Here is a 144,179-nt window from a genome sequence, read left to right as displayed (position 1 = left end):
AGTGTATTTTGTTTAGGCAGGCACTTTAATAAATTAGTGCTGCACGCTTAAGCCTCATTTGGTTTTGTTAATTCAGTTTTCTGCCCTAGAATTAGTGTTACTTATGCCTTGAGCAGCAGGAATATTCTCGCTAAGGTACTTTCGCTAAGGTACTCTCGCTAAGGTACTCTCGCTAAGGTATTCTCGCTAAGGTATTCTCGCTAAGGTATTATCGGTAAGGTACAGCAAGCGTGAGCCAGCGTCACGCGCTTGTGACGCTGGCTCACGCTTGGTGGCTCGGGCCTCGACGGAGCCGAGCGGGCGAAATGGAGCATCTGCTGCCGCCACAATAATAGCGCGCCAAGTGTTGCTTGAGGGGAGAGGGCATCGCCGCGACGTCACATCACCAGCGCGCCTCGGCGGAGCAGATACGGCGACGCTACGTCACGGGGCGTCGCGTATTCCAGTCTGCAGCCAACATGATAACGTAGAAAGTGTAAAAAAAAATTACCCGTCTTCTCGGATTTCCGTACAGCCGTTAGGTCCTTTTCGGCGGCGCGCGTATCGAAACGGGCGAATAGAATTGCGATCAACAAGCTCACTAATTTCGGTCAAATTGGCACGGAAGCATATTTCCACATTTCATGGTTCCCGGCCCACCTGGGAGACTCAATCCAACCGCACGGCTGCAACCCCAACGAACGGGCTCACCGGCTGGCGCGCGATTTCACGACCCGCGCAGCCGTCAACGGCCCTCCTCGTAACGAGGCTAGCATCCAGAAAGACCCATTGTGCACATTTCACGAGATCATCTCACACTACCGCTTGGAAAGGAGGTGGTTCTCTCCTCCTCACCCAAAACTAAATAAACCACAAGCTAGCACGCTCAGAATGTTACAAACCCGCACATACCCCACTCCGCGGTCCCTTAGCAGGATAGACCCGCAATTCCCGCAGTCGTGCCACAAATGCGGAGCCGACTCATGCTCTTTCAATCACATGCTCTGGCTGTGCCCAGCCATAGAAAACTCTATACTTGCCACAAAGGAACAGTGGGAGGAGTTCCTAAGAAGCGACCACCACCACATCCAACTCCAGGCAGTCCAGAGGGCCCACGACATCGCAACGAGATTTTGCCTCCCGGTGCCATCGTGGGCGGAGCCACCGACTTGACCTGAGGGAGCCTTCGACTCCCCCTGGCCAGTTTCTCAGGACCAATAAAAGTTCTTGTCACTGTCACTGTCACGCACAGCAATTTAATCGCGAAACTTGGTAACGTAATCTCGCAGCAAAACCCGAAAACCTTACTCGCCGCGCAAAACTCAAAGGAGCGCTCAGCGGCGTTCGATTGGACATTAATTCTTTCGCATTCACAACTCATAAAAAGTGCTTAGGTTTCCTCGCATCTTCTTTATAGCCGCCGCCTCCCTTTGAAGGCTCTTTGTCTTTAAACAATACTGAGGCGGCTCGATAGGCAGGCGGGACGTTTGCACGCACGGCGCAAAGATTTCCGCTGCTTCGACGCTGAAATCCTTGACACTGATCAAAATAAGGTAATCGGCCGCAAGAAACCTTTCGGTTTCGGCGAAACACCTCGATTCGACGCCACAAACGAGCAACTTGAGCATAGCACCAAGCGAGAGAGCCGCCGTGAACCTGGATGTCGTAGCCATCTTTGTTTATTTGAACAATATTTCCAACACAAGTAACGGATTCCGGAGTTGCCATTATATAGCCAGTAATAACAATTTCTTAACGGCGACACCGTCGACAAGTTGTTTTTTCGCCAACTTTCATTGCCCTTCAGCTTCTAATTTCTATAGTTTGATTACAAACTACAAATAATTTCTTCTATGCTGTCCTTGTCTTAGTTATCTGTTGGCTTAAGATTGTAGCGCGCTGATTAGTGTAAGTTGATGAACTCCGAAATTCTTTCTCGCTTTAAGCAAAGATAATTCAATTGTATTGCACTGTAACGAACACATCATCACGAACGTTTACTTGGACCTCTACATTGAACATTTAGCGCCTGATTTGACGTTTTATTGCAGGTTTTTTTCTTCAAGTTTTAATTTGATTTCAGGAGAACGAACAGGTCGCTCTGCGAAAAAAATATGCATACCGCGTAATATATCGAAGGCGTATTCGTACATTATAACCAGAGTAACCGCCAATATATATATATATATATATTTACATATTAATTCGTAAATATGGCACATTTTGCGCTAGAGAAAGGGCAATGAGAACTGCAAATCCAAGAAATTACTCCAAGTCCACTCAAATAATAATGAACTAGGATCACGCAAAACAACAACAAATAACGTTGCAATTGTGCACTTGAAACGTATTTTTTCATTGATTCCCCCTCAAAGAAAATTGATTCGTTGCTCACATGATGAATAATTTCTTTTTCGAGGAAATAACTTCGCCGACACGCTGTCTGTGACACACTAATTTGCCATAATTTTGAATAGCGAAATCCTAGATGGTAGAGCGCAATGTCTGAAATGGTTGGCGTGCAATAACCGATTAATCTTATTCTGAATAATTATATTATTGATTACATTTTCATTGTGTTATTCTACGTCAAAATAATATACGGAGCCTGTCGGATGATTTTATTGTGTTAACGTGGTGGTGGGCATATTTAAACGAGATAAATTAAGCTACACTTGTGGTTGCCCGTTGATTTTGCAACGATTATGATTTAACATAACTATGTAGTCAAGCAATTCATTGCATTGTTAAGGTGTGTATTTGGTGAAACTATAGAGCCGCGGCAGCGATGGCCTAGGCGGGGCATGGACTCCGAGCACGAGCGGCGTTTCCGAGCAAAGCACTCGAGACGACGACCACTATACCGTTCCAATCTTTCACTACAGTTACCCCCGGGAACGACAAAGGAGCCACCCAGTGACCTAACAGTTTGTCACCATGAGTGGGTCATAGTATGTCTTGAGGCGTTGGACGTTGACAACGTCTCGTCCACGACGGCGCTAGTCCGAAGACTATTCAACAGGTTCGATCACGTAGTTGACCAGAGATGTACGTTCGACGACACGGTAGGCGGGCAACCTCCTCACGGACGACCGCCTTCATTTCCTCGAGCAACACAGGCTGGTCCGAAATTTTAGCCAAACCCGCGAGGGGTTGGTCGCGTGATGAAGAGCGACGGGTCAACGACCGCTGCCTCCGTAACTCTTCGTAGCTTTGGCACAGCGTGATGATTTCGGCCACGGAGCCAGGATTCTTGGCGAGCAACATGTTGAAGGCGTCCTCTTCTATTCCTTTGAGCACATTGCTGATCCTATCAGACTCTGCCATGGTCGAGTTCACTTTCTTGCGATGGTATAGAATGTCTTCAGTATATCTGGTGAATGATTCACCCGCTGGTGATCGCGTGATCGCACACGCAGCTCGGCACGCAGCTAACGAACAGCGGGACGACCAAATAGATCTGCAAGGGCGTTCTTGAAGGCGGACAATGTCAGGAAATCCACTTTGTGGTTGTTGTACCATAGGCTGGCGAAATCCGCGAGGTAGAACAGCACATTGTTCAGTTTGGCTGATTCGTCCCACTTGTTATGCACGCTTACCCTCTCGTACGTACGTTGTGTGAGCTTCAGCTCTAAATATAGCTGTATTCGGAAACCAGGTCAAGCAACCCTGAGAGCCGTTGGACGTTTTTCTGGGGGAGAGCGGACAGCCGGAGTTTTTCAGCCTCAGACAATGTGAACGCAGTTTGTAATTCTGCCAATAAAACGTTTTCCGCCCGCTTCCGCCGCTCACACATGGCACAGTCGACATCCGCAACCTGCCAGACCCACTTCGCCCGCCAAGTAAGCCGCCGTGACCTCGACTGAGCGCTGTTGAACGCCAAATCATTTCTAATCCTACCCAGCACGGCGTGTCAACAACGATGTCGTTCATCAACTGGCGTGTTGCCACCGCAGAAGACCTCGCCAATTTGAATACACAGTTGAATTGAACTGAGCTACAACGCCGGAGCCTCTCCACAATCGGCAACAAGGAGGAACTAATCGACCGACCTTTGGTTGACAACGCGAAAGACCCACTGCCAAACCACGAACCCGCGCCATGCGTGCCCGAAATTTCAACGTCGTTCCCGACCATGCCAGTGCCTACGACGTCATTCCCAGCCATTCCAACCTTTACCTCAGACCCAGGAGAGAACATGCAGCGCGTGGCAGCTTTTCTTCACCAGAACATGGCCCATTATGATGACCACGATAGCAAGTCACGCGAACCCAGTGCACGTCACAACGCTACCAGACCTCTCAGCTTCGCTGCCTACCTTCAACGGAAGTGGCACCCCTACTTTCAGGCACTGGATAGAAGAGCTCGAGTGCATTCAACGACTTGCACGAGGGGAAGACCCAACTCTCCTCGCCATCGCGCAAGGAAAGCTACGTGGAGTCGCAGCAGACTGGCATGCCTCAACAGGGCGACTGCTTACCACATGGACCATCTGGAAGGCCGGACTCCAAGAACAATTCGGCAAGCAACTTTCTATCATACAGTGGCAAAAGAAGGTCACAGCCCTCATACAAAAAGCCGGAGCGAGCCTGCAGCAGTACAAATTTGAAGATCATGTCACGTTGTCCAGTTCCCATTACTGACAAGGAACGCATCGAATACCTCGTTCAAGGCATTCGTGTCGACCAGGTAGCCATATCAATCGCTGTTCAGCGACCCCGTAGCGTGGACGACTTCCTCCGTATTATATCCAAAGTGGATAGAGCATTGGCCCACGCTCGCCTGATCCAATCTCCGCAGCCAGCAGAGCAATTCGCAAGACAGCCGGGACGCCCCCAGCTCCAGAGTGCTACTCCCAGAACTGACAGTACTGTGGACTCCTCACAGACTGCTCGACCATCTACGTTCCAGCACACCACACGCATGACACAGCCTCCTCGTATTAACAGCCTACCACCTGCGGACCAAGAGTCGAGGTACGAAGCCATTTCAGCTAAGTATGGTTCCCCGGCATACAGAAGAGGACACGACTTGAAAGATGCGGTGTGCTACAACTGTCAAGAGAAGGGTCACCTAGCAAGTAAATTTACTACACCAAAGCAACCTTCGGGTGACAGCAAGCCGACAGTCCCCAAAGCACTAACAGCCTGTGTTGACCGTGTCGATGACACCCTGTATGGATCCTAGTTCAGATGTGCCATCGCTACTGCTCAAGTCAAAGGACTGGTAGAGATCAGTGCTTTCCCAGACAGCGGTTCAAACGTCACCATTCTTGCAGCAAGCTTAGAATCAAACCTCACCATCGAACCGTGGACCAAGCCACCTTTGCTCGTCGTCGGCGGAAGCTCCGTCATGCTGGAAGGATCCGTCTTTTTGAGGATCACCATTGGACCTCTATCTGCAGTTGTCGAAGCAGCCATCCTTGAACGGAACGCCTTTCCCCTCATTCTAGGACAGGATTGGTTTTACGCAGCTCAAGCTGAACTCCACTTTAAACCTCCGAAGCTGCCTGTGATCTGCCAGCCATCCACCAACGTTGTCGTGCAGTGCAAAGAGGAACTATTGCCAAGAATGTCAAATGCAGTAATTTTGACATCATCTGCATTGTCACGTTTTGATCCCTCACAGCCCACGGCAGAGCCAATTCAATTCGAGTACGATCCAGACGAGAATGAACACTTGTGGAGCCAGCTCAACAAGGCAGCCCGAGTTCAACTGGAAACAGCATGCCCCACAAGCCCACTCTAGACAAGCTCCTCCAGCCCGTTGCCTTCAGATCCACTTGCTAAAGCCCCTGACGACTGTCTCTCCGATTATGCCAAGTCATTTGAGTCTCACCACTTCAAGAATTTCATGCGCATGCATGGTGTGAACATGCATTTTTCAGTAGCACACCGTGCTGCCAGCAACGGACTTGTTGAGCGTGCCAATGGAACACTTGTGACGGTACTTCGGAAACTGAGCGATGGTGATCAGTCACTTTGGGTTACGAAACTGGAAGAAGCCGCTTTCGCTGTCAATACAACCCACCATCGAAGCACTGGCTTTTCGCCCTTCCAAATTTTGTTTGGGTTTATACCAAAGCTGCCACATCAAAAAGTCCGCCCACATCAAGCCTGTGACCTCAGCGAAAGGCTCCTGACGCTGCCACACCGGCGAAGCGAAACAGTCAGTAACTCGGAACAAGCGCAAGAAACTCGGAAGTCAATATATGACAGGACCCACTGCGATGCATCATTTGACATTGGCGACTTTGTATGGGTACGATGACAAGAGCCTATCCTATAGGGATCTGAAAAGCTTGCTCCCATGTTCAAAGCTTATACCAAGTCACACGCAAGCGAACTCCAGTCACCTACGACGTTCGACAGGTAACCAACTCCACAATGTCTAGACAAGACACTCGAATTGTTCATGTAAGCCAGATGAAGAGACACCGCCCACCATACTTCGACCCAATCCTGGCCCAGCCGACTAAAGGAGATGAACCCCCTACTCCAGACTCCGCCGAATCGCCGCACGAGGACCACGTCCCTGTTCACGCCTCCGCTGAACTTGTAAACGCACATACCTCACCATCACCCGTATATGAAGCCTTGGCCCAGCCTCCAAGTGGACGACCCCTGCGTCATCGCACACAACCCCTATATCTACAAGGCAATGACCTGTCAATGCAAGAGTAGTTTTTCTTTTCCAAGTGAGCTTGGACTTCTAGGTGGGGTGGGATGTGAACTTCAGCTCTAAACATAGCTGCATTCGGAAACCAGGTCCAGCAACCCTGAGAGCCGTTGGACGTTTTTCCGGACGAGAACGGAGAGCCGGCGTTTTTCAGCGTCAGACAATGTGAACGTACTTTGTAATTCTGACAATTAAACGTTTTCCACCCTTTCCGCCGGCTTCCTCCGCTCACAGTTGTGAGCCAGTTTTGTGAGCCAGTCCTCCACATCGGTGCTATCCGCGCCAATGAAGATGGCAGGGTCGCGGTGACGAGGCACACCAGGGCTTGCGGTCAGTGCCGGAGTAGGTGGTTGCTGGGAGGCGTCCTGAGGCATGGTAGACGGTAGGGTAGGGGATAGAAATTCCAGGGTGGGTGTTTTGAGGGCACAGCACGCTGCATCAATTGTTAAGGTGTTTATTTGATGTAACTTGGAGCAGCGCAGCGGCGATAGTCTAGGCGGGCACGGACTCCGAGCACGAGCGGCGTTCCCGAGCAAAGCGCTCAAGGGGACGACCCATTAGAAAGCGCTGGTGAGGACGACCCACTAAACCGTTCCAATGCTTCACTACAGTATGTATATTTCTCTGAACCTTAATGGGCTTTTGATGGGATTTGATTATTATGCTGTCCTAATGCACTCGTGTTTTCTAAGTTGTGTATCTCGATCTAGGAGTCTTGTGTAGTTTGTTGAGAGCACTCACTACATCGTACCGGAATGGGAGCGAGGCACGTGGTCACCACGGTGGTTGGATTGCAATATTTCATTTCTGCAAAGAAGAAGAAAACAAATCTGAATATATCATAGCTCTAGTAACTTTAGATATATAAAAAGCTTACGATAGTGTAGAACACGAATTTTTATTGAATCGATTAATTAACCTTGATTTCCCAAAATACTTTAAAAAATGGTTTAGCGAGTTTCTGACTGACCGATAATTGTATTGTTCTTTGAAAGGGTGTGCATCACATAGACATCGACAATCTCGTGGAGTTCCACAAGGATCTGTCACGTCCCCTTTATTATTTAATATATTATTAAGCTCTATACCTTCTCATAATGACATATACACATATATCTACGCAGATGACATTGCGTTTTTCGCATCTGACATTGACATCCACTCTTTATATAATCGATTGAAAACATACCTGTTTGCCGTAGAAAAATGGTTACTGAATATTCGCTTCTCCCTCAACGTCATAAAATTCTCAATAAGAGTTTTTCCTTTAATAGATCCAATACCTATAAACCTAACCTGCCGCCTGCAGAACATACCTCAGGTGGACTCGGTAAAATACCTGGGCATAATATATGATGACCGACTAAATTGGCGCAAGCACATTGAACACATAAGTAAAAAAGTGGTGCGAGCGATTGGAATGCAAAGAAGGCTTTGCAACAGTCGATCAGGAATGCGGAGAGACTCTCTTGTGATGATTTATAAAATGTACATACGGCTAATTTTGGAATTCAGATGTGTTCTATATTCAGGTACGCCGGCATACAAATTACATTCCCTTGTTCTTCTGGAACGGGAAGCTTTACGCCTGTGCCTTGGATTGCCAAAGATCGTTGCCAACAATGTGTTTATTATACCTAGAAACACATTTACCTTCTCTTTTGTGCAGATTTCGGTTATTAACTGTCCAAACCTTCCTAAAGATGTGTAAATTTCCTATAAAATTACAAATCATTTTTATTTCCCAGCCTGCAATATTTTTTTCAATCTTCCTGGCCCCGGTTCCGCACTCCTCAGGTCGTTTTCGTGCAAGCACTATTCGGTCCCTTAGATGTACGATTATGTGAGATCCCTCCAATTTGCAATGAGAGAATCTCCTAATTCTTCTCGACGATATATATCCAAACAACGCAAAACTCCTTCCTTACATTACATTAAATGGGCTATTAGAAAATCACTTATTGTAGTTAAAAGTAAACGCCGTCATAGCGACAGATGCCTCGCAATCAGAAGAAAAATCTGGAATTGGAATTTGCTCTTCTGATTTTGACTGGTCGTTCTAATCTTTAAGACTTCCAGACTACATACCAGTATTTCTAGCTGAGTTTCTGGAGGTTACATTGGCTCTACGAAGGGTGCACTAACCAATCTCGGAAGTTGTAATAGTAACGGACATAAGCGCCGATTACGGGGGGGCTCTGGGACCCGAGCACCCCCCCCCCCCCCCCTTTCTCGCCAGAGTGTCAGTATCAGAGTTCTGTTACCCACATCATTTGAGGTTTTTTTAGAGTTGCCTCAACGTATCACTTAAAATTTTATTGTGGCTGAAAGCTTACTGCATGAGCGCGGATGTAGACGGCTTTACATTCATACTTTCGCTTTGTTTCCGCAAATCCTGACCATAGGAGGACAAGCGCATTATACGCATTTTTTCTCACTTCAACTTTTTTTTTAATTTCGACTGTGAACACTATACACACACATACAATATATTTAAATATATGCACAGGAATAAGTTTGTTACATTAAAAAAAAATAAGGATTTAGCCAAGTAAAAATTATTTCTAATTGTAAGGATAGGTTATGTGTGTGTGTAAAAACTTTTTATTTACAAAAGTCCTGCGGCTCGACTATTTCAAGTCGAGGCGGGCCGCTCCCACGATGGCCCCGTTAGGCCCAGCCCTTCAGCGACATCGTGGGCCCTCTGGACAGCCCGTAGCTGATCTTGAAAAGATGAACTCTCTAGCATCTTCTTCCAATGGAGCCATTCTTCTTCAGGGTTGGTGAGAGTCGCAAGGCCTCCCGCGAGCATGTGTCTCATCCCAATGATGCCATTACACGCATGACAATCTTTCTTGACCTCTCTTACTGGATACATTTTATCAAGGTGGTACGGTGTGGGATAAGTTCCTGTTTGTAAAAACAAATTATGGGGTTTTACGTGCCAAAACCAGTTCTGATTATGAGGCACGCCGTAGTGGGGGACTCCGGAAATTTAGACCACCTGGGGTTCTTTAACGTGCACCTAAATCTAAGTACACGGGTGTTTTCGCATTTCGTAATAGTCTCATCGAAACTGCCTGAGCCCTGTTCAGCTTTGAATGTGGCAATGGAAATTGTCTGCGTCCTAGATAGTAGTGTTTAGTAATCTCGTTATATGTTAATAAATCATCTCTAAATTCCCCGGCCTGGTGGTGGACGGCTCGGTTGTGACTGTCACGGCTAGCAAGTCCTCGTGCCAAGTCATGAGTAACCTCATTGAGGTTAGCCCGGGTCTCGTCCACTTCTCCCATATGCGCAGGAAACCATTGGATTTCAGTTCTCATACTCATAGTGTTGTCAAGGTGTTTATTGACAGGATTGAGAGGTCGAACTCGGTGCGGCAGTCAGAACCCTGCGAGCAGTCAGGACAAGCCCCGTGCGTAAAAGCGCTGGTGACGTGCCTGACTGACCGGCACTTCTTCGTCGTATTTCATACACCGGAGATGCACCTGGCTAACCGGCACTTCTTCGTTACATTTGTCCCCCGGAGAAAAAGACGCCATCCTGGCGATCTAAGCATACGGTAACACACACACACACACATATATATATATATATATATATATATATATATATATATATATATATATAGAGAGAGAGAGAGAGGGATCGTAGAAGGGCTTGAGCCGATCTACGTGAACCGTTTCGCGACCGCGACGGCGCTGATCAGAGGACGGTGACACAGGCTCGACGACATAATTCACGGGGGAAGTTTGTGCAATTACACGGTAAGGTCCATGATATCTTGGGAGCAGCTTAGAAGAAAGGCTGGGAGCTACAGGTGGAACCCACAGCCAAAGCAACGAATAGGAAGGGAAGCTTGGGGGAATAGAGCCACCACGACGAAGCTTCTGTTGTGTCTGATCTGCGGTGGTAAGACAACGGGCGAGTTGTCTGCATTCTTCAGCATGCTGCGCAGCTTGAGACACAGGAACACATTCCGATGAACCAGGCTGGTAGGGTGGTATCGATGGTGCAGGAAGGTTCACGGCCGTACAGTAAGAAAAACGGAGAAAGACCAGTGGTAGCTTGAGTGGCAGTATTATAGGCGAACGTGACGAACGGAAGCACAGCGTCCCAGTTGGAATGGTCGGACGCGAAGTACATGGCGAGCATGTCGCCAAGAGTACCGTTGAAACGCTCCGTCAGCCCGTTCGTCTGTGGATGGTATGCGCTAGTGGTCCTGTGGATGATGTGACACTCCTTCAGAAGCGACGTCACGACTTCAGATAGAAATGCGCGGCCTCGATCACTGAGAAGTTCCCGAGGGGCTCCGTGACGAAGAACAAAATGCCGCAGTATGAAGGATGCAACATCTTGGGCAGTTGCAGATGGAAGTGCAGCAGTTTCTGCATAGCGTGTGAGGTGATCCACTGCAACGATAATCCAGCGGTTGCCAGCACCAGTACAAGGAAGCGGGCCGTAAAGGTCGATTCCGACCCGATCAAAAGGACGGGATGGGCAAGGAAGCGGCTGCAAGGGTGCGGCAGTGGAAGTAGGGGCCGACTTTCGGCGCTGGCAGTCGAGGAAGCAGCGGACGTACTTCCGAACGAACTGAGGTGAGTCGAGAAATCAGGTGAGAAGACAACGACATCATCTAGGTAGCACAAACACGTGTGCCACTTGAGACCGCGCAAGATACTGTCCATCATACGCTCGAACGTAGCGGGCGCATTACATAGGCCGAATGGCATGACATTAAATTTGTATAATCCGTCCGGTTTAACAAAGGCGGTTTTGGAGCGGTCAGCCTCTGCCATGGGCACTTGCCAATATCCAGACCGCAAGTCCAAAGAGGAAAAGAACTCGGCACCTTGCAAACAGTCAAGAGCATCGTCTATGCGCGGTAGGGGATATACGTCTTTGCGCGTAATTTTGTTAAGACGTCTGTAATCAACGCAGAAGCGAATAGAACCATCTTTCTTTTTTATGAGGACAATAGGCGATGCCCACGGGCTATGGGACGGCTGAATCATGCCACGCCGAAGCATATCGCTCACTTGTTCGTCGATGACGCGGCGTTCAGAAGCTGAGACACGGTAAGGACGCTGCCGGAGTGGGGCGTGTGAACCGGTGTCGATACTGTGTGACACTGTGGTGGTGCGGCCGAGAGAATGTTGATGGCAGTCGAAGGAGGCGGCAAATTCGCGTAGCAGGCTGACAAGTTGCGCGCGTTGTGTGGTTGTCAAATCACCGGAGATTGACGGTTGGAATCACTCCAACGGCGGCCGAGTCGCATTGTCGAGCGCGGCGAGGGATGTCGAATGCGCGGTGTCGGGAGCATCGAAGAGCATTGAAGAATCCACAATTTGAGCGTAACCTTCAGCGTATGTCAAGGGCGCCGCAACTGGAGGCGGTGGAATAGCAGCTGGCAGGCACTCAGCGACTTGCTCCTTGATGACGGTCTGTAACCCCCGTGTCAGTGGGAGTGTAGTTGCGCGTTCGTAAAGGGCACCAGGGAAAGCTGCCGAGCAACTTCTTCTCGCACGAACTCCTTTATCTGGTGCATTATAGGCGACTCGTCAACACCTAGCGTCAGACCTGAGACAGGGGCGAATTCTGAGGGCGGGTGTCGTGTGACAACTCGCTGCCTTCGAAGTTCGTCGTAACTTTGACACAGCGCAATGACGACAGACACTGTGGTCGGGTTCCGGGCGACCAACATCTGGAAAGTGTCGTCCTCAATTCCCTTGAGGATATGCCGGATCTTATCGGCGTCTGGCATCGTTGCGTCGACTCTGTTGCACAGATTAACGACGTCTTCGATATAGCTGGTGAAATTCTCACCTGGTTGCTGGGCGCGTCCGCGCAGGCGTTGTTCGGCCTGAAGTTTACATACAGCAGGACGACCAAAGATTTCCGTGAAGTTGGTCTTGAACGCCGACCATGTCGAGATGTCGGATTCGTGGTTACGATACCACAAGTGCGCAACGTGGCTCAAGTAGAAAATTACGTTGTTGAGCTTTTCTCTATCGTCCCAGTGGTTGTGCCGGCTGACTCTGTCGTACGAGGCGAGCCATTCCTCGACGTCCTGATCACCGGTACCCGCAAACATCGCAGGATCCCGCTGACGCTGCACGCCAGGACAGATGACAGTTGGTGCCGTGACTGCAGCTTCTTGGGCTGGATCGTCAGACATGGTTCGAGAAGACTGGGCTGGATCGTTTGGCATGGGCCGAGATGATTGAAGGGTTCGGCTTCGAAGTTCCAGCGTTGATGGAGTCGTACCCCGCACCTCCACCAAATGTCAAGGTGTTTATTGACAGGATTGAGAGGTCGAACTCGGTGCGGTAGTCAGAACCCTGCGAGCAGTCAGGACAAGCCCCGTGCGTAAAAGCGCTGGTGATGCGCCTGACTGACCGGCACTTCTTCGTATTTCATACACCGGAGATGCACCTGGCTAACCGGCACTTCTTCTTCGTTACAGTGTTTTAAATAAGTTTAGCTGCAACCGCGGCCACGTAGCCTTTATCGAAACCCTTTATAGCAGCTTTGGAATCGCTGTAAATAAAAGTCCATTTATTGTTCCTGATGGCTAGAGCAATTGCCACTTGCTCCGCCACCATGGAGTCTTTGGTAAATACAGTGATGGCATCTTGCACCTTCCCTTGAATGTTTGCTACTACGGCAGTATATGCTTCTTTCCCTGTCACCCAGGCAGCATCTACGAAAGCCGCCTGTTGATTCTGCTGTTGTAAAGGATAGGTTATGCCTAGATAATTAATACGTTGCTCTATGTTCACCTCTCACCCGCTGGGGTGGCTCAGTCAGCTAAGGCGTTGCGCTGCTGAACACGAGACTGCGGGATCGAATCCCGGCCGCGGCGGCCGTATTTCGATGGAGGCGAAATGCGAAAACGCCCGTGTGCTTGCGTTGTACTCCACGTTAAACAACCCCAGGTGGCCAAATTAATCCGGAGCCCTCCACTACGGCGTGTCTCATAATCGTAAACTGGTTTTGGCACGTAAAACCCCCAAAAGAAGAAGAATGTTCATCTCTCTTCAAATTGCTTTGCGTGCTTTTTTGACCCTGAAAAAGAAAAACCTGCAGTCTTCAGTGGCCCCTTCAGCAGAGTCTTTTATCAGCGGCGTGAAATGCACATGAATGTTGTGTCTCAGTATTGCTACTCTTTCCAGTAGGCAATGCTAACGACTCACGTAAAAAAAAAAACACACCAAAAAACTGTTCTAATAATTTACAACATTTATTAGGGATGGAAACATCCCCACATGCATGCAGCGGTCATAAATAAAAATAATTTACTCAGTAACCGAAGTGAGGATAAGCCGGATTCACTCGAAATCAGAATAAATAGCCGCCATGCGCAGCAGCGCTTATACTTGTACTAAACGTAAAAAAAAAGAGGCGCAGTGTCGCCCGAACGGCGAAGCACCGATTGCAAGAGAAAATTAGTAGACAGCTATACGAAGTAAGGATAGTAGTTTTGTCGGCCGTATAATCTTGCAAACATTTGCTTACTAACTGAATTATCAAGCATGTTGTCAGCGCGCCCAAGCAAACATGAACACAGCACACTCGATTACCTGTGACACTGGCCGACATAAAGCTGGCGTATGAAAGCGCGGCACCACCAGCAGCAAGCTAAGCGATCTTCGTACTGTCTATCGCTTCAACGGAAACTGAGCGGCAAAAACACAGCGCGTACAAAGGTATTAGCCGTCTGCAGATTGCTTTCAAGATACCGTGCGCAGATTACCGCCAAAATAAAGCGCGCGATCCGCGTATGTAATACTCCTCAGGCGCACGGACAGCCGCAGTCACTACAAACTAGCGCATACGCGCCGCGCTTGTCCAATACGCAAATTGAGAGAATAGCCTTTAAAGATAGCAACAGTTTGCTCAAGTGGCAATAAATTGAGAAAATGGTTTTCTCTGCAGTTTGAATAATGTATTCCATAATGTATGGTCATACTGCACAACGTATTCACAAACATGCTAACAGCCACACAACTTATTTCTATTCTCACAACAGCCGTGATCTGCTCCTTTGTGGTAGTTCTTTAGCGTGTGACACTTTGTTCAGCGTCCCCATGCCGCTCTCGTGCCCGAGAAGTCATACCTGTGTCAAATTATGAGCCCCGAGCTCCTTCGCAGTGAAGCCAGCACACATTGCCATGACGAAAGTCAAAACGCGCATGCGAGCGCCTGCAACGAAAGTTTTTAGACACTCAAGCGTAAGAAAAAGCAAGCTTGGCTTGCATCGCCAAGCATATTCGTTGGCGCATCGCTCATCGAAACAATCCGTTTTCGCGGCTCTCGGCAAAAGAAACGCGCCGACTGCGGTTTAATGTAGCGCGGTGTCACGGCGCCTGTAAACAAAGTAAATGCACGCCTGTGAGAGATCTAAGGGGGCGATCATGGCCCGGTGGCACTTTGAGGGACTAGGAGCAGGAGATAGAGCGTGTTATCTTATGCCACCGTCGTGCGGCAGTGGGCTAAAAGAATTAATTTAACATGACGTGTGGATGTAGTTCGCAAATGTAGCGCCTGCATGTTCGTTTTACATGAAACGTCTTATCTGCTTTGTATTTTTGTTTGATGGCAATAATAATGTAGCTGCAGAGATCACAAGTGTCTAGTAATTCGCGACCGATGATTACACTGTGATATTTTTGTTTGTGTTCTACTTCTCTTTTATTTCAAAAAGAGAAAAGGTGACGGCGCAGTAATGATGACAGTGCAAACTGGACAGTGCAAACAAAGATATCGCAGTATAGGGGGTGCATCATCGCACAGCACGATCAAACCGTACGTGCGCGCCTGTCAATAATGATAACTGGACGGCGCGCACTATACCTCCAGTTACGCTTCTGCCTCGCGCTCCGCTGTTCGCATGTTTATTTCATCGTCATAGTACGTATGCCATGTGTATTCGTGTATAGCTTGTAGACAAATGTAGGTTGATCGTCCCATATTCGTTGCCACTTGAGGGTATAAAATTATTCGCATGCTGGTCGACCCATATTCTGAAGAAATGTATTTCTAATTTCAAGAAGACGCATACCTTTATTGCAGCGCGCACTAAATGGTGTTTTGGGTAGCCGAAAATTTTTACGGCTCATTGCCACAGGCGGCGCCGTCATTCAGACTTGGCAAATCCTATTTTTATTTATTTTTGTTTGTAAAAATTGGGTTTTTTTCGCGGGATAATTCTTCATGTTTCCAGAAATAGTCAAGTTTCTTTCGTCTTTTTAAAAACTGAGCAGGGTTCCTACGGGCCTGACCAACTATTTATTATTATTTTTCATCGTCTTTGTATGTTTATGCGAGCGTCTATTCAGAATGTTATTCGTTCCCCTTGCAGACTGTTCAAAAGCAATGGAAAAATATCTGATCAGGAAACGGAAAGCCCCGGGTGACGACTGCGAGGAGAGCCGTCCCTCATCTAGCATTTCCAGTTCAGTCGCTGAAGCTCCACCGCGCGCTGATGACACTAGCACACCAAGCTCTGTGTGCACTGCAGAAGCCGGTCCTTCCAAAATTCGATCCATCGGTGAGGTTTCTGATGCACCATCTACAGAAAAAACACCGCATATCCACGGGGTGAATGATGATGAGTGGGCGATGCTCCGGAGGGAATCATCGGTAAACCGTGAATCTTCCATGTAATTCGCCCAGTCTCGCCGCACTAAATTGAACGATTGACTTCCACCAATGACACGCGCCATATGTGACGTCATTCCTATTTTGTAGCAGCGCCCTTCATTATAATTGCACCATCTCCCGCTTAAGGGGACGCTAGCACAAACGCGTTAGAAACGTGCAGTACTCTCTAGTAAGGGGGAGAGGCCACAGCGTCTTACGCAGCCGTTTACACATGCCGGAACGTGCACCGCGTTTGCCGACGCCATCACATGACTGCTGTGAGAGTATAACCCCCGTATTCATAAACGCTCCTCGACTTGAACTTGACTTGCCACCGCCTTCAACGCGTTTCGAACGCGCTGCCCAAGGCGGTGGCAAGTCAAGTTCAAGTCGAGGAGCGTTTATGAATACGGGGGTAAGGCGGAGAGGCCACAGCGTCTTACACCAGCTTCTTACACGGGCCGTAACGCGCTAGCACAAACGCGTTAGAAACGCGCAGTCTTTCGCGCAGATTTATTGTCATCGTGCTGCGTGTGTCCATGTGCGCTTCGTGGCGTAGTGGCTAGCGCCGCGCGTTCGGAAGCGAGGGGTCCCTGGTTCGATTCCGCGCTACGGACACAACTTTCGGATTTTTTTTCATAAAAGTATACGTGGCTACCTACTACGACGACGACTACTACTACTACTACTACATACTACAGAGGAGGGACAGACCCACACCCTAAGAAGCTTCGCCCCTAAAATAAGGGCGGCGCTTCCAGCCTACCTGGAAAAGTACCTACAAGTAGATATCTTACAATGTCCATAGTGACAAGGCGTTTTGCGAGACCTGTTGCTCAGCATCAGAGATGAGACTGCTGCTCCCTAACACTTCCCAAGACAAGGATTCTTACCTGACATTTGTGAAAAATGGTTTCTCAAACTCGATAAAGGCTGTTGACAGATTTAAATACCATGAGAGGTCTAATTTTCATAAGGAGGCATGTAATGCCGTCGTAGCTGCAAAAGGCGGCGTGAATGTGGCGTATGCTTGCGCCAAGGGAAAGGCGAAAGAAATGGACGACGCCCGACAGGCTCTCCTAGCAACACTGTCATCACTACTGTAATTTAGGATTTGGTTAATTCAATTAGTAAGTACAAGTAATTTCTCCTAAGTTGTCCTCAGTGTCTTTGTTTGTTGAATTCTTATGATAGCTCTACTGAAACCTCATGCTGCTTGGCTACTTGCTCGCCGCATCACACTTCGACAGTGAAATTGTCCGGGTTTCACCAACTCTCGCTTGTATTCTCTCGACCCTTACCTGCGTTTTCACTTGCAACCCGGACTCTCCCGTCGCGAAACAACATTATTGTGTGGCATGTGGGTGGGCGTCGCATTACCGAATGCATATGCTTGGAACTGGAAGAATGCCAACAGCATAGTAATCCATAAGAGGGGAGACGTTGGAGAACTGAAAAAATATAGGCCCATTAGCTTGCTTTCAGTACTGTGTAAAATATTCACCAAGATAATTTCCAATAGAATCAGGGCAACACTTGACTTCAATTAACCAAGACAACAGGTTGGCTTCATGAAGTGATATTCTGCAATGGATCACATCCATGTCATCAATCAAGATAATCGAGAAATTTGCGGAGTACAATAAACCTCTCTATATGGCTTTCATAGATTATGAAAAGGCATTTGATTCAGTAGAGATACCATGAGATATAAAGGCATATGTGAATATCTTGGGAATTATCTACAAAGATTCCACAGCTACGGTGGTTCTCCACAAGAAAAGTAGAAAGTTACCTATCAAGAAAGGAGTCAGGCAAGGCGACACAATGTCTCCAATGCTATTCATTGCATGCTTAGAAGAAGTATTCAAGCTCTTAAACTGGGAAGGCTTAGGAGTGAGGATCAGCGGCGAATATCTCAGCAGCCTTCGGTTCGCAGATGACATTGTCCTGTTCAGCATCAATGGGGACGAATTACATCAAATGATTGAGGACCTTAATCGAGAAAGTATAAGAGGGGGATTGAAGATTAATATGCAGAAGATAAAGATAATGTTCAATAGCCTGGCAAAATAACAAGAGTTCAGGATCGCCAGTCAGCCTCTAGAGCCGGTAAAGGAGTACGTTTATCGAGGTCAATTACTCACTGGGGACCCTAATCATGAGAAGGAAATTTACGGAAGAATAAAATTGGGTTGGAGTGCATACGGCAGGCATTACCACTGTCGTTGAAAAGAAAAGCGTACAATCATTGCATTCTACCGGTGCTAACATATGGGGCAGAAACTTGCACGTTAACCAAGAAGTTCGAGAGCAAGTTAAGGACTGCACAAAGAGCGATAGAACGAAACATGTTAGGCTTGTGAAGAAGAAGACGCGCCTCCGTCTAACGGCATCGCCAACGCTCGGCCCGCTCTGCTCGCGCTGTTGGTGGCTGGCGTCTTTGGAGACGGTGCTCCACGCTGCCTCGCCGTTCTTGGAACTCGAAGCGTCCTTGAAGGACACCGCCAATAAACCTCTTGTCAATTGGTGGAGGTTGCTGGAATTCCGCCGCTGCTTGCACCCTGGAGCTTCGAACCCGAACGACAACACAGACCCGCCGGTGCCTGCGCCCCAGCCCATAATCTGCACTGGGGTTCCTCGGCAAGGTGATCCGAAGGTCTTCAGCGGTACAGATGAAACGGACGTGGAGGACTGGTTTACGTCGTGTGAACGGGTGAGCGCGCATAGCAAGTGGGACGATGTCGCGAAGTTGAGCAACGTCATATTTTATCTTACTGGCGTTGCCCAACTCTGGTTCCATAACCACGAAGTCAACATCCCGTCATGGTCAACTTTCAAGACGTCTTTCACTCAAGTCTTTGGTCGACCTGCTGTCCGCAAACTACGCGCTGAACAGCGCTTGCGAGCCCGTGCACAGCAGACTGGTGAAAATTTCACTAGCTCCATTGGAGAAGTCGTCGACCTTTGTAAACGTGTCAACGCCGCCATGCCCGAAGCTGATAAAGTTCAGCACATCCTGAAAGGCATCGATAACAGCGCATTCCAGATGCTTTTTGCCAGGAATCCGCGCACCGTTTCTGAAGTAGCCACGTTATGCCTGAGCTACGAAGAGTTGAAGAAGCAACGCGCGCCCTAACTCGGCAGCCTCTGTCGACCGCCGACTCGCTAGCGAGTCTGGTTGTCGTTTCCGACCACTCTCCACTGCTTCAGCAGATTCAAGACTTCATGCGCAAGGAGGTTGCCCGTCAACTTTCTTTGGTCCCCTTCACTCAGGAGCCGTCCTGTCGTCTGCCTTCAACGCTCCGCACTGTCATTGCCGAAGAGATCGCTCAAGCTGTTCCCGTCGCTCACCACCAGCCACCTGTGGCCGCGCCTCTTCCCTATACGCAGCCAGTGTGCAGCCTGTCGCCGCGCCTCTTACGTATCCGCAGGCAGCGCAGCCTGTCGCCGCGCATCTTACGTATGCGCAGGCAGTGCAGCCTGTTGCCTTGCCTCCTACTTATGCGCAGGTAGTGCGTAGGCCTCCCCAGTCGCCTTTCTCGGTCCTACAACAGTCTGCATCACCTGCCGCTCTTACTGCTTCTTGGGCCGGGCCGAGAGTCAGCAATCCATGGCGGACGCCTGACAATCGTCCCATCTGTTATGCCACGTACACACTAGCGGCAAAACGCGCACGGCGCGCCACCGGCGGCAAGACGCGCGCCGCGAAAGCAGCCACGAAACAGCCACGAAAACACTAGTACAAGCTACACAAATTTTTATGTTTACGGAAACATGGTATTGAAGTGACGTAGATGCTATTGATATTGACGGATACAACCTGATTAGCTTGAATAGAGAAAAAAAGAAGAGGTGGTGGTATCTGCGTCTACGTTAAAAATGGTATTATGTATGAATATATGACGGATTGGGTACTCGGTTCTAATAACATCTAAATACTTTAAAGTGTGAAAATTTGGCATTCTCTGTAATGTACAGGCCACTGGATGGAAATATTAACAACTTTTGAGTATCTCGATAACTTCTTCACATTCATAAACGACGAAGATTACACATTAGTCAAGGTCGATCCAAATGGTCGCGAAGCTTCGGGCGAAAAGCGGTTTAGAACGAATTGTCACCGATATCAGCAAGGGTGGTTATGGGAGCAGCATTGAAGCGCAACAATGTTTGGAGGGAACAAACATTGCGAAAGAAAAAAGCGTTTTTTAATTAAAGCGATACACAGTTATATTCATTCAACGAAAATAAAATCCCTAATCAATTTTATATGCGCATGGTGAGAAAAGAACAACTCTATTTTACTTGATCATTATCAATAAATACCTTTTTTTCAGCGCCCACCAGCGTCCACCGATAGCGGCGGGCGTTGATGCCGCTACCACTTGCAATGCAATGCAGCTCTTGAAGTGGGCAGAAAGGGGCACTCGTAAAGTTCACATGTTACAACACGCCCCCCTCACGTGTTGTGTTGCTTTGCTTGCCGACGTTTGTCTGAATTTGGTGACGCGTGTAGTTTCATTGTTTCTTAACTTGTTCAGTCAAAAGTAGTGAGTTGCGACAGCCACATAATTCTTCACTTCAGTTGTTTTCGTGGGACAGCGCTGGCCGACGGGCTTGGCGTCCGACGAAAGGACGAGCACTCTACGCCCAAAGCGTTCGTCGGCCTCCAAAGAAAGTATATCCTGCGCAAGGGTGCGGTTTCGACACCCGTATGGCTGAACTTTTCCTGCATCGGTTTCCGCGCTGAAAGCTCGAAACGCCCATCACGTCGAATGGCGGGGCATTTGAATATATAGCTCTAATGGCAGGCTCCCGAAAACAAATTTCGCGCCTTTGAGAACAAAATGACGTCACTTCTATTTTTAACGGTTATGGCGTCACATTATTTTTTCTTCCGCCGGAAGTGTTCCCGCCTCACACAGATGGCGCTAAGCCCCATGAACTGGTGATTAACCGCCATGTTTTGAACGTATGGGCTTCTATGGAAGCTTCGCTACCAGGTGTATTTACCTTGCATTAGTCATGGGCGGCGGCCTAAATATTGATATGTTAGAGAAGACTACAAAGCGCTCAGAATTATCGGCTCTCCTTGATTCAAATTCGTCTAAAATAAAATTTCAATTCCTACCAGAATTACGCCGACAATTCAACTCTAATAGATTTGTTCCTAACAAACGCTCCGACTGAAGAGATACATTCCGGCGTTCTTGACATGTCAGTAAGTGATCACCAACCCATACATCTTGTTTTGGCGAGACACCCGAAAAAAAAAACTGGTTTTCCGCAAATGAAATTTCAACAAATAAATTCTTATTCACTCTTGTCTTTCCGCGACGAAATGGACTCTTTAATTTGGAAGGATGTGTTGTCGTCTTTTTCGCCTAATATAGAGTACAACTGTTTTATAGAAATCTTATACTCAGTGTATAAAGATCACTTTCCATATAAAATTCTGAAAAAAAAAAAACCAAACGTGCGCCTAAACCATGGATAACCGCTTCTACTTTTCAAATAATAAAAGAAAAAGTAGTCTTTATAATGTGTTCCTTACAGGACGCGACCCAGCTGCTTTCAAGGCTTTCAAAGTATACCGAAATAATTTGACTAAGCTTCAGAGACAATAGAAACGCAGCTATTAATTTACTTTTTAGGGGCGAAGCTCCTTATAGCGGCACCCGTTCGTCCCCGTCGTAGTAGGTAGCCACGTCTAGTTTTATGAATTGCTCAATAGATGGCGTTGTGTGTCCGTATATGTATGTATACCCACATATACATATATATGTATACGTATAGTATAACCGGAAGCCGACTTCCGCTTCCGGTTCCACTTCCGGTTCCGGTTCCGGAAGCCAGCTTCCGGCTTCCGGAGAACGCTTCCGGCGTTTTATGAAAAAAAAATTCGAAAGTTGTGTCCGTAGCGCGGAATCGAACCAGGGACCCCTCGCTTCCGAACGCGCGGCGCTAACCACTACGCCACGAAGCTTTTTTTTTTATTGCCGGTCTTTGGCACACACAGAAATATATAAATTCACAGATAATAACAAAAGAGAATCACAATCACAATATTCGTTAAATACGACCGCTCAACTTGTGCGGACGCGTACACGCTAAAATTGTCTCATCGTCAGTAATAATTCCACCCGAGGCAACCATTCTGGGATACATTCTAGCAACTTTTGTTCTTCCACAAAGTCCCTTATGCTTTCTTTAAAATACTGGCGAGCCGCTCTTGCGTCGAGATCAGCGTGCCTTACTGCCATTCTGCATTTCCAAATGCTATGCAGGGCCATGAGCATTACCATATCGAATGGGGTACCGTCATCACTTTCTATTGGCAAGTAGCGAATGCCATACGCATCGAGGGGGAATTCTTTTTTGATTGTGCGCTGGAGCACATCCCAAACAAAAACAGCATCCCAACAATCCAGGAATACATGCTCAATTGTCTCCTCCTTTCTGCATATTATACAATGGGTGCCCCAGGGAACAAAAAAACCCCTTTCAGCCATCCATGGTTTGACAGTGAGCGTGCCTTTGTGTAACTTAAAAAATGTGGTTGATCCCTCTTATATAGGAATCGGTATAGAACACGAAAGTGAAACGTGTCTTCACAGAAGTAGTGTAATGTTTATTGCACATTGATATATAATGTCTATTGGTGTTTTGTGGCTAAAGCGCCCTTAGGCGTTGATGCACCCACGCTGACGCCTGGTGGCACGTCTCCTCCATCACGACTACCAACGTCGATGACCATGAGCAACCGTCGTGCATATGGAAGCTGCACTACGCTGCACACGCTAGCACAACGCGAAAGACGAAGCACGTAACTTACACACTAATACAACGCGCAAGACAAAGCACGTAACTGAATCGTCACCGAGTCAAATCAGCGCGTACAGCGCGTCGTAATTGCAGCCTCCGCGATCAACTTCAGAAACATTTTCAGAGCTAATTGCGGAGGCCACGCTCCGCTGTGCTGAGTACGATGAACGCCACCTGGCGTTGGTAGTGCTTCTTGATGCCAGCGTCCCTTCGAATGCTGGCATCGAGGCGTCGTAGTGCTGAGACCACCGAAGCGTTCACTGTCGGTGCGCGTTAGTGTCATAATGCAGTACTTCTCTTTTCTGCTCGTAGGCGGCGGCACCGCCCCGAGCAAGAGCGCGGGTACACGGAGGAGTGTTAGATATATAAGGCGCGTCTGTGTAGCTCTCTGCAAATGCGTTTGTGGCGCAATGGGTTTAAACGCTCGGCGATCTATCGTCGCGGACCGAGAGGTCGTGGGTTCGATTTCCAGATTTTGCATGTTTGTGGAACTTTTTCTTCTGGTTTCTTTCTTTGTATTATGTTCGTGTACATTGTAAGCTGACGTATTTCCGTGACGGAAATACGTCAGTGAAGTCTTGGTGGACCCCGGCATAAAACACTTTCGTGTTAAAAAGAAAGTCTTAACACCTGACGGTATTAGCATTGCCTTAACACGCTTTAGAACATTGTGCCCATGGCCTGCACCATAAAGGGATCGATATAGAGGCACGGGTAGAACCACATCACAAAGGTCCTTGTACAATTTTTTCCGATTGACTTCACTCAAGTATTCTAGTGAAAACCGCGCTGACAAAAACCTACAAGAAACCACAACTTCACGAAGAAAACCATAAACACCACCGGGCAAACTGCCGGTTGAGACAACCATGTTGGGCAAGTGTCTCCCAGGCGAAGTTGACATACAGTGTATAGGAACGGGTTTTTTACGTCCCTGAAGAAAGAAAATCGATTGACTACCTGTCTCAAAAACAAATGTGACAAACCAAGTCCTCCATTTCGAACTCGAAGAAATAAATTGGTTCGACTTGATCTTTCCCAAGACGATGCCCACACGAACACAGCGAACACACGGTGAATTTTCTGAATGTTTACCCTTGAGCAGTGCAACACTTGGAGGATATACCAAAGTTTGCTCACTAAAAAAATGTTACAAATTGTAGCTCTGGAAAACATAGACCAATTCCAGCCATTCCACTTGTTTACTTTGTCCCGCAGGTTATCGACTTCACTCCTCCAGTACGATTCACTGTCTTTGTAGCACTGGAGGGGAGCTTTTTTCTTCAAGTGGATGCCACAAGTGACATCAAGGATATCGACGGTAATGAACGTACTGCGCGGTAAGCGACGGAACGTATAAAATGTGCGGCGATGGTTCCGATGCTCGCGAACCGATGCTTTACGTGTCGCTTTTGGGACTTCGTCTTGCGTCAAGTGCTATGTGCAGAGCTGCTGCAACATACTTGTATGCGCCCAGTGAATTCGCTTGAAACGTCTTTTAAGTGAAAACTGGGCCTTGAGGTTGTGTTTTGCGCTAAAAACGCAGCTTGACAGCCGATGGAATGTGCAGTGGGTGTTCAGGTTGCCTTCATAGTGCTCGTTCGCGTCCTTTCGAAGTACAAAAGCAAGCAAATCTAAACAGCATACTGCTGCGCTTATTTATCTGTATAATTGGAGCGAAGTGTAAGCAGTAATTTTTGTGTAGATTTATAAAGTTGCCTGTCACGTATCAGTGACAAAACGCCAGCAGCCTTTGCAAGCAAACTTCGCGTCTTGCGGCTACTGGCGTGTTTGTATAATGTTCTCGTCGATTTGTGAAATAAGCTCTCTGAAGGTAACGACTGGTTAACAGCTTTTAATTCACGCGAAAGTCAAGCAGGTATCCGCATACGGCTATAAAGAATGTGTACGAATGTTTTTTTTTTTTGTACCTTTGATGATGTCAACCTTTTAGTGCACTTATTTCCAATCTGTTACTGTGTTCTGGAGTATTGTGTTGACATTGCCAGTACTAAACAGTGGTGCGGTTTTCCTATATTCATTTTCGATCATGCTCCTTTTATTGTATACCCTCTATGTGAATCAGATCATTAACGCAAAAAGACGTTTTCGAAAAAAAAGTTGCCAAGACACGGTAAAAACTAGGCTTCAGAAACGGAATTGTAACATTGAGCACTTCTATTTTTTAAATGATGTTCTTGTCACTGCACTCACGGCATAAAAAAATGTATGAGGCTGTTTATAGAGGTGCTGTATCAGTTGACAAGCATTCGTTTGCAATAAAAATTACTATTTTACAGCCTCCCTGTATAAGGGACACCATACCATTTGTCCCCAAATTGCTTCATGCTGTCAGCAAAACTCGCATTTTCAGAACAGCATGCAGTGACAAAGTAAGATGTGGAGGCAAGCAACATATTTATTTCACAACAGTCACAACAACAATTTATTTCGTCAAGCATGACAACAGCATACTGGTCTTCCGATTCGACTCTTGGTTTCTCAAAATCATCAGGATTGAAATCGTCCTATAGTTTGTCCATGGAGAAAACAAAGAAAAATAGGAATGTTAATAAACCTACCCTGTGACAGTGCTTAAAATATCTAAAGTGTAAGTAGTCGCAAAAAACAGAGTCAGGAAATCTATAGAAGACATTTTGAAGCAACATTTCCTGTATAGACCTGGTGCTTGTTTAAACACGTTATTCATGGGAACCGCCTCCTTTTTCTCTGTAGCACAACACGCTCACTTGAAATGCATGTTTGTTGTTTCCAACGAGCCGCGCGAATCAAGCATTGCAGCTTACTTGACATGTATGTACGTTTTCTTCAAACGCGGCGCGCAAACCGAATGAAACAGTGGAGAGCTTGCTAGAAAGTTCGTACTGCGATGTTTTCAACAGCACTAAGTAGAGGAGCTTACTTGAAACATAGGTACTGGGCGATTTTCAATAGCGCAAAACAAAGCGAGCCGCGCGAACCGAACAGTTTGCTGGAAACAATAGCGCAAAGCAGAGCGGGCCGCGCGAACCGGAGACCTTACTTGAAAGATAGGTACTGGGCGATTTTCAATAGCGTGAAACAAAGCGAGCCACGCGAACAGAACAGCTCACTCAAAACCACGTGTGCTAGCTACATAGTGTTCAATAGCCGCACCCAGAGTGATGAGCGTGAACTGGACAGGTAAAGTTTAGCGGTCACACGCAAGTACAGTCACTTGAAAGCAATAACTGTCCAGCAAAGTAGTTATTCAAGAAACTTACCTCGCACAAGCGGGTGTTCTTCGAGGGCGCGAAGTTTTTGCGGCCAATGGACCTTTTTCCAGTAAGGGACCCCTCTAGCGGCCGCCACTTCAACTAAATTTGACAGGGCAAAACACACGCTCCCGCCGCTTCTCGGCTCTACGTAGAGCATGGTAGCGTTTGGCCAAGTCGTCTCGCGCGACGGCCATCCCTGCTTTTTTTTTTTTTGTCGCTTGTGTTGTTGAAGTAGCTTCTCACCGTCCTACTCTAGCGCGCGCGTATTTGCTCAAGTGTAATAATAACACATTTTACATTTAACGACGCGACGGCAACATGCTAATGTGACGCGCAGGCCACTTGTAACCAAGATTTGAGGGATGCGCCGGCCTTTATTCTTCAGCAGCTTGGTCAGTACTTTGATTCAAGTGGCGAAGGCATGTGTGAGCGTCAAACACGCCCATGGCAGGACTTTCTTCAGGATAAAGTCGACCGTCGTTTGGAGTGGCTCGACTTGGAGGAGGCGGTCAACATACGCATGCACCTACGTGCTTGCCCTCAAGAGCGGGCATGCAAGCAGATCACCATGATGAACAAACAACGTGCAAAACTTCTGCACACGTACTGCGAGTGTACTGCAGGGCAAGGAGTTGTCGCGCTGCTACACGGCACCTTGGAAAGGCCGTTGAGTGAGTGGTTCAGGCGTTTCTCGCAAAATTGTGTGGCGCTGAGGATCTTATTTCGTTTTCATCAACATTAAAACCACTTAAAAGCACTATAATTTCTTTTATGTCTGCTTGTACGGCTAAATGGCGGTGATATGACGGCAGCCGCAGCACATAGATAGAAATATTCTAGTACACTCTAACATGGAGTACAGGGAGAGTGTACTAGAACACATCGAGGATGGAATGAATACAAGCACGTCGCTGTTGTCGAGAGTATGTGCAGTTCACAGATATCAAGTGGCAAAAATACTTTACTGCATAATTATTAACACTCATATATAGTATTTTAGAGCATTTTGATTTGATTTGTTCTTTGTTATAGGGTGCTCCGTTGACTCGATAGACTATTGACTCGACGGCCTTCGAAACCACCCGTGTAGCAGCTCGAACTTGTCCTTTGAGTCAACTGACTATCGGTTGGAAGGCCTTTTAATACCCGTGTGACACAGGTATTAAATTGTCATCTTATTTATAAAGATAAGTCAGCGTCACTAATTAATGTAAATCAATGAGCCTGCGGAACACTGCTCCTCACTGCCTGTGGAGATTAATGACACGCTACACGCCGTTGTCTTACTAATGAGACCAGCATACGTACAGCCTGCAATATGATCTAATAATTCAGAACGCTTTCCTGAACCTTACCACAACGATCAGACGACCAAGGTAACTGAGTGTAATTTTGGTGATCCGAAATATGCCGACGATGACATACTTTCCCAAGCGCTAAAACCGCGATAAGAAGCGTCAGATGGAAGCATAACAGGAACACAAATGTAACAAACTTGCATTCGTGTGGTGTATATTGAACTTGCCGTTGTACTTATTACTATGAAACTTTATACCCTGAGTAGCACACATTCTTCTAGAGCTAACGGCTAAGGCTAACATTCAAAGGCATCATATCCATTACATAACAGTAGCATCAAAAACATCAAAACTGCTTGAACACGTACTAGAGTACACTATATAGTCGACACATCTGCTCAAGCGCTTATAAGTTCTAACTTCACAAAACTATATCCGAAGGCTTTTCGCACATTTATCGATACTATGTCGGCGTCCCCGATTTCCCGCAGTTAACTCTGTTACGTAATGCGCAGCAAATTTTTGGTCAAAGTGCGAGTGTTGCGTTCTTCGAACACGTAGGAAACTTCACCTCCTTCGAACTTGGCGTCAGTCTACTACAATGTGGCGGTACTAAACTTATGGGCAACCAGTGCTGAAACTTCGCATGTCAGCAGCAGCACCGTAAAACACAGCCTATCAAGCGGTGGAAAGAGTTTTCAGCAGCACATGCTGAGATTTCGCGTCATCAATTTCACCGCTCATCTTGAGGTAGTAGTACATGTGTCCACATTCTGGCCTGACTGGCAACCGGAGTGCTAGAACGTATGAGCGCATGCGCTTCTACAGCGCGCATGGGTATGGCCGTATGGCCAGAGCTTGACTGGATGCATAGAGCTAAAGCAAACGCTGATACGGGTGCGCGTTTGTTATCAAGCAAAATGTCGTACCATTTTCGGGGCCTCCCTATCTGATGGTGTCAGCATATTTCGGCTGCTCTCCCAAACTGCCGCAGCACCTCCTGGCCAGCGCTGGTTCCTCACGGAACTTGCGTGGCAACGCACGCGGCAACGACAAACATTCTTTTATCGGTCAAGTAATCCTTGAAATAGTGTCGAGCTCAGGGGGCAGCACACGTCGCATTCGAAACCAATCACACGCCAATAGCATATTGTGATATCGTCACGAGGAGCATCCGCTGTCGCATTTTTTTTTTAATGAAACACCCGAATACTCTAAGCGGGAACGCAGGAGCCGACGGACCGTCCTGTTTGCGCGAGAATGGCGCCCAGCGACCTGTCGGAGTGGATGGAAACATAGTTTTATTGGCATAGGAAGGCTGCGTGCTTCACCACTTCTATTTGGTGAGCGTCTTTCTTTTTCTTTTCTTTCTTTTTTTAAGAAATTGGGGGATGACAATAGCTGCAGGTTTTCCAGCTCAATCCGTTGCTTCATTTTGGTGTCTTGGAAGAATTGTCAATTTTGCCCCTCGGGGGCCGCTTCTTCCACGTTAAACCTTCGAATGCTTGTTATGTAAAACAAAGCAGCGCACCCTATCGAATTCAAGTTATTCTAGAATTTCAATAATAAACTTGTACCAGCCACCGTGGCATAAATTCGTTTTATTCGCCTGCACCACTCCAAACCATTTCTCGATGATGCCCGTCAGACAGACAGACAGACAAAGAACTTTATTAAATAGGTCCTGAGAAGCCCTGCCCTAGGGCAGAGCTGCGGGCCGCTCCCACGTGGGGACGGGTAAGGACCGAGCCTAACCGCCGCATCGTGGGCTCTCCGGACAGCCCAAGTTTGTCGTGACAGGTCTGAGCTCTGGATGGCAGAGCTCCATTCTTCTTCCGTGATGCGAGAAGTTCGGAAATCGTGCAGCTCGATTTCTTTGATGCAAGTACAGCGTGGCACTCGAAGATAATGCCGATGTTCAAACGTGGTGCCGGTGTTATGTCTTTGTTGCTCGGCTTCTGAGGCTTTATTACACCCCACACTTGCGTTAGCACATCAGACGCGTTACAACGATGTTCTAACTGCGCTTGCGCCCTTAGAATCCCGCGTTAGAACCGACAATAGAGAGGGTGCAGCAAAATCGTGCACTAGCCCTTCACCGGTCCTGCATCTTTCGAAACGAACGACGTGGTTGAGCAGGCGCTATTGCTGCACCGCTGAAACGAATGGTATAGGGTGCAGCACCTCGTGAACTGGTTCAATAGGGGTAGGCCAATCGAGAAAATAGAGATAATTTATTTTAAGGAAGGCAGAGAGGTCGGCCTGAGCTAGCATGCTCTAGGCCAGTCGAACAGACCTATAGTGCTTTGCTTACGGCGTCCTGCTCCTGAGCGCGAGGTCGCGGGCTTGATTTATTTGGCTATGGACGCCCCGTTCCAGTGGAGGGGTCTAAAAAAAGCACTCGCGTGCCATGCTTTGTGTGCACATTAAAGAACCTTTGGTAGAAATAGTGTTTGCGTGAGCACGTTGGTTGCAAATGAAGTGAATCGTTTGCAGCAAAAAGCACTGACATGAACAGAAGTGAAGACTACACGCCGCTAGACTAGCAACAGGACGGCTAATAGTTCTTATACAGCATAGCACAAAGCAACAAATTAAGTGCCTTTTTTGGGGGGCATGCCGATATTCAGTTTCCTAAACTGATAGACCGGTTTTCCGCAGGTTGCTTTTTCATTTTCTGTCTGCAGTATTGATGGTGCACTGATTCATGATTACCCGCTCTCGTCATGGTCATGGCTTTTAACATTTCACGCATCAACAAGGATTCAGAAAAATACAAATTTCGCATTGGTGTCTTTTAAATCCTTGATGTCATGAAATGGTACGGTGCAGTATAGCAATTACGTTGAGGAAAGTAGATAGATGCGCGGCGCGGGTGACTTCTGAAAATGCTGCACGTTATCTGCCCATTTAGACACCTGCCTGTTGGTCCGGTGTATTGTTGTCCACATCATAAAGGTATATCGTAGATCACCCCTTTCCTGCAGGCAGTGTACTTTTTTTTTTGTGGTTGCCTGCGCATTGGTTATTTCCCCGGGTAATGCTGACTCTTGCACACATTTGAATCAGCCTTGTTTGGTGCTAGTCATGACACCGTGACACCTTCCTCTCTGGCTATCTTCTTTAGCGTGTGGGTGAGGCCGTGTACAGCTATGAGCTGCGGAAAGAAAAAAATTGAACACGCGAACGTGCGGTCATTCTGCGAAACGCCGGTGCAGCAAGCGGGGCCACCAATCGAAGCAAACCCACTCAGGCGCAGTGATGCCTGAAGGCAGTTTACATAACCAACTCGTAGAGACAAGCCGCACATAACGCCCACACATTGAAATCGATAACCACAAAGGCACCGCCATGTTGCTACGTTGTGCAGACGCGTAAATTGAGACAAGATGCGATTGAGACCATAGGCACAGTCAACTCGATCCCGAGCCTCCCTCGGTGTGATTGTGCATTCTAGTTCGGGGACCTTCAAATGTACCTTTTCACGCACCGTAACTTATAAATAAAAAAAAATATAAATCGCCATCGGATCTTTCTTTAAAATGTGTGGAATGAGCATTGCACATTGTCCATGCGCATGCGCTACGTGTAAATGTTTGTTTTCGCATCATATTTTCATTCTGTTTCGCGTTACGAAAACGAGAGGTAGCAACGTGGCACCGTCTTCACAGTTGAAACTATTTTTCGCCCAGCTTTTCCCTATACAGCTAGTACACTGACTCTTTGCCTGAAGGCGTGGCCTCGTGTCGTCTGCTAGTTTCTGGCTCGTCATGCCTGCGTTAAAATGACAAATTCCGCTTGCTGTACCACATCGTCTATGTGGAGAAGCCAACCTTTTGTTTGCAAACAGCAAGTGAAAGGCCGGCGGTTTCTTTAACTTCAGCCTTCCTGAAATGCATAGAGTTGGTTACTTTTCCGTTTCAGAGAAAAAATTTGTCCCTTCAATTAGTCCTAGCCTTGCACGAAAGGAATAAACTATTTTCCTTTAGAGAAGTTTGCTAAAGTGATGCGTTTGATTTGGCTCTGAATTGCAGTGCATTTGCGACGCGCAAATGCGAGGTTTGTTTAGAGCAACAACCATGCTCGTGCAAAACTGCTGCTACCCGCCGTGGTGGCTTGGTGGTCTTGGCCGTTCCCCTAGTAAGCCCGAGGGCACGAGTTAAAATCCCGGCCACGGGTGCTGCATTTTGTTGGAGCGAAATACATTGGGTGCACTTTAAAAAACACCAGGTGTCCAAAGTTAATCCGGAGTTCATGATATGACTAGTTTATGAAGTTTTCTTCGATTAGTTGATCGCATGACTTCTTTAGAGCGGCTTGCAGAACCTTGGTCACGTTGTCTCGTTGAACATTATTGGATTTCTAGGAGTGTTATGGAACCGTTGGCAGAACACAATTTTTATACACTTTTCAGCGCCAGTAAGATCCCGATAGCGGTAATTGCAGTAACATTTGCAAATAAAAACGGCATTGATGTTTGAACAACTTTCTGAATAAATTAGTCAACTCAGCTTTCCTGAACCAATGAGCACCTTTTCATCACGGCAGCATTTACGAGCATTGAATAAAGGTATCGACTGTCTATTCGGGATGTGACAGGGCACTTGAACAAGCCGTTTTGGGAGGCCGTGACTTAGCGAGGGATTCAAATGCTTCGCGAACACTGCGCGGATACCGCGTTTTAACGCAATTAAGTCACTCAAGTTGAACTTCCTTGATTCTTAGTAAAGTGTTATTCTTACTGTTATCACCATCATTATTTCGAAATGATTACACAAATATACAATGGACAGCGGGAAATGTGGAGGAACCAGGCTGGCAGCTGCCACCGACAGGGTCACAACTCCCGCATACGGGCTGCTAACCTCGTGCCCTCGTCGGCTTGCCCCGTGTGCGTTTTTTTTTCTCTCTCTCTTTTTCACCAGTTACTTGTTCAGAAGTAGCACCAGCGAAAAATGAATGGCACGTTAATTTTGAGAGGTGGGCGTTAGCCATACGCGACGCTGCGTAGGTTCGCGGGACTGTTTTGAAGTATTCTCCCGGTCTTACATTTTAGCGTGGTAGTTTTATGACGGGTTTTTAACGTTTTAATTTATTGCACGTGAAGAAATATGTAGTACCACTGCTTGTTACAGCGTAAGATGCAACTGATATAATTTTTTGATCCCGGGCACCACAGCCGTTGACAGGCCGCGCAAAGGGCGAGGAGGTCTTGGCGGTCTATGTGCAGCATTGATCCGTCGTTCGTAGAATATATGAGGGCTCACACTGCTCGTGAGCGCGCAGTCTCGCGGTATTTTTTTTTATTCGAATATCGCACGCTTTCTTTTGAAGCCCGGAAAAATTAAAACTGCAGCAGCTACCAGCGGGCAAAGAAATTATTTCAATTTCTCAACAGGCTCTACAACTTCTACAAAGAAAATTTTGTCTTTGAATCAACGTTTTAAGAGTTGGCCAATTATTCATCCGTAATCATTTACTTAAGCTCATGGTCAAAAAATACGTTCAGTTGTTCACGAGTACAGCGAACAATACTAAGTTGGTTGCATTCTCGTAACTCCCACGTGAATGTCTTTTAAAGTTTGGCCCGACTTAGCCGAAACGCCCCGTAAATTAGTTACAAAGCGGTACGCGTAACGTTCCTAGGAGCAGAAGCACCAGACGATAGCTATTGCCGCTGTGGAATGATTTTATACCCAATGGAATCAAAAACACAAGTTTTGTTGCAAATTCTTAGCCTGGTACAGGGTCGAAACTTGAAGGGTTTCGTGTGTGCTTTCCCGAATTCGACTCAATTTAGAGATACTTAGGGCAGCCATGCTCCCTAAGTATTTAGGGAGCATTAATGCGTTAATGTCTATTGCATTGCACCTAACACGTCGTAACAGCCTCAAGATAGACCTAAGCAACTGCCAGTAACTCATTATGTCGGCACCTTATGTTCCTATCGGAGATGGTCAGGTGCCCGAAGTTTCTCGATTCCTTTTAAAACCATGCTATAACCCAACTTCTCTAGCGTTACTCAAGCGGCGGCTTCAAAACTCTCGTAACTGTATGACTTGGTATACAACGTTGCATGTTCCTTTGGTAGTCATTGATAGTTTAGTTCGACCTTGCTATGCGTGCATGCTTTTGTGGTGTCTGTGAGCGATCATCCTATCTTCCGTGGCTGCAAAACAGCGAAAACCAAAATAAACCCGGTGTTTTACACAGCCCTGTCGGCCTGCCGGTTTATTTTGCGATCTATGGTCATCAGGCCATAAATGCTACTTGTAGGATGTTGCATTTTGACAAATAATCCCAGCAATATCCAAGGCTCCTCAGCTCACGTTTCCCAATCGTGCGGAGATTGTGAGCGTTCCCAGCCCGCCGATTGCTTTCTCCGCAAGTGGCGGGCCTTGGTTTGCCGCTAAATGCGTCGGAACTCCACGTTGTAAAATATTATACAGTCGACGGCAAGACCGCAAGTGTCGATCGAATATCCGAAAGGTAAAATTAACAAATGGGGGGGACATGAATAGATGAAAATATTCTTATTGCCTGAAGTATTCTGTTGTCATTTCCAGACTACTTGAATGTACTATTCAAATAATTATACACATCGTCGTCGGTAAATGGCTACCTCTACACTCTTCTCGGCTATGACAAAATCGCTAAAATACACCAGCCAGGGTACACAGCGCTCGAAGTCATCATCACTGCAGGACATGTCGCAGCCCCCCCCATCTGCTCCTAGGAAATCAGCAGCGCTCTCTGCTGAATTTCTTGTGTTTTCAAGTTCTTAGTTACCACTGCACGCATGAGGTGGCGCCGGGGGGGGGGGGGGGGGGTTGAATTAACCAAAACGACATGGTTTCGCGTTCGAAACAAACTAGGTTTCCTTTAATGACAGTGTATTTTCCCTCATTTGGACTTTCTGCTGCGCTCGAATGAAGTGAACAGTCGATTTACAGGGTTCAAAATAACGGGTGGCGACTGTATTCTAGCATTTATGTCGCAATGTCTGCGACGTATATGTGACGTTCATGGTATTCCAAGATGGCTGTCTGGAGGAAGTAGGAAGAAGAAAGAGAAAGGCAGTGAGGTTAACCAGAATATCGTCCGGTTGGCTACCCTACGCGCCGGGGGAATGGGAAAGGGGAACCCAAAGATAACAGGATCGCGTATATCTAGGAGGGCTGGAGAGCATGTTGTATACCACGTTGGGACAAATATGACACAATTCCTCATGAAACATTCCTTATAACATTTGCATGCGTTAGGATATAACGGTTCAATTGACACTGGCAAAGATATGAAAAGAGACGCAATTATTCTGATGCACTATGGTCACATCACCTGTTTTAACAGATGGCTGTGTTTTCGGAGGTTTATGAGCGCACGCGTGCCGTAAGCCAGGCCCGGCCTGCTTGGTGCTTCCGCGCATAGGCGTAACGCGTAACGCTTAGGCTTCCGCGTAACGCCTGCCCGTGGCAGCAGCGCCCAGACGGACCACGAGTGGATGGCATAGCTCAGCTTTTTAGGGGCGAAGCTCCTTATAGCGGCACCCGTTCGTCCCTCGTAGTAGTAGTAGTGTGTAACCAGTTGGCGTTGTGTGTCCGTATATGTATGTATACCCATATATATATATGTATATGTATAGTATAACCGGAAGCCGACTTCCGGTTCCGTTTCCACTTCTGCTTCCGGTTCCGGAAGCCAGCTTCCGGCTTCCGGAGAACGCTTCCGGGAGAAAAAAAAATTCCGAAAGTTGTGTCCGTAGCGCGGAATCGAACCACGGACCCCTCGCTTCCCAACGCGCGGCGCTAGCCCACTACGGCACGAAGCGGACATGGACACACGCACCACGATGACAATAAATACCCAACATTAACGAAAGACCGCGCGTTTCTAACGCGTTTGTGCTAGCGCGTTACGGCCCGTGTAAGAAGCTGGTGTAAGATGCTGTGGCCTCTCCGCCTTTACTCTCTCAGCAGTCGTGTGATGGCGTCGGCAAACGCGGTGCACGTTCCGGCATGTGTAAACGGCTGCGTAAGACGCTGTGGCCTCTCCCCCTTACTAGAGAGTACTGCACGTTTCTGACGCGTTTGTGCTAGCGTCCCCTTAAGCGGGAGATCCGATGATTCCCTCCGGAGCTTCGCCCACTCATCATCATTCACCCTGTGGATATGCTGTGACTTTTTTTAGCATGCCTTGATTGACGCGCGTTTTGTGACCGAATAGAGAGGTGGGAGGGGGGGGGGGGGAGAAAAGGAAACGCAGGGAGGTTAATCGTATGGGAATATCCGGTTTGATCTCGCTCTGGGAAAAAAATAGGAGGATAAAAAATTAAAGAAAGAGAGAGTCAATGTTACGGACGAGACATGTTACACCAACTGGAAAAAAAATCATGCTTTAGTGTTCTGTGTGCAGAAAACTTCACTGAAGAAGAGTTAAATTAATGGAACGGAAAAGGCTGCCTTATGGTGGGTTCCTTGGTCCAGAGCTCCACTGGCGTGGGCTGCCCGCTGAGACTAATCTATAGAAGAGCTATTTTCCCCTCCTCCAGATCGCAGTCCGCTCGCACTTGGGGACGCAAAAATATGCAAAATGCTGACAAAAGCGACGGCACGAAAGCAAGAGACTCACGCTCCGATTCGGCGTCCGACGCTCGAGAACCGGGGCGTTTCGCTGTGCCGTAGCACCGGGTCCGACGTCCGGCGTGCCGCAAACTGAGTGGGTTTTCGTCGTCTGACCCTTACGGCAACTGCACCGCTGGCGGGCTGGTTTCTGGTCACTTTTCTTTTATTTTATTTTTATACAGTACTGCTAGCCTCCAGATGAGGCTGTAAGCAGGAGTGGGTAATATAAAAAACAGAACAGTGTTCATGCATAGAAATCAAGACAAAACAAGCGTGCTACACAAACCGATAAGAAGTTAGGAAATGCACTCACGAAAAAGACCTACTACAACGTTCTCTGCAAAAAAAAAAAACTAAAGTACACGCGCAGCGCTTGAACCAGTGGCGATTGCAACTGATTGCAAAAATGATTACCACTGAAATGCTTGTACAAATGTATCGGTAGTCGGGAATTCCACAATGCTGGCTGATAGTCGGTTCTATTCACGAATTGTTTTCGGAAATAAAGAATTTGTCAATATTTCAGTACGGCAGGAAAATTCCTTTGTTTTTTATTGTGGTGCGATCGGATGGTTCTTCTGGACATTGGCTCTATATATGTGTGTTTGTGTATACCAAGTGTATCATGGAACAGCAAGTGCATGTACTTTAATCGGTCACGTTGGCGCTAATTTTGTAAACAATCTAGACTTGCTTTTTTAACCAGAACAGTCGCACAAGTAGGCCAACTATATGAACGGCACATGCAAACCTAACCGCTTTCTTTTGCACAGATTCTAGCTTCTTTATGTTGCCTCGAGTGTACGGATCCCAAACCATTGATTCATATATTCTATTAAAGCGCGAACAAAAGTTGTATAGGTGATAGCAAATTAGTAGAGAGCTATACGGAGTAAGGATAGTAGTTTTATCGGCTGTATGAACTTGGACACATTCACTTACTAACTGGATTAACAAGCATGGTGTCAGTGCGCACGGCAAACATGAATACAACCTACTCGACGACCGCAGGCAACCGCTGTCAAAACGCTGGCGTAAGCAAGCGCAGTAGCAGCAGCAAGCGAAGGTTCGTGCGGTCTATCGCTTCAACGGAAACAGCGGCGGAAGCACAGCGCATGCGAAGCTATGAGCCGTTTGCAGATCGCTTTCGAGATACGGTGCGGACGACCGCCCGCAACCGCGCCAAGTAAGCAGCTGCGGGCAGAGTAGAAGCCGCACCCCTCCCTCCCTCCAGCTTTCCTCCTTTCGTGTGCGAGACTGAGTCGCCAGTTCCCCTTGCGAGTGAAAGCGTGCTTCCCTCGCGCCCTTTCGCTCGCACATACAGCATACGGCGCGCGGCGACGATTTTATCGCCCTAGGACTTTATACGGAACCTCACGGCGATGACGACCACAGAAATCCGCTTGGAGTGTCCATATAATTGCTATCGCAATAATACGCGTGGAGAGGAGCGGGCTCAACCCGTTTTTGCATATTTATTAACTCGACTAGTTGAGAAAATTGTTCGCATTTTGTGATGCTGCTGAAGCAATCGAGACACAGGAGCTCCTTTCAAAAAAAAAAAGGATTTGCAAGGCACTGAAATACTACGAGAATAATTGCCTGAATAGACTTACCCAGGTCTCTTTTCATCAATCCCCTTTTCTTAAAACGCAGGACAAGAGGCGCAAGGTCGAACCGGGCACCCCTTAAAGCTCCAGGACTCTGGGCAAGATACCGGTATTTCAAGAGACATTGCTGAACTGCCATGGAAGGCCAGAGACGGCCCAAGACGATCCGCGGACGAGGACCTGCGCGACCATCTCACCTCGGGCCCCTGATTCCCGCGTACGCAAATACAGAAGAGGAACTTCGTCATCAGCCATTCAGGACCATGTCACAGCGGAACTCACGTCCACTTAATTTGTATTCATGCGTGCCGCGAGTGCAAACTCGACCGGGGAAGCAGTCGTATGGAAATTTCCAGGGCGCCGTTCGTCATCCGCCATCCTGCGTGGAAACCCATTATGCTAGTTCGGCATGCCGACGAGACGAACAAGTCATTCATCAACCAAACACACCTTACAGGGCTCAATATGAACACTTGTATCGTTCCTTTAAAGCAAGGCAGGAAAGAGAGCATTTCCAACAGCCATGTGCTCCTTACGGGAGCGTGCGTGCCGGACCTTACGCCTTGGCACCGGAGCAACTTGGACACTGGCAGGAAGAACAGTTGTTTCGTCAACACCCCAGTGGACCGTATACAGAAACCACATGTGCGCGGCAAGGCGCCTTATATCCGAGTGGCGTCTATTCCTACCGAGAACCACCTTTGGATGCAATGATGAGACAGAGAAACGTGGAGGAGCTATGGCCTGGGTGGGCACCAAGCGCTGACAATCAGCAGCTGTGGCTTAGAACGCCAGTCACCGAGTCAGGAACAAGAGTGGACCAAAGAGCTTTGCCGCTTATCAGTGAAATGGCATGTGCAAACTACCAACCGCCAGTGAGCCAGACAGCGTCAATAGCTGTAAGTCCGCTGAAACTGGAAGAGTTGCCTCTGGAACTGCAGGAGGAGCTGGCATCATTCGAGCAATTATGGGTGTCACTTACCGACGCGTGGTTTGGCATTCTGCAAGAGCCGACTTATAGCTTGGGTGCTTGGCCGACGTTAAATCAGGTGATTAAAAAGTTGATGCAGTCAGTGGTCGCAGATTACAGGGACGAGCAGGCTAACTTCTCACAGGATACGACCATCTGGCAGACACCATATTCTGTCACGCGTAGCCAAGAATGGGAAGAATCGGATAGCGATACTCAACTGCTGAACCCGGAGATGCCGCAGTCGTCAGCGAGCCTCAGTGGCTGGCAAAAGGAATGCTTTCCTACAAATCTCCCTTCTCGCGGCGAACACTGCGCGTTCAGCCCTCCTGAACAAGAGTGGACCAAAGTGCTTAGCCGCTTATCAGTGAGAGAGAATATCCCAGAAATTCAAAAATATACTGGATCCTCCGGCAAGAAACCATCAATGGCAGTTGACTTGGATCAAACATTGCAGGGAAAGAGCACTGAACTTGCGTCAGCCAACTTTGGAAAAGTAGAGGTCAACGTGATGGAGTCAAGAAATCCAGCTATCACGACACAAAGAGATGCGCAACAGTCTCACAATCCACTGGTCGAATGTGAGATGCCCCTCTTGGATATCACATTTGAGACACATTCTGACAATCCTTCGCCAGCTTTGGCGCAAGAAGCATCAATGACAAAGCCACAAAACCGAGAAAGATCGGGACAGGGGACCAAGCGGCCTCTACGAAAGAATCGTCTAAAGAAAGCAGCCTCTCTGGCGCCTGGGTAACCAAGCTGCACGGCACGCAACTTCCTCGTTTTCTGGGAAAGGCTCTTCAGGCACTCGTTGGACTGTAGCATGTATATATGCGAAACCTTCTTTCAAATGACTTCGCCACGTTGCTATACCTCGTAAAGAAATCCTGTGCCCTTGCGTCGACAACTCACGACGAAGAATGAATTGTCTGGCATGGAAATCACCGAAATCACAGCAACTTGAATATAAGGATTTGGCCGCAGGAGCTATGAAGACACGTGGTTAACACGACTGTCCGCTAAAGGTCATGTCTATGTGCTGGCCGAAGCAAGTGATCTCTAGCCGTCTTTTACCTCAATGACATTTTTAATCGTCATGACGAATAAAGGGTCTGATCATTTCACTTGTTGGACTTTATTAATGCACACGTACTCTCGGCCCGGCTGTTCCACGGCAGCTTGAATGTTCATGTAGCGCGCTCCCGGTATAGTCAGTGGAAGTGTGCGCTCTCACTAATCGTCTTTCCAACACTACGTCATGAGTTCATGGTGGGATACTTGAGGCAGTTTTCTCACTCTAGAGTGTGCAGCGTAACGTATTCTCTGGTACCCTACATATTTGTGTCAGAAGAAAACCAAAGAATCTTCTTTGCGAAAAGGAACAGATGATGCGTTTTGAAAACGTGAGGCTATAGTTATTCCATTGATTGATTCCCTGAATGGCTCGTTCCGTATGGTAACCAAAGATTGTAATTTAGAAAGTACAGCAGTTCTCTGATGATAGTGCAGAGCACTGGTAGACTTACAGAACAATGCCGTCTGCATTTTGTTATTGTCAACCACCTGCGTAATCACCGAAACTTAGTTGGCGAGAGCCTAAAAATACAGGGGTGAATGTATCGTTGTCGAACTCAAAGAATTTGTATAGGTGCGCCAGCCAACAAGGTACGATTATTTTCCTGACGTCAAGGCTAACGTCTTCGTTCAGCTTTCTCTGTGTCCCAGGTTTAGGATGAAACCTGAACGTCATGACAAATTTTATGGATGATCCCGATATCGGCGCTCATAGCCAAAGGTAATATTTTAGCTTGCAAGAACGAGCGTTTATTAAGGTGAAAACCTCGGATGGCTCATGGGACGAAAATTTGGCCGTCCGGGAAATTCAATGGCACACAATGTCGGGGTCGAACTCATTACCTTTAGTGTTAATTAAGGCAAACCTAATTAAGATGGAGTTAATTCAGGCACTCGAACGCACTACTTTCAATAGGAGTCGAACTCTCGGCATTTGCTGTTAAGGCACAGGCAATTATAGCTTATAGGATTGTTAACTGCGCTAATGAGATTGTCGAGGCAGATGGTGCACTCACAATCAAGTATTTTGCAATGAAAACTATTCAGATTTATTTCGATGATAGGACACTGATAAATAACAGCAAACAATGTCCACTGACGAATATTATGTTTAGAATTGCTATCGATCCTGATATTGCCGAAAAATTCTGGTTCACTGACCAACTCTGCGTGCTCTAGTACGTTATAACGTACATGGTGGATTGGATGACAGTTGTCGCATCTTTTGATTTTGTGGTACGCAGTCAATGGCGTGAAGTATTTGAAAAATGTTGGAATTTTCGAAAAGTGAAAATTCGATGTGAGAACCAAGCGAATACGACAATATTCGATTGGTTATGCAAAATTCCGAATATTCGCACAAACCGACTTTACCGCAGGTGGAGCTTGTACTTTATTCTTAGGTTGTCATTCACTAAAGCAGTGGTTGGTGGCGTGGAGCAGAGGTAGAACACCCGGCTTCTAATCTGAAGGTCGTAAGTTCCAATCCTCTTCCAGTCGACTACATTTTCAGGCATGGAGTGGCGGCTGACACCGGCAAAAAAATATTGCCGAGACGCAGCGGTCAGACCTGCGACGCGGCAGAGGGTACTAAGAATCTCTCAGTCCGGACAGGCCGCCACTGGAATCAGAACCTGACAACGTTCAACACGCGCACCCTATCGAGTGAGGCTAGCTTAGCAGGTCTATTTGAGAAATTATCAGGCATTTTCTGTGATATTATTGGACTTAGTCAGGTTAGAAGAACTGGTGAGGCTTATACATTGCTGACTAACGGCCACGTCCTCTGCTACAGAGGTCTTCCAGATAAGAGAGAATTCGGGGTAGGACTTCTAGTCCATAAGGACATAGAGGGCAATATTGATGAATTCTACAGCATTAATGAAAGGGTAGCAGTCGTGGTAATAAATCTGAATAGAAGGTACAAAATGAAGGTAGTACAAGTCTACGCCCCAACCTCGAGTCACGATGATGAAGAAATGGAACACTTTTATGAAGATGTTGAATTAGCAATGAGAAAGGTGCAAACTCAGTATATTGTAGTCAAGGGTGACTTCAATACAAAAGTGGGGAAAAAGCAGTTCGGTGAGCAAGCAATTGGCAACTACGGCATCTATTCTAGGAATGTAAGAAGAGAGATGTTGGTAGAATTCGCGGAAAGAAATAGGCTACGAATAATGAATGCCTTTTCAGGAAGTGGACATGGAAAACCCTAACGGAGAGACAAGGAATTATATATATTTCATGCTCTCTGCCAATCCCAGCATAGTGTAGGATGTAGACGTGTTAGGTAGGGTAAAGTGTAGTGACCATAGGTAAGTAAGGTCTAGGATTTCTCTCTATTTGAAGAGAGAAAGAGTAAAATTAATCAAGAAAAAACAGGCCAACCTAATAGCAGTAAAATATGGATGCAGCATGAAATCAGTGAGAAGAAAACTTGGCATAGGACAAGGCAAAATGCATCCAATGAAAAATAAGCAGGGTAATATTATCAGCAGTTTCGATGACATAGTAAAAGTAGCGAAAGAATTCTATACTGACCTGTACAGTTCCCAGAGCAGCCAAGCTATTTTCATTCGAAGTAGGGATGAACAGGATACAGAAGCTCTTTCTATAACTAGCGATGAAGTTAGAAGGGCCTTGCAAGACATCACCAGGGGAAAGCTGCCGGATAAGATGGAATAACAGTCGATTTAATCAAAAATGGAGGAGATATCATGCTTGAAAAGCTTGCGGCCCTTTATACGCAATGCCTCACGACTTCGTGTGCCAGAAAGCTGGAAGAACGCCAACATTATACTCATCCATAAGAGGGAGACGTTAAAGAATTGGGAAATTACAGACCTATTAGCTTGCTTTCAGTATTGTAAAAAATATTCACCAAGGTAATTTCAAATAGAATCAGGGCAACACTTGCCTTCAGCCAACCAAGAGAACAGGCTGGCTTCAGGAAGGGATATTCTATGATGGATCATATCCATTTCATCAACCAGGTAATAGAGAAATCTGCGGAGTATAATCAACTGCTCTATATGGATTTCATAGATTATGAAAAGGCATTTGATTCATTAGAGATACCAGGAGTCATAGAGGGATTGCGTAATCAAGGAGTACAGGAGCTATACGTGAATATCTTGGCAAATATATACTGGTTCCACAGCTACCTTGGTTCTCCACAAGAAAAATAGAAAGTTACCTATCAAGAAAGGAGTCAGGCAAGGGGACACAATCTCTCCAATGCTATACACTGCATGTTTAGAAGTATTCAAGCTCTTAGACTGGGAAGGCTTAGGACCGAGGATCAACGACGAATATCTCGGCTATCTTCGGTTTGCTGATGACATTGTCCTATTCAGCAACAATGGGGACGAATTACTACAAGTGATTGAGAACCTTAACCGAGAAAGTGTAAGAGTGGGGTTGAAGATTATTATGCGGAAGACAAAGGTAATGTTCAATAGCCTGGCAAGGGACCAAGAATTCCGGATCGCCAGTCAGTCTCTAGAGTCTGTAAAAGAGTACGTTTATCTAGGCCGATTTCTCACAGGGGACCCTGATCAGGCAAAGCAGATTCACAGAAGAATAAAATTGGGTTGGAGTGCATACAGCAGGCATTACCAAATCCTGACTGGGAGCTTACCATTGTCGTTGAAAAGAAAAGTATACAATCATTGCATTCTACCACTGCTAACATATGGGGCAGAAACTTGCAGGTTAACAAAGAATCTAGAGAATAAGTTGAGAACCGCACAAAGAGCGATGGAACGGGAAATGTTAGGCCTAACTTACGAGACAGCAATAGAGCGATGTGGGTCAGAGGGCAAACGGGGATAGCCGATATTCTAGTTGACATTAAGAAGAATTAATGGAGCTGGGCAGGCCATGTAATGCGTAGGATGGATAACCGGTGGACCATTAGAGTTACTGAATAAATACCAAGAGAAGGGAAGCGCAGCCGTGGACGGCAGAAAACTAGGTGGGTTGATGAAGTTAGGAAATTTGCAGGCGCCAGTTGGAATCAGCTAGCGCAAGACAAGGGTAATTGGAGATCGCAGGGAGAGGCCTTCATCCTGCAGTGGACATAAATATAGGCTGATTATGATGTTGATCATGATGAAAGCAGTGCACGCGCTGCTAGGCCCGTTGCGCGAGATGACGTTGTTTGTTATGCCCTTTAGATCGCGCAGCCATACAACCCTCGGTCGAGCCGCGCAGGTTAATATTTTAAAGGAAATGTAATAAAAACGTCTAAAGTCAGCAGCGACGACTAGGTTCCACTGCCACAAAAACGGTGGCGCGCTGATTTTTGCAATTCCGCCAATGCAGTGGTAAAAACGCTGCAACAGTGAAGTTGACGCTCCTGAAGCCATTGCCCATAATCGTCTTCTGCAGCCTTGCAGCCGGTGATCACGCTGGTAACGCCGATGGCTCTCAGTAGAGCGCGCAAATAGTACTCATTTTTCAGAATCGCTTGCTTTTTACCGATATAAACTGTCTTTAAGAAAATTGACTTCTACGGGTCGCTTTTTCTCTGCCACTTAAAGGGGTTCAGACATCAAATTTTGAGGTTATAAAAAGCCTGCTGTAGGCTTCCCCTGTATGCAAGGACACTTAACATCAAGTGTTGAACGCAGCAAACGTTTAAAATATATTTTAATTCGATTCCAAAGAGTGCCTAAATGTTCGTCTCCGTGATCGAGACCCATCGCTCGCGTTATTGACACCGACGTCACAGTGTTGGAAGCGTAACAAAAGTTTCAGTGACGTCATGCCACATTAGAGTGACGTCAATGAGCGGTAAGCCACAGCACAGCACGTGTGTGCGAGAGCAGACGATGCAGCAGTGCGTGCATCACAGCATTGTGGACCCACGTGACCAAGCTTCCTAGAGAGTGACGTCAGCGTCCACCTCGGCGCCCAGAAACCAAAACCGAAAATCGTTCGCACAAATATTGCGATAATAAAATATTTAGCGATAATATGTGAATCTTCGAGCGTGTATCGTGCTTCCTGGAGCAACAATAAACGTTAGAAACAAAGAACGCGGAAGTCGCCAATTTGATGTCTCAACCCCTTTAACGAGTGTCGCAATTATCGCAGTTTAATTAAAGCCTTGACACCGCCATGCCTTCACTAGAAAAAAAATTCTCGCAGTTTCACCCGAAAGGCGAAGCATCAATTGCGATAGCAAATTTGTAGAGAGCTATACGGAATAAGGATAGTAGTTTTATCAGCTGTTCAAACTTGGACATCCAGTAGCACAGGCAACGCACAAAACTATTGTGGACGCGGTCGGCGTTTAGCCCGCGTTCGCACAAAACGCGCGCGGCGTTGGTGACTGTTGCAGGAGCCTCTGGGGGCGGCTCGGAGGTTTTCGTCGAGATCAGAACGGGACACTCGTCGAGCAGCGTCGGAAGTCTTTGCCACCTTCTTTGAAGTCTTTGCCCCCCCCCCCCCCCCACGGCCTTTCACGTGTCTGAAGATATCGCGTTTGATCTACATATATGGTGATTGTAAAGGAGGAAAGAAACGCTTAATTCTGCAGCCTTTAAGGGAGCACGGCGCTGAACGCGCGTTTGTTCTCCGCAGTGCGTTCACTCCCCGTGAAAGCGCGCGTCCCTCGCGCCCTTTCACTCGCACATACAGCGTTCGGCGGCGCGCGGCGACTATTTCATCTCCATTGACGTCATACGGAACCTCACGGTGACGGCGACGCCGACGGCATAAATCTGCTTTGGAGTGTCCATATAATTGCTATCGCAATAAAAGAATAGCTGGCAAGGTGTAGCACGCACATGTGCACAACTTAATTTAGTATTTGCGTAAACTCTTATAAAGTCGAGAAAGAACAAGTAAAGGTGTAATTGTACTGTGCATGAATTATAGATAAGTTTGCTATAAAGCTCTACACTGGTAATGAAACAGAGAAAACCCAGCTTTTGCCGTCGGGGGGGCAGCCGAATCCACAACGGTGGCTACGGGTTTGGCTAAGAGCTGTACAGGAGAAAGGAGTGTCACTAGGAGAAGATGTCCTCCAACTTTCGACTTCATCCACGAGCTCCGCACCACACATCACCAAGTCTGGTGTGACAGGGCATAGCCTCCGTGATCGGGAACACGTCATCTCGAAGCACATTGGCAGGGGGACGCTCCTATCATTCGGTAGCCGAATAAAACAAAAATGTTGGTGGACGCGTGAGCTTCCAACTACTTCTTTGACAGTCGCCGATTACATACAAGAACAGTAGAGGCTTGGTTTCTTAGCTCCCAAATAGAGGTAAACACAGTGCTACTCAGACCCAGTTGAAGTAATCTGTCAAGAAAGGAGAGGCAAATGCTGGAGGCACTCAGTCGCCGACAAGACATCGTCATTAAAACAGCCGACAAAGGCGGGGTCATAGTAATCATGACTCGGACAGAATACGTTAACTAAGGCTAGCAACAAATAATTCACTGTTCTACAAGCCATTTGACATGGACCTTGCCGCGGAGCACGCCGCCGTATTAGCTGCCACCCTCGGAAGCCTAATTGAAGACGCTTAAATTAGTGCACAAGTTTCAAGAGCACTCGCAGCTATATACTCGCCAAACTCCGGGACGATTGCCCGGTTGCATTGCGAAAATCTACCTCGCCACTTTCTTCGATGCACGTCATCACACTGACGTGCATCGAAAGGGTGCCTTTCAAGTCACTGGAAAGGTGTTTGCGAAGCAACAAGTGGCAGTGGGCATTGAAAGAACGCCGCGCGGCTTACATTCAACTAGAAGCTCAAAAAATACATTCTAGAGGACCAGAAGCCTAACCTCCCAAGACAGCTATGGGACGTAATAGAAGCTACCTTGACGATCGATTGTCCAATGGTATGTTACGAATGTGAAAAACATTTCTTTAAAGTTAAATACCCAGGTTAGATTATATAAAAAAATATGGTTGATCCCCCTTTCATATGGGGGAAGCAAGAGAAAGGGTGAAGGCAGGGAGGTTAACCAGAATGACGTCCGGTTGGCTACCCTACACCGGGGGAATGGGAAGAGGGAACACAAAGATGACAGGGAGATAGAGGAGGGAAGGAAAGAAGGGAAATGAGCGGTTAATTCGCTGACGCGTGTGTTAGTGCACTAATAGTCACAGACGTTGACACAAGCCCCTTTCATATGAATCGGTAGAACACGAAAGGCAAGCGTGTCTTCACAGAAGATGTTGCATGTTTGCTTCGTGAACTCACGATCCGCTGCAGTGAATGGCACACGATTTCTATAGGCCGACGACCGTGTTGCAGGTTGGCTTGGCGCGCGGCGTCCAGCTGCCGAGTCGCTTCGGCAACGGCACGATAATTGTGGTCTGACTCCGTAGTATACGGAGTCAGACCACAATTATCGTGTCTTGGGAGGCCAGTTGAGTCGCGACGCGCTGAGCTTCAGGAATGCGAGTGGCAGAGTTCGCAGCGTGCGCCGCGGACGCGCCAAGCGTACTCCTTCGCGCTAGCGTGTCTCTCGCCGGACCAAAGTGAGATTCGCCCGTCGATGCCGTTGCCTTTCTTAGCCACTTAGCGCAGCAGTTTTCTTATGGCATCGTCGGCCGTTTCGGAGCCAGCCGATGATGGCATGCAAGAATGCCCGTGCATTGGGTGCAAGTTACAGGACCCCAGGTGGTCCAAATTAATCCGTAGTATGTACTTTCCACGAAATTGTTTCCCCATTATCGTGTCGGCAGGAAGACATTCCCCCCCCCCCCCCCCAAATTGAACAAACCTCAGGCTAGCACACTCAGACTTCTGCAAACCCGTTCGTATCCCACTCCCCGGTCCCTTAACAGGATAGACCCTGACCACTCACAGTTGTGCTCCAAGTGTGGTCATGACTTATGCTCTTTTAATCACATGCTCTGGTTGTGCCCAGCCCTTAACGCCTCTCCACCCATCACGAAAGAGCAATGGGAGGAATCCCTCAAGAGCAGCAATCTTCAAATTCAACTCCATGCGGTCCAGAGGGCCCACGACATCGCGACGGGACTTGGTCTCCCGGTCCCATCGTGGGCGGAGCCACCGACTTGATCAGGGGGAGCCTACGGCTCGCCTAGATCTCAGTTCCTCAGGACTCAAATAAAGTTCTTGTCATGTCCACCACTATCACGTTTCTCATAATGAGATTTTGGCAGGTAAAAACCCAACATTTAAAAAAACGGCTTGTTCTATTATACATTCTGGATACGCCGGCATTTATAGGCTGTTTAACGCACCATATCACGTAAGAGCGCCCGCTATTGAGCGCCTTCTGAACGGCGTTTTCTGGCTTGTTTACAATCGACCACAGGCTGATGCTATTTAGGCCACCATGGTGAACGGTGAGTGGGTAGACGACGAATGCAGTAGCAGTCTGATTATCGTTTCTTTTTTACACTTTTTATTCTAGTCTTTAAATATGTATATTCGTAAGGCTGTTATGGTCGTGCGCCTTTTGTCACCGTTGACTCTGTATGCAACAACTTTGTTCGGGAATAGGCATGTGTGCGCCCCCGGAAGGTGCCTGTTTGCAACCTGCTCCGACAACGTCATTCTTGTCTCCAGCACTGATCAGATAACAGTCAGTGTATTTCTGATTACGAACAGCGCTGAATAAGATGTATCCGCGTATGTATGAACAAAAATCATCCATGTGGTGAAGCGATCACTCAGGGCGCAGAAAGAGCACTCGCGGCGACCACCACGTTTGAGTTCGCTGACATGGGAAGTGAAGTTGCTCGAGTCTGTCAGTCACGCTGGCATGTGAAGGACGTCGCTTCCATGGGAAGGACGTCGCGATTACTTGCACGCTTATCGATGTCCAACATTTCGTTATATTTTGTGCCAGCGGTGGTGGTAGAGCTGTTGTTGCTGCAGGCATCGTTAGCCTGGAAATCATTCGAGAGTTTCTTATTAGGAGATGCAAGCGGCTTGCATGCGCCAAAACTAGGGCCACAGTACTGCGCGTGCGCAGTACCGTTACCCCTAGTTCTTGCGTAATCTAAAATTATCTCTTGTCGGCAATTGGCTAGACAGTGCTGACAGTAGAGCTGGTTGTGCTCGCCTTGCGGAAAGGTGTGCATGAAGAACGGTCATACATATATACGGGCACTCTTTGTGAAGCTGAGGTGAATGAAACTCGCACGCAGTCTCATCCCATACGTGCAATTCTTTGTCGCGGTTCTTGCAGTTCACCACAGAGCACGCCTTCCATCTACTCGTCCACATTATAATTAAATAGTACTGATCGACTCCCGGCCTCTTGGCGGAACGCTGCTGGAGCGGTAAACGGCGGCTGATGCCTGCTTGCTCCCGATTCACAAGGCGTTCAATGGCGGCGCGCCCCTGTGGCATCCCGTGGTGTGCAGACTGTTCGCTGTAAAAGGTCTATAGACCAGAATCTGCAGTGCATTTAGGTGGCAGCCATCATTTGGAAAGTACGGCGGGTACTGGCGGAACGAACGGCAAATATAGTGCCTGCCCAGTTCAGCCTCTTGCATGATTGCCGGCAGTGTTCGCTCATGATGACGTCGTCCTCAGACCAACAGTTCCTGCGCTGGCCGCCCCCACATTTCTAAACACGGGTGCGAGAATAATAAACGTTCTGGTATATAGTCAGAAATATGACTTGAATTTAAATAAATCATTCACTTCACGAGCACTTATCAGCGCCCTAATTCCTCAATCTAAAGCTAGTTCAGTGCCATCGATGCATTCACAAGAAAAATGGAATATTATCACGTTGTCTTTTGTCACTACAGTGTGACAATGTTAAAGTAAAGACAGACAAGACGGTGCTGCGGGCATGACGCGCCAATGCCCAAGCTGTTAGCGATATATATATATATATAGACTATAGCGCCATTCGCGGAAGCGTCAAAAGCAGACACGGGATGACCAGGCGCGATGCAATATACCACCCTTGGTTGAGATGAAGCACATCACAGATTCTCATGAGTCCTCGCGTGCACTGCTTGTGGTAGACTGGGAAGTAAAGTCGCAATCTTTTTGAGGGTGAACACGGGAGCGCGTGGCTTTCTGTAACACCAGCGCCGTCAGACGGCAGCCACAATATCTTCGCGCATACTCGGGGAGGGTAGGCTCCTTTCGTGCGCATTACGTCATCGTAGCGCGCGTGTGTCGTCTGCTAGCAGTTTCTTCCCCTCAATAGAAACCGAATTATGACAAAAACCACGATTTTGATGCTTTTAATTCAGAACGTTGTGCTTCTTATGCTTGGTGTTATTGTAATTATTTCAACTTTTCACTTTGTTTAGTTTTCCTTCTGCTGTGTTCTTATCATACAACGAATAGGCAAGGGAACACAAACATCCGAACTTTTATTTGGTGCAAGTTCAACAAAACATTGATCCATTTAGAAGTAGTATTAGTAAGCAGGAATAATTTTCTCTTTGATGATGTTAGTATTTTGTCATACCACCCTTTGCGGAAACGACTGCTGTCATCCTAGAGGGCAGTGACGCGTACAGCGCTGGCACAAAGTCATGATGCGCTCGAAGGTCCTCCCATTCTTGTCGAACGGCTGCCCACAGCTCGTCCCCAATCGTCGGGCGGACAGGTTTTCGCACCATAGCTGCTTTGATGTACCCCCATATATTTTCGCAGATGTTCATGTCAGCGCCTTTGGCCGGCCAGGAAAGCATGCTGATTCTGCGATTTTATATATGTTCCTTCACAACTTTTGCCGTGTGAACCGGCGCCAGGTCATGTTGAAACATAAAGTCGGCACCGGGAACGACGCTGTGGGCGTAGGGCAGCAACACATTGTCCAAATTTTCTGTGCAGTATCGCTGCGATGTAAGGGCACCTTCTATGCGATGCAGAGGCCCGAGACCATGCCTTGACACCGCGCCCCACACGTTCACGCAGTTTCGGCCACTCGCGGTGACTCCCTGCACACTGGCTGGCCCGTAACTGCATGGAAATCGTATTTTTGACCATCCTTCGCAAAATCAAACGGGCGTTAAGAAAAGTTTCTTACTGTGTGCCTCTGGTTCGCCAAACTCGTATCCGTTGGTCTTGGCGAGTTGTGAATGTCGACTTATCCGAGAAGATCACTCGGCCCCAGTCATCTGCCATCCATGAGGCGTGTGCTTCGGCAAACTGGAGATGTGACTTCTTATTCGAAGCAGTGACGACTGCCTTTCGTGCAGCTACAGAATTTCGCAGTACAGTACTTCGGAGGCGTCGCCGGACCGTAGCAAGGGAAGCGTCCACATCTAGTTGCTCCCGCACTTGCCTCGCGGACTGGAACGGGCCCTCGACTACAGCAGCCGCCATAAGCGCGTCTTCATCATCCGTCGTTGCCTTTGGTCGACGCCTGTGTGGGGCATCACAGAGTCGGCCTTCCTTGCTGAATGCCTGAATAATCCTGTTGACGGTCTCTAGCGGCCTGTGCACGAGAGCACCGATGGAGCGCTGTGAATATCCCTTGAGCGAATATTGTACGATTTTCCACCTCTCTTTGGGAACGCGAGCCATGCGGAAATTCAGTTGCTGCTCTGACAGATGCGGTAATGTGCAAGAATATATATATGCTCCTCAAAGACGGAAGTCGCTTTTTAAATACGCCCACAAGTGTCATGAGCATGCACGTGGCCTGGCTACAGATCAACAATGATCTTGAGAACGCCCACAAAACATTACATATATTTTCAAGTTTATTGATGCATCGTGGGGAGCGTAATGAGAAGTTTAACATCGTCACCAATCCCGAACCGTACGGCTACCTTATTGCGGTACGCGCGCAGCAGACGACACGCACTTGCTTGCGTGACGCAATGCGCGCGGCGGGAGAATTTGCGCACGCCGGAAACACTGCGCATGAGCAATGCTTCTCGTTGCCGCCGCTGAACCGCGCTGTGAGCTCAGAAGGCCACGCGTTCCCGTGTTCACCCTCAAAAAGATTGCGACTGTACAGAAAGTCGCACGTCCTGCTGTTCCCAATTCAACTTCTGCTCTAAGGCAGGAAAATTCACGCGCATAGCTGTCGCACATGACGCAGAAAACACGCGAGAAAGTGCGCAAGTATGCGTTATCTTAGACACATTTGACCAATTGGTTATTCCTCGATGCATGCGCAGACTTTATGGTGAGGCTGAATAGCCAACGCTTCTGAGTCTAATAATGCGGTGCTCAACTGCCCCTTAAAATAACGGTCACATGACCATGTGACCGCAATGATAAACGTGTTTCTTTTGCGCGCCTACATTTTTTTGTTTATTCGGTCGCCAACGAAATCAGTTTGAAAGAACAGTGTGTGCTTCGAAAGCCGCCGAAGACGGCAACCTTACGCGCTTCTTTCACAGTCCCGCCGCGTATCTTCGTGGCGCTAACCTGTTTTCGGACCACCGAAGAAATTCGAGCAACGGGAGTGCTCAGAGAGATTCGGGCCTGTCGGATTACCCTGCGTAATTAACGGGTAAGTTTGATGATACATCCGGTTTTGTCTCCTAGATTTACCTTAAGGATTTGAGGGGCGCTCGAAGGGAAGGCTTTCGGATGATTTGGGTCAACTGTGCTACTTTAATCAAAGTGTTTTCCATTCCGTTAGGCTGAAGTCGCCGCTAGAATTCCTGCTAATACTTTGCGCTTAGCAACTAACCGTCATGTCCGCTGACCGATTGAGCCTCGCATCTAGCCGAACTTCGCTGGACATTCGTTCTCGTAATCGTCTTAATCTACGCTACCGCAATTGCACAACTTTTATTTACTCGCCGCGGTAGCCCGGTGACTTGGTGACCGATGACGGTAGCCCGGTGACCGGTGACGGTAGACTTGGTGGCGGTAGCCCGGTGACCCGTTAGATCTGCTGCTGCGCATGAAGTCGAGGGTTCGATCCACAGCCACGACATCCGCATTTCGATATAGGCAAAATGGCAAAACGCTCGTGCTGTTACATCTAGGCGCGCGTTAAAGATTCCCAGGGGGTCAACGTTCAACTGCAGCCCTCCGTTATGGCCTCTACCACATCCTCGGTGTTGCTGTGGGACGTCAAACCCCATGAATATGCCATTAAATCAATGAACACGACCTGTATAGGCGCCCTGAGGAGGCCTCGCCAAACTGGATTCTGTGCTTACCTATTTCGCATCTGTGAAAAAATTACCATGACGTTTCAATATTTTCGTCATTGTGTTACATTCAGCTTGTCACGTTACATTTTCGCGAGCATCGCGGTTGCTTAATTAGGAATACATTCGCATAAAAATCGCATAAACATCAAAGAAAGCTTCGCTTAACACCGATTCCCACGCGTTTGGGGTTCACCGATTTTTTTCCCTGTTGTTCTTGATTTAAGCTTATTCTCGTGCACATCAACCTTTAACTGAACTTCCGATAATTTTTTTTTCATATGCGATCATTTCTATCGTTTTTTAGGCAGGAAGCGTCAAGTTGTGACACGAGGCACCGAATGATGGCTATCATGAATGTTTTCTCTCTTGCACAAAGCCAAGCCCTGCTGCACAAATAGACCGAATCATTCTGCTATCAAATGGACGGAAGTTTGCCACCGAAGAAAGCTTGGCTGAGACGCAAGCAAGAAGATTTTAGCCTGCAACCTCGAATTCCTTCCGAGGATTCCAACGCACGAGAGCCCCAACGCAACCATCAGATATCGCCTGAAGCAACACTTTCGACGCCCAGCTTCCCAGAGCCCGAACTGCGCACCCAAGAACGTAGTAGGACCACGGGCAGCGACGAAGCGCTTGCTCCTTCGCCTGGTAGTTCTTCCTCCGGTAGTTACTTGCAGACAGGCTGTTTCGAAGCATTCCGCAACGCTCTTCGCCATAGTGTCGTCAATATTGTCGGTTCACGACGCAAAAGAACAGCAGCCAACGAAGAAAGCGTAACATTGAGCAACCAAGTACCGATGGATCATGCAACTGCGTCTACACAACGCGACGACGATGCCAACTATGAGGAAGGCACCCGTAGAAGGCCGCTCAATCCTGGATCTCCTGATGATACCAGGATCGGCTCTAGCCCAAGGAAGCGTACTTCACCAGCCGCAGAAAAAGCAACGTCCGAGGGCCCGAAATCTGGAGAGCAGGCTGCCGTGCAGGAAGCTTCGGAAATTTCCGGACAAAAAGAGCCAAAAATAGTGGTACCTTCGCAGCTCGATTGGGTGTCAGAGGAAACAGTTGATTACCGAGTAAAGTCTGTCGACGAACATGGCCAACTTTGGTTCAGAGGATCCATACCGGAAGCGAACGAGCCGCCAGAACCACAAGGAGCGTCGTCATCTACAAGCCGGGCGACCGTCGATGTAGACAGACTCCTTATGCCTCCACCGCCAGTCCCATGGGGCAGGAGAATAACGCGTCGCAAAGTGCGTCAACCGGCTTTTGATTCGACGACGCAAATACCGTCATCACTTTTCAGCGCCGACCACTTCCTGATGGGTTTCTCGGAAGAATCCCAGCGCTCCACTTCAACGCAGTCTTCCCCTTCTGAAGATGTAGCTCCGCAATCAAGCTCGCCACCGACGCAGACGTGGGATTTGGGAAGCGAGGGTAAGCACCAGCAGCCAGGCAACGTCACAAGTGGTGACCTCTCGGCTGAAGCACGGGAACAGGAGCAACCTGATCCGTCGAACCAGACTGCTAGTTTAGCGCGGTCACATTTGCGGGGATCTGTAGACGCAGGAGTTATACGGCGCAATACCGCTTGGCCGATATCGGATCAGCCTGCGGAATACGAATCGCGTAGCGAATACCAGAGAAGTGAGCATCATGCTTCGAGTCAAGACAAAGGTGAACCTTCAATGAAAGCGCCGCAGAAGGTGGACAGCTTTCGAGAAAAACAGGATGCTGGCCGCACCGCCGTTCATGTACGTGAGGGTCCCGGAAAAAGCGTTCAAGAGAATCCTCCGGATCAGGATGTTCTCGAGGATCTCACGGTCAGTCAGGATCCCGGTCGTAGGAAGTCTGGCGAAAGTGCTGCTTCTAAGGCGATTCGTTCGGTAGAACATTCGCAAGATTTCGGTGCAAATAAAGGCGCTGCCCAAGAACGTGGGGGGCAATCTGTCCCAGATTCGTCGACAGAAGAATGCACACTCGATGTAGACTCGACAGGTGGTGGAGCGACTGCTCATATAAGTCATGGTACAGAAGTGGTTATCACTGAGCCTGCGGGGGCGACAACTACGTCCACAGCAACAACATTGCCACCGACTAAAACTGAGTCGACGACGACTACAAATTTCGCCACTGTATCTCATCGTTGGTTTCATTAAATAACGTCAACCAAGAGAACTAGATGACATATGCTCGCTGTGTACTAGAGAAAAAAAATGGGACAGAGCTGCGGTCAGTCCGGAAACCGGCGGTGGCCTCGCAAATAGCTCTGGGCCACCGATGACAGGTATAAGGAGAGGCATACCCAGGACTTGACACCCAGATGAGGTGTTCACTTTTATTCTCTGGACACGTGACGCCACGTCATAAGGTGACTGTCTATAATAAAGTAATAACAGCGAAGCTGTTTAAGCCAGCCGTAATTTGTGGTTCGTAATTCGTCGTGCAAGAAACTGCCGCGCCGTAGACATGGGAACCAAGAGGAGGAGGAGACCGCGCGCATGCGCACTCGGTCTCCTCCTCGCCAGCTTCCTCCCTTCCCGACCCCCGCCTCTCTTCTCTCCGCGGTGCGCTCAGCCAGGAGAAAAAAAAAAGCTGGCCGATTGGTATCCAGCAGCTAGCCTCCAACGCGTTCGGCGTCGGCAAGCAACAGCGTTTTTGGCACTGTGCCAACCTTGGTTAGCCTGCCTGCGTTTGTGGCATGCCAGGAACACTGCTGCTCGTAGGCGCCGACGCGTCCAGTGCTAGTCACGCGAAATGTCGCGAAAGGGAAGGTACCTCCAGAAATGATCGCTCGAAAATACCTTCCTACAGGCGTAGTTAAGTTAAACCAAGTTAAGAACTAGCAGCAACCAAGTTAATACCTAGCAGTAGCTGCCAGTAAGACTTGAGGATCGCCAGTATCGCTGTGTTTAAGCTTTTCACGACCGAGTGCAAACTACCCCGTTTTTTTCTTTATTGTGCTCCATTTCACCAGAAATACGAAATATTCGAGCATATGCATCGCAGTCTCGAAGCAGGCCCCATGTAAAACAGTTTCCCTCAGGGTAAAATACAAAAAAGGCACAGTGTGAAGATGCGAAAAAATCACTTAAGTGAAAATTAACTGCAAAAGTATAACTCAAAGAAAGGCCGAACAAGGTCGAACACAGTGCTAAAACAAGGCCGCACAAAGTGCTAGTCAATAATGCAACTTCAAGAGAGAGAGAGAGAGAGAGAGAATAGAAGAGAGGAAAGGCAGGGAAGTTAACCAGACGCACGTCCGGTTTGCTACCCTGCACTGTGAGAAGGAGGTATAGGGATCAAAAGAGAGAGAAAGGAGATAGAGAGAGCACAGTTTCGCGCACACTTGAAGCTTCGCACCAAGTCAACACACGGTCTCCAAGACCTGTCGAATTGAGTTATTGTAACAACGCTTTCGTGGCTTTCTGTGCCATCGACGCATACGGCCATGGTCGAAGAATCTTCATTTCCGAAAATGATCTAAAGTATAGCCAGTTCAATGCTGTACAGAGAGCTTCAAGCTCGACGTCTAACTGGGGACAGAGACACAAGACGTATACGTGTTCAATCGTTTTTCTGGTTCCACAAGAGTTGCACATGGGCGCATCCCCCATTCCAATGCGGAACGAGTAGGCCTTTGTAAATGCCACCCCGAGCCAGAGGTGGCACAATACAACTTTTCAAGAAGCATGCGATGACGCCTCCACCTGCAGATATGACATTCCTATGTATACGGTTATACGAAGTTCGGTATAGTAATAAGTACTTTTAGCTAGTGCTTGCGCCTTTCAGCTGCGATGCCTCGCTCAAGTGGAAAACTTTGTACTGATCCTGCGCTGAAGACATGCACAGCCTTTCGGAAAAAAATAAAACGAAAAAATGAGACCAGTCGGCTGTTCCCGACAATGGACGACTGGCCGTCACTTTTTTTGCGATAGGCCGTACGGTGCCAAATATACACATAGCACTTGTACGATATGGCAGCTTCTTTCCCAAACCGCCTCTGATAGGTTGAAAAGTAATCGCGTACTGCTCTGTGCGCTTATCAGGTCTCCACATGCCTCGACGCTAACATGGTCATGCTCGTGACTTCACCAGGGTAAAAGCTGTTGGTTAGTTCACATGCGAGGGACCATCAGTTCCGAGCCGTATAAGCTAGCCCGCCTTAACCATGGGGTCATGCGCCCACTCGTTGTCGTCGTCTTGCTTGTCTGTAGTTCGCAATCAACTGATTCCATCTCTTGTAACATGTTTTGTACTGCGCGTGTGGCGGAAACAATCTGTAGTCGGCATATCGCAGAGTCTTGATAAGCGGAAGCTAATGGCGTCTTCCACAATGAGCGCCAACGGGACGTTTGGCACAGACGCACGTTCACGTGTTGACGAGAGAAGTACTCGACGAGGAGAAGAGGGCGCCCTGGGGGCAGGTAACGAATGCGAGGGGTGATGATAATGACGACGAAAACTTTATTTAACTTCGGGGAAATGGGTATAGGCGACTCCACTCGCTCGCCTTCGAGTGGCGTCGGGAGGTTTAAAGTGCACTATAGCGAATGTCATCGACAAAGCGGCGCATTAAATAACGGTCAGTCTGTGTAGTCTCACTGCCTTTTAACACGAAAGTGTTTTATGCCGGGGTCCACCAAGACTTCACTGACGTATTTCCGTCACGGAAATACGTCACGGAAATACGTCATAGAACATAATACAAAGAAAGAAACCAGAAGAAAAAGTTCCACAAACATGCAAAATTTGGAAATCGAACCCACGACCTCTCGGTCCGCGACGATAGATCGCCGAGCGTTTAACCCATTGCGCCACAAACGCATTTGCAGAGAGCTACACAGACGCGCCTTATATATCTAACACTCCTCCGTGTACCCGCGCTCTTGCTCGGGGCGGTGCCGCCGCCTACGAGCAGAAAAGAGAAGTACTGCATTATGACACTAACGCGCACCGACAGTGAACGCTTCGGTGGTCTCAGCACTACGACGCCTCGATGCCAGCATTCGAAGGGACGCTGGCATCAAGAAGCACTACCAACGCCACCTAGGTGGCGTTCACCGTACTCAGCACAGCGGAGCGTGGCCTCCGCAATTAGCTCTGAAAATGTTTCTGAAGTTGATCGCGGAGGCTGCAATTACGACGCGCTGTACGCGCTGATTTGACTCGGTGACGATTCAGTTACGTGCTTTGTCTTGCGCGTTGTATTAGTGTGTCAGTTACGTGCTTCGTCTTTCGCGTTGTGCTAGCGTGTGCAGCGTAGTGCAGCTTCCATATGCACGACGGTTGCTCATGGTCATCGACGTTGGTAGTCGTGATGGAGGAGACGTGCCACCAGGCGTCAGCGTGGGTGCATCAACGCCTAAGGGCGCTTTAGCCACAAAACACCAATAGACATTATATATCAATGTGCAATAAACATTACACTACTTCTGTGAAGACACGTTTCACTTTCGTGTTCTATACCGATTCCTATATAAGAGGGATCAACCACATTTTTTTTGACAGAAGCTTCCCTCAGACAGCAGTGAGAGCTAGGCAAACGTCATCGGAATGGCCTGCACGTTCTATTGCGTTATTCTTTTTTTTTCCCGCAGGCGTTGTTGCTTTTCGTCGGAAAAGAAAAACACAAAAGTCCTAAATTTCTTTAGACGCTGTTATTGCTGATTTCTCGACATCCTTATCAACTTTTGCCGTGACTCCTTGTACATCCGGTAACATAGTTACACTTACGTAATTAAACTTACTAGATTAATTGTTTTTGCAAAATGAAAATTAAAAAACTTGGCCGCATATCTGCTTGCTTCGCTGCAAATGACGTCGAAAGACGTCTTCTGCCACCCCCGATTCGTTACACCCACTCTTCTACCCCCTCCTACCCCTCACGCTCTTCCCCTTCCCTCTCACTCCTCCCATGATGCATGCAATGAAGGTTTTGCTGAATTCAACTCAAATTTCCCGCGTTCGCCCCGCTCTCGCGCCATCTGTTGGGACCTTTTATTACTCTTGGCTTAAAGCCGGATACAGAGCAGCGGCTTCAGTCGGCTTGTTTTTAACGCGTCGCGTCTCTTCGACACCATTTCTAACGCGTTGATTTTTCATTTACTAACGTAAAAATCAGTTCAATGTGGATTGTTAATTAAATGAACGTTGCGGATCATGGTTATGTAGATATATTTTGCCTCAAATAGGCGTGAGGTTTTTTTTGCGCTGTATAATGTTGACGTGTATGACCCCGTGCCACCAGTGCTAGTAGCGTGGTTGGTTTTGGCCGGGCGGTTGAATAGAGTGACAAAGTATTTCGCGTTTAGGTAGCCCAAGAAAGACTAGCGTCTCCTGTATTCGGGTTTATCTGCGAAACTGCTCGTAAACGGCCGTCTAAGCAATGCTTTCCCCGTGACACGAGGCCTTAGGCAAGGGTGTTCAATGAGCCCTCACCTCTTTGTTCTTTGTCTCGATCCTTTGCTGCGCCGCATATCACTCTGTCCATCCATACGCGGCTTTCCACTGCCAGGCCAAGGAGAAGTAAAGGTGTCCGCATATGCAGACGACGTGTCACTCTACTTGAGAAACGAAGAGAGCTACTACGCCTTCTTACGTTTATTTCAAGAATACGCTGAATTATCCGGAGCCCTTTTGAACAAAGACAAAAGCAAGGCGATGGCCTTCGGGAACTTTGCATCCGCCCTCGACGGAGAAGTCGAGTGGGTAGCTGGCGTCAAAGTCCTGGGAGTTGTGTTCCACACGTCCGGGGAAGTAGCGCAGGAGACGTGGACAGACCTGCGTAAGAAAGCAGAAGTGAAGGTGTCAGTGGCATCAAAGTTTTCGCTGACGTTAGCCGAGCGCAGCTACATAGTGAAATCTAGTGTTTGCGCGGCTTTTTACTACGTAGCACGCATAGCGCGTCCGCCACGCAGGGCATCGCAGAGGCTAGCCACACTCTGTGGTTCTTTCTTGTGGGACAACAAGACTGAACTAGTGGCACGTCCGCTCCTTCGGCTTCCAACGGAACTAGGAGGTTTTAGTCTCCCTTGTATCAGAACAATGAGTTCTGTCCTCGCATTGCGAGGTTTCTACGACCTCGTAAACGACCCGGAATACCCAGGCAGGAAACTGGTTGAGTACTTTCTAGGTACCTCCAGAAAACTTTTCTTACCCGGAAAAAGGACAGGTCCTACGGCGGAACAGCCACCGCCATTCTATAAATATGTATGTAGTACCCTTCAGTCTCTTCGAACAGCCTTACCTGATGTCGACCTAGTTAGCACCCCGGCAACGGAGGTTTGCGAATGGTTAGCGGTTAAGGACTTGTCGCAGGAAGAACTGCAGAGGTGCAGGAGCGTCCGCTGGCGCAGCCTGACTTCGTCGGCCGTACCCGCCGAGGTTCGCGACTTCGGATGGAGACGAGGTTGGCGCGTCTTGCCAACGCGGAACCGCACGGCAGCCTGGGGAATAAGTCGCACTGACCGCTGCCCTCAGTGCAGACAAGAAGAAACGTTGCAGCATGCCTTATTCGAGTGTACAGTATCAAAAACATTTTGGTTCCTACTGTGGCGGATGTTCCATGTACGAATACAGGCAAGAAAGCAACCGCGAACACCATTCCATGTTGTTTTGTGGTGTATAGGAGCATTTGTTTTGTGGCGCCAACGAGGATCAGCGGCAATGCAGGGGCGGCCAAACAGAGCAATGTATCCGCTACTACGCCGTTTGCGTAAGCTCATGTACGAACAAGCGTGCGCAGACTGGATCACTCTGAACGAAGACCAGTTTCTGCGCAAATGGTCGACAAGATTCATAAAGCCCCGTAATGGGCACATCACAGCGCAGTTGTTACCATACTAGCCCATTAATGACTGGCAGGTCAGTACACCTGCCAGATTCATATGCCACCTTAGTGTGTTCTTTTATTTTCATAATGTGCCATTTTGATTGTATGTGCCAGTGCCGCTAGTGTTTGTTTTCCTGTACATGAATCCAAACTAGTGCACATGTATTTCATGAATGTCTGTTTGAAATAAACTTCTCTTTATCTTTAAAAGGAAATCGCTCGTGACTTTTGCATGGAGAGTGACCGTCGACATACAGTATACTATATATATATATATATATATATATATATATATATATATATATACCTTGAAAAAGGTCGGTCCACCGACCGAAACTGTTGGGTAAATAATAAACCTAAAGTTGTGCTTCTGATTATCCTACATACGCTTGGCCCATTGAAAAATCCAGTTACTACTATATATATATATATATATATATATATATATATATATATAGATTGTCACGAACCACTTGGGGAAGTCAGCGTTCGGGACTAGCAGCGAGAGCAACGATAAAGCAGTGAGAGACGTGGGACTAGCCGGGTGCGCGACGAGTTCGCGTCCTCGCCGGACCTGTAATAAAAGTTATTTCACTCACTCACTCACTCACAACACAGCCGATTGAGCACCTAAACAAGGATTGGCGCTGAGCCGTGCTCCCTCAAGGGCTGCAGAAGATAGCGCCAACCTTTCCCTTTCCCTCAAGAACCACTTATCATCCTAAACAAGGTTTATCTCCCTCTTCGTCGTTCACTATCTCATAGCCACATCCCCACTGCTCCTCATTTCCCAGTACAATATATATACAGGGTGTTTTTTTAGCTGCACCAAATTTTTAAAATTAGAAAAATATATATCTTGGTCACGTTATCTTTACCATTCGAGTGCACCGATTGGCGGCCTCTAAATACAGAGCAATTTCCGCACTTGCGTGCGCAATTAGCGAAGTTACGCTAATTAACTTTCTAATTATCAACAATAGGTGACTACAGCAAATGAGTACTTTGGGGCCCGTCGTAGCCACTACCTATCCCAACGATCAAATTTTGAATAGCGGAGTTCGTGTAGGGGCTACGCAAACAATGAGTTTGCGTAGCTCGTACGCAGGTCTCTCGCAACAGACAGTTTTAGTTACACGCACGTAGAGGCTTTGCGTACATATAGCTTCTACGTGTAAGCATCGCATGCGCAGAACATAGCGGCCGCGCGCTGGTCTCACGGACGTACGTGAGCTTCGATTTTTTACGTGCGTTTCTTGCGCACGTAGACAGCTTCGCGCGGGGGTTTCGAGAGATCACGAACAAGCGAAAGCGTGCTGAGCGCGCGCAGATGGCTTGCATGGAAACACGGCGACAGGATGACTGGTCATCTATTTCATTCCATGTCAACGATGACAGCAGATAACGCTTGCACAACACACTTCCGGACATTGCGGAGACGATGACCGGCACGCATTAAAACCCCCATATATAAAAAGTAGCGACACTCTCCTCCTCCGCCTTCCCTCTTCCTCGTTTCTCCTCTCTTTCGCGCTCCTTTTTCGACCGTTGCGCCGCCTACACCGCTTGAAACACGTGCACTTGTTTATCTTTCGCCGCTGATCAGATTCGACGATCGCCGACTGTGTTCGCCGCTATCGTCGTGCTCCTCGCCAGTCGGTAGACGCTTCTCGGGCGAAAATGGCGATGGAGCGTGATGGTAAACAAACGCAGCCAGCGCCCGGGGGCTCGATGGTCCACGTGATGCCATTACGCCAATACCGACGCGGCGTCGGCCTCGGACAGGGTGGGCGAGGAGGCGGCGGCAGTCTTCAAAGCGTGACGCTACTTTTTATATAGAGGGGTTTTAGCACGCATCAATGCACATCACTGGCTTCGCTGAAATACTCATCTTGAATTGAATTGTTCATATTTCCCGATAGATGTAGCTACGTGGTGCGTCGCGCACGTGTAGCTAAAAGCGTTTCAGATGGCGTGTCCGTAAGGTACGTAGACTGTTCACGTTTGCGTACGTGAAGTCTCCACGTACGTGTAACTAAAACTGTCTAACATCGGGATGCGTACAAAAAAAGAAGAAAAAAAAAAGCGTTGCCACGTAACACGTCATGATAGGCCGGCGACGATTTCACGCTCTTCATTCTGCATATTGCTATCCTAAAGGCTTCGTCTGTTTCTGTCGGCAGTGAAACCGGTAAAACCGGTGCAACTGTGAAACCGAAGCCAACCACAGACGCGGATTTTGGAATTCAGTGCCTGCGTCACGGCCCTGTCACTTTCTCGTCGGCAGCGCGCTGTCCGTTCGCGCGTAGCACTTTCGAAAGCATAGCCACGACCGCTGGATACAAAGTTTTTTTTTCTTTTTCTTTTTTTTTTTATCCAGAGGCCGTGGCATAGCGATCGCGGGGCGCAAGCTCGCAGTCCCGTGCCTTTCATGTTCTTTTTTTTTTGCAGGCTATCTTTATGCAATCGGTATAAAGTTAAATGGGCTCACTAGGACGCTTCCTGAAACACCTTAGTACTTTCTCACGGGAAGTTTCCCTACACTTAAAACTTGCGAAGCTGATTAAACAATGGAATAATAAGAAAAAATAAGAAAACTAACGAGAATTACGAAAAAATTCAAGGCGCACTTAGTTATCCCTACGTGGATGAACGCGAAAGCATTGCGACCACGTCAGCAGAAGCGCGGCGACGTCCGGTGGCACCACCGGCGGAGTCACGTGACTCGAGCGGCTGCGTCGTCACGTGTTCGTCACAATATGCGCATAACGCGAGGTGCTGGGTTCGACTCCCAACAAAGGTCGTGGGTTCGAATGCCTTCATAAACTGTACCTTAATTAACCTTCGTCTTAATTAGCATCAAAGGTCGTGCGTTCTACTCCCACCAAAGTTCGTGGGGTCGAGTGCCTTAATTAACTTTATCTGGATTACCGTTGCCTTAATTAACACCAAAGGTTCGTAGCCTTTTCGGACTATCGTGTGGTCGCGTCAACGCCAGATTTTTCGCCTCTTAAGCCATGTGATGCTGTCGCATTACACAAATTTGGTTTGCTTCATAGACTAGCCAACATCATGTTCTCAGTCGCGTCCTCGGCCGAATATGTTTATACTTTGACTAAAGTTAGCCAGGACACCCTTATTAGTTCCACACTGCATCTGTTTCGCTAGACCAAAAGTGGCGAGAGAAAAGCGGGATTAATTTTCAGGCTAATATATCTTAAGGTGATCATTCAAGTCATGATTAGATATTCACTTGAAGTTTGGCTAATATTAGTGCGCTTTGGTAACTTCCTTGCTCGTAAGCTGTACAACCCCGTTTTAAAACGAAGCTTTATATGGCTAGGCGAAATCGCCTGTCCACAGAAAACTGTCGTCACCATTGGCTCAAGCGTCATCGTCTTCTTCCGCAGCTGGCTCGTTAGCTGGTGCCATAGAGTTTCATATTACTATGTTTTTTATTTAGAAACTCTATGGCTGGTGCTCGTGCTCGGCACGCGCTCGTGCCACTGATCCCGCGTTCGTCGTCGTCGTCGTCGTCTGGTTCCACAGCTGGCTGCGTTGCCGCTATTGGTTCCAGCGCAGAATTTCACGTCTCTTCTGTCGTCGTAATGGGGAGGCCGCGTATGAGCCATTCATTGTCTTACGTAACGGACAGATTTAATTTTGTAGCAATTTAATATCGAAGAATCGCAAGCGGAAATGGCACGTGAATGTAAAGCCCCTATATATAAAAAGTAGCGCCATTCTTAGATCTTGCCGCCACCGCGCTCACCCCGGCGCTTCCTCCTTGCCACCTCCTGTCGCCCCAGTCTCCTCCGCTCCCCCATTTGCCAATCCGTGTCACGTGGAAGCACGCGTTGCGCTTTTGTATATATATATATTTTTGTTTCTTTCCAGCGTGCTCCGACTGCCATTTTCGGGCCTGTGTGACGAAAGTGCTGTACGCACAAACGGATCAAACGTTTTATGGACAAGAACGTCGTTGTGATGGCATGCTGCTGCGCCTTAAGTGGCCGCAACCGACAAGGCGAGGGCAAAAGGCTTTTTTTTTTTTTTACCATCCGGCGTGCGCAAACGCTTGCTGCACACTTGATATTTGCGCCGTCTCGCATCGTTGCGTTGCTACTTCCAAAACGGCATTATTAAGACCAGTTACTGACTGACGAAGCAAAATCGCGCCTCAAAAACTTCTCCGCAGGGCGCGATCAAAGTTTTCCTCGGATTTCCTCTGGTAGCGCGTTAGCTGTCGTCTGCCACGGCAGGCCCGACGCAGGCGGCGCCACTGTCGATATCGCGCCTCGATCGCGCTGGTCGCGCCGAGCGCGATAGTGGAACGGAGGAGGAGGGAAGTGGATGGCGCTACTTTTTATATATAGGGGTTTTACGTGAATGGTGCTAACCACGCCGCCGAGCAAACTCAAGACATCGAACGCAAGCGACAACGTACGGCGGACTGCAGGCATACCATCATTGACGTCGTTCTCTCCGTCGCAGCCGAACGTGCGTGTAACCTCATAATTGAGCAATACATTACTGAACCCTCCGGATTAACCCAGTGATAAACACCGGGGCCGCACGTTTCAGCTTCGCTGGTTAACCATCTTCACGGAGTGGAAGGGCCGTCGATTTTTTTAATTTTTTGACGCCACACACACCCACCCACACACGCGCACGCGCGCACACACGCACACACGCACACACACACACTTGAAGCAACAGTGTGCGAGAGGACTTCGATTGCACAGCAAGGGTTTCTCAAAACGCCGGCACCACAGCACCGCTACGGATTCGGCCACTCAACCACGGCCGCTGGACAAAAAAAAAAAAAAAAGGAGCGGCCTGCCGCGTCGGGTGCGCTGCAATGGTAGCGAACGTGAAGGCCGTATAGTTGCATTGTCGGCCGCTTGGCTGGGCCGAACTGCGCTAGTCATCGGCGATGGAACGCGCCGTCGGCTTGCACGCGCGACGGCGTTCCAAGCGCGTTCCTGACGCATTTGCTATGCCGATGCCAAACAGCCCCCAACGTGTGGCGCCGCGGCGGATCACACCGTTTTCTATGCACGCGGCAGGCCGCACCTTTTTTTTTATCCAGCGGCCGTGACTCAACAATACGCGAAACCCTGAAAATGCTAGTAGATGTGAAGAAGCGTCACCCGTTCGCATGTCTACAGGCCGTGCCTCAAGGTAATTGTTTCAGCACGACTCAAAGCCGCCTCGACACCATATCGCGTTCGGAATGGTTCATCTGGCCGATAACGCGCGTCGACCGGCCGCGATGACGAATCGCGCCACGAACGAAAGTGACCGGTTTAACACGGCTCGTCTCTGGAACTTTATGCTTTCTTGACACCGGCGTCTTCTGAGGATCGTTCGGGACGCGCGACGCGTCGAGCCACGAGGGCACGAACTGTGACTGCAGGCCACTCCAACGCCGCTTCGAAGAAGCAAAGGCGCTGGCGTCTCGGTGAGCGTTACTTCTTTTTTTATTGCATGCCTGCCTTCAATCCGCAGCATGGCCACGGTCTTGCGCCTTGCTACAAGCCACGAAGTCCTTCGCGTCTGCTGCTGCTGCCTTCCAGGAGCCGGGAAGAGCGGAAAACGAGATTCGCTTCAATGTACTTCGCTGCCATTTTGCGGTGACGTTTGCCGAGCGTGTTTCGCTCGTTTCACCGTGCTCTTTCGAACAAACTCGTTGCACGTGTGATTCACAGCAAGGTGCTACGAAAGACGGAATGCCACGACGTCAAGTGTTAGCGAGACATTTCTTTCGCGCAGGATTACGAGGAATATAACCTGCGTTTCCGGGTATATATATATATATATACGCGGCTATCCGTCGAGTAAAGGGCGGTGCCCGGGTGCCTTAACTTAAACGGTGATCCTCGGTCACTCCTTAGCTGCTAAATTTTGCATTGACGCATTCCTTCGCTCGAGCACGTGGGCCGTCAATCATCCTGGCCTTCATCGTTTATCCCATGTTCATCGCCTGGGTTCGACCACAGCGAGGACTTTCACCACTTTTTCTTTTTTTTTTTTGAGATAGCAATTGTAGGGAGGTTTGAGGCGCGTTTTCGCCTTCGACGCTGTAGTGCTGTCGTGGTTTTATCTCGGGACCTTAGGTGTGGTATTGACGTGAATTCGCGTGAGGGGCGATTGGCTGCAGAAGCGACGAAGCCAAGTAAACAAAGCGTCACGCGGAACCCAATCGTCTCTGCCAGATCCAGGGCAGCGTTCTGGCTTTCCCTGCTGCCATGTGCGCCGTTCGCGCACACATTAGTGTTTCTGCCGAGCAGCTGTGTGTCAACCATACCGTGCTGCGTACACACTGGTGTAAACTGAAGGGACAGTATAGACGTCAAGGTAAATCGATCTAATCCTTTGTTTGGGCGCTCGACAAACGCCGACGGTTTTCCTTCGGTCTTATCTCCTGCATCGTCTGGATGCGACGACTACAACGCCTCCAGCGGTGCTCCTCATCGCGTCAGCTTTCCGAGACGCCTTCAGCGCTATGATAAACCTTGCTATCACTTTCAGTGCCTGACGAAAGTTTTCTTTCGATTGCTTACTTTGGGGCATCTCCGCTCGTCATCGGCACGTTTCGTCGAGTTCATCGCAACGTCGTGTACTTGCAGCGCTCACCACGTCAGATGGGGGGCAAGCAACACCGTGGTAACGAAATCTGTTGATTTTTCTTGTACCTTACCATCACAGGTAGAGCATAGGGCCAACGCCTCCTATAAAAAGACTATTTAGGAGGCGTTGATAGGGTAGACAGCATCTTCTCTCTGGACTGTTGTTGCGCGTGAGTACAAAACGCACGTGCAGCCGCTTCTGCAGTGCTTCTTCAGCGGTAGCAACACGGGCAGGAACGCGGATTCACAACAGGTGGTGTCCAAAACCGCCCCACGTTTATGCCGTGTTTCCGGCTGCCAAAATCACGTCCGGCGCGTTCAGCCAGCAAAAGCATAGCATTTGAGATCCACATTCTAAATCCAGTGGACGTCACTCAATGGGGCGTAGATTTCGACACCACCTATATCACCAGCATGGTGTCCTAGATGTGGCGGCGTGCACTGTATTTCGAGGACAGCGCACGCGCCGCCCGATCTCGGAGGCTATGATCCCGTAGGGCATTTGGCGTCACCCAAGCAGCTCTCGTTGGAAAAGGTAAAGTCAGCCACGTCTCGTAGATGCCTCCTTCGTCGTCGTCGTCGTCCACGTCTGCCTGCTGTGTCATCCGGAGCTCCAGGCACAGCGTTATCAGCACACATGGTACCTGCCGCGGTGCGTATACAACGTTCTGCTGCGGAGCACGTGGTCGCGGGTGCGATTCCCTGCCACGGCGGCTACACTTCGATAATGGCGAAGTGCAAAAACGCTCACGTACACTCAGACATAGGGGCACGTTTGGTCAAAATCGATCCGGGATCCTCCACTGCGGCGTCTCTCATAGCCTCATGACTCAACCAAAGCCGATCGTCAGTGAGCCTGGATTAAAAAAATGACGCCGCGGACATACTAGCGGATTTACTAAGAGTGACAGATCATCCGTATAGTGAACGGGGTAAAAGCCTTCGCTGCTCATTATTAAGGGAACATGTATTGTCGGGAAATTAATTGTGGCGAATCACATTTCGCACCAATGCAGTCAATAAAAACATTTATTTTTGACGAAGATGGTGTTGGTATCTCAGAAACTCGAGCAGTGTACGCGTTCTTTTTTTTCTTCTTAGGTTTGGAAGAAAATCTCTTGCCGCTGGAATGAAGTTTAGTTCAATGGCAGCGGTCGGCGGGATCAAATCCTGGCCGCGGCTGCCGCATTTCGATTGGGGTGAAATGCAGTAACATCCCGTGTGCCATGCATTGGGTGCACGTTAAAGAACCCCAGGTGGTCAAAATTATAGCGCAGTCCCTCACTGCGGCATGCCTCATAATCAGGTCGAGGCTTTGGCATGAGAAAGAACAAAAAAAAAAAAAAACGTTTCATCATAATATTTTTTCCACCCGCCGCGGTGGCTTAGCGGCTACGGTAGTGCACTGCTAACCACGAGGTCGCGGGATCGAATCCCGGCCGCGGCAGCCGCATTTCGATGGGGGCAATTTGCAAAAACGCCCGTGTCCCGTGCATTGGGGACACGTTAAAGATCCCCTGGAGGTCGAAATTAATCCGGAGTCGCCTATTACAGCGTGCCTCATAATAAAATCATGGTTTTGGCGCGTTAAACTACACAATTCAATTATGTTTTGCTGCATGCTCTGACGTGTCACGCTCGCATTGTTAACGCTTTTCCTAATCTGCGCAACGAATCGCAAAAACGAAAACATTAATAAAGATAGTCGCCTTCGCGCGAAGCGAGTTCGGCATGGACCGCACGCGTATGCAGCGAGTATATTTCGTTCAGGCGTTTGGCTTTGCTTTATCGATAAGCCGATCAGTACCGCGTCTCACCCATCTTTCGATAAGCGTGCGTGTGGTCGACAAGCAAACATACACAAGAATGCGCGCTACTCGACAACCATCACCTTCGTCCTCGTCACATCAGTCCGTCAACGTCTGATTGTGCATTTTGCATGAACTGATGTTTGCATTTCGGATTTGGCTGTGAACGATGTAGTGCATAAATACATGACATCGCAATAAATTTGTGTCTGGTACGGTGCATAAGCATATACATAACGTGGGATTACATGTTGCATGGCTGGCAATAAAGACAATTGTACGCATCGCAATTAGGTTTAGAACATTTAGGTAATCGCTTGACGAAAACTACGATTTATAGAGATTCCAGCATGTGCGTTCATTCTGGATATATATAATTTTAAATCGTCTCTAACAGTGCATGCAATGCAAGTATGCATTGCATGCACTATTGCATGCAAGTATGCATGCAACATATGCATTGCAAGTATGCATGCAAAGTATGCATTGCAACTATGCAATGCATACTTTAGCAGACCCTGAAGGCTGATATTTAGAAACTGCCGCTAGTCTTAGGTTTTCTGCTATGCAGACACACCTTCACTCTCGCCTTCATGACCCGTTACTCATAGACAGTTCTTACGCTAGAATTATTCGCAAGATCAAGTTCCAGACAATCCTGACGCTGGACGTATTATTGGCGAATGTGGTCAGCCAATGGTATAAAGAGCACTGACCAATTTTGACCACTTGTGTGTCTTTAACGTGCACGCAATGCACACGGGCCATATTGCGCCTCCATCGGAATGCGGCCACCGTGGCCGGGATTTGATGCCGCGGCTTCTAGCCTGGCAGCGTCACATTAATTGGGTCACTGAGTGTGTGCCACTGGGTCTGCGACAAGCGAAGGAACAATTCTCGGCGTTTGCAGGCACAGGCGGGCAACGCTCCTAGTCTCGGAGGCCACGCACGAACTTCTAGGTAGCGCCACAAGATGTCACTGCGTGTCCAGAAAGAAGCAGGGTGCCTCGATGCCCAGCGCCACTTTCAGGGTGGGGACACCCATGCGTTTCGGCGCCATCTTGGTTCTGTCCAATACGGAGGCGCAGGGCGTGTGGCGGCTGCAGATTAACCATTGGGCAGAAAGAAAGGGCGGCGGGCGTGCTAAGGGCGATGCCGACGCGGTTTAAATGCCGATTTTCTGCTTTACAATCTGATAAACAGTTTGCTTGCATAGAGTGCTCGTTTCAAAAAAGGTTGTCCGACACTTTTCGCCTGTATCGCAACCTGAAAGTAGCACGATTTGTTTGCGAGGTTACCCCCTTTTTTATTTACTCATTTCACTGGTAAGCGACCCACAAATATTACTGGAATTGTACACTTGAGGAAAATGTAAAGTTTGAAGCTCTTTTAATAGTAATCTTGCTTCTTAGTGTTTTCCCGTCATATTTATGAAACTGGGAGAAAAATTAGGAGACGTCGCCTGAGTAGGCCTGCCGCAGTTCAGGTGCCTGCTGAAGAAAAATGCATTGAGAACAGTTTTCAACACTCAAACACAATTTATTTAGAAAAGTAAGCGCTAATTATTCCACTTTATAAGCTCTCAGCGAGGTTTATCTGGTTAAAATGTGGTTGCCCTACTGCATGCTCGTACCTGGTACAGTCTTGCTAGCATAACACTCAGTTGCATTTTCAGGAGTGTTAAGCCATCGCAGATATATGCGGAGATGTGTGGACACAAATATCTCAAGAAGCTTTCCAATCACATCTTTGTGATGATAACATGGGTTTTCTGGCAAGGTTACATTCTTTCCAATAATTTCCTTCAGTGCTTTCAATGGTGTTTCTCAGACAGCTCAGATCTTGAGCTTCAGCAAAAGACTTGAGAACACCCTCTCATTAAAAAACCAAGTCCAGAATTTGTCTGCTTGCATAAATTAAAATTTGCCGCCTTGGACATATTCATTTAGTTGATCAAGGTGGCGTTCCTGTCCAGGTTCTTCAGCCGCTAGCATGCACACAGAGCAGTGTTCCACAGTGCGGATAATCGGCTTCGACAAAAATCCTGCCAAGTGGGCGAGCACATCTTCCCCAGAAGAAAAAAACTTCCTCTAAGTCGAGAATGAAGTCGCTTCTCTCATCACTTTTATCCGACTGAGTGATGCTTTGTGCTTGTTTAATTTTTGCTGAAAAGAAATCGACCAGGTAGGTACTGTCATCGATCGCGTATCCAGGATAAACGAGTTTACAAGTGCCCCAATACTTCTAGCTACAAAAAAAGGTCCATTCACAAACGTCTAGAATAAACCTACGTCGTTGGAACAAGTCAAACACGGCGATCACATCATACTGCAGCCTTATAATCACTAGAAAAGGCACGCCAACATATACAAGCAACTTCTCTGTGAAAATGAAAACAATTACAAAGGGACATTATCCTTAACAAAACCATTATCCTTAACAAAATCATGATCCTCACTCGCATATCTTCGTTGTGTCCGTCGGTACCCAGCTGTGACGTTTTACTTGCACTGCCCTTTTCTTCCTTCGTTCAACGTCGCGGGGGTAACAAAATACCCGCGGCGCTTTCGCGGTCGATCCAGTGCACAGAGCGACAAAGCAGCCCGTCATCTTTCGTTAACAAGCACGAACATCACAAGAGATCACACAAAACACGAGCTCTCGCACCACAACGCCGCCAAGAAAGCAAATGGAGCGCGCGTCCGTGCAGCTCGACAGCCGGCGCGAAAGAACCAACATGGCGCCGAAAAGCCAGAGCGGCGGCGCGGGGCGGTTCAAAGGCTGTCCCCACCCTGTAAGCGGCGCTGGCATCGAGGCGTCCAAAGAAAGAAGCGCGTGAGAGGAGTGCGTTTGGCGTATGACGCGTTTCTCGGCGTCTGCTCGCGCCGGTGCACAATGCATTTCGGAGGCCACACGCAGGCTTCACGGTGGCGTCGCCAGATGGCGCCGTGTTTTTAGGGAAGCGCTAATTTCTAGAATGAAAAGCATGTATAGCATACCTGATTAACTCAAACAGGCTATAGGTGACTATTTGTTACCACCCCGTTTCAAAGGGGATGCCAATCAGCAGCAGCAGCAGCAACGCGAAATTTCAGTTCTGCTGCAGTGCCCGCTTCTTACATACCTCGATCGTTTCGAAGGTGCCAATGCGTTGTTCCGCTATATTGATTCAATGCTACGCGGATTACTATTGGCAGTCATCGGAAGATGGGTTCTGCTGATTTTTTGTTTAATATTTGCACGTAAAAGTTTATTTGCCCGTGATTAAACTATACATGGTTTAAAACGACGCTACTTAAATGACTTTTTAGCTAAAGCAGTACTTCAGCCACGCACCTTTAACTTCGCGTGCACATCAGTCTTGTTCTCGCCATATTCAATAACTTTGATAGTGGTGGCTGCTATACTTCTTCCAATGCTGTTATTAAAGCTCACTCATAACGCTTGGAGCGCTTGTAATAACAAAGACAGTAATCAATCACACATTTTGAACTTAATTACCTGCACACTTACTCATAAACTGCTTCTATTTACTGGAAATTCAAACAATATTACTCGATTAGTTCACCTAGGACACCGCGGGCGCCTCGTGTAACTCGTAAGAATAGGGAGAAAACTAAAGCTCATAAATTATTTGCAAAGGTCATAATTAAGCCGAGACGTTAGAGTTCTACTAAAGCGTTGTCGAGGCACTTGCAAATATAGCTGATAACGGCAGTATAGCGCTTTCGAGCACTTTCTGAAGGAAATTCGTAAAAAGGTGGATATTTATGCACACATTTAACTTCACACATACTACATCGCTTGTAACATTTTCCCAATATTCATTAAATTTGGTCTCGCTGGCCGATGTAGTTTTTTTTAAGACAGCGGCGCACTGCACGTGATAGACTTTCCTTGATTTCTGCTATGACCTAAAGGGCACCTGAACCACTTTTTATGGAAGCGGAGAAAGGCATTAGAAGTTAAGATAGGCTATTCCAGAAATACTTTGCCGCAAAAAGTACTTCATTGCGTTCAGCAGAAGCGGAGTTATTGGCGATCAAACACGGCCTCCGCTGTGCTCCCCCTTCCTTCTTCAATGCCTTGCACTGCGTAGCTTACGGCGTAGTGGGGCGTGGCCACAATGCTCCGCTTTCTAAATGTCCCCGCGGCGCGCAGTTCAAATTTCATTTTCGACTGTTAACGTAGACACCACGACTTCCGATTTTATTGCCTACGACGCGCTAAACGTAAGCCAAACACGATTCTCCTTAGCGAGCCGGAGTACGCTTAGCCAGTGGACTCGTGGCGGCACCTTGCGGCGGCCGCGGTGTACCAGACCGCAGCGATCCACGTATGGGAATCTGCTTTATTACGAAATAAAGCACACAGTAAAGAGTGAGCATTATGGCTTCTGTTGAAACGAGAGCGTTTGAGAGAAAGGTGACTTCGCGCTCCGCTTGCGAGCTCCACGCACCCCGTACGACAGCAAAACTTGGCTGAGATGTTCGCAGCAGCGTATGCTACCCGCGGAATATGTTATTTCACCAATCCCGAGGGGTGGTTCAGGGCCCTTTAACTGATGCGCGCTTTTCTGTCTTTTCTTTCTGCGTTTTAACTGAATTTTGTACTCAGTCATTAAGGTTGTTTTCTTGCGTACTTTGTTTCGTTTGTTAGGGACAAACTTGTAAGGGCAGTACCGGCATATGTTCTTATAACTATCCCATAAAACGCAAACATGGCTGTTATCAAAATCAGTGCTTCCAAATGATCAATAACAAAGTACGGAAGTGTGCTTCCGCACTTTACAGCAAGAAAATGGCATAGAAACGCTGATAAGACTGGGATCAGATAGTCCACGTTCAGCAGGTATAGTACATTCAACAAGAGTGCAGGGAAGAAAAACTAAATTTAAAACAGAACTGCGAGTGTCATACACGCGAGTCAGCTTGTTCACAATTTGGATCATATCGTGTGCTATAACATAATATCGAAGATAGCGTTGACGTGCTTTCCAAATTCAAGACGATTCCACTCAATACCAGGGAGATTAAAATAACCAACAAACTTATTTTATTGTTCTTATACTGTTGCATAAGCAGGGAGGCGATAAATAATTGAGGAATTATAGGCCTACTAGCTTGCTCTCAGTACTGTATAAAAGCCCATGTATTTAAGATAATTTCTAATAGAAACAGGCCAACTTGATTTCAATCAACCAAGAGAACAGGCTGGATTCAGGAAGGCATATTTTATAATGGATGACATTCATGTCATGGAATCAGATAATTTTGAAATTTGAGGAGTACAATCAATCTCTCTATATGGCTTTCGTAAATTGTGAAAAGGCATTTCATTCTGTAGAGATGCCAGCAGTCATAGAGGCATTCCGTAATCAAGGAGTACAGGAGGTATACGTGAATATCTTGGCAAATATCTACAAAGATTCCACAACTAACTTGGTTCTCCACAAGATAAGTAGAAAGTTGCCTATCAAGAAAGGGGTCAGGCAAGGAGACACAATTTATCCTATACTATTTACTGCATGTTTAGAAGCAGTATTGAAGCTCTTAGAATGGGAAAGCTTACGAGTGAGGATCAACGGCGAATATCTCAGCAACCTTCGGTTTGCAGATGATATTGTCCTGTTCATCAACACGGGGACGAATTACAACAAATGATTGAGGACCTTAACCGAGAAAGTGTGAGAGTTGGGTTGAAGATTAATATGCAGAAGACAAAGGCAATCTTCAATAGCCTGGTAACAAAACAAGAATTCATGATCCCCAGTCAGCCTCTAGATTTTGTACAGTAGTACCTTTATCTAGGTAAATTACTCACATGGCACTCTGAACATGAGAAAGAAATCTAGAGAAGAATAAATATAGTTTGGAGTGCACACGCCAGGCATTACCAAATCCTGCCCATGAACTTAGCACTGTCGTTGAAAAGATAAGTGTACAATCATTGCATTCTACCGGTGCTAACATTTGGGGCAGAAACTCTGGGGTTAACAAAGAACCTCGAGAAGAAGTAAAGGACCGCACAAAGAACGACGGAACGAAAAATGTTAGGCGTAACGTTAAGAGACAGGAAAAGAGCGGTGTGGAAAGAGAGCAAACGGGGATAGCTGATATTCTAGTTGACATTAAGAAAAAAAGAACGATCTAGGCAGGCCATGTAATGTGTAAGGCAAATAACAGTTGGACCATTGGAGCTACTGAAAGGGTGTCAAGGGGAACAAAGCTCTGTCGAGGACGCCAGAAAATTAGGTGGGGTGATGAAATTAGGAAATTTTAAGGTGCAAGTTGGAATCAGCGCAAGAAAGGGGTAATTGAAGATCACTGGGAGATATCTTCGTCCTACAGGGGGCATAAAAAATAGGCTGATGACAATGATTATTATGCTGTTGCATATGTGCCTGTAGTTAGATATTCCAGTGTCACCTCTGGAGGCCTGTACATAGCATAGTAAACAAATGTTTGGTTCCAACAAGACAGCTTGATATACAAGCACTCGAGATCGGCAATGCATCATCTAATAAAACAGAATCTATTTGATTGCTGATAAGTACCGATACTCCACCTCACCCCCCTATGCGGACAACCGTATAAGCGGGAGAACAAACACTTTCATCAGAAATTTCAGCGAGTAATTTTGTTTATGTTATGAGAGTAATGTGGTGGTCCTGCTACATTAGTAATATTTCTAGTGCCTCAGTTTTAAGCATGGAATGCTTTTTAGCTCCCATTGTCGGCGACATTCAAGTGACCTTGAGCCAAAAGCCTGAGCCATTATCCGAGCACTCAATCGCGAACGTCCGGGCAACCAGTCAAAAACTTAAGAAAATGTGTTTCTGGCTCCTAACGCTTTGTACAGAACCGCATTACATACGCTAGTTACTGCTCAAACAAGTTACAAATAATATTGCTTCCGATTTCTTTCTAATGTTTGTTCACAATATCACTCAAGCTGTAACTTCTAGTGCGCTGAAGTTTTATTTGTCATTTCCAATAGCGACGTTCAACAGACAGATCCAGGGGACCATACACTTGATTGTCATCTTTTGGCGCTGAGAAAGGGTTGCCTGTGCTCTTTTCAACGCCCGCGGTCCTTGAGTTGACCGCACATTTGCAGCCGACCACTTCGACGCGACATGTTAGGCCTAACATTAAGAGACGGGAAGAGAGCGGTGTGGATCAGAGAACAAATGGGGATAGCCGATATTCTAGTTGACATTAAGCGGAAGAAATTGAGCTGGGCAGGCCATGTAATGCGTAGGATGAATAACCGCTGGACCATTAGAGTTACAGAATGGATACCAAGAGAAGGGAAGCGCAGTCGAGGTCGGCAGAAAACTAGGTGGGGTGATGAAGTTAGGAAATTTGCAGGCGCAAGTTGGAATCAGCTAGCTGCAAGACAGGGGTAATTGGAGATCGCAGGGAGGGGCCTTCGTCCTACAGTATACTTAAATATGGGCTAAAGATGATGATGATGATGATGACTTCGACGCGACAGGAAGAAAAAGTAGCGACAGACGCTGAGCGCGCTGCCTTGTTGGAAGAAGTAAAGCGGTTGAAGGCGGCGTCACCACATGCAGCAAAAGACGTCATATGGTAGCCATTTCATGCTTACATCTACTCTCGATTACGGGAGAGCCAGTAATTTTCATTTTCATTACTGTAGGCATTTAGATTTATGAGGCGGAGCATTTTTCGTGTTACATCGTTGTCACGTCTTGCTTTTGGCTAATCGCCTCGCCGATCTATCTAACTTTTTTTGTGTGGTTCTCATCCCAGATATATAGGTTTCTGTCGATCTTAAAGCGATCCTGAACCACCCCTCGGGCTTATTGGTGAAAGAACCTAGTCCGCGGATAGCATACGCTGCTGTGAACATTTCAGTCAAGTCTTGCAGTTGTGCACAGCGCATGAAGCTCGCAAGCGGAGTGCAAAGTCGCCTTTCTCCGAAACACTCCCTTTTCAATATGAGCCTGCTTCGCACTCTTTTCTGGACCCTTTACTTCGTAATATAGCAGATTCCCATACGCGGCTGCTATTGGCCAATAGCTGACTTCAATCAAGAAGAATGTTTGGATCAGTGCGCCTCTTCCTTCTTTTACTGTGTATATTTATTGACGAAATTTAATAAACAGGCTGAAGTAAGCCAAGATCTGCATTCGAATTTCGATAATAATTACGTACTTCCGGAAGAAGCCGACTATCGTCTTCTCACGCTCGGCCGCGGCCGCCCCCGTAGGAATTAAACTGTGGTCACTTTGCTTATCGTTGTCGTAGCCGTCGGGTCTCGCTAATTTCGGCTAGTTTTGAACGTTCAACTAGCTTCGAACCACGCGAAACTTCAGTTCAGACCACACGCACGGTTGCCAGCACGCGCTCACTCCTGGCCACTCCTGGTTAGACGCCTTGGCAGACCATTGACAGGGCTTCAAGGTGCGGAAGCTGGATGCGGCTACTATCCGTCAGTCAAGCTGGTGAATGACAAAGCCGGTGCGCACCAGTAAGTACAGTCAGACTGGAGCATATAAAAGCGCAAGCACGCACTCAAGCCCTGTCGTGCACGAAGCAAACGCTGCGCATCCGCACTACATTTGTATGTAGCTGCGGTCTGCTACATGGCGTAGACACCGAAGCCGCCGCGGGTTGCCGCGACGAGTCCACTGGCTGAGCCAAGGAGGTTATAAAAAGAAATTATGGAGTGGCAGCGCTCGCAGATTCTTTCCAGCAGAGGTGAAGCCAGCGCTTGCCCCTACTTCACCTTTGAAAGCATGCTGAACTACACGGAGAACAGTCGTAGTTCAACTGCTCTTGATCTGTTAATATCCATTTTAGACTAATTAGTATATAATAGAATGTTGTTCCGGGCTAAAATATTGCCATAGGCTGAGTAGTGACACCCTGATCTCCCATACAAGTTGCCAAGACGTTCAAGCTTCATCCTAAAACCAGCGACACAGACGGGGGACATCGAGAAGCATTTGTACGGCAAAATTCGTCTTGTGAAAGTCAACGGAATTGAGAATAAAACGCTTCCTGTTCACCGCCAAATGCCAATGTTAATTAATCGATTCCCCTGGTAAGATGGCGGCGGCCGGCTTCACCTTTAGGACATCATCTCCCCTCCAGTAGTTTTTTTTTTTTTTAAACCTCCTTGGGTTGAGCGCACTGTGGCTCGCTGAGGGCAACCGCGTTCTGATTACGTTTGACGCGCTGTAGGCACCAAAATCGAGTAGTGGCGTCTACGTTATCATCCACAATCAAATTTGAACTGCGCGCCACGGGGACGTCCAGTAGGCAGAGCGTTGTGGGCCCGCCCCGCTCCGCCGTAGCCTTCGCAGTGCAAGGCATTTAAGAAGGAGCGGAAGCACCGCTAAGGGCGTGTTTGATTACCAATAACTCCGCTTCTGCTGAACGCATTTAAGTATTTTTTTTGAGGAAAAGTATGTATGAAATAGCCTATTTTAACTTCAAGTGCATTTCTCCACTTCCATAAAAAGTGTTTCAGGGCCTCTTTAAGCTCATCCTTAATCAAGCTAACTACCTTTCCGTAATTGTTGCTTGTCTTGTTTTGCGCTTTCCCGAAGTAGCTTGCGTTTATTTAATGTCGCCTGCGAATATCATTATAAATAAACACACTGGATCCCTTGAGATTTTCACATCGGTTGGTATTGTTTTCTTTTCGTTAAAGTCCTGCAAACATATTATGAGGCCTTTTTTCTGTTTACTAAGCCGGTGGATACGCTCTGTCGAGTAACATTGCACTTCCATTCAAACTCGAAACACTTAAGTGTTTCAGAAGAAAGAGTACCTAATGATCTACTGTTTCTTTGAAGAATGCTTCCGTTTCGTCCGGGCTCTCCGGAATGCCGTGAATAAAATGTTAGACCACCTGCTTCGATCCTCAAGGTTCTAAAGTTCCTTAGTCTGGAAGCTAAAGGAATGATATATTGACCTGAGTGATGACTGCACTTGATTTGCTTGATCAGGCATAGCACAGGATTCAGAAAGATTTCATTCAAATTGTACAAGCATTCGTTGCGATTCGCTGATCGCTTTCTCAGATTGCGCATGTGGAGTTTTTAGCTCATAGCATTTCATCAAGGAAGATAGCTTGCGCATCTTCACTGTTCAAACAACTCCTTCTGAGTGGGGCCTGGGTTCAGCTCTACGTCGCCACACAGTAGAAGTTTGCAGACTTTAAAACAGTACGTTGCCCGCAATGTCAAGACAGTGTGCCGGGCACGGTAGCACCCTAGTGCAACGACAGTCCCTACGGAATGAACTGTAATCATAGCTGACCTGCACAATGCAGGGCAAGCGGTTGGTTAACGCCATTACAAGCTTCCATAGTCGTGGAGTTTTTGTGCAGTGCTCACGCACAACCAGACGTTGTGCACCAAGTACGATTGCCGGCTACTACTCGTTGAACACATGAAATCTCGTATATTTCTCGTTGTTCTCCTAAACTCCAAGGTGTGACCCATTCTCTCTTTGAAGCTGTGCAGTACTAAGTACTTAAGGGGATCAAAATGCTTAAGCCAGTGTCACGTCTTCAGCATGACGAGCAACTTTCTTCATATATATTCATCTGCCAACGGCTTGTCTCTGTAATTGCTGATACGGGGACACTAGCGAGTTCTGCCATACTTGTTTTGCACTGTTCCCATCCCTTCAACGCTCTACCAACTGGCCCGACGTCATCTCCTTTCACGATTGCCGCTTTTCTTCTTTCTTACCAATATATTTGAGTTTTTTTTTTTTCTAAGCCAAATCCAGAAACCGAAACTGGGCTAAATTTGACGGTAACGTAAAGTACACGTAGGTGTCTTTTATTTTAATATTAATTGTAATCAAAACAATCAATTGCTGATAGTAACGTGAACTCGAAAAACAGTTTCGAATAAAAAAAAAGCCAAGTGCTGCACCTGCTTGAACCAAAGTGAGCCTGATCCATTCAACCAGTGCTGCGTGAACGCCTCCTGACCAAAACAACCAACATGGCCGCATGCAGTCTGTTTCACGTGCGCTAGTTGCATTGTTATCGTGTTTCTGGTCAAAGACGGTACCTATCAAATGGAGGACGACAGAAATGAAGAGATTGGGGACCGTTCTGTTGGTAGAAGTACCCCTTCTAGTACACTGTAGTAGAAGTGCTCCCAAACAGAGGATGCAACCGACGAAGACAGATTGGTGATGTTAAGTGCGATATTGGCGTGTTTCACTGGTCGATCTGGAGCAGCCGCCGAAATCCTGGAACGAGCGCTCGCAATTCACCAACCCTAATCTGCCAGCGGAGAGCGAAAATGCTCCGCGCTGGATCGTACAGGAAGTCTGCACACACACCTCACAAACATCGACTTCCGCTCTGCATGTTTCCCTGGCCACCAAGATCACCGTCTCCCAGCGAGCGGAAGTGACGTATCCTCTCGTCCTATTTCCGCCCGAATCCGCGTCTTGGCAGCGGAGCAAGTGAGAGCGATCCGGCGCGGAGCGAGTTGATCCGAAACGACCAGTGGAAAGCGCGAACCCGCTCCAGCTCGACCAGTGAAATGCGGATTCGCAGCCGTGGAGCAAAAAATCCTGCTCCTGATCGACCAGTGAAAAACGCCATTAAGTCTTTTTTTTTTTTTTTTTTTGGGGGGGGGGGGGGGGGGGGGGGAGAGCCAATGCAAGCGCAAATAAAATGATTCAATCAAAATGAACCAATTACTGTGTTACATGTCTATAAGAGCCACATCCAAATTTTACTCTTGAATTACGGCGATTTAACTGCAATATAACTTTGAGGTATTTTGGTGACATGAGCGCACTGACAAAAATTGTTTGAGCAAGCTCGACCATATTGCCATTAGCAAACAGCTGCGTTTTTCCCGGGTCCGTCATTTGTGGACTTGGCCCTTTTAGAAAAACAAAACGCCTCATTTATATCCTTTTCCTATGGCCTCCGAGAGTAGCATTCTGTTTTCTTCGCTGTACTTACAGTGACAGTAGCGAAGTCCCATTCGAGCTGACAGGAGTATTCAAAGATCGACGTCATCGCATGGCATGGCTTCAGATATTTCCAAATACACCTCTCATCGGCATAACTCTAGTTGTCTAATAGGTGATGTTTCAAACCCAACGTCTATGGCGTATTTTCGTCTCCCGCAATGTGCTCTGCCTCACGCAACGAGAAAACTTATAGCCTTCGAGATCTGTACTTGTTATCAGATATTATCATTGGGGCGCAGATTAGGTGCGAGAGTTCGATAATCTCTGGCACCACAATTGCTTATAGCCCATGCAGGTAGCAAAAGAATATTGTCAACTTCTGTTGTCCAGAGATAGCTGTCGCTGGGAGTGAATTTGGGCAGCACACATTTTTGAACGCCATTGCGGTATAATGTTGTTAATCTTGGAGGCGTTACAGAGCTATAAGCATAAAAGCTTCAATGCATCGGCGATTGTTGGCGCCACAAGTCGACAATCGAGAAAATGCTTTCCGTTGGAATCGCGTTTTGAACCAACTTAGTGTTGCGTGTTGCACGAAACCCGAAGCAATCGTCTACCGAATAGGTAAGTGATTGTTTAAGTGTAACGTGAAGCTTGTGTCAATAAGTTGGGACGTGCTTATCTTAAATGAAGCAGCAGAATTTGCTTATACAACCCGAATTCAGAAACCTACAATTCTTGTGTAACTCGATCGCTTGTGTAAAAGTTTTGTGCTTTTGCCATGATAGCGAAAGCGCGCCATTGGTTTGTGAGCACGGTATGAACAAAGAGCAAGCACTTTCTGAAAGCAGCCTGCCGCTTAGAAGGTTTTCATTCAATCTTTGCATTTGTGCAGACGGTAAGCGGGTAGCTGTCATTGGTTCTCTACTGTTATCGTTATCTATAAAACACGTGAGTGCTGGCGACTTGCCGCAATTCGCACGACGATCACGTCGGGAGTGGTGTGCTTTGTGACTGCGCGTGGCCTAATGAATATGTGATGTTGCGGTGGTATGGCGCACCTTGCATGTGGTACATTAATTCGACACTTAGTGGCCGTGAGTGTAGACGACGTGAAACGAGAAACTTTCAGATGGACAAACTGCGCGAATAGTGACTCGGAGCATGATGGTGTCACCACGTGGACCACTAAAGCACGATACCTTTTTGGCGCGATTGCCCGACCATTGTCCACACGTGTGAGTTGCGCGATACAGCCGCCGGGGTTGCTTAAGGCTCATTCACACTAGGCCGACACGGCACCGATTTTGGTCTGCCTACTGTTGGCGACAGCGTTTTCCGTCCTGGAAACTGTGCCTCATGATCACACGTCGTGGTTTTGGCGCGTAAAACCCCAGAATTTAAATGAACTTGAATTGTTCGAGAGACGTCTGGGGAGATTCTGCTTCTCGAAATCTGCCCTTGCTAGTGTCCGTGCAGCATATAAAGGGAGACTATACTACTGAGGACGAGGCGTTTTGCTCCGTTTGACCTCAGCCGAGCTGCGCTACGCGAAAACGGATAAATACCTCGGAATAAGCTCGCTTTCCGTTCGTCTATCGTGATGTCGTGCCCAAGCATTGAGCTCATCACTGGTAGTTCCGGGGTTCAAATCGCATGTTCGATGGACTTTATTAATGCAAACGTGTTTTATGTCGCACTTCACCGAACATTTGTTCGGTTACGTACTCCACACAATGATCATCGCGCAAATCCGCGCGATGATACTGCGGCGTATTGTTCCTACCTGATGGTTAGAAAAGTAAGCGTAAAAAGGTTACTGAGTTTTGCTTTATTGGAGGAATTTGCGTATTAATGTTTGTTCTCGCTGGGTAATGTTTGTGGAAAAAATAGCCGGCAGCTTGGCCGCTTGTAGAGGTAGTAAAGACGGTAGTGATTCGATAAGTCTTGCGGTCATTATTATGTTGTTTTGTGCCTGCTTATTTGTTAAATAAATAGGCACAGAAAGTGTTTATAGGTTCGCTTTATTAAAGGAGCCCTGAAATACTTTTTGAACATATTAAGAAAACGTTGCCGATCTTAACGGGGCACTTTCTTCTTTCTGGGGTTTTAAGTGCCAAAACCAGTTCTGGTTATGAGGCACGCCGTAGTGAAGGGCTCCGGATGGGGCTCCTTGGCACGTAAAACCTTTTTTTTTTTTTTCTTGCGTGTATATGAACTTATTTTGCATGTTACTCTATACTTGAAGTATTGAGCATTTTACTTGACAATACTGTGTTCGCCTCTGAGCGGCCCATTTCCTTCAGACGCTGATATGAGATACAACTGCTTTGATAATTGCACATTTACAGCGAAGCTGTTAAGGGCTCAGTACCCGAGGGTCGTGTCCGCGTCTAGAAAAAAACTATGGTCATCAGCATTGGCTCGTCGTCTTTTTGAGTGCGCGGCCCCTCCTCCCTCCCTCCCGGCCGGGTGAGCCCCCGTTATCTCTTGCGCCAGTCGACCTTCTGCCGTTCTCCCCTGAGTAGACTTGGGCCCGGCTGCGAGGCTACCGCGGCAAGCCTGCTGGAAGCTGCGACCGACTACAGTCGAGCCCTGCGGGGAGGCTAGCGAGGTAAGCAGGCGGCACGCCTCGGCTGCTGACGCGCGCGCTTTCCCTCGCCCCTCCGGCTGCTCCACGTGCGTCTATTGACATGGCCGCTGATAAATGGAACGAAGGCGAGGAGGGCGCGGCGCGCCCGCCCGATGGCTGGGGAGAGATAGGGTATGGCCACGCAAGCGGCAAAAACGCGCAACGCGTGATGACGTGCGCGGCAAAAGCGGCAGGAATCGGGGGTTTTGGGGCGTGCCGCGCGAAATGGGTTCGAGACCTATTTCTGGGGCAAATGCCGCGTGTCGCGAGATGAACCAATCAAGAGCGACGAGGGTGACGCCACGGAGATATCACAACCGGACCGCCGCCGGTCCGCGCCGGGTTTTCAATCGACGATCGTCGTCTGTCGCATCAAGCAATGAGTGCTTGCGGTGTTGCTCGCGCGTTCGGAGAGCGCGGGATATCTTATCGCGCTGCCGCGCGGCGAGACGCGCTTGCCATGGTGGCCTCGCGGCAAGGCGCTGACGCGCGCGTTTTTCGCCGCTAGCGTGGCCGTACCCATAGGCGGCTGCCAGGCATGACTGCGTGTGTGTGCCGACTCTGCTACTGTGGATGATAAGTGGTTATTGAGGGAAAGGTTGACGCTATCTTCTGCAGCCCTTGAGGGAGCTACTGTGGCGCATACGCGCAGCCCTGCCGGCCTGTGCCGCAGACTCTCTCCGGGCTCTCGCCCGCCTCTCCCCTAACAGTGTCGACAATGGCGTTTAGCCGTTCCATGACGTGGACATGGCTCTAGCGCTCTTATCAGTTTCCCTTACGACTCACGATGGCGGCCCGGCCGCGTGCAGTTCGTTCGGAGGAACAACGCAACGAGCGACTGCGTCCCCAGAAGCGCGAATGGGCGCGCAAACGCCGCGAAAGAGCGTACGCAGCAGAACGTAGTACGTGTAGTGGTTCGGAAGCCCTAGTCGAACAAGCGGTCGTTGGACAAATGCGCCGCGAACGACGGCGGAGCCGGCAATGTGATCGGCGCCGGCGGCCGCGCCGGAGGCGTCTACGCGCGGAACGATTTCCTTGGTGTAGTCCAGCGATACGAGATGCTGGTGGTGAACGATGCCATCGTCTCTGCTTGCGCCGACACGTGTGCCATCAATATGCGCGATGGTCCGGTGGTCGCCGTCGTGTACGTTCCAGCCGCGACGCCCAAGAGAGACATTGAAGCATTCGTGATAGACTCCTTTGGATGGTTTATGTTTGACAACGAAGCATCTATCGTATAGACCTCGAGGACGACGCAAGGGAGATCATCAAGTCCACGCCGAGAAAACTGACGTCGGCGACCTTCCGAGGCAGGGCCGCTGATACTCGACGCGCTGAAGACCTCGTATCGTCCCGACGACCGCAGAACAACGAAAACACAATGACGCCAGAATCAGTTCCCGCGAACAAGATTTCACTGGACATACCTGTGTTGATCGACGGCAGAAAGATGAGTGCACTTGTAGATACCGGCGCCGATTACTCTATTATTAGTGGCAAACTGGCGAGCGTTCTGAAAAAAGTTACGTTGCCCTGGAATGGGGCACCAGTTCGTACGGCAGGTGGCCACGTCGTTACACCGCTTGGCTTATGCACCGCCAGAGTAGAAATTCGCGGTGCTGCTTTTCTCGCCACTTGTCTGGTTCTATGCGAGTGTTCCCGCGATGTAATTCTTGGGATGGACTTTCTCCGGGAATATGGCGTCATTATTGACCTCCGCGAGCGCTGCATCACTTTCTCGACACAAAGGGCAACAACACAGACCGACGCCATTGGACGCAGATCGGCACTTCGCGTTTCGGACGACAGCATCACGATACCGCCGCGTGCGAGTGTTATGGTTCTGGTTAAGTCCGACGAGCTACAAAACGGTGAAGCCATTGTAGAAGGCAACGTTTCTATGCTGCTGACCCAAGGTATTTGTGTAGCGCGAATCCTTGTGGAACTTCGTGATAGCCAGACAGCGGTCCTCGTTACCAACTTTACTTTTGAGCATCGGCACATTTTTCGTGGGACTGCCGTCGCCTACGCGGAGCCATCAACGGAGATCGTCGAGTGTTTTGCTGCTGAAGTGGACACAGATGACGGTTCGCTCAGAGACATCGATGTGAACTCTGAGCTTATGGATGACCAAAAGAACGCACTAGGAACTCTTGAATGAATTCCGCGCGTGCTTCGCTCGGTCTACTAAGGTGGGCCAAACGCCAATCACGAAGCACCGAATAACAACATCCGACGACGCACACCCCATCAAACAACAGCCTTATCGTGTCTCGCCGAAAGAACGGGAGGCAATTCAAGCCCAAGTCAAGGAGATGCTAGATGATGGTGTCATTCAGCCTTCACACAGTCCGTGGTCCTCCCCGGTCGTTCTGGTCAAGAAAAAAGACGGAACGCTTCGTTTCTGTGTTGATTATCGACGCCTGAACGATGTTACCAAGGAGGACGTGTACCCACTACCGCGTATCAATGACTCTTTAGACAGGTTGTGGCGAGCTAAATATTTTTCGTCTCGATCTCAAGAGCGGTTACTGGCAAATTGAGGTAGACGAACGAGACCGCGAAAAAACTGCTTTCGTTACTCCAGATGGCCTTTATGAATTCAGAGTACTTCCTTTCGGTCTCTGTTCGGCACCAGCAACCTTCCAGCGAATGATGGACACTGTTCTCGCTGGTCTGAAGTGGCAAAGCTGCCTCGTTTACCTCGACGACGTGGTTGTTTTTTCGGCGACATTTGACAACCACCTGAAACGACTGCGGCAAGTTCTCGAAGCTATCCGTTCGGCTAACCTCACCCTCAAGCCTCAGAAGTGTCATTTCGGCTACCAGGAGCTGATGTTTCTGGGACACGTGGTCAGCGCGGAAGGTGTGAGCCCCGATCCCGCGAAAACTGCCGCTGTAGCCACGTTTCCAACACCGACCGACAAGAAGGGTGTCCGACGCTTCCTGGGCCTTTGTGCATACTACCGGCGTTTCATCGTAAATTTTTCGAAGATGGCGGAGCCGCTGACTCGCCTCACGAGGGACGATGTATCGTTCGTCTGGGCCGCAGAGCAGGAGACTGCTTTCACCGAGCTTCGACAGCGTCTGGTGTCAGCACCAGTTTTGGCCCACTTTGACGAGGAGGCGGACACGGAAGTTCATACAGACGCCAGTAACGTTGGTCTTGGTGTGGTGCTTGTACAACGGCAGGAAGGTATTGAAAGAGTGATCGCATACGCAAGTCGCATGCTATCGCGTGCAGAGACCAACTACACCACCACGGAGAAAGAGTGTCTTGCCGTCGTATGGGCGCTGGCCAAATTTCAACCTTATCTCTACGGCCGCCCGTTCAAAGTTGTAACCGATCATCACTCGTTATGCTGGCTTGCAAATCTGCGGGACCCTTCTGGACGACTGGCACGGTGGAGTCTACGTTTGCTGGAGTATGACGTGACCATCGTTTACAAGTCAGGCCACATACACGAAGACGCTGACGCACTCTCGCGCGCCCCCATCGACACTATCGACCAAGACATTGAGGATGACGGCGCTTTCCTTGGGGCCGTAAGCGGTACTGATTTGTCCACATGGCAGCGCGCAGACGACGCACTACGGCCTATAGTCGAACATCTAGAAGGACGAAACCCATCAATACCGCGGCATATCGCTCGAGGATTGTTGTCTTTTTGTTTACGAGATGGCGTCTTGTATTAGAACTCCGCTGCCAGCAACAAGACCTACTTTTGGTCGTTCCAGCAGACCTCCGTGCTGAAGTTTTGTTCGCCTGTCATGACTGAGCCTCCGTCTGGCCATTTGGGTTTTATGCGAACGCTTGATAGAGTGCGCAAATTCTACTACCGGCCCAGACTTGCCGAGTGTGTTAAGCGGTACGTCCAAGCCTGCCGTGAATGCCAGCTGCCGAAAGTCGCCAGCTGTGAATCCTGCGGGATTGCTGAATCCGATTGACCCACCTGGCAAACCTTTCGACCAGGTCGGCATGGATCTTCTGGGCCCGTTTCCACTGTCATCTTCTGGCAACAGGTGGATCATTGTCACCACAGATTATTTAACGCGGTATGCTGAGACAAGGACCCTGCCTCGAGGCACAGCTTCCGAGGTTGCCCAGTTTTTCATACAGAGCATCGTCCTACGGCATGGTGCCCCATCGCACGTAATCACAGACCGAGGAAAAGCCTTTACAGCACAGCTCATTGAAGACGTTTTTAAACTCAGCTGCACGACCCACCGAAGGACAACTGCCTATCATCCGCAGACAAACGGCTTGACCGAGCGACTGAACAAAACAATGACTGACATGCTGTCTATGTACGTAGACGTACAGCACAAGATGTGGGACGAGATACTCCCATACGTAACGTTTGCCTATAACACTGCTACGCAAGAAACAACACGCTTCACGCCGTTTTACCTCATTTACGGCCGTGAAGTGCAGACTATGTTAGAAGCAATGCTGCCGTGCGACAACATCGATCATCTTAATCTCGCCCAAGATGCCGAACTTTTCGTGCAACGTGCTGAAGAAGCCCGTCAGCTTGCCCGAGTGCGCATAAAGAAACAACAGAGCATCGATGCGCACCGTTACAATCTCCGCCATCGACAAGTCGAGTTCCAACCTGGTGATCAAGTCTTGGTCTGGACTCCCGTGAGCCGAAAAGGACTATCTGAGAAGCTTTTAAGTCGCTACTTCGGACCTTATAGAGTGTTGCAGCGAATTAGTGACGTGAATTACGAAGTCCTTCCTGGCGGAAGCCAGCCTCCCCGACGTCGAAAACCGCAATCTGAGATTGTGCACGTTGTGCGGTTGAAACCGTACTACAGCCCCTAATATCCGACGTTTCCAGCCACTTAGGTTAGATTTGGTTGTTTGTCATCCTTCAGTGCCTTGTGACTATATCGCACACGAAGTGATTGTGACTACAGCCTATGTGTTCGTCCTAGGCCATCTCGGCGCTCTCACGTCAAGCCTGTGTATGTTTTCCTTCTTTTTCCTTTTTTTTTGAAGAGGGGGTAATGCCACATGGTGTGGCACAGCAAGGGGACTGGAGAAGAGAACGAGGTTCGGTCTCGGCATTGCGCGTCGACGCTTACGCTTGCCTGGATTCTCATTCAGCGTATATTCTACAGCAGGGTATACGCGACGATATAGTGCCGATTGGAAGCATTGTTTGCTTTTTGTGAGCCATGACGAATTATTGACCGACCCAATAAATACGACTAAAAGAAGCCGCAAGCGATACCTCGAGCCCGGAGCATGGAATGATCCTCTCCCAAGATCTATGCTGCGTGACATCAGAAAAAGGACGCTACCAAGTTCGACAGAGCCTGATCTGAGCGTTAATTCAGATGCGGGGGCCTACGACCGCAGATTGCCCTGCATCCCCAGTCAATTGCCATAGAAGTGAATGAGCAGAAGACTGCAGTGACAACAGTTTCTCATCTTTCATGGAAGCTTAATCAGCAGCAAGTGATTTGCAAGGCAATTGTGAATTTCAAAGTGCTGAATCAACTTCAGCCCAGCCACGCAATAGTTCCGCCAGCTCCAGTTTCTTTCGAATGGAGTTCCGGCGTCCCATTGGCAACGGAGGAAAATTGTCTGTTGGGGACGCTCTGTACTGGCTATGGACTTCTATAAAGCATGGCCTGGCATGGACTGCTATTGATCTTTTAAATTACAGCAACAATCTCTTGGGAACTGATGTACTTCCGGACAGCAATTACCTCTTCAGGAAATTCTCTGGAACTTCACCGGAAGAGATCAATTTCTTCTATTGCTCAGTTTGCCATCGTCTGTTGGCAAAGACAGGCAATCTCTTGGGAACTGATGTACTTCCGGACAGCAATTACCTCTTCAGGAAATTCTCTGGAACTTCACCGGAAGAGATCAATTTCTTCTATTGCTCAGTTTGCCATCGTCTGTTGGCAAAGACAGGCGGCAGCTTAGAAAAGCGTATCGGAATGTCTGGGATATGTTGTGGAAAGCACCACACTGGTCACCATTTGTCACAAAAAGGCTGCTTTTTTGTGAGCTTGCCACTGAAGAAGCAGTTTGCTTCAGTACTTGCAGTGGACACCGTGAGGCAGGAGCTTTACAAGTTTGCGAGTGGCAGGAAAGATGCAGAAAACGAGAACAGCGCTGTGACAGATATCACTGATGGCGCCTTCTATAAGCAACAGCGACAGAAACTTGGCTGCCGAAAACGCGACCTGAAAATGAGTGTGAATGCGGATGGAAGTCCTGTATTTAAATCGTCTAATTATTCAATCTCACCTGTGCACTTGACCGTCAATGAGCTGCCACCACACATTCGCTGGAGCAACGTTATTTGCACTCTATTGTGGTACGGCACAAAGCATCCAGATATGACTCCGCTTCTTCAGGCGTTCATGCAACAAATGAAAGAACTTTCCAATGAAGGAATCTACCGGAGCCATAATGGGGAACAGCTGCATTCAAAGGTATGTAATAGTATTACTATTATTGCAGTGCCCTTGAGGATTGATACATTTCCTCCAGAAACCAGTGATTGCCATTATCCTCCCAGCCTAACTCTGCTTAATTTATGTTCTCTTTCTCTTCTCTCGCCCTTTTTTTATTGTAGTTTATGTGAAGGCTTTCCCTGAGAAAAATTGCTATTTTTTGCATGCTACTGTGATCCTTTTTGTTTTTCAATATTTCATGTGTAATAATACCTTTGTTTGCATAATATGAGCCTATTTCTTTTCTACTAGTTTATGTAACTGAGGTTACCTCTGTTTGTTCCTGTAATGCATCCTGCCATTTATTTAGGGTGTTAGGAGCTCAAAAGGTTACATTTTGTTACTTTTCAGGTGTACTGCATTACAGGCATTGCAGATGCTTCAGCCAGGGCCTCAATGCGAAATGTCTTGCAGTTTAATTCTACTATGGCTGTTCATGGTGCCTCCACCCTGGAGAGTTCATTGAAGGTGCAGCATTATTCCTCTTCATGTGTGTGATGTGAAGTTAGATGTCTGAAACAGTGCCCTAAAAACGTTTTATTCTGCAGGTAGCGTCAAGTACCCTGTCACAATGACTGCTAAAGACAGATGCAGCTATGATGTTGGAAGACATGAAAATGGCAGCAACTCTTCAGCGCACTGTCAAAGGTATAAAAGGACCTTCACCTCTCATTAATGTCCCTGGCTTTTAAATTGTGTGGAGCTTCCTTCCGGACTATATGCACACTGTGTTGCTTGGTGTCGTGCGCCAGAAGACAGATATTTGGTTTTCAAATGTGGGCAAGGCGCATTACATGGAAGGGCTGGGACTTTATCTGAAATAGATGATAGACTCCTAAGCCAGAGACCTCCATGATGTTTTAACAGAACGCTGAGGTCCCTTAAGCTGATGGTATTGGAAGGCATCTGAGTGGGAGGCTTGGCTGCTTTACTACAGCCTTCCATACCTGAAAGGCATCTTGCCAGCGGAGTTCCTTGAGCACTTTGCTTTATTGGTGTCTTCCGTCTACATTCTCTTGAAGAGCCATGTGATAGCAGAGGATGTAGATGACAGCAGCAAAAAAATCACGGAATTTGTGGTGATGACCCAGTGTCACTATGGAGCAGGTCAAAGGACGTCTAATGTGCACACATTGCTACATTTTCCCAAGAGCGTACTGCTGCATGGGCCACTCTGGGCAGTTTCATGCTTCGAGTTTGAAAATAACATGCACCTAGTAAACCTAGTGTCGGCGTCCAATGGCATCCCATTTCAAGTCCTCGCGCGCATCCTCTTGCTGAACAACTTTCGTCGACTTCAGTCCAAGGCATCACAAGCAGCCAAGGAGCTATGCATCCAAAGAAAGAGGAAAAAATACCCAGGACTGAAGTTACTTGGAAGGCCACAACCTTGCCAGGAGCTGTCAGAATACGTAATGACAAATATTTCTGGAGTGCTGAAACTTGAGGAATATAGTTGTGTCTCTGTGGATGGCTGCACAGTTCAGTCAGAATTACAAATCCACTTTAAAACGAGACTCAAGTGCAGTAAAGGTGGGAGGTGAATATGCAAGGGTCGAAAACCTACGGAACATTTCCAAAGTGAATGGTACATCTGAAATTATCATTATCTCTTATGTGTACCATATTGATAGCTTAGATTGATCACTTGAAGGTAGCAGTTAACTTTCGCTCTAGAAGGATACATTCACTCTCAAAATCTCTACGTCCATGTATATGCCTAGAGATTAATGGGAAGTTGTTTGCTGAAATATGCAACCGCTTTGGGTCATTTTAGGCAAATTAAAGTATTGTACAATGTGTAGTTATTTGTCTATCTTATATAGGCACATTTTTATTGGCATTATATTTATTTTACCACTTCTTCCTAGGGTTTTACGTGCCAAAACCAGTTCTGATTATGAGGCACGCTGTAGTGGAGGGCTCCGGAATAATTTTGACCACTCGAGGTTCTTTTTACAACGCGGAAAAAATGGAGCTGGGCAGGCCATGTATATGCATAGGATGGATAACTGGTGTTACAGAATGGATACCAAGCAAAGGGAAGCGCAGTTGAGGACGGCAGAAAACTAGGTGGGGTGATGAAGTTAGGAAATTTGCAGGTGCAAGTTGGAATCAGCTAGCACAAGACAGGGGTAATTGGAGATCACAGGGAGAGGTCTTTATCCTGCAGTGGACATATTGGCTGACAATGATGATGATGACAACGCAAGCACACGGGCATTTTTGCATTTTGCCTCCATCAAAATGTGGCCACCACAAATTCTGCTGTCACATGTCTCTTCAAGAGAATGTAGATGGCAGACACCAAAAAGTGCTCAAAGAACTCGGCTGGCAAAATACCTTTCAGGCATGGAAGGCTCTAGTCAAGCAGCCAAGCCTCATAGATCATGTTAATGTCAATGGCCAAACGACTTCTCTTACATAACAACTAGCAGCGTCCCTCAAGGATCAGTATTAGGACCACTCCTTTTAAAATTTTTCTTAACGACGTCCTTTCCGCCATTCGGAATTCTTCATTCCTGCTATATGCCGATGACATCAAGATATTTAAGGCAATTATACTGCTGATGACTCGCATACTGCTGTCTGGCCTGTTTCTTTTTCTAAATGGTGCACAGATGATAACCTCGCCTTGAATGCTGCCAAGACAAAAGTCATGACTTTCACCCGCAAAATGGCAAGCATTTCTTATTCTGTACCATTGTGTAAGGTCTGTGAGATGAATGATCTCTGTGTACTTTTTGATAAAACCTGACACTTTTCAGCTCACACTAAACGCGTTGCAATGCGGGGTATGTGCACTTTTGGCTCTGTTTGCAGGATATCGAGAGAATTCAGTTCGCCTACACTGTTCGGCAAGTTGTACAGTACAATCTGTGTTCCTCAGCTCGAATACGTGCGGTCGTCTGGAACATTTCTGAATCTAACAGTGGCATATAGATCGGGTCCAGAAAAAGTTTCTAAGCATATATCATCTGTTTGCTTACACAGACGCTGGACTGTGCTCTAGCACTGCTGGATTATTGTCATTGCCCTTACTTCGCTGCCGATGTAATCGTGCTGACCTTCTGTTTCTGTTCGAACTCCTTCATGGTATCCTCATGTGGCCCAGACTCCTCAGCTGTATCATGTTTTGTATTCTGCGCAAGATCACCAGAGAACATTGACCTTTCCATGTTCGTGCCTGTCATCAACACTCAACCGTCCACAGAATAGAGTCTTTATAACCCCCAGCTTCATGATCTTGATATTTTTCACAACTCGCTGTCATTAGACAGTTTTAGTTTAGCGTTAGCGTAATAGCGGGGTTACGGGAAATAGCGTTACCGTTCCGCAAACGAACTTTGCAGAAAGAGAGTTTTAGTATAGCGTGATAGCGTAGTTTACGTGCGGGACGCTATTCCATTACGCTTTGAATTTCGCATACATAGGGCACCTAAGATATGTGTGTGTGCGTCCGGAAAGTGCGAGAGGCAGCGCAATGGGAGCCAGGAGCGCGTTGTGTTTTTACTTCACATGTCCGTCAATCTGCAACGAAACAGACAAGCAGTACAAGCTGTCTACCATAGCCTCCGAAATTCTCCCATCTCAGAGGCCATATGCCGTCGTCGCGCCTATCTCCCGACTTTATCGACAGGTGGCGCTCACATCGCGGAGAAAATTTCTTTCGTTAGGCTTAGGCGCGTTCGAAACGAGAAGCGATCTCGAAAACTCCGCTAAATTATCCATAAAAACATATTGTCGATCCTGCCTGAAGGTAAGCGAAAGCCATTTACGCAGTCATTTCCTACCAACGAAGTGAATTATTCAACAGCAACTCCAAATTCAGTTCGAAGCGGGCGGCCGGGACCGCCGCCATGTTTTACGTACACTACGTAAATACGCTAACACGGTAACGTTAACTCTGAGAAATAGCGTGCGCACGGTAAACGGTATGGCTCGTTTAGCGTTCTGCGCATGCGCATTTCGATCCTGCTATTCCGGTACGCCCGCTATTCCGGTAACCACGCTAAACTAAAACTGTCTATTGTTCTGTTCCGAGCTTTGCGTTGTGTCATAGTTTATATTGTTTAACTGCCCTTCTCCTCCCTTATGTATTCATTTTGTATTCATTGTTTTGTTTTACTGATACTCCCCTGCTGTTTTTTTTATGTATACCTGTGCCCACACTTGGACCTCATGGTTGTTCCTGGGTACAATAAGTGAATGATTGATTCAGTGATTAGAATTGTATAATGCGTAATAATTCTACCAGTTGCGTTCACGCCGGACGCATTGGGGATGTAACGTTTTTGGCATTGAATTTGGGCATAACTGGAATTTTCCTGATATTTACAAAGCTATAAGTCAGCTGTACACTTGGTCGTAGAGATATTTCTTATTGTACTATTACCAATACCAAATCTTTCACCAAAGCCTTCATAGACGCTGTTGTGCCATGCGTCTGCTTGCCAACATATTTTCATGATTGCAAATTTTTTCCGCACGCCAATGCTTTTTCTTGTAATAGGACATGTAAGGCTTTTGCGTCGAAAAATTTACCAGTTGTGCTTATAACTGTTACCAGCATTTTCAATAAATTTCTTGTTTTGTGTACACATTTGTGCCCAATAAACTTTTATTTTTCTTCAAGCTTGGTGATGTGTTCACAATTCCTGCATCTGCGTGAGACATGCACAAAGCATTATATAATATTATATAACTTGCATGGGCAACATTGAAGAAGCAATGTAAGAAAAGCTCAATATTTAGAGTTGTCAGTGCCTCATTGCAAGGGTATAGATGAAATGAGCTGGAGATTTACTTATTTTTTCAAGCAAGGAAGGTTGGAGGCAGATGCCATGTGTATAGTGCATTGGAAATTTATTTGTACAATTTTAGCAGCTACAGTAAAACCCTGGTGATACAAACCCGGCTGGTACGAATTTCGGTGTGATACGAATTCGTAACATTCCCCGGCCGAAATACATTGCTCACAATACGAAAAAAAGTCGGCTGTTCTGAACGTGTTGCCGCGCCGCTACGGATCATACGAACGCGTGAGCAACAGCAGCGGCGGCCGAGCCAGCGGGGCCACCGGCACAGACAAGCCGGCACAGCGGGATCTTGGCGATCCATAGTCGCCAAGCAACTGACTACGTCACGCGGCTGCGCAATCTCTTATTGGTCCCCACGTCGAGCGGACCGGACCACATCACAGCCTAGCCGATGCTTAGCGAGAAATCAGACGAGGACCAATGCTGCAACGACGACTGCGGTGCAGGCCCGACGGCCAAAACGCTCCCTGCACTCGACTTGCTCAGGCGTTCAGTGGCGTGCGAAATCATTCCCAAGATCACATGCGCGCACTTATATGCCTTTCAGGAGGCGATCGTTGACAATTTGGACTAGAAGAAAATGTCCCATTGTTATGCTTTTTAAGGGACCGCGGAAAAAAAAAAGAGAAGAAAAAAAATCCGCAGTTTCGCCCGAAAGGTGAAGCAACGGAAACGCAGCGGCAGCAGCGAGCGAATTGACCTTTGCGCTGTCTCTCGCTTCAACGCGAACTAAACGTCGAAGGCACAGCGCATACGAAGCTACTGGCACTAGGCGCACTTTTCGCCGTGCGGAGTAAAAAAACAAAAAAAGAAAGAACCGCGGCGTCACTCCAAGGTCGCCGTTTCTGCGTGGTGCTGGAACACGCATGCACGTGCCGACGTCTCAGCCAACGCTGCGGCTGCAGCGCAGAGGGAAGCAACGGTGGAGGCCCAGTTCGGCCAACGCTCGCTTCAACGGCAGAAACCGAAACTTCAAGGACCGGGCTAAGCGGCGCCGGGCCGGCGGGAGCGGCGGACGCGCACGGAGACAGTCGAAGGTGAGGGGGCTACGAGGGTGTTGAGAGGAAGGGCGAGGGGAGCCACCGAAGCGACAGTTTCTGAGGCCAAATCCGCTACGGTGCACAAATATTTCAAAAATAAGTCCTTCTTTAATTCAAACAAATTTTTGGGCCCCTGCGAGTTCGAATTATCGAGGTTCGACTATACATGGAAGTCAATGGGATTTAGGTCGGGACCGCGAAAACTCGACGTAGCAGCCGGGAAAACGCAGCAGCGAGGATGGTATCAATGGGATTCCACTATTAGAAATCTGATGCTTTTAAATGCGAATGATGTTTTTAAATGTACGTCAGCATCAACAATGACAAGGTAACTTGCAGAGCTGACAGGATAAAATCAATAATTGAAAAAGTCCTGGAGAGGTCTGTGCAGGTGGATAAATATTTAAGGACATCGCCCAGCATTGTTTATACATGATGCAGTGGATGTTACTCTGAATGTATTGGTGCATTTTTTTACAGCGTAAGCTGCTATGGGCTCATTCCAATAGCCGTTTCTGGTCGCGATGATGCCGCCGCCGCCCCGTAGCCGCTATCGCCGGAAATGCAAAAAAAGTACCCGCTCTCCGCCGGGATCGAACCCAGGCCCGCTGCGTGGGAGTCCGATACATTACCACTGAGCCACGTAAGCGCTTGCTATCACGTAGAAAATTGCCTTTATACGTGCCCTGCGCCTGCGCGCTGAAGACCCGAGCCTTCGCCAGTATGGTGGCGCCATCTAGTTAACATGCCTGCAACTGCCACGTGTGACGAGATGTGATTCAGACGCGATGCGATTCAGACGAGGCGCACAGTCAACGCTATCCTAATGTTAGATGTGCGCCACGTATTCTGGGTACCTCTTTGGTACACGTTATGGCATCTCCTCGCAAGGTACGAACCGCTGCTGAAGCGAATCATAGAGCTATGTGCGCGGCTGCAACCAGGCATTATCAGGCTCAGCATACTGCTGTGCAGAGAGAGCATTAGAAGCCACAGCTTGCCGCCGACGCCAGGCGGACAGTTCACATCGTTCTCGTCAAAATTGAGGCGAAGACACTGTGCCGCGAAGACCTTGTTTTGCGTGGTGCCGAAAATGGAGCTACTCTTGCGCCGCTCAACCAGCTTACGCTGTGACTGTGCTGCGTGTGCCGCGCAGGCCTGTGACTTTTTTTGCAAGCTAGGTGAAAGGTACGTCATCTTTTGTAACAGTGCACAGGTTTGCACAGTGCTGGCAAGCAGCAGTTATGTAGCGCTGTCCAGCTTTGACTCGGTGGACCAGCTCAACCTGGTCAACCGAGTGAGAAGGGCAGCTAAGGCTGCTGCTGGACTCCTGAACTTCCCACTGCAGAGTGGACGAGCTACCTACGCTCGTGTGCTCTTTTGCATAAAGTTAATTCTTTCTCTGAATAACTTAATAGTGTGTCAAGCAATGTTTTTGCATCATGCAAGTTCAGTAACTGCAGTTTAGGGGTGTTTGAATGGCAAAATTTTCAAATTTAATCGAAAACAAGTATTCAAGAGAAACAACCACCGAATATCACATTCAATACCGAAGGTATTCTCATTCTTTAAACATGAAGGTTTTCGCATTTTTTTAACATGAAGTGTGTGCGGAGTCCGTTTATTGACGGAAAAAATCCGGTTGATGCACATTATTTGACGCATGCAATTCCGGTCGCAGCTGTATGTCTAGACAACTGTAGAACTTGTAAATGAGAAGCTACGGCTTTCAATTGTCTGGTGCTAAATGAAACAGCATGTCACTAAATGAATGCTAAGTCTTCAATAGGACAAAAAAAGTATGATACTACAGCATCTTACATTGTTTTAGGGGGGTTTTGAACAGGGTCACACTGGTGAAATAAGTCGAAACAAGTTTGCATGCATGCTGCCTAAACATGAACTGTTCATATAATGACTGGAAATTATTGTTCAGAAGTTATCTGCCTGAAGCGTTTGCTCAGGGACTGGTGCCCTTGGCTCAACCACAATGCTCCTGCAGCAGAATCATTCTGAACAATGCTCATTTCAATCGCACTCTCTCCCTCGAGTCCTGCATAAGGGCTCTTATCCTTCATGTATTCAAAAGAAACGAGTGTTCAACGTCTAATAGTGAATTCAAGAATCGAATGTGAGTAAAATAGCAATGACTACCTGATTCTTATTCGAAATTTTGAACATTTTTGCAATGCGCTACTCTTTTTACATCTACTCCCTATTAGTTTTAATGCTGTTTTTTTTCCTATTTTTGTCTCATGTATATTTGGGTACACCAGGAGTGATAGATTTTCACTTTGCCAAGTGACTTCTGTTAAGATGAATGCTGATAACATGAACAAATTTTCACAATCCCTTTGAGTTTGTCGTAATGCGAGTCTGTTGTTCTTGACAGAACACTACTTTTATAAGATATCACTGCTTTTTTATTAATGTTGCTGAGCATGACAACAGCAAAAGGAAGGGGAGGCATTTACTGCTCACACCATAAAAAGCTGCAGCGTCCATTTCCCATGCATTTTTGCCAACATTTTCTGGGTCTTCATGAAGGTGGCACCACTTGTCCAATAGAGAAGGAAATCAGGCATTCTTAGTGGCTTTTAAATCTGATTTTTCACGGTATTCTTTAAATTACACGCATGCCAAATTAGTGTCTATAGTTGTGGACAAGTTGCCTCAAGATCCCGGGATATCTTCCTTGCTGTTCATGGTGGTGCCCACGTGAAGTCGTCTTGATGACGATTCCAATAAGTTTCTCCTAAATTTTTCTTACTCAGGGGAACAAATAAGATACCGCAGCAGGTGCACATTTAAATCGGACTGTTTTGTTGTCAACTTCAGCCATAGATGGTCGATATGTAATGTGCTGTTGACCTTGTTGACTTCGCATTGACATGACTCATTTTTGTATGCTAATTCATTTGCCCATTGAGGGGATATAGTGTGCAGTTGACTTGATCATTAAGATGTCCACCTAATTAAAGTGTGGTATAACTGAGGTGTATCCCATATGTGTGATAAGGAGCTGTAGCTTCACATTCCTCTATCACTTGATACATGAATTGACCACCATTCTTTTACTGCTTGCATTGTTTTGTACCAGGGGCGTAGCATGTCCTGGTGATGCTGTTGGTGTCCCATGTCAGAGTGTACCAAACCAACATGGAGAAGACTAGATGAAGTAAGTGGGAGAGTGTTTTTACATTTTGTGATCTCTTGCACATTCTTTTTTTTTCAGCAACCCTCAATCATTGAAGCATTATTAAAGTGGGGGCTGGAATAGTTAATAAGATGTACACGCTGATACACTAACCGAAAAATGCTTTTTAGATAGAGAGAATGCAGCGGATAAAGAAATGCATAATACAGTTGCCAAAATAAAGTTTGAGATGGAGCTTTAGATATTAAAAATTCGCATTTGCTCACATTAACTCTTTAAGACGCTGTGTACACAATTGTGTACGCCAAAGAAATGCGTCAACAGCAATAGCATTGATGAAAGTAACGGTACTTAAAATGTGTCGCATACGCCTGGAACTGTTCTGATTGGAATCGTGGGCAAGTTTGAATAATGGGCTCAAAATTTTTTAGTAAAACAAGTGGGAAGGTAGACAGATGGTTGTGCATACTTGCTCGGTGCGAGAATGTTTATGTAGTGGGTGTACACCTAAATCTTGTTATAACGAAGTTGAACGGGTGCCGAATTTTTTTCTTTAAAACCATTAGTTTGTTATAGCCACTGACTAATTATTATACAGCTAATTATTGTATGCGAGGGTGGCTCACTACAGGTAAGTCAACGCAGAAGTATTAGCTCCCGTCGCAGCCGAGAAGCAGCGTCTACAGTAAAGTGCTAATCAAAAAACTGGGATCAAACATAAAAACACGAGAACTGATTTTATTGTGCTCGACGCTAGCCGCGTAGCCTTCCATGTAGATGGCGCGAAAAAGTCTGTGATGCTTCGCTGCTGCATCTTCCTCAAGCAAAGGACGGCCTTCTCAGCACCAGCTGCTATCTTGAGACCATCTTTGCCATCTTCGTACCCGCCAAAGTCTCTGGCTTTTCTCTGGAGTAGTGCCCCACTCACAGGCAAATTAGCAGCCTGTGTATCCAAAAACCACTTGAACAGCGCCTCTTCCACTGCTTCAAAGGCAGGAGACCCAAGCTTCTTCCGCGTAGCTTTTTACGCCACGTGCAACAGTGCCAGTGATGACTTCCTTGCTGCGGAGAATTGTAGAAAATGTGCTTGGCGCGATGCCGAAGTCCTTGGCCACTTGGGTTTTCTTCGTCCCTGATGCAACAGCTCTAATTATGGCTGCCTTTTGATCCAGAGTGATAATTATGCGTTTTCGTTTCGAGCAGCTGCTACTGTCAGTCATTTTCCTGTCGTGTAACCAGCAACACGGCGTAAAAAGCAAACGGGCTGACCGACCTATGCCCACTTCCGAAACAAAGCAAACGAATGCGCACAGCATGCTAACAGAAGTTAGGCTTGGCCAGCTTGGCTTGGCATGGGGCGTTGCCGGTGCAGTGCAGCCGCGGGAGATTTAAACTGCTACCTTTAGAGACCCGCAAAGCATCGCTCATTTTAACAAATCAGTATCTTGTGTGCAAAGCAGGTGGGTAATTATCATTTTGGAGCAAAAATTTTTCGTAATATCCCTTGATTGGTATAAAACTTTTTTGTTAAAACCAAATTTTAAACACATGGTTTTTATGGGGACTTTCAAGGGGAATTAAGATTCTTTCGTTATATCCATTATTTTGCTATGACGAGATTTAAGTGTACTCGTTTCATTGTTCTTCGCAATGTGTTACATCAGGCATATTTCAAGTGCTGGATAGGTGCTTTTCAAGCCTGATAGACATGAAATAGCTGACGTTATCATACGTAATGTTCCTATAGTGAGTTTTCACATGGAGCCGATGTTCTGTAAATATGACAAAACTCACTAAAGAATTGAAAATTCTTAACCTGTTCTGTAGCTGTATGCTTTTTATGATTCTCAATATGCAAGAAAAGTGGTGAAAATAAGTTTGCAGTCAAAAAAGTTATTGGTGTCTAAAGGAGTTAAAAAAATATGTAGTGAGCTAACAAATTTAATAGACCACGATTGTCATGATCGCAAGTTCACCTAATGAACACCTAATGCACTGAATAATCCCAGCCTTTAGAGGCACAAGGCAACTAAGAATTGAAAAAAAAAATTTTGTTGCACCAGATGTATTCGACTTCGTTTCCATGACTGATTAAGGCAGTAGGTAAGCATGCATATGATCGTCATCACCCTATATTTATGTCCACTGCAGGATGAAGGCCTTTCTCTGCAATCTCCAATTGCCCCTGTCTTGCACTTATTCCAACTTGCGCCTGCAAATTTCCAAACTTCATCACCCCACTTAGTTTTCTGCATGCCGCCCTCGACTACACTTCCCTTCTCTTGGTATCCATTCTGTAACTCTAATGGTCCACCGGTTATCTATCCGACGCATTACATGGCCTACCTAGCTCCATTTTCACCCTTAATGTCAATTAGAATATCGGCTATCCCCGTTTCCTTTCTGATCCACACCACTCTCTTCCTATCTCTTAACCATGGGCCTAACATGTTTTGTTCCATCGCTCTTTGTGCGGTCCTTAACTTGTTCTCGACCTTCTTTGTTAACCTCCAAGTTTCTCCCCATATGTTAGCACAGGTAGAATGCAATGATGGTACACTTTTCTTTTCAACGACAGTGATAAGCTCCCAGTCAAGATTTGGCAAAGCTTGCCGTACGCACTCCAACTCAATTTTATTCTGAAAATTTCCTTTTCATGATCAGGGTCCCCTGTGAGTAATTGACCTAGATAAACTTACTCCTTTACAGTCTCTAAAAACCGACAGGTGATGGTGAATTCTTGTTCCCTTGCCAGGCTATTGAACATTATCTTTGTCCTCTGCATATTAATCTTCAACCCCACTCTTACACTTTCTTAGTTAAAGTCCTCAATCATTTGTTGCAGTTTGTCCCCATTGTTGCTGAATAGGACAATGTCATCTGCAAGGTTGCCAAGATATTTGCCGTTGATCCTCATATGATATGATGCATATGATGTCATTGGGTAAATATTGGTGATACAAACTACGTTGGCCTTAGCACATCTTTTCCCTCACCAGCAGGTGGTCTTAAATACAGCTGGTCAGAAAGTTTGCAGTTGTACCAATAATACAGTTGTATAAGTATATATAGCAAAACAACTGTACTAAGTGTGGTGTGCTTTTATTAGTGCTTTTGTGCCACCAGTGATTGAACGCTTGTGAACCCACAAAACGGCAGTTTTACAGTGCTGCAGTAGCCAGCTTCATGATGTATCGAGTAGGAATTGTAAGTTATCTATAAAAATTTTTTATGATGGGTAAGATTTCGTGCTGCTGTGAGCTGGTGAGCACCGTCAGCCATCAATCATGGCAGATGCTGTTCGAGTCATTGCAAGCATCATCACAAAAAATAGGCACTTTGTGGCATTTGATACTGTGTTTTTGTGTGCAGACACCAAACCTGCGGATAGCCTATTGGATGGTGGCATTGGTGTCCATAGTCTTGGTGCCTAGCCAGAGCAGCGCCCAGTGTACGTAGCCAACCCATCTTGGCACATGGTGCTGCCTCAGCTTCCCGAGGAACGTGTTCTGCAATTATTCATAGAATGTGGTTTATTTTGAAGCTCTACGGCTGATCCCAAACTTCAAGTCTGCTATACATATAAGGTATTTCTGCTATTGCTTTTTTACTGCTCAGTGTATGCCACAATGTGCACCACAGGCGTTGTGTCACCTTAACTTGTGTTCATAAGAAAAGTCGAAAAGCTGTTGTACTACATCCATGTTTATCCGTTACCAAAACGGCGTCGATGATGTGCATGTAGCGTATAATGCTAATGGCATGTATAGAGGTACGTATCTAACATGAATGGGTTTTATGCTGAATTTGACGACTGATTTCCAGCAACGAATGTTCACATTGTCAGCTCCGGCGCTGCCATCTAGGAACGGTGAAGCGAAAGAAGTACTGCATCGTGGCACTAACGAGCGCCGACAGGGAGTGCTTCGGTAGTCGCAGTGCAGTGGAGGCTCCAACCTGGTACAGCTATAGAATGAGGAACCAAGTGTAGCCTCGTGCATAGAGTTTCATACAATAATTATACAATAAATAAACATGCAATAGAAAACATTATTACAATTGTCCGATGGCAGGATTCGAACCCAGAACCTCTAGTACAGAAACCCAATATTCAAACCATTACACCACGGACGCATGCAATGCATCCACAATCGGCATAAAACACCCTTAGGAATTTATCGCAGGCAAGCCAGTGCATTGAGAGGCTTGGCACGTTTCAATTTGGCCACCTTGACAAGCTGAACCATTATATTTAGTAGCGATTGTATGTGCGTTTGCAGCGTCTTCTGCACTTCTAAAAGTATACAGTCAGCTAAGGCGTTGCGCTGCTGAGCACGAGGTCGCGGGATCGAATCCCGGCCCCAGCGGCCGCATTTCGATGGAGGCGAAATGCAAAAACGCCCGTGTGCTTGCGTTGTAGTGCACGTTAAAGAACCCCAGGTGGTCAAAATTAATCCGGAGCCCTCCACTACGGCGTGCCTCATAATCAGAACTGGTTTTGGCACGTAAAACCCCAGAAAGAAGAACTTCTAAAAGTATAGATTGCTCTAAAATTTACGGCAATGAAGGCATATAATGTGCAACAAATAAAGCCACAAGAACGTCTAAATCCACAAGCAGGACGATCAGACAAATCCATGTACATCTGTGGCCTCGTGTAGGCTGTCAACATCGAATTAGCCTGTGGCGCATCGCCTACGGATTGCGGCTTCAACATGCATTAGCAGTGCATTGCTTACTGCTTTGCTTGCAATGGCACCACCTAGGAGAGAGAGAGAAAAAACATTTATTTGGACCATGGAAGTCGTTTCTCTAGAGGTCAAGTGAGTGGTGTCCTAATTCCAGGACTCCACTGGCCATGGCTGCTCGATGAACTTGCTGGACAAGCGCTTTTTGGCCCGCCAGGGTATCACCGGTCAGCTGTACCTCCCACCGCTCAAATAACGTGCTAGGCGTCTATACGGGCTGAGGTTTGCCCCTGCACCTCCATAAGATGTGGAAAAGTGTAGGGTGTGTGTCCCCGCACCAGGGGCAGATGCCGCGATATGTTTGTGGGTACATTTTGCTGTATCTCTGTAGGTTTGGAAATGTGTTAGTTTGGATAAGTCTGAAAGCTACTGCCTCTTTCCTGCTGAGCTTTTTGTGAGGGGGAGGATAAATCCTGCTGCTGAGCCGCTGGATGTCAAGACGGTCGCAGTAATTGGGTGGCAGGGGCAAGAAGGTAAAAGGTGGGAATTAATGGGATGATTGGTTTTGCCCCGCTCTGTTGATTAGCGCTTGAGCTAAGGCGTTTGCCCTTTCGTTCCCCTCCAGTCTCGCGTGGCCCAGCGCCCACGTGATTAGATAGGATTCTAGCAGCCTTGAGCCTAGAATCTGAGCCACCAGCAGTGGTGTTCATCCGTTGGTAAAGTTACGGTAGGTCTGTTGCGAGTCGGTAGCGACATGAACTACCCTGCCCACCCTGTCTTGTTGCTTTATTACTTGCGCTGTGGCTATGGTCTCAGCCGCAGTTGGGGTCTCTGCCCTGACGGACACCACGAGGGCCCAGTTGTCTCTCCTGTTCATGACGGCTACCACGAAGAGGCCCCCTTCAGAGTATGCCGTGTCCACATACGTTATGTACGGGTCACCCTTGAATCGGTGCTGTCTCGACGCAAGCCACCTAAGGCAACTGCTGCTCTAAAAGCCGCAGAAATGCAACGACGTCGCTGGGCAAATCTTGCTTTGCTCTTGCGAGAGGCATGCCAGTGTGAAGCAGAATGCCTTTGCGCATTCGCGGCACACACTGCGAACTCTGCCACTCGCATTCCTGAAGCTGAGCGCATCTCAACTCAACCGGCTGCCCAAGACACTATGGAGCCGGACTAAAATGCTCGCACCTTTGGTGAAGCCACTCATCAGGACGGCGCTCGCCAAGAGGATACCACCGCACTAAGCAAAGTTGCAACATGGTCGCAGGCCTGTAAATTGTGCGCCTCGCGCTACAGTGGACCGTGAGTTCACGAAGCAAACATGCAACAGCTTCTCACTTTCGTGCTTTACCGATTCCTGTGAAAGAGGGATCAACCATAATTTTAGTTTTTTTGGCACAGCAGTTTTAAAAGACTATGGAGGCATCCGTTTTGTTACTGAATACGTGTAAAGAATTTCTCTGATATGGAATTTCTCTCATATCAAACAGCTAAGCAAAGTAGGTGAAATTGATTTCTCATCTGAGAATTTTTTTCATTCCTGTGATTGTCGCCAAAGTTTGCGACAGTACAGTTGTCCATAGGCTGTAGTGTGGGTCACTGTTTTCACTGGAGCTCCAAGCATAAGACACTGATAAAAGCTATATTGATTTGTAGAGCTTCAACAGCTGCAACATTGTGGGAACATAACAAGGTCAACAGATAGCATTTATTTTGCACAGTGACAAATGTGTACTCTGGATTTGGAAGCACCTGTTATGTGATGTCTTACTGCACTTGCCAAGAGTAACTCAAGCATGGCTTTATGAGTTAACTACACTACCATGTGACTATATAAGATCAGATGACGCATGATACACTTGTACATGAACGCATCATGCTTTCAAGATTTTGCAAAAGGATGCAGGAGCGCGTAAAAATTTTAGAAACACTGCATGTTTTTGGTATTGTGCTGCATTGTGTGTTGAAGCATCTGGTAGCAGGAACTGTAAATGCAAATCACAAATCACTTGTGATAGAGGCATCGGCTGGGTGAGGGGTATAACAATAGGCCATCCATGATGTTTTGACGCCTGCGCTAAGGCACAGCTGGTGGGAAACTGCCACGCACATGGAGCCAAACCACCATGCACATGGAGCCGAAAGTTGTTCTACGTGTCGTTTTGTCGACAGACACGATCTGCCAGAACTTTGTAAAGAAATAATGAGTTGGTGCACTTACTCTATTATTTTTATTACCCCTCTTATTTTCTGTCCCAACCCATCCTTGGCATCTTCCTCATCTTCATGGAGGATCCACTTCTCTTGATTCGGGCGCTCCACACTCTTTGCAGCTTTTTCTACCCTCTTGGAGTAACATGGAAGCATGTTGCCTATTGCACTTGATTCGATGTTCTTCCCTGGCACATCATAGTAAATTGCTTTTAAGACGGCTTGTTTTACTGTTTTGATCAGCCGTGTAGGTTCTGACAAACGCTGACCTAAAGCTGTTCAATCCTTTGCATACAAGGACCAAATGCCCTGGTTCGCTGTTTGGCGTCGTAACACCTATTTATTATGAATGGTGCTATTGTAGCTATTTCTTTTTGTTCGCACATACTTTGACAATGACATTGTTGACTTTACCATGGACATCATACACCGGTAGCTGTGGGCTGGTACCAGGCAGCAAAATGCGGTAGTGCATCCAAGGCCAGCCCTGTGACAGTGGTTGTGATGCTAGGCAACAGCTTCCAGAGCACATTTCCAGTCATTGAGAAAGTTTGAAATAATACTATGTCTTTCACTTGTGTATCAACGGCTCGCCAGAGTGTTGCTCTCATGATGCTATATTAGGTAGTCTAATGCAAGGTGATTCCTTTTAAGCATTAGTCTTCATTACTTCATTCCTCAATTTTGTGGCATCCATAGCAACAGAGAGACAAGAGAGGTTCCAGAAGGTGCTTCCATCGGTAGAAAGGCATGTGCTGTTGCGTGCACTTCCATCAATGAAAGAGGAGTGTTCAGTGACATGACACAAAGCTGTTTTCTGTAACACCACCAGATGCTGTTGCCTTTTGTGCATCACAGGCAACAAAACTCGACCATTGTGCCCGTCATCCCATCGACGTCATTTCAACGTAATCATGCTGTCGTTATTCAGTCGTGATTATGATGCTGTTGTCAAGGCATCATTGTCGTACAGTCATTGTCATGCAGTTCTTTTTTTCATACTGTTGTTGAAACGCCATCATGGTAGTTTAACCGTCATCAATCCAGCTTTGTCATCCAATTCCCATGCTGTCATCACTCCATCGTCCTGTCGTCACGCTCTCATCGTACCGTCGTGATCACTTCAGAATCATCATTGCATCATCATCACGCATTCGCGCATTTGTTGCTATACTGTCATGATGCTGTTGTGATCGTTCTATTGCCGTCATTCCAGATTTGTCATAGAATTCTCATACTTTCATTGCATCATCGTTTTCTTACGGTCATCGTTAGAGTCGTTAGGCCATCTTCATCATGCAATCATCCCATTGTCGCCATCCCACCCTCATTATACCTCCTTCGATGTTCCCTCAACATCATTCTATCGTAATCTGTCATCATTCAAGCGTGAATATGATGCCGTTGTCATGTGATCTGTCATTTCTTCGCTGTCACACAGTTGTCGTTATGCATTCGCTGTCATTCTGTGGTGGTGATGCCATCGTCATCTCATCTTTGTCATACAATTCTCATCATGCCATCATCATCATACAGTCGCCATCATACAATTGTCGTCCGATTGTCCTCATGGCGTTTTCACGCGGTCGGCGTTATACTATCATCATCCTATTCTCGTCATGCTGTCATAATACTGCCCTAGGCTGTGCCAGTGTAGGTTTGGAAAGCTACCTAGCTTTGGAGAGGAGCGTAATTATTTAAATGAGAACTCTAAAACATCCTCTAACAGAAATGTCATAAAGGAAGCAGGACCTTCACACCCTAAAGTGATTTGGTGAGTTTTAGATCGGGAGCGAATATACCTAGCCTGCACCATAGCTGTCACTTAAACAGGCACATAAAGCACTCGTCACCGCCCTGTGAATTTTCTTTCTCTGCCGAAGTTCTTAGCCTTTCACTTCTTAATGCTAAAGTGATGTCAGGCAGTGACTTTTGTATTTTGAACCATTTCTCATTATCTGAGTGAAATTGCAGCCTTGGAGTCTTCATTTTCTGGTTCACTGCTGCATTTATGTACATTGGTCAATAGGAAAATAAGAAGATTGTATTTTATTATGCACACAATCACTTTTCTTATGTTTATATATCTATATTGAAACTGTTAGTGGAAAGGCCGACACATGGTGGGATGATCATTAAAATGATCTACGAAAACTTGCTACACAGACGTATGCAAAGTGAATCAGAAAGCATAAGAAACACCTCTGTTTAACCAGAGCAATATTGGCACATGAGTATTCGCGAAGGCAAAATTAGTGTCTTCAATTGATTACAGAACAACCGACTCCAAACAACATTCTTGACAGCTATGCATGTTCACAGATAAGAGTACAATATATTTCTAATCACATCTCCACATTGCACATGTCTACACTGAGATAGCACCAGGCTGAAGTATTCTAACACGTTGTGTCATTTAACATGGTGCCTGCATGGCTACACCATAAAACTTATCACATTAAAGCTGTACTTGAGGTGTAATAGGCCAGTACTAATTTTTCAAACTGCTCTGAGGATTCAATTTTATTAGTATTATGTAGCAGGAAAGAAGATGTAATTAAATGTGTGCATCTTTACTGGTGTGTGCATTTATTGGTCGAAATGGCTAGATCTAACAGACACACATCCTTTTCTGGTTTATACATACCTTTGTGTGTTCAAATTAAACCATACATATTTCTTTAAATCTATTATATTTCATTCAGAGCCAAGAAGTTGGAACTGCTGTTGTCTCGCTAAAAATTTTCGTCTTTATGGCCTATCATGGGGATTTTATGCTGCATCACTTGCACCACGGCAGACGTAATGTTTGCACTGAATCGGAAGGAGCTGAAGAATTGCTGCTGTCAAACTTTCATGGCATCTTCAGCAAGTAATCCTGCTGCATTTGTGACTGACTTGGTAGCAGCCTAAATGAGGAACTCCATTGAGTTGGTGCTGGGTTCCAAGCCATCTGGCTATTCAATATTGATCTATTAGCTGTGGACGCATTCGCGTTCATCCTAGTGTCACCAGGTTCTAGGGTGAACCTTAAGTTGTAGTGGCTGCACTAAAAAGCTAAAGACCAGTGAAGTGGTCTGACTACCGGACCATTTTACAGCGAAGCTGTATATGGCTAAGATGCAGCGTTTCGTGGCGTGTGCGTGCAGAAACCATCATTACCAGCAATGGCTCGAGCGTCGGCGTCTTGCACAGCTGGCTCGTTGGCCTCCCTCGGCGCAACAGCGCGAACGCGCTCATGCGTTCGTCATTGTCATCTTCTTCCACAGCTGGCTTCGTTGTCGCTTGTCGTTCCAGCGTAGAATTTCACTTCTCGTCTGTTGTCGTAATGGGGAGACATTTACGGGGCAAGTGCCATTCATTGTCTTGCGTGATGGACGAATTTAATGAGAGGTGACATGCGAATGTGTGTGCATGCCGATCGTCACGTCACGATGACCCCCAATCAGAACAATAAATATGTTCAGACCTGTGTTCAAAATTCTTTGTCACGTTTGTGTCGTGCGCTAAACACCTTTGCTGATCATCCACTTTTACAGAGTGCAATGGCTTACGAATTTTTTATTGATCTTCCTCTTCTCTGCTTCCACCCCCAGTCTTGGCCAACTTCCTCACCTTCATAGAGGCCCCATTTGTCCTGACCTGAACACTTCACAGCATTGGACAACCTCGCTGGAGGAAAGTGGAAGAGAAAATATCAAGAGGTAAGAACACTGGACTGCATCAAATAATGAAAAGACTAATCAATAAGCAATAAAGCAAGGAAGCTTTACTGAGATCACTGGAAAAATATTATAGAGAAGAAGCAAATAGCAGATAGTGAGAGTAGAATGAATATAGTTTACAAATGAAGAGGAGATAAAACCATCATTAAGTTGTGCAGGCTTATGAAGGTATTGTCAGTAGTATACAGGTTAACAATGCAAGCCATAAATTTGAAAATTAAGTATGGGCAGAACATGAGCAGACAGTGGGAGAACTGCAGAACAGGCCTACAAGCATCATATCAGGCAGGCCTATTGACAAGCTATTTGTAATTGCACTACCTATACAAATTGCAGGAACAGAGAACAGACTTCCATAGTTAGTTTTTCTAGATACAAGTGGTGTGTGTGACAACCTAAACGGAAATTTGGCGGAATTTCTTATTGATGAAAGTCTGGGGAAAGATAATGGTAACAAAGGAAATATATGAGAATAATAAATACAGATAGCATGGGAACAGTCTCCATAGTGGGGAGATAGTTGACATCTAGAAAAGGGAGGGGGGGGGGGGGGCTTGAGCCATGGTTCCTATTATCACCTTGGGTCTTTATAATACACAAGATAGGCATAGAAAGGAGCTTAGGGTCAAATACGTTAGATTATAAATTCTCGTATAAGCATGATGGCGTGGAATTACAGCAACACCTTCCACATTTTATGTATACAAGTGACATTGTTTTGTTTGCGGAGTCAGACATATATTCATATTTAGGCAGATATTTGCGAACTTGAAACAAGGAGTTAGGTTCAGTGAAAAGAAATTGGGCCTTGTGGTGTTAATGGCACTTTTGATCAGACGGTTACCATATTGGAAAATGAAACACAAGTTTGAAGAATACATATACCTAGTAGCATAAATTAAAGAAAGAATTATGTTGAAAGACGTGGACAAGTACTTGAAGTAAAAGGTAACAGAAATGCTGACATAATGAAACAGCGCTGTGTGGGTGCAAGTATCAGGAAGTGCCAAGCGTGTAGAAATGAGTTATTGTTCCTGGCACTATATATGAAACTCAGTGTTGCATTTCAAATTCGTATTGCAAGCATGAATGATGAATCAAAAATAAAGCTGGCAGATCCCACGCCCTGTGGGAATCAACGTTATGCAAAGCAGTGTGTGGGGAACCTTCTAATTTAACGAAAGGACCATGAGAGCACCAAGATGTAGAGGGCTGTGTCATGTCATGAGCCCTCAGTAGTCCCTTTAGCTATGCCTAAGAGACCCTAAGGCGAAAGCCTTAGTCATGCTGATGACTATGACTTTTACCATCAAACTTTAGTCTTTTCCTTCACTTAGTACCACAACCGAACCCATTCCATTGGTTTTTCAGTTTTCATCTTTTTCGCTGAGTCATGGTCATGACTATGGCTTCTACCACCATCCTTTAGTGTTTCCTTCAATTAGTACCCATCAGCATCATCAGCAGCCTATATTTATGTCCAGTGCAGGACGAAGGCCTTTCCCTGTGATCTCCAATTACCCCTGTCTTGCACTAGCTGATTCCAACTTGCACCTGCAAATTTCCTAACTTCATCACACCACCTAGTTTTCTGCTGTCCTAGACTGCACTTCCCTTCTCTTGGTATCCATTTTGTAACTCTAATGGTCCACCGGTTACCCATCCTACGCATTACATGGCCTGCCCAGCTCCATTTTTTCTGCTTAATGTCAACTAGTATATCGGCTATCCTTTGTCCAAACCCATTTCAGTGGTTTATAAGTGTTAATCGTTTTTGGCTGTGTCACTGTCATGGCTATGACTTCTACGATCATCCTTTAGTGTTTCGTTCACTTAGTGCCCACGTCCGAACCGATTCCTATAGGTTTTGAGTGTTAATCTTTTTTTGCTAAGTCACTGTCATTTTTGCTGAGTCATGACTATGACTTCTACCATCATCCTTTAGTGTTTCCTTCACTTAGTACCCACACCCGAAACCATTTCAGTGGTTTTTGAGTGTTAATCTTTTTTCACTGGGTCATTGTGATGACCTACATGACACTCATGTCATGACATTTATGTCATGGCCTTTCATTTATGTTCGTCATAGACTCTTGTCATACCATGCCAATTTTGGTACATACCAAGGTAACGAAACTACCATGAGACCACCAAGACATCAGCGGCTGTTTCATGACCTATATGACACGCATGTCATGACTTATCATTTATGTTCGTCATGCACTCTTGTCATACTATGCCAGTTTTGTTAGGTACCAAATTAACGAAACTACCATGAGAGCACAAAGTCGTAGGTGGCTAGATAGATCTATATATACATACTGTCAAAGTGGCAAATGTTCGCCGAGAAATGCTTCGCATTTAATAGTTATGTGGAGGCTACCTTTAAGGGTGCATGAAAAAACCACTAATGGGACCGTACAGGAAGACATGGGCTGGGCATATTAGACAGGCACAATGGAGGGACGAGCACTGGAGTTTTATCAAAGAGCAAAAATTGAAATCTAGAGAGAGAACGCTTGCAGCAACTGAAGGGGCAGTGCACTGCTGTTCAAAGCCAGATGAATATGTCTGAGACATGCCTTATGAAAGAAAATTTGCTGATGACACCTATACATGAAGAGCATGTGAAAAAAGCATAGAAGCCACTGAACTTATTTTGTTGGGACATGCATGGCAGTACCCATCCAGAGGTAAATGCGGCCTTAGTTATTATGCCCGAGGCCTTGGGCTTAAGAGATAATAGAGGAAAGGTAAATTAATCGTCGATGGAGAATAGTAAAAGATGGCTAAATTATTTGTGGTGTAAGGGCAGGGAACAGGCAGAATGAAAACCCATAAGTTCTTATAGGACAGGAAATATAATACAGGACAGGATATAATTTAGGACAGGACCAGGTTAAGTGGTTTCTGAACATAAACCAGTGAATCGGTAAGGGCCAATTATAAGCGCATAAGAAAAGTAAAGATAGTGAGTTTGTTAGCATCAGCCACTTTGCTGTTTCAACGGGGATGCTGCTAATATCAATCCATTAATCCTTGCCTCCATGGGCACTTTTGTGTGAAGCCAAATTGTGTCATGAATAGCACTAGAGCAAAAGGACATGTTTACTACAACACAGATGAAACACAGAGAGGAAAAAAGTGATGGGAGTGGTAACTTGCTGCTTTAAAAAAACGACCGAGGTTATAGTTACACTATTCAGTCATTTGATGAGCGAGGCATCTAACAGTCATCGGCTTCTCAGTGTGGCCTCAAGTTTTGCTGCTTAATGATTGGATTCACATCATATATTTCTCAAATGTTTTGGGTTTGTTGGCTGAGAAGGTAAAGACTGCACAACACCTTGCTCTGAAGCTATGCCCTCGGTTGTCATTTTACAGCTGCAAGTTACTGCCCGTGTAATTTTTCTTTCATTCTATGTTTCTGTAGTAAGCATGACCTTTAGTAAAGACCCAACTAGGCCCAGAACAAGTTCTTAAATGGTAGGTAGTTTGGAAGCTTTCTTTTTTAGATCATTTTATCTCATGCTTTGTTTTGGAGCTCTTTATAATGTTATAATTTTGAATCTTTATTAAAAATGGCTAGACTGAACTCTGAGCCAATCCTTTAAAGGCGCCTTGAAACACCCCTTGGGCTTGGTGAAATGTAGCATACACTGCTGTGGACATCTGAGCCAAGTTTTGCTGTCCATGGTGCGTGGAGCTTGCAAGCGGAGCGCGAAGTTACTTTTCTCTTGAACACTCTCATTTCAATAGAAGCCATGATCCTCATTTTCTTCTGTGTGCTTTATTACGTAATAAAGCACATTCCAATATGCGGCTGCTATTGGTCGCTGTGGTCGGCTACAGCACGGCTGCCGTGGGGTGCCGCCACAAGTCCACTGGCTGCTTCGCTGTGGACAACCTTTGACTTACGTTTAGCGCGTCGTAGGCACCAAAATCGGAAGTCGTGGCTTCTACATTAACATCCAAAATAAAATTTGCACTGCGCGCCACGGTGACATTTCGAAGGTGCAGCGTTATGGCCCCGCCCCACTCTGCCGTAGCCTTCGCAGTGCAAGGCATTGCGCAGGGAAGGGGAGCATAGGGGAGGCCGTGTTTGATTGCCAATAACTCTGCTTCTGCTGAACGCAATGAAGTACTTTTTGCGGCAAAGTATTTCTGAAATAGCCTATTTTCAGTCCAAATGTCTTTCTCTACTTCGATAAAAAGTGCTTCAGAGCCCTTTTAAAATCTATTGTCAGTAGTGAACCAATCATCAGTCATAATCATGTGGTTGAAGAATATAATTAATCATTTAATGTTTTTCTGTTAAAGCACTAAAAACCTAACACAATCACTTGTGGCTACATTTGATTTAGTTTACTCATGGCAACTGCGGCATTTATTGCAGAGTAAATTCAGTAGAATGCAGTGCCTGCATTCTGTGGTCTGCATTTACTATTATGAGGATGATGCCTGGTTTTTTTATTGCGCCTTGTCAATACATGCTTACCAAATATAACTGCAGATATTTATACACTAAAGCTGATCCAGCCAATCATTTAGCCTTTTATGAATGGGCTTGACATGTTCTCTCCAACAGTATTTGAGAGTGCAAAGGTCGTGGGAAGTATAGGAAAAACATAGTGATTGAGCTTTCTTGAAAAACCTGAGCGACCTATTATATTGATAGTGCACATAATCCTGGGAACACTTCAATCGATGCAGTGCAGTCATTTGATCACCCTCTAGTCCATAGAGTAACAAATTCTTGGAATTGGAAGTACTGTTTTCAGGCATTACGTAAGAAGCATAATGTTGAGCATGACACCACCACAGCATGTGTGAATACAGGTATAACGAAATACAGTAGAATCACGTTGATACGATCTTCACGGGAACTGGGAAATAAAGCGTATCATCCGAAAATCATATCCAACCAGATTATATATCAGGAAACGAAAAAGAAACGTATTATCCCAAAAAACATATTACGCAGAACCGTATCAACAAGATTCCAATGTTAGGCCCACTTTGTGCCTAAGGTGTCGAGCTGCAGAGCACAAGGTCGAGGGTTCCATCCGCAGTTGCGCCAGCCACTTTGCGATGAGGGTGTAATGTAAAAACTCTAGTGTACTGTGCTTTGGGTGCATGTTGAAGAAATCCAAGTGGTCAAAATTGAACTGGACCTCTCCATTACAGTATTCCTCATAAACCACTGTGCAGTTTGGGGATGTTAAACACCATAATTTGCTTTTCTGTGTGGTCATGTGTGCGAGCAACATACGACTGTAAAATTTTGTTGCGAGTAGGGTATGTGGCCCCTCATACCCCCACCCCAGTGCACGGTAGTAAACCGGAAACTCGCATCTGGTTACCCTCCCTGCCTTTCCTCTCCCTCTCTCTAGTTGTGAGTAAGCGCTTATTCGGTTGCTGTAGTTCTTCGTGTCATACCTTGCTGCGCTTATTTCTTTCAGTAAAAGAGACACAGCTTTCACTTAGTGAATGCACATGTTGTCTTCTTTTTCAGAAGCGAGGAACACCAGCGACGCACCAAGACCCGAAGCAAGGTCGATATCAAGAAATCCTTAACTGGCCTCTCAAAACCAATCTGTGCCTTCGTGATACCTGCTGTCGAAGCTGAATTCCCTTTCAAGCCACCGAAAAGCGCCCGACTGAGTTCATTGCCTTTGCAATGTGCACCTAAGGTGCTATGCGTTGCTATAAGCACCTTGAGAGTACATCATCTTGTTGTCTTCTGAAGCATAGTGACACTACAAATGTCTGTGTCGCTGACTGAATCCGTTGGTGACATCGATGAGCACTGCAGCATGATGTAAACACTAAACACCAGCGTTGCGAATTTTTTTATTCTAATGCCCTTCGTGAGCGCACTTGGCGGATTTCAGTGATTCCCGTAACTTTTCAGTATGTATAGTTCTAAGAAAAGAGCTGCTCGAACAAATAACATGGGAAAGCAGAGTATTCTGATCAGATTCATTGTGTTCATTCTTATCGAAGGAATGCAGTAAGTGCCTAAAAACTCTTTATAAAAGAAGAACACAAAGGAATAGAACACCGCTCTTCACTGTCGGGTGTGAAAAACAGTTTTGCGCTTCCTAAGCAGACTTTTTATAAATATTTTTAGAGCTTCATCCAAAAAAATACAGTTCTTAAATTAACTTATGACAAATCATTTGTCGAACAATCATCCTGACATTGTGGATCACATTTCGACTAACCAGAGTCTTGCTATGGCTGTGCGAAATATGAACCTTGAATGTATAATACCCATTTTTGCCGAAAGGACTGAGAACTTGCAAGACCCACGGCTCAACCGTAACTTCTCTGAAGGGCGCAGTCAACTCCAAGAACATTGTTTGAAACCGGTGCGTTTCGGTCTTTGTCCTCAAGGGAATGTGGACAACAATCTTCAACCAGAAGCATACTGTAATCGAGAATGGCCACTTGCGCTGGTCGACATTATGGAATGTTCCGGAGCAGATGACAATTCAAAAGCAGAACATTGTTTGCCTACGCTTCGTGCACACTCGGACATTCCATTTCTCTCGCCTACATTTTCACCAGAACCATCGTCACCTGAACCCGAGTGTCATTCGCCAGATGTAAAGTCAGAAAATGGCAGTAGCTCCATGCTCGAGCACAGTTCTAATCATGGAGGGCAGGCTCATCCTATTGCTGCAGAAAAGGAGTCGCTTGGAAACAGTCGCCCTAACTCGCCATCCTGCGAGGTTGGCGAGTTAAGCGAGCCCAATCCCACTGGTGGCACACACCTGTATGAGCGTCAAAATAATCAGCTCGCCAATGGCACTGTACTTGACATTGGACATATTCGCAGAACACAGTATAGTAGCAATACTGTCATCTCTTGGCAGAGTCGGCTCGATATCACCTTCTCTAGCGAGACAGGGCGAAGCTACCCATGCGAACAAAATATGTGGCCTGGGCGCATAATACCCCTTAATCCTGTGACTGAAGAGAGACTGCAAGACCCCCGACTTGCACCTACTGTGTTCCGCAGTGCTTTTGTTGGGCAGTTTACCTTTAGACAGGCTGACTTTCAAAGCAGTCAGCGTGAGTGCGTCGCCTTCGCCCGAGAGTTCAGTGATGGTAAAATCACTAGGTTTTCGCCAGCAGACAACAGAGTAGCTGATTTTGCCGACACCTCTGGCCGTCAGTCTAATGGAATTGCCGGTGCTACCCCTGCAGAAAACCACGTGCAAGATAGCGTTCATATCAAGCGTGAATCGCAAGAAATTGGCGCGCTAGAAGAAAAAAACAAGAACGAAGCCAGGCCCTCGCAGGCCCAAATTGAACAATGGTTAGCAGCGAACCAAAGGCTGTGGGGCCACTGTTTCATACAGTCGCCAGAGGCACCATCAGAGGAGCTGCAGTCAGCCTATTCTCCAAGCTCTGTGTTATCACCACTATTCTCGCCGGATGTCCTCTTGTCGCCCTCCTCACCGTCTTCTCCAATAGAAAGACAGCCGCCTGACAGCAACAAACAAGCACCAGCTGAAAGCGAGCTAGTGCTGTCTGAGCAGAAAAGTCAAGCACACCCTCCTGAGCAAAACTGTGAACCAACGCCAGCAGGACCAGAGCCGTCCCAAGCTCTCCCTCAAAGATGTGACTCCGAGAGCATCCCTCATTGGCCTCCGGCGGCCTACTGGTCTCCGCTGCAACCATCGTGGCCGCATATGTCGTCAGCACAAAGATCATTGTATGTGGCTAGAACTCATCCACCAACACCATTTGTGGCACAATCAGAGGGGCCTCTTTTTGCAGCAGAAGCTCCCGTAACAGTCCAATCAGCAAAACCTGTGGGGCACTCGCTGCCTTTGCTGGCACCGAACGGGCCAGCATACCCTTCAGTCTTCCAGCCAACTCGGCAAGGGCTACTACAGCACCCGGAGTGTTATCCAGCACCGCCTCCATTTTTGCCACCATCGCAAGAACAAGTGCCCCTTTTAACATCAGTGCCTCATCAGCCACCAGAAGAGCACACGTTTTCATTTCTGCCTACCCAGCTGCAAGTGCGTTCTGCGCATTTACAGCCACCGGCCTATTACGACCCTGCTCCGGTTGCGCCACCAGCATTACAGACACTAGCAGTGCCACAAACTCTAGGAACAGAAAGTAGTATACTCACAAATGCAGCCAGAAGCGGACACACTGATGGGAACATTAGCGCAACAACAAATCGAATATTCATATGGAGATGCACAAATGTCAGAAGCTGGATCAGAGGTCAAGCCGCAAACTCCTCCACGAGAACTGGCCTTGGAATATCAACAAACGCAGACAGAATCAGATTCACAACTTGAACCATCATTGCCACCACAAGGCTGCTGTTCATCTGAGTATCCACAAATTGAAGCGCGGACGGAGGAAGAGCTTGTGGCAGAGGCGCCACAGTGGCAAGAAGTGTCATATGTAAAGCAAGATGGGACACTTGAAGTTATGTATGTACTAAATGGGGCACATGCTGGGACACCAGAAGATTCGCCTCAAGGAGAACATTACAATTCTGAATCGGAGGTCAAGCCGCGAGCTCCTCTGCTAGAACTGCCCTTGGAATATAAACAAATGCAGACAGAATCAGATTCACAACTTGAACCATCATTGCCACCACAAGGTGGCCATTCGTCTGAGTATCCGGAAATTGAAGCGCAGACGGAGGAAGAACTTGTGGCAGAGGCGCCACAGTGGCAAGAAGTTTCATATGTAAAGCAAGATGGGACACTTGAAGTTCTGTATGTACAAAATGGGGCACAAGCTGGGACACCAGAAGGTTCGCCTCAAGGAGAACATTACAATTATTCTGAATCGGAGGTCAAGCCGCGGGCTCCTCTGCTAGAACTGCCCTTGGAATATAAACAAATGCAGACACAATCAGATTCACAACTTGAATCATCATTGCCTCTACACGGCGGCCGTTCATCTGAGCGCCCACAAACTGAAGTGCAGACGGAGGGAGAACTTGTGGCAGATATGCCGCAGTGGCCTTCACAAGAACTGCTCTTGGAATATCAACAAAAGCAGGCACAATTAGAATCACAGCTTGAGCCGTCATTGCCACCACAAGGTGGCCATTTGTCTGAGTATCCACAAATTGAAGCGCAGACGGAGGAAGAACTTGTGGCAGGGGTGCCACAGTGGCAAGAAGTTTCATGTGTAAAGCAAGATGGGGTACTTGAATTTCTATATGAACAAAATGGGACACAAGCTGGGACACTACAAGATCCTCTTCAAGGAGAACATTACAATTATTCAGAAACGGGACCCCAAGAAGAATGTTCTTACGAACAACCATATTGGCAATCGAACACAGAATCGGGGTTTGCACAACTAGCTCCACCCGAATATTCAGAAATGCAACCTCCCATAGAATCGCACCCTGCTGCTTTACTGCCGCAACTAGAAATTCCATCTGAACATCCTGAAATGCTGCCACAAGCAGAGTCAGGCTTTGATCAACAAGTGCCACCTCAAGGACATTCATTTCACTATCTGCAAACACAGCCGGAAGGAGAGTTTCAACGAGCCCCGTTGCATGAAACAATTCAGCACAGTTGCACATCTATGTATCAGCAAGCTGCCGCGTTTTCTGCAACATCGGTACCTTGGGCAGAGGGACCACTGTTTACATATCCCAACATGTATCAGAGTCCAAAGTCAGTATCTGCTCCCACAATACCGTCCTCGGAAGCGCATTTATTTGTACACATGCATTCACAACGAGAATCGTTGCCTGCTGTGAGTGTGAAACCTTTAGGAGAACCTCACTTCCTACAGCCCACTACAAGGACACAAGGAGAGGTAATGCCATCGTCAGTACAACTTCCGTGTACAGCGCCAATGCAGCCTCTCCTCCGACAGCCAATGTCAACATCGACGGCCCCTTGTTTACAACTGTGCTCAGGACTGCAGCAACTACAATGTTGGCCTACGCAACTGATGTACCCTGTTCCATCAGGGCAACCACCGAGACAGCCCGTGCCATCACCACCGTTAACCCCACTTTGCACTGGACTTGTAGCTGCCCCTCGAAGTTCTGCACTCTGGCCGCTTCCTGCGATGCATTGCCTGACCCAGCAGTGTTCATCGCATGAAACTTCTCCGGGTGTGACTGTTTTACCAGGTCCAGATGGACCACCGACCAGACCGGTCTCCGCTTTGACGACCTTTCATTTACCATCGCCGGCTTTGCATCCATCACTTGAAGTAGCGCCTATGCCGCCGTTGCCGACTTCCCCGCCACCCAGCAAACCACCTCCACCGTCGATGCCTCCGCCGCCAAATTCGCCACCGCCTGACCGACCTCCGTCGCCGCCTCCATCACCGCCACCAAACTCCCGAAGGCGCAGAAGACCCCCCCGGCTGCCTACCCCTCCACCTCCGACGCCATTACGGCCCTTTGAGTCACCAAGTTCATCACTACGCCAGTCAAAGCAGCGTGAGAAAAGTCGCTCCAGGAGTTCTTCGCCCTCGCGTTCGCCACATTCCAAGTACCCGATATGGGCGCCGAGTCATAAGAGATCCTCCTGCACAAAATACAAGGGTCACAAGCGCTCGAGAAAGTCCTCCAAGAGTTCTAGAACCACCCGGTGACCGCCTGAGCAGGTTAGCTAACCAAGACATCTGAACAACGCTCTCAAGACCCAGCAGCTTTGAGGGACCTGATTCATTCTCTCTAAGATCAGTGGCACTGTCTTAATTAGAGACAAAGGCATTTGTTAAATCTTTTTGTAATTCTGTGCACATTCCGACTGTTATTCCAACGACGTATTTCTTCCGGAGAGGACAGTATGATCGAAGGTTATATGTGAACAACTGCTTAGCTTTCTAGCTTCGTTATTGACACAGTTATTGGCAGAGCCAGTCAGCTTATGTTATACACTTCATGCATTCCGTTTCTTTTCAAGGCACAAAATTGCAAGTGCCGTATCACAAAGCTGTATACTTTGTGCACACCAGCCCTCGACATTAGCGCAACAGTTCTTTCTTCCAGCGCTATTCTTAATCTGCAGAATCATTTCGATGATGTACTGTTTTCAATGCAAGCCACAGTAGCGACCTGTAGTGATATTGCAAAGGTGGCATCTTCCACCTTTACATATATTATCACTTCTGCGTGTGTGTCAGTTTACTGACTAGAACAGTTTCCCTGTGGTATCAGAGCAGCAACGTTAGCATATTGTGGTTCTTCACACGGAACTTTTCCTAAGTGATTGATGCAGTGTTCTTGTAGGCTGATGCTAAAGCGTAGCCAAGTCAGGTAGTCAGGTGTTTCTAAAGAGACTGCCAGAGTAACAGCACCGGTGGACATCTTCCTTGTGGTGTCAGTTAAGTCATTGACTGTACTTAATGGGAATCTCCTGTGCTTGTTTCCTTAACTGCCATTTTTTACTTAGGCTAAATGAACTTTGATAAAGGCAGATGGCAGTAGGGTCTTTTTTTTTCATTACTAATTTACAGAAGGTATTGCTTTGTGTTGTGGTTTTCGCTCAAGAGAAGTGTCCCAGTGCAGGAGCACCTTAGAGTTCGGGTCTTGGAAGTGCTTGTTTTTCAGGTATTCCTTGACGTCGATCATTATTTGTATGTGTATAGTCATTTTTTGCCCAAGTACCTGTGACTTATTGTGATAATGTAGCCATGGACCAGTGTTTTAAAATGAGCCACCTAAACCAAATATGTGTAAAATCTAGTCACTGCTTTCATAACTTTTTTCCAGTGCTTTTCTTAATCTGCAGAATCATTTCGATAATATTTTACTTTTTTCACTGCCAGCCACATTAGCGACCTGTGGTGATATCACAAAGGTGAAAGATGCCGCCTTTACATATATTATTGCTTCTGCTTGCGTGTCAGTTTACTGACTAGACCAGTCAGGGTCCCTATGGGATCAGAGCAGCAACGTTAGCATATTGTGGTTCTTCACATGGAACCTTTCCTAATTGATGCAGTGTTCTTATAGACTGATGTTAAAGCGTAGCCGAGTCAGGTTTTGCTACAGAGATTGCCAGAGTAACAACGCCGGTGAACATCTTCCTTGTGGTGTCAGTGAAGTCATTGACTGTACTTGAGGTTTCCTAATGGGAATCTCCTGTGCTTGTTTCCTTAACTGCCATTTTTTTTACTCAGGCTAAATTAACTTTGATAAAGGCAGATGGCAGTAGGTTTCTTTTTTTATTACTAATTTACAGAAGGAATTGTTTTGTGTTGTGGTTTTTGCTCAAGAGAAGGGAATGTCCCAGTGCAGGAGCACCTTAGAGTTCGGGTCTTGGAATTGCTTGTTTCTCAGGTATTCCTTGACGTCGATCATTATTTGTATGTGTATAGTCATTTTTTGCCCAAGTACCTGACAGTGGCTGTGATTTATTGTGATAATGTAACCATGGACAAGCATTTGTCTTTTAAAATGGGCCTCATAAACCAACTATGTGTAAAATCTAGTCACTACTTTCATAACCTGTAAGTGTTTGTGTAGATGTTGTGATCCTTACTCGGTTTTAACAAATGTGAATGGGAAAATACTGGGAATACCCATTGAAGGGATGCTTGAAACAAGTGCCTGCGTAAACAACTCTACTGACCTAGACGTCGAAAAGGTGGATGTCGCTGCAATATGTAGTCGCCTTGAATGTTAGTAAGGTTTGCCGGTTGTAGCGCACTAGCGTATCATGCTTCAGTCTATACTGCCTAAAAGTGCTGCTTCTTTGTTCTGCCTTTCATACTGTATACTCACGCATATAATGTTCTGTCGCACTGTACCAGTCCTCATTCTCTATCTTCTGGAAGAAGTTTTGTACTGTTTGTTCTGCCCCTACTCTCGCGAAAAGCAACGCAGAATATTTATGCAATAAAAAATGTTTTCATTCATTTGTCTCAACTGTTCAGAACAAGGTTGCAGGTTCCACAGTGCTGGCAGCCGCGAGCTCATTTCGGAAAGGTGGGGATAAGGTAATTCCCTTGTACTGGGAATTGAGTGCACGAATACTCCTGTTGGGACGCGAATACACGCGGAGCAGAGAGACAACTCGATGGCTTGAATCCCAACTGTCAACTGGTTTTATTTTTCTTTTGCTTCAGCTGCGCTTGGGGCTGCTCGCCCTTTCCACTCGTCACCATTAGTGGAGGACGGAGGCACGGCATGCAACCGGTTCGGAGGTGCGCTCGCTGCTCTCCCTTGCCTGCATGTTGTGGCCCTCTCGCGGTCGCTACAGCATTCCCCCCTTAGTGAGCTGCTGAACGGAATGATCAAAGGTCCAGGCGAGTAGGGGCTCTTGAGCACCGTCTACTTTGCGTGCATCACGTGAACACCTCTGGAGCTTGCGCTGCAGCTGGGGGCCCTGGTGAAGGCGGGGGGCTCTCTTGGCGGAGACACCGCGGCGGCGTCACTGTCCATGTGTACTGGTTTGACACGGTCGACACAACCTCTTGGCGGCCGCATTTATCGATGATGACATGCTTGTCCCCACGGCGGAGGACCTTAAACGGTCCATCATATGGTGGTTGAAGAGGCCGCCGAACAGCGTCATGTCACACAAACACGTATGGGCACGATGTGAGCCGCGGATTGACATGTATAGCCCGCGTCCCCGGGTACCGCGGGGGTACAGCACGAAGTTTGCTCATTATATTGCGTAGACGAAGTGCGTAACCACTGGAAGCCATAGGTGTCTCGTCTGAGCCATGCACAAAGAACTCCCCTGGCAACCTGAGTGTCGTGCCATAGACCAGCTCAGCGGCGCTGCAGCCAATGTCTGCTTTTAGAGTGGAACGTATGCCCAAAAATACGAGCGGGAGCGCCTACACCCAGCTGTGCTCTTCGGTACTTGATGTGAGTGCTACCTTAAGCTGACGGTGAAAGCACTGCACCATGCCATTACTCATGGGATGGTACGCCGTTGTACGTATACGAGTGGCACCGATGAGCTGAGTGATGCTAGTGAAGAGGGCGGATTCGAACTGCTGGCCATGGTCCGTTGTGATGGTGGAAGGCACCCCGAAGCGGGCAACCCAATGGTACAGAAAGGCACTGGCAACCGTTTCAGCGGTGATGTCCACGATAGGGATGGCTTCCGCCCAACGGGTGAATCTATCCACGCATGTCAGCCGATAAGTCTGTCCGTGGCAGGGTGGTAGTGGGCCAACAATGTCCAGGTGAGCATGATCAAATCGGGAGTCCGGGGTTGGGAGTGCTCCCAGTGCTGTCAACGTGTGTCGCTGTATCTTGGAACGCTGACAGGCTACACATTCACGTGCCCAGCGCTGGACGTCACGATTAATGCATGGCCAGACAAACTGCCGTCACCAGTCTCTGTGTGGCTCTAATCCCTGGATGAGAGAGTCTGTGCAGCGATTGGAACACGTGGCGACGGAGGTTGGAAGGCACAAACGGGCGAGCATTGCCGATACTAATGTGACAGCAAATTCTGTCTTGGGATCCGGGAATTGGCAGCCACTGCAGCTTCGGGGAAGTGGTTGCGGTCAACAGGCTCTTTAGCTGGTCGTCTTCACGTTGAGCTGCTGCCAAAGTGGAGATATCAACCTGCTGTGTGGACACAATGGCATTTATAGGGTTCCGGGAAAGGGCGTCTACCACCGCGTTGTCGCCCCCCTTGACATGGCGGATGTCTGTCGTGAATTCAGATATATATGACATGTGGCGCAATTCCCGCGCTGTGTGCGCGCCACCGTGGGAGCTTGGCGAACGCAGGGTGTAGGTAAGCGGCGTGTGGTCAGCAAGGACGAAGAATTCTACACCTTCCAGGAAGTGGCGAAAATGTCGGATGGCCGCGTACATGGCCAGCAGTTCTCTCCCCAAAGTACTGTAGCGACGCTCAGGGGGGGTTAGCTTCGAGAAAAACGATGTCGGGCGCCAGATTCCATCGACGAGCAGTTGTAAGACAGCACCGACGGCTGTGTCGGAGGCATCGACCATCACACACTGCGGAGTGCCGGGCCTAGGGTATGCAAGGAGTGCGGCGTTTGCCAGGGCGTCCTTGATCTTGCGGAAGGTTTCGCTTGGCTCGTCATACCAGGAAAGGGTGTCCGAGCAGTTTCGTGAAGTGGCCAGCAGGTTGTGAAGAGGTTGGAGGATTTGGGCGCAGTGGGGGATGAAACGGCGGTAGAAATTCACTAAACCCAGAAATTCTCGCAGCTGGCGCTTTGTATTTGGCTGCGGGAATCGTTGCACTGCTTCAACCTTGCTGGGATGAGGCCGAACTCCTGAGCTAGAAATTACGTGTCCTAGAAACGACAGCTCAGGTACACCAAGCTCGCATTTGGCCATGTTCACGACTACCCCGTGCTCGACTAAGCGCTGGAAAACGATGCGCAGGTACTTTACATGCTCTTCTGGTGTGCTGCTTGCGACTAACAGGTCACCGAACGGCATCCGAAGGAACTCGAATAGTCCGATGGGCGTCGCGATGGCCTTCTTCGGGACATCCTCCGGAGCAACGGGAATTTGATGGTATACCCGCACTAGGTCTATCTTTGAGAAGATGGTAGCACCGTGCAGGCTCGTCGTGATGTCATGGATATGTGGTACCGAGTACCTGTCTGGTGTCGTAACCCGGTTTAGCGCCCAGTAGTCTCCACATGGGCGCCAGTCTCCCGGTGTCGACTTAGGGACCATGTGAAGTGGAGATGCCCAGGGGTTCGACGAGGGCCTGATGATCCCCAGTTCTAGTATGTGGTCGAATTCCTGCCGGGCGACTTTCAACTTCTCCGGGCAAAGACGGCGAGGCCGCGCGTGCACGGGCGGGCCGCTGGTGGAGATGTAGTGGCATACCGCGTGCTTCGCCGCAGAGCCGGCTGCCTCGTCAGTTCAGGAAATTCGTGCAGGATGCGAGCAAAATGTTCGGCGCCGGCCGGCCCGAGCTGCGTAGGAATCAACGGAGGGTGTTTTGAGGCGTTGCCCTGCACAGTCGCGACACGGGATCGTGGAGTCGGCTGTTGCGCACATTGACGAGAAGACCAAAGTGACGAAGGAAGTCTGCACCCCGGATAGCGAATTTCACCTCTGCCACAATGAAAATCCATCGGAATGTTTTCTTCAAACCTAAAACCAGTGGCAGCGAGCGATACTCAGAAGTGGCAATGGTGGTATTGTTGACCGCCTGAAGGGGAGATGCACTGGGGACACGGCGCTTTGTTGACAAAGCCGGCACCACGCTCACCTCAGCACCGGCGTCCACGAGGAATCGCAGGCCACTGTCACAGTCGGAGAGAAAGAACACTGAAGGACGACGCTCTGAGGTATCCGGAACACTGTTCGCCATCAGTGCCGGCTGCGGTCGTTTTCCGCGAAGTTGCAAGGTGGAATACATTTGCGGGCCGCGTTGCCATGCTTCCTGTGGTACCAACAGATTCTCTGTCGCAGTTGCTGGGGTTGCGCTGCGGCACGCTGGTGCTGCCGCACGCGCGCTGCCGTCCCGTATGGCTGCTACAGTGTCGGCGAGGTGAGAGATCTGCAGCTCGTTGGTAGATGTGCGGAGTCCCATGTCTGTTTGCACCGCCGCGATGGATGGCGAAGCCACTGCCGTTACTAATTCGGCGAGTTGGGCCAGCTGAGAAAGCTGTTTGTCGGCAGACGAGGCGAGAACCATCCGCACGTTTGTGGGGAGCCGTTGCAGGAAGAGCTCCCGAAGCAGCCTGCTGTCCACGTCGGTGGTCGTCGGGCCGAGCAGCGGTTGCATGTGGCGCAACAAACGGCTAGGGGTCCGGTCGCCGAGCTCAGCGCCGTGTAGTAGCTGTTTCAGTCGCTGAGGCTCTGATGGCGTGAGGCGGCTGATGAGCAGTTGCTTGGGCGTTGTGTACGCGTTCACTGCAGGTGGAGTGACCAGTAGATCTCGTACTTCGCTCGCTGTTGTAGGTGGAAGGCTGCTGACCACGTGGTGGTACTTTGTCTGGTCGGTAGTAATGCGTCGGGCGGCGACTTGCGATTCCACTTGCAGGAACCAGAGTTCTGGGTCGGCTGTCCAAAATGGCGGCAGCTTAACGTCGACGGCGGAGATGGCTGGTGCGTAGGCTGTAGTCTCCTATGGCATCGATATGTGGTTGTCGTTAAGCCTTGTCCGGGTCACCACTGTTGGGACGCGAGTACGCGCGGAGGAGAGAGAGAGACGACTCGACAGCGTGAATCCCAACTGTCAGTAGTAAGTGGTCCGTGAGGAAGGGAAAGGTTGACGCTATCTTCTGCAGCCCTTGAGGGAGCACGGCTCAGCGCCAAATCCCAACTGTCAACTGGTTTTATTTTTCTTTTGCTGCAGCCGCCCTTGGGGCTGCTCGCCCTTTCCACTCGTCACCATTGGTGGAGAGTGGAGGACGGAGGCGCGGGGTGCAAACGGTTCGCAGGTGCGCTCGCTGCTCGCCCTTGCCTGCACGTTGTGGCCCTCTCGCGGTCGGTACACTCCATTGGGCATCAGAAGATGTTAATCAAAGGCCTTCGTTACCTGTAGATGGTTGAAATCACATGGCCGTCTTCTGCTGCAAACAATTAGTCGCTCCTTATTTCTTTTATTGCGCTAGCAATTATATGGACACTCCAAGCGCACTTACGCCGTCGTCGTTGGCGTCGCCTTGATGGTCTGTATAAAGTTTAAGTGCGATAACATCGCGGTATGCTGTGGGTGCGAGTGAGCCGAGAGGGATGGTGGCTCGATCTCGCGCGCGCAAAGGACTAAGCGCGCTGTCTTCCATGGCGAGCAAAGTGGGGGCGTTCTACGCCGGGGGTGGCTGCGTATGGTGCGGCCGCGCAGGCCCTATCTTGAAAGGCATCTGCACTGGGTGCAGACGGGCTAAGGGCTGATGGATGCGTATGCGCTGGGTTCTCGCCGCATAGCCCGCGTTGAAACGAGAGGCCGTATGAAGGGCAATTCGCTCGCTGTTGCTGCCGCTGTTCCTCACGCCAGCGTTTTTACAGCGGGTGTCAGTGGTCATCGAGTGAGATATGTGTTTACCTGTGCGCGCGCGACACCATGCTTGTTAACGTAAACGATTGTTTACAAGTTCATACGGCATTAAGATTCCTCTGTGATTCCTACGCTTGGGAAACAATAATTCCACCGCATTCGAAAAGCCACCAAGAGCAGCTTGTTAACGAACTTACGCTGACGAATTGCCGTCGAATGTCGGCGCAGCACAGGTCTACTTCAGTCGATTGATGGGGCTGCTATCCGTTTTCTATGTGATCTCTTGCCCCGGTTGGAAGTTAAGTAAATGTCGTTTGGCCGATTGGCATTGGGGGCCCACGGTAAAACTACAAATGAGGCAGTGCAGGGTGAGACGGGTTGAGCCTTTGTTGAAGTCAGAGAAGCGCAGAGCAAAATTAGTTTTGGTGGAAGACTCGGTGGCATGGACGAAATCAAATGGGTGGCTAAATTGCACAACTATCTGTACCTCGCAAGTGTCAACACAGAATGGAGGAAGAGGTCAAGAAAGTTGTCAACCGAGTACAGGGTAGCTGAAAGTGTAAATCAAAAAGAAAGTGACAGAAACACAGACAGTGAATTGGATGCAAAGGGTAGAATCAAAAAGATCATGTACATTTACAAGAATGGCGAGAAAGAAATTATAAGGGAAAAAGAAGTGCAGTGTCTTGCTATTTGAGGCCCGCGCTAGTTGTCTAAAGACAAAAAAATTGTCGCAGTTTCACCTGAAAGGCGAAGCATCAATTGCGAGAGCAAATTAGTAGAGAGCCTATACGGAGTAAGGATAGTAGTGTTATCAGCTGTATAAACCTGGACATGCAGCAGCACCAGCAACGCGCAGAACTGTTGCCGATGCCGTCGGCGTTTTGCCCGCGTTCGCACCGAACGCGCGCGGCGTTGGTGACTGTTACCGGTGCCTCTGGGGGCGGCTCGGAGGTTTTCAACGAGATCAGAATGGGACACTCGTCGAGCTGCGTCGTAAATCTTACCCACCTTCTCGCCTCGCAACGTTTTTATATAAATACGCATTTGGTGCCGCAGCTAAACGTCGCCTCCCCTCCCTCCCTCCCGTCCCCCCACGGCCTTTCGCGCGACGGAAGAAGTTGCGTTTGCTCGCTATATATGGTGATTGCAAAGGAGGAAAGAGACGCTTAATTCTGCAGCCATTCAGGGAGCACGGCGCAGAACGCGCGTTTCCTCTCCGACGTGCGTTCGCTCCCCGTGAAAGCGCGCGTCCCTCGCGCCCTCTCACTCGCACATACAGCGTTCAGAGCACGGCGACGATTTCATCGCCGTTGACGTCATACGGAACCTCATGGCGACGACGACGCCGACGGCAGAAACACGCTTTGGAGTGTCCATATAATTGCTATCCCAATAAAATGATGCCGGAGGAAATCTTCGCCACAGGACGAGGCGTGTGTCTGCCGCAGCAACAATCTGGAAAGAAATCAGCGCTGGGATGATTTTCACCCAACCAAGACCTAGGACCTTCCAGAAGCGCTGGGACTCGCAGCGGATGAAAGCATTTACTGCGTCATCAGAAGTCGAGATAAGCAAGGGACGAGTAGAGTATTGGTGAACAAAAAAAGCAAGGAAGAGAACTTTGTCCAGCAGTGCGACCAGGGACACAAACACGCACGCTTTTCCCTGAAATTTGAGCGTTCGCTTCCTGTACTCCTGCAGCGACGACCAATTCAGCCTATTTGCCGAGGAAGACACGTGGCGAAAGCCCAGTGGCAATACGGTGTTGCGTTGCCGAGCTCGACGTAGCGGTTTTGATCCCGGCCGTGGAGGCTGCATTTCGATTGAGTTTAAATGCAAGAGCGCTCATGCGCTTATATATTGGTGCACCTTGAAGAAACCGAGGTGGTCGAAATTTACCCGCAGTCCCCCGCTACGGCGCGCCTCATAGTCGGATCGTGTTTTTCGCACGCAATACACCGGGGTTTATTTTATTATGTTGCTGAGCAAGGGAAGTCCTGGTCACAGGAAGATGGCAAAATTGGAGGACGCTTAAGCTTGGCCCTTAAGAGTGGAACGCGATAGCATTCAAAGATCCCTGGCTGCTTCTCACGCTTCCCGGCAACTGAAGCTTATGAAACCGTTATGTTTACGGGGAAACGCTGGCGGCGAATGCTATGCACGGAGGCGAGCTTTCTGGTTCTTTTTGTTTTCTTTCCCCCGCACGGCGGGCGCCGCCGCTGCCACGGATGCGCGTAGGCGAGCGCCATGTGGTTGGTGTTTCAAGGAACCGAGCGGTGCGCGGCTCTGTGATTGGTAGAAACGCGGCTTCTTGTGTGGTCCGATCCCGGAGGTAGTGCGCAGCCGTGCCAGAAAAATTACATCAAGTTGAGGTTTGTGTTATTGTTTCGCACTTCTAATATTTAAGTCTGAGAAGATTTAACATAAAAGGCATGCGCTGTCAGTGTTTTGATTCATATCATTTGTTTGTGGGCTGTCATTCTTAAAAATACCGATGAATAACTTTGTCAAGAATGTAAGATAAGGTATGAGCAACTTTAGTGATAGAATGGTGTGGCAATATAACCCGCATATACAGCATGTCGTATAGCAAAGCCTGCCATATACATATGTCTAATTGTGTGATGATAGACTAATCCTTGCTGGCGGCTTTAACCTACCGATCATTAACTGGGTTACTTTCATGACTCAATTCTCCAAATCTCCTGAATATGAAGCACTCGACATTGCCTGTTATTTTGATCTCCTACAGGTTGTCAGTGAGCCTACTAGAAAACACTAACTCCAAGTCAGAGCTAGATATTCTTTGTAAGCGATAATATAACAAATGATATTTCGGTTCAAGTAACGAATGGCATCTCGGACCAACTTGCTGTTGTATTAACATTAAAAGGCACGGTATTTAATAAAAGTAAAATGTTTCGTAATTTTGTTCGCGCTGACAGTGAGTTTGTCATTGATGAGTTTGAGCTTTCTCTGTAACAGTTTTCAAAATAATACGTGTAGTGTAAACGATCTTTGGATTCTTTTTAAACAAATTGTACAAGACTATAAAGCGCTTTATACCCAAGCTAACTAAGAAATCTGTGCACAGGAACCCTTGGGTTACTCGAGACACTATACATTTCAAGTGCAAACTTAAAAAAGATTTAAAAACATATGTCCTCAAAACCAAACTGTCATGAAATTAAAAGTACCATAGACAAAGTACCAGAACAGTTAAAAATACAAATTGCACAAGATAAAAATATTTTGGGGAAACTCTCCTCACTTCCATAAGAACTTCTCCCGATATTTTTTGGAGAACCATTAAACAGCATTCCAATCCTAGTCTTTTAAATCTACACGGAAATTTTCGCTCACTGACAACGCCATAGACTTAGTCTCCGACACCGGATTTTCTGCGACACGGGGCCTTCGCGTTAAAGCACGTATCGAAATCGATGAAGGCATGCGCAGTTTAGCACTGAAGCGCAAGTTCCATGAAAAATGGGCGATAAGTTCGCGTGAATGCCTTGGACTGTTGCAGTTGCAATCTTTCAGGCACACGGATGGCTTTTTGTGGAAAAAAAAAAGTGACACTCGTGTTCCTGGCTTTGCGCGCATTGAGAGAAAGCTGATAACACAACGCTACAAGAAATGCTTTACTCGTAACAAAACACCAGAAGAACAATCTGCGCTTGCACAAATCGAAGCTCCCACCTTTTCTGATAGACAGACGAACAAAAAAAGTGTGCATTGCTCCCACGCGGAGCCAGTGTGTAGTGGAATCTTCCTGACATCATTTGCGGGTTCAATGACAGTGGCACTAGTCTGGAAGAAAGGGAAAGCTTTTGCACACAACTCTGGTGAAACAAGCTTTCGCAGTGACAATTGGAGCTCGCTAGGGGCCTACCGAACCTTTCTGTCAAGGCAGACGTCCGGGCACTTAATTCGACGGCTGTGTTTACGGTAAGCCTTGTTTTCACTTGCTCTCGATTAGTGTTCTAGCACGGGGCTTGAAATGAAACAGCTGGGAACGTTCCGTTGTGGCCTCGTTCGATGTTTGTACTATACGTGAGCGTTTACATTACTTCTGATGCCAAGCACACCAGGCTAACCTCGCCCGCTGCGCTGCGCCCGCATTTCATTACGGGTGAAATGCAGAAACGTTCGTTTACTGAGATTAAGGTGCTCGTTAAAAAACTCCAGTTGGTCAACATTATTCCAGAGTTCACAACTATTGCGCCTTAAAATAAGATCGTTGTTTTGGCACGTAATACCCATGAATGTAATCGTATTTTTTTTTACCCCGCCTGTTTCAACACCACCGCCACTGTAATATAATGCCACCGGAGAGCTTAGTCCCACCAATCACGCACCAGTGGATGCGACGTCCTTTAATAACCGTTACGTGCAATTCAGCGTCGATGTTCTTTGCACCTACAAAAGCCGCCTTTTTGTTTTCTTTTTTTGGGGGGGGATGTACGGTCACGCATGGCGGGACTGTGTCGAAATACCGTGGTGCCCTCTTTCCAGCACGAAAAAAATTCATGAGTGTAGATCGGGAAACAAACAGTTAGGAGAAGGGGATGCGCATAGTAGCTAATTCGTCCTCGGCAATTTTACTTCTGTGCGTATTCCGTAGACTTGCCCATGGCCAGCTCTCGTGCTGAAAGGTATTTTGGCGCTGGTGGTGTTGAACAGGCGTTGTCAGGTTAATAATACTCACCGTACAATTGCGTGTGCGCAGTTAAGCCTCACAACCCAATGCGCAACGGACGTAGTGGGGCAAAGCCAAATTCCAGTTGCTCATAATGTGTCAGAAACAGTAATATAAAATAATAAAATACGGGCTGGGTTTTCCACGGTCGCGTAACAATTCGCTCGTCGCATGATGCTGGTCAATTGCTTTGCTCAAGCGTTTGCCAACTCGGTGAGCCTTACGTGAACCGCACATAAGCTCTTCGACTTATGCTTTCGGGCTGAAATATGCAGGTCAATGGCATGTCAAAAAATAGCTGGCGGAACTGAGGCAGCCCACCATTGCTCGTTGTTGTCTCAGGACCAGCACCAGACCCGCTTCAGAAGGCCTACATTTAAAGCGATTGCGTCGCGTCTATGGATTGAGGCCATTGGCAAATAAATGTTCTCTTGTGCTAGAACGTATTTGTGTAAATTGCAGCTGCTATCTTTAATCCAAAGGAATTTGACGAATACGCTTTCGATACTGGCTGTCTCTTACTGAATTCTGACTCGACCTGCTAAACGCCACGTTCTTGTCAATAAATCTGACTCGAACTGGATGACGTCACAAATGTCTGGCAGCGAGTCGCTGGGAGACCGAGGCATGACATTTCTTTTCTTCTGCTATAGATCTGTGTCCGCATTTGCTTAAACCTTAACTCTGTGCAGCTTTAATATTTTGAGCCCATTGTGTTAAATCACGAACATTTTCCTGTCCACCGCGGTAGCTTAGTGGCTATGGTGTGGTGCTGCTGACCTCGAGTTTGCGCGTTCGATCCCGACCGCAGCGGCCGCATTTCAACAGGGTGAAAAAAAAAAAAACGCGCGAGTGTTACGGTTTATGCGTGAGTTAAAGAACCCCAGAGGAGCAAAATTAACCTGGTGTAACTGACCACGACGTGCGCTATAATCACATATACCGTATTGGCACGTAATAGCCCGAAATTATAAATTGATTAAGTGAACTCGTTTTTCTGGTGAGATTCCGTACTGTGCGTCAATTCCTGAGCTCTGCCACTCCCGATTTATTAAACGGATGCTCAGAATTGTTTACCGCTGAACGTTGTGCAGTTTCATAATCTTGCGCGCATTGAAATAAATCACGAGCGCCGTCTCCTTTTGATATTCGGTGCTGCGTTTCGATTTCTGTGCTTTGCCCCGCCGATCGTTATGTGGAGCACGCGATCCTATACGATATATATATATAGCGTTGCACCGAGTTCGGAAAATAATCTTTTTTTTTTTTGGCCGAAGGGCTCCTGTTCATATATTGTCGGGTTTTCGAGTGCAGCGTTAAGTTGTTGGGTACTTTTTTTTTTTTGACCGCGAAAGGTGTTCGCTGCAAAATTTATTCGGTTCGATACGGGAGGTAGAAAAATTACAATAATTTTAGAAACAAATATTCGTTTTCGTGCTCTCATTGCCCACTAAGAAACTTTCTACATACAACTCGCTGCCTAAAGCGTTCCGTGGACGCCTCCGAAGTTTCGCAGACGGAAATGGTTGAGAGAGTTTATAGCATGGGAGTTGGTACGAATGCATTGATAACAGCTGTGTGACAGAACGGGACCCAAGGTAAATGGCGATCGACAGACTAGCGTAGACTTACAACTGAGTATATACAGGGTGTTTCAGCGAACACTTTCAAAATTTATTTAAGGTTGCCTGTGGCAGATAGCCCAATTCCAGTTAATGAGCTGGTCTACTGGAAGAGGCGGACATAACTTGCACAAAAAATTGAAATGCATAATCGACTAATTAACAGAAATTCACTAATTATGTTTTTAAGTAATTACCTGATGGTCAATATTGCAATTTACAAATTGTAGCCGTGGAGTTCGCAAAGCGTTCACTTGGAACGAATTCTCAGGATGACACCAGTTTCAAGATAATAATACCCGAACTTTGCGGAGAAATGCATTGGCGTTCCAGTTAATTGTGTGCTTCAATGCCCAAAGCGACGTTTTCTTAAGAACTTAACTGGAACGCCAATGCATTTATCCGCAAAGTTCGGGAATTAATATCTCGAAGCTGATGTCATCCCGAGAATTCGTTCCTAGTGGATCCGCCTTGTGAACTCCACGGCTACAAATTGTAAATTGCAATATGGGCCATCAGATAATTTGTTAAACACATAATTAGTGAATTTCTGTTAATTTTTCGACTATGCATTTCAATTTCTTCTGAAAGTAATGTCCACCTCTTCGAGTAGACCAGTTCATGAACTAGAATTGTGCTATCTGCCATAGGCAACCTTTAAGAATTTTTGAAAGTGTTCGCTGAAACACCCTGTATATAAAAAAAGCGAGAAAGGCCTTATATGTAACCATCACGGTTACAAATATATAAACATATAAACAAACCTAAGTAGACAAAAGCATGATTCAGCGGAAATGTTTGAATTGACTTGTTACAGCAACCGTAAAGACAAAAACATTTAACGCTGTGCCACTCTGCGCAGGCGTTCTTGCTTCACAGACGACAGTCGTGCCTGAAAAACACGCACGCTTATACCGAACACTGGCACAGTTTAACATGTTCTGTAAACACAGTCTACAATAGAAGCGTTCAAGTGGTCGTTTCTTCGGCATGCGATGAGGCATCGTACACGGGCAAGAGAGAGTGTCGCGTGAGAGCTGCACGCAAGTTGACACGCTTACCATTTCAGGTTTACGAACGTGTAAGCAAACGTGTAAGTGTATGCCGGGTTGGAGTGCATACGACAGGCATTGCCAAATCCTGACTGGAAGCTTACCAACGTCGTTGAAAAGAAAAGTGCACAATCATTGCATTCTACCGGTGGTAATATATGTGGCAGAAAGTTGGAGGTTAACAAAGAAGCTCGAGAACATGTTAAGGGCCGCACAAAGAGCGATGGAACGAAAAATCTTAGGACTAACGTTAAGAGACAGGAAGAGAGTGGTGTGGATCAGAGAACTATCGGGGATAGCCGATATTCTAGTTGACATTAAGCGGAAGAAATGGAGCTGGGCAGGCCATGTAATCCGTAGGATGAATAACCGGTGGACCATTAGGGTTACAGAATGGATACCAAGAGAAGGGAAGCGCAGTCGAGGTCGGCAGAAAACCAGATGGGATGATGAAGTTAGGAAATTTGCAGGCGCAAGTTGGAATACGCTAGCTCAAGACAGGGGTAATTAGAGATCGCAGGGAGAGGCCTTCGTCCCGTAGTGGACATAAAATATAGGCTGGTGATGATGATGAAGAAGCGAAACAGCCTACTTTGCTCGCTTTGCCAAAGGTATTCCGCAACGGTATAAGCCTGACATTGACCGACAGCCGGAAACAGCATTTGTGGTGGCAACATGTTGAGATGCAACATTGAAACAGATGCCGTCAAGGAACTTGCGAAACCTTATGGGGGTGGTTATCAGAACCAGCTCTAGGAAGATTACGCCACCGCCGATACCTCTACTTCAACAGATAACCGGAATGCTATCACTCTATACTTGGAGTGATATCATTCCATACGTGTAGTATGGAATCATTTCCTTACTACACACATCGCTTGAGCAGAGCGTGACTCACAAGCTGTTGCCACTACTATTTTCGATTTTTTCGGGCATATCGCAGCAATACGTAAACATTAGTGTGAAGATGCAGCTTAACAATACCGCTTAGCGTTACTTCCACCGTATGGGTCACTTGCCAGCATTCACTTGCATAAGCTAAGGCGCTGGATAATGAGCTAATGAGGTATTGCTGTAAAAAGGTACGCAGGCAGCCTTTTTCCTTTCGACCACCGGAGGTTTTCTAACGGGCACACAAGTCTATGAACACGAGCGTTTTCGCATTCTGCCCCCTTGGAAATACGGCCACCGCGGTTGGGAATTGAACCCGCGACCTCTTTCTCGGAAGCAGAACTTTATAGCCACTGAGCCCACTCGACAGGACTTTCATACAACAGCGTCTAGCGTCTTGAGTATTCGAAGTTTTGCTTTGTTGACAATATTACGAAGTCCTAAATAACGCTTATGTCTCCGTTTATAGATAGGTAATTCTACATGTTTCTTTCAGTGCCACAAAGAACGCCCAGACAACGCCAACTACAAACTCACGTTCTGGACCGCCAGATCACGGACATTGTTGGTGAGAAAAACAAAATTCCAAATTTAAGGAATCCGTTAATATGGAGAGGGAGTCCCAGCAATTGAAAATTCCCCACGCAGCAGACAGCGAAAGCAGTACTGAAACCGAGTCAGGTTCGGAAGACAGCAAGCTTCCTTCGGAGTTATTGGACAGCCTGGAGCGACGCGAGACCGCGCGGTCCCCAGCGGTCTGCGCAGGAAAAAATGGCGGTGTCTCCCAAATTGAAGAAATGGAGATGAAAGGTGCGGCCGATGATTCCGCAAGAAAAAGTGCTCGGAGAAATGTGCTCGAGGATCAAGGCACTGGCCTACTCGGAACCACTGGCGCCGCCACAACTGACTCGTCTAGGTTCGAGGACGGCCGAGAAAGTGCTTCCATAGTGGAACGTCAACGTAATCAGCAGGCAGGGAGCACTCCTGAAGGATGTGCATCGATGGCAGCATGTAATAATGAAACAAAGACAGACAAGTGCTCCAAGATATCGACTGACAAAGATCTTTCCATGCATGTCCCGGTAGAGGAGCCTGTCGTCGATAAGACTGCTGCTCAACGCAGACATGACTCGGCTCAAACTGCGCAGAGCGCAAGCTGCGGCGAACTGCGCGCCCCTGGGCTCAGGGCGAGTGGCGATAAGAAAAGTGAAAGCACGGTGGTAAAGGTCCGCGAAGTAGACGCTAATTCATGTGCTGGTGATGCGGCGAATGCAGAGGCTGGCATTTCGGAACCAAAGGCGAACGAGAACCAAAGCAGCGTTCAAGGCCGTTGGTCTATTTGGAACCAGCACATCTCTCACGAACTCAGTATGCCCGTGCGGAGAAGGCCGACGCAAGAGGGTGTCGGGCCCCCACTATCGCTTACTGCGGTTGGGCAGAAGCTGCTTCAAGTATTCCGAGAAAGGCAAGAGACAGCACAGAGCATTGCTCGAGAGAGCAATGAAGAAAATTACACCGTGATGCGGGAAATGCTGCCCGAGTTGCGCGTGCCCGGACACAAAACTCTTCAAGAGTGCCAGGAAGAGCTGGCCCGAGCTGCTGCGACGACGCAGGAAAGTGAGGATGGGCAGTCACAAACAGCTGCAACCGTTCCGCAGAAATGCCAGGACAAGCCATCACGACTAAGTACAATGATTACCGAGGGCTTCATGGAGATGCATCCAGGACCCGCTGCAACGATTCCAGTTGACTGCCAGGACAAGCCGTCGTGTCACCATCCAATATTGCCCGATGATTGCCAGAACGCGCTGTCGCATCCCGCTTCACCGGTAACTGTGGATAGCAAAGAGTTCTCCAATACTACCGCAGCGATTCCCAAGGATCACCAGGATGAGACACCACGGCCTTCTGCAACGATTCCTAAGGACCGCCAGATCGACCCGCAGCGACCAGCTGTAACTGCTCCTGCGGCGTTTCGAACCGTACCTCCAAGGACAACTTCAACGATTCCTGACTATCGCCATGGAAAGCGGTCGCGACACTCTGCACCGCCGTCAGCGCAAGTCCGTGAGAAGCAATTAGTTTCAGCTTCGAAGGAGCAGGCGTCAGATTTTAATCTTATCCGGCAGTCCCGAGCGTCGGCTTTCTCTGTTTGCCGGAAAATTGACTTTGAAAAGAAGCCTTCGCCTCTTGCAGTTACGTCCGCGTCCACCGCTGAGCTTCCAAGCGGAAATCCTAGGCCAGCAAATATAGCGGAGCATCCGGTTGTGAGGTGGATTGACTTTTCCGAAAACATTTCCCCGAAAAAAGGAGCGTCGGCTTCCCAGCAACGCGCAGTCTTAAAGCGTAGCTTGAGTAACGATTCCGACACAACTGACGACTTGTCCTCCTTTCGGCCTCCCGCTTCAAAGAGGCGTGCAGAGGAAGCAGGACGCGTAGGAGAGGAGCAAGATACGTCTGACGATAGCATTGAGTCCCCTCAAGCTCTTCTACATCAAGGCGTTTTCCGAGCGATTGAAATGGCTCCCATAGCTAGCACGTCGGGGATGCAGTGTTCGCTATCGCGTCCAGTGCCCATGCGGGTACTACCGACTGCGAAGACGCCGTCGACGAGTTCCTCAGATGGAACCACTGTGAGCGAGCAGTCGCAGTCGACGGCGCATTCGTCTACAAGTGCCTCATCGTCGTCAGAAGGTGCTGTCACTGCAGATAGTGACAGCTCGAGTGCCGATACGGACGCGTCCTCGGCGTCCTCAACCAGCAGGTCTACAACTAGCGGTCACAGCGAGCATCAGCCTAAAGAGGAGGTCATGTCTTCAAGAAGCGATTCGGACGGCTCGAAAACCGCCGCAGTCCGGTGTAGAGGTACCGAGGCTCAATGCAGTGTGACTGATACGACTGAGCCTAGTGGTCAGACCCGAGTGAGTGAGAAAGGTAGCTCAGTTACGAAGAGCGGTGGCACCAACACCGGCAGTACTAGCCACGCTAGAGTGAAACCAAGAGGACCGGATCGTCCGGCATGCTGTATTCGGGCCGACGGATCTTAAATCTCCAGGCTTAAAGGCTGATAATTTTGGCGTCAGTTTTGCCTGCAGTGATAGCAATAACGAAGACGATGCGCTGAGCCCCAAATACTGTAGCAGTGAAAATAAAGACAAGAACAAAGCTGCAGCAACGAGCTTTGCTACGATGAGTGGTGGTGAGCCACCCACGAAACACGCAGGAGACAACAAAACAGCTGCTCGATCCAGTGCGGAAGTTGCTAGTGATTTGCAGGCAGCATTGGAAGGCGGGCACGCTTCGTGTAGCGGTGTCGGTGCTGGAGTCAGCAGTACACTTGCTAGTTCACCGGTAGACGCGTCTAGGAACGTAAGTGGACCAGATAGCGATATGTCTACCTCCGTACGGCACGGAAGTGCCAGTTCCAGTAGCGGCGACGAGCTTGCGCTGTTCCACCTCTCATCGGATAATGAAGGTGCTGCTGAAGATGCGGAATCAAGCACGGAAGGGAATGACGACGTCATTACTTTTTGAATGACCGGCTGCGAGTTAACCTAGACGATTGCTACGGCACGATAGCAACGGTGCGATACCTTCTTTTGATTGGACAAATTTGTGAGAGGGGAGTCTCCTGACGAAGTTTAGTTCAGGTGAGCAGAGTGAACGACGGGACGTACCGTGCGAGGAGTGCAGTGCGACATTGACAATTGCGAAAACTGCTGTTTCAGTGTGAGTGATACTGCATGGAATCGACAATAAGCGAAAACATTATCTACACGCGGCCACAGATATGTTTTTATGTGTCGTGTTTTGGAGCTCCGGACTGTACACGAAATTTTATAGTGGCACTGTAGGCCACTTTTATCAGAACACGGCCTTCTTATGTTGCGAAGTACCGGAAAAACGACACGGGAAACTTATTTTGCATTGCGTCCAGAAATGGACAGTTCATCGCCGAATGCTAAGCATTGCATGTTGTCAATAAAGCGTTGTAAATTGCGTGGATTCATCTCATTTAACGGAATGATACAAGCATACGTAAGACCACGTTGCCACATTAGGCAGTCGCAGTCAAGCTAAGCAAGACACGTTTAGAGTATTGGTGGAAAAAAAAAGGCAAGAAGGAGATTTGATATGACCGAGTCTCTTACAGGCGTACATAACTGTATAAGTTAGACACTACAGAGGTTTTAAGGATAAGATAAAATATTAAGGAGAGTATAAGTTAGACACTACAGGGGTTTTAAGGATAAGAGAAACTATTCAGAAGAGACAAGCAAAACTTCAGTGTGATAGTAATATGTATAGATTACCTGCTTTGCTCAAGCTGGCTAGGTGACGGTCATCGGCCGATTGCGATGGGAATACCAATAAAACATCATTGTCGCCGCACAAACGCCGTGCAACACCGTGGCGTAATGTTGACCTTGCATGTCAGGCTATGGCTGCTCTATGAGTATAAAGGCAACTATGGCTGACCCGCCAGTTTCTTGCTTGGCGGCGACTGGATTTCTTGCCAGAGAGTGAGGGTAGCCCCGGAGGTTTGCGGGAAGACGAGGCAGTTCCTCGTAGTGTCGGGCCAAAGCTAACCGAGTTGGGGGGCAGCTTCGTTGCTGAACGCCAACTGGCCCTTTGGCATGCCAGAGCTTTTTTTGCTTCCGAAGGTTTGGATAGTGGGACCGGTTGTAAGGCCGTGCCATGTCTTTTCGATTAAATATTAAACAGATGTCTACAAGAGCGAGATAAGAAAAAAATATTCATAGCATACCTGAGTAAATCAAGCAGGCTAGGTGAGGATTTGTCCTCGCCCCGTTTTAAAGAGGATGCCAATAAAACGTAATCGTCATCACCGCTGCCCGAGCTGGCGGTTGTGGAGCGCGTTCGTCGCCAAAGTCCGCTGCGTGTCTCTAGTCGAGAGAGAATAAATTTATCCCATTACAGCCCCTAGACGGGATCTTTTGCTTTCATATTGTTGCCTACCAACTTATCGAGCAGCACGTTACGGACAGGCTGAACAAGGGCCTGTATAGGAGAAGAGAGGTGTGGGTTCGGGGGAGTGAACCAATCGTTCGAGATGCCCCGTTTCGTGTTGCCGGATGACGACAGCTTCGCTTAAACCGACTCTCCCAGTGCGTGGGACCTGGACGATTTCACAGCGAGTGGTCGGAGAAGACGAGCGAAAAACAAAAGTACGAGTTCGCCTTTTATTGCGATAGCAATCATACGGGCATTCAAGGCGCATTTCTGCCGTCGCCGTCGCCGTGAGGTTCCGTATAAATTCTAAGGGCGATAAAATCGTCGGCGCGCGCCGTATGCTTTGTGTGCGAGTGAATGCGCGCGGGGGTGAGCCGGCGATCGCGGCGCAATCTCGCGCATGCAAGGGAAGGAAGCAGGGCGGAAGCGCACGCGACTTTCGTTGCGTGCAAGGCTCCGGAGGCAGGGTAGAGAGAGGGGAGGGGGGGGGGGGGTTCTACTCCGGGTGACCCGGGCGGCCGCTTTATCTTGAAAGCCATCTGCGACGGGGACAGAGTCTGCCTTGCGCGGTGTTTTCGCGGCTTAGTTTAGCGTGAAAGCGAAAGACGGCACGAACGTCAATTCGCTCGCTGCAGCCGCCGCGTTTCCTCATACAAGGTTTTGACATCGAGCTTCCGCGGTCATCGAGTGACATGTGTTAATGTTTGCTTGTGTGCACCAGACACCATGCTTGTTGATTTAGTTAGTATGCCTATGTTTACAAGTTCATACGGCCGATAAAACTGTTAGGCTTACTTGGTACGAAATAGCTGTCCACTCAATTTGATATCGCAATCGATGCTTCACCTTTCAGCCGATACTGCTGCTTCTTTTTCATGTCATCATCATGACGCTGCTTTGATTCCGTTATCGTCATGCTATCGTGACTACGCTGTCGTCATGCCGTCATCATTTTCATGGTCGTCGTTCCATTGCCGTGACTGATACAGTCGACGTAACGTTGTCATGCCGAGTACAAAAGAAAAAAGAAAAACAAACAAGTCAACGATAATTTGTCATAATCAAACACCGGTAACGACGTTGGTGGTATACTTCGGAAGTGTTGCTAGTGTGTCAGTTTCATTTTTGTTGCCTAGTAGATACATGAATAGGGGGTCTTGTGATGTGAATTGTCAAAGGGCTTATAAAAGAAGTAATATAACGTCATTACTAAAGCAAGCACGGCAACTTCAAATGAAAATGTACCTAGGGCAACGCGGTACAATTATGTATGAAATGTTGATATTGCGCGATAAGGCACAGGGTGTTTCAATAAGCGCAATACAGTTGAACAATTCAAGACAACACGAGCACGCATGGCGAAAGGACTCTTCGATTTGGGTGCACTTTCGGCTCTAGTTCCGTTGCGGTACAGTGAGAGTGCGAACAGTGCAGTGCCAGTTCATAAGTTGAAATGCGGTGCCTGTAAAAATTAATAGAAAAGTGCAAGCCTTCTTGCCTGCTCGCCGCTTTTCACGCGTTTGACTCATTGTGTCGTACCGTCTGCCGTTGTCGCCGCATCATTTTACGGGCGCTTATTCAGTTGGTGCGCCTCCTCATGGTTCAATATATGTATTTCTTTCAACTACGCTGTGCTCGAAGTTTGGCTCGTATGCGGACGCACTTCAGCAATCTGGCAGAAACTCCCATCAACAAAGTGCAGACTTGTCGTGACCCACTTCAACAATGTTGCCTCTATAGCAAAAGGGGGTGGTATTTTTTTTTTCTTTTTGCAATAATCGCTGTCGTGATACTACTTCGTCTTGAGAACGGAATGGTGGGCGTGGAGGCTGTTTTTTCGCCAGAGAACTCGCCTGAAGCAATTTATCGATTGAAATCAATTTAACACGTCACATGACATTACTAAACGGCCCTCACAACCATTCAGGCATCGAACTTGTACCTCACTTATATACTTATGCCAGCTATACAGGAAATACGGGATAAGTGGGAGATAATGACGTCGGCACACTGTTATTTAACAAGCGCTGCGCCGTGTCCCCTGCTACCGAGAGCTTGAATGATGCCTGCGCTTCCAAAGTGGCGAGTGCACGTCAACTGTGAACTCGTGCAGAACTTGCCTTGCGCGAAGTCAAATTGAGGAGAGCGGTGCGCGCGGGGGCACGCTGCACTGTAAAATCGAGGACCAAAGTACTGCACTCCCTGAACTAATGGAGAAAGTGCAAACAAATTGAAGAGACCAGAAAGAAAACTCTATAGAGCTTACGTCGTCAGAACGCGTATGGTGTAACCAACGCGACCGTCTTGGTAATCAGAGAGGCACCGCTATAAAGCAACTCGGGGATGCCGAGAAAGAGTGTGTGCCACAAGCGTAACTTAAGGTAGACATATAACAGGAGAGAAAAAGAAAGCAGCGCGATTACTCTAGCAACTGCGGTTATCATGTTGAAGAGGAAATAGCCAGTCGAAAAAATATAGAATCACACGATTAAGATGTTCTTTAGCCAAGATTCGGAAAACTCTTAATCACCCTCACTCACTCAGAATGAGATTCACGGACACTCGGAGTCACCTTTACTCAATCTTACACCCTCAGGCTTATTCAGACTCACTCTCAGACTCACGATTAGTGGAACTCAGTCGGGATTGCTTGTCTACTCGGTCGATCTGAGACTGAGCTCACTCACACGTGAGTTCCCGAACTTGTGATCACTTGGGAGTGGCTACCAAAATACTCCACAACTCATTCTGCTTCGTGTAGGGGCAAAGGACAACTTTATTACATTAGGACTAGGAAATGCGCACTACGTCTGACATCGCATAGGGCTCTCGCCCCATGGGCGCCACGGCCAGTAACAAGTGCAGTGATCGTTACAACACAGCTCTAGTCACCCGACAACGAAGCGCCCATCACCACTCTATCAGTGGTATGTCTGTAGTCTTCATCGAGTTAGCCTCCGGTTCTATATCG

At 47.5% G+C, this 144,179-nt stretch overlaps 4 protein-coding genes and 1 pseudogene across 11 annotated transcripts; all 5 read left to right on the top strand.

Annotated features, from left to right (window-relative positions):
- The first annotated feature begins 28,880 nt into the window (after positions 1-28,880).
- Positions 28,881-40,022, top strand: LOC119464867 (uncharacterized). The gene is made up of 2 exons (XM_037725758.2): positions 28,881-29,031; positions 37,966-40,022. The coding sequence occupies exon 2, from the start codon at positions 38,057-38,059 to the stop codon at positions 39,644-39,646; it is 1,590 nt and encodes a 529-aa protein (XP_037581686.1). The 5' UTR covers positions 28,881-29,031; positions 37,966-38,056; the 3' UTR covers positions 39,647-40,022.
- An 11,914-nt stretch (positions 40,023-51,936) lies between these two features.
- LOC119463435 (uncharacterized) lies at positions 51,937-55,471 on the top strand. 4 transcript variants are annotated; one of them, XM_049656201.1, is made up of 2 exons: positions 51,937-52,410; positions 53,442-55,471. In XM_049656201.1, the coding sequence occupies exon 2, from the start codon at positions 53,485-53,487 to the stop codon at positions 55,225-55,227; it is 1,743 nt and encodes a 580-aa protein (XP_049512158.1). In that variant the 5' UTR covers positions 51,937-52,410; positions 53,442-53,484; the 3' UTR covers positions 55,228-55,471. The 4 variants fall into 4 exon arrangements, with proteins under 4 accessions (XP_049512158.1, XP_037580209.1, XP_049512156.1 ...); XM_037724281.2 differs by having other exon boundaries at positions 53,370-55,471; XM_049656199.1 differs by having other exon boundaries at positions 51,937-52,414; positions 53,374-55,471.
- Positions 55,472-66,156: 10,685 nt separating this feature from the next.
- Positions 66,157-122,922, top strand: LOC119463434 (protein enabled homolog). Of its 5 annotated transcripts, none has more exons than XR_007463483.1 (6): positions 66,161-66,369; positions 99,351-99,428; positions 102,780-102,994; positions 109,906-110,013; positions 115,550-121,318; positions 122,045-122,922. XR_007463483.1 is itself a non-coding variant. In XM_049656196.1 (6 exons), the coding sequence occupies exon 6, from the start codon at positions 118,192-118,194 to the stop codon at positions 120,649-120,651; it is 2,460 nt and encodes an 819-aa protein (XP_049512153.1). In that variant the 5' UTR covers positions 66,161-66,369; positions 99,351-99,428; positions 102,780-102,858; positions 102,952-102,994; positions 109,906-110,013; positions 115,550-118,191; the 3' UTR covers positions 120,652-122,922. The 5 variants fall into 5 exon arrangements, 3 of the variants coding, with proteins under 3 accessions (XP_037580208.1, XP_049512153.1, XP_049512154.1); XR_007463484.1 differs by having other exon boundaries at positions 115,550-121,612; positions 122,345-122,922; XM_049656196.1 differs by having other exon boundaries at positions 102,780-102,858; positions 102,952-102,994; positions 115,550-122,922.
- On the top strand, positions 90,990-92,167 carry LOC125939871 (uncharacterized; annotated as a pseudogene).
- An 8,707-nt stretch (positions 122,923-131,629) lies between the features above and the next one.
- On the top strand, positions 131,630-140,228 carry LOC125940258 (platelet binding protein GspB-like). The gene is made up of 2 exons (XM_049656198.1): positions 131,630-131,918; positions 136,731-140,228. The coding sequence occupies exon 2, from the start codon at positions 136,843-136,845 to the stop codon at positions 139,279-139,281; it is 2,439 nt and encodes an 812-aa protein (XP_049512155.1). The 5' UTR covers positions 131,630-131,918; positions 136,731-136,842; the 3' UTR covers positions 139,282-140,228.
- The last annotated feature ends 3,951 nt before the right edge of the window (positions 140,229-144,179 follow it).

Source organism: Dermacentor silvarum, chromosome 9 (assembly GCF_013339745.2).
Source record: "Dermacentor silvarum isolate Dsil-2018 chromosome 9, BIME_Dsil_1.4, whole genome shotgun sequence".
Taxonomy (NCBI): Eukaryota; Metazoa; Arthropoda; class Arachnida; order Ixodida; family Ixodidae; genus Dermacentor; species Dermacentor silvarum.
Note: the sequence above shows the minus strand (reverse complement) of the source record. Positions and strands in the feature narration are given on the sequence as shown.

Coding starts and splice junctions, on each gene's coding strand:
- LOC125940258 (XM_049656198.1), top strand. CDS start 136,843: ATGGAGAGGGAGTCCCAGCAATTGAAAATTCCCCACGCAGCAGACAGC.
- LOC119463434 (XM_049656197.1), top strand. CDS start 118,192: ATGCAGCCAGAAGCGGACACACTGATGGGAACATTAGCGCAACAACAA.
- LOC119464867 (XM_037725758.2), top strand. CDS start 38,057: ATGGAAGGCCAGAGACGGCCCAAGACGATCCGCGGACGAGGACCTGCG.
- LOC119463435 (XM_049656201.1), top strand. CDS start 53,485: ATGGACGGAAGTTTGCCACCGAAGAAAGCTTGGCTGAGACGCAAGCAA.